This window comes from Hyaloscypha bicolor, assembly GCF_002865645.1.
Source record: "Hyaloscypha bicolor E unplaced genomic scaffold K444scaffold_50, whole genome shotgun sequence".
Classification (NCBI taxonomy): Eukaryota; Fungi; Ascomycota; class Leotiomycetes; order Helotiales; family Hyaloscyphaceae; genus Hyaloscypha; species Hyaloscypha bicolor.
The window spans coordinates 1,377,178-1,499,231 of NW_020194552.1; the positions used below are offsets into that span (position 1 = coordinate 1,377,178).

Sequence of the window (122,054 nt, forward strand, 5' to 3'; positions counted from 1 at the left end):
TCTCAGAGCATTCTATCTACGTATACTGGGAGCCTGAGCCCGGCCCCTTAAATATCTAGTAGATCCGGTACCCCTACTGCCCTAATTCCTTAACCTCCTCGAGTGCGGCTTCTATCCGTTCCAGCCTACGGGCAACCTTCCGTCCATATACCTGAGATATAATCAAGCCTTGGGAGAAGAGCTTGCTTTTCCAGAGTAGTTCCTCCCGCTGGCAGTTATTATATAAGACGGTATTGATCCTTTTATAGTCCCGCAGGTCGTTGTCCAAGCTCCGGCCGAGGATACTATACCGATAATCCTTTATCCGGATTAAGCTATTTACCTTATGTGTTTTTAGCTCGAGGCAGCTATCCTTCTTCGAGTTTTCTGCCGGCCAGTCCTTATCCTCGATAATAATTATAGCCGTAATACGTTTCCCAGCCCGACTAGTATAACTAGCTTCTTGAGTATAGTTAATAATGCTATACGGGGCTTCGAGGTAAATAATATATATAATGCCTGGTACGTTGATCCCGGTCCCAAGAGTAGCTATAGCTATAATATATGGGCTTTCATTCCGGAGCCAAGCCTGGAAACCGACTTCTTGCTAAGCAAGAAAGTAAGCATTGTTATCTTTGGGATTCCTATAGTAATAGTAATATCCCAGCTACCGAGCCAGCGCCTTGTATTTAGTATAGCTAGTATAGTAGATTACCCCTTTCTTCCCTGGCGCCAGACTCCCAAGCCAAGCATTGACTAGTTTCTTAGCTTCTATTAGCCCTTGCCTATTTTGGACCCGGAGTACGGAATATTGGGTATTAATGCAATAGCTAGACATACGGATATAGAGGGGATTCTGTAGCTATATTGCCTTCTCGAACTCCCGCTAGTAGAGTGGCGGTAAGGTCCTAGTCAGGAATACGAATGGGCAGCCCAGGTTGCGTAGGAGTACCAGGCCCCGGAGCTTCCTCCGGTACTCGTTAGTAGTAGTAAACGTAAGATGGCACTCGTTGACGACTACCCGGTCTAGCTCTCCCCGGATACGAAGATCTGTAGCCTACTGCAAGAAGTCATTACTTGAAGCTGCCTCCGCTAATACCAGTACTACCCGGGGCCAGGAATTGCATACTTTAGGCTAATACTTGCAGTCTAAGCCAGCGTTAGTATAGCGACTAACTAACTGCCTCTTTAACTCGGTATACGGTACTACCATAATCGTTACTCCAGACCCAGATAGTATAGCTGGTACTATGAAAACCAGGCTCTTCCCCCTACCAGTTGGCAGAATTGTAACTAATAGCGACTTAATTGTAGTAGCCAATTATATAGCTTCTTCTTGTTATAGTATCCGGAACTAAGTATAGTTATCCCGCAGAACTGCCCTCAAAGCTTTCAGGATAAGCTGGTCTTTTCCCGTTCCCAAATCCGGCTTCTCAAGTGGTAGAATCTTAGGTTGCTTTAATAGTATTAGCTCTCTGATATCCGCTGTACCCTTTCTCTTGAGAGATGACTGTAATGATAGCTCTCTAGTAAGGTGAAGGAATTTATGCTATTGATAGCTAACTTGCCCAAATATTTCAAGGGAGTTAGCTATCAAGCGCTTTAGAATATCAATTGTAATGCCGTAATTCGCTGCCGTCCGTCCTGTATAACAAGTAGCCAGGTTATTAGGAATTTCATACCGTTCTGTATTATAATTATAAAATATAATAAGAATATAAAATTAGCTTTATTCTTTAAATCATAAATTATTATTAACTAATTATATACTTTTTTCGTATAATAATAGCCTTATTCTTTTATATTAATACCTGATATATAAATATAATTATAGTAATAGAAATACTAGAAAATATAATAGCTATATTTCTAAATATAATTCTAGTAATTATAAGAAACTATATATATTAGCTTTATTATATATAAATAATTTATACTAATCTATTAATTAAAGAAAGCTCTAAAGTATACTATAAAATATAATTCTACCGGATAGATAGTACTTTTAATAGTATATAAAGGTTAAAATTCTTAAGACTAACTAGAAACTTATATATTAATATAGTATTTTATATAGTTATTTTCTTGAAATTATTATTTTTAGAAAATACTTTTATAGCTTCTAGTTTTATTTAGACTATAATAGCAGGAATAGAGTAATGGAACAAGGCTTAAAGATTAATAATTTCCAATGTCTTAAGAATTTAAAGCTAAGGAGGACAGGAGTGCGGTGTAGTAGTGGATAAGTAGGAATAGCCAAGACTACTAAAACGCCAAGCTTTAGAAGCAAGCTTGGTTTGAACTATAGCTTGGAACCTTAACTGAAACTAACCCCTTTAGCTGAAACCAACTATATAATACCAGCTATTACATTACCCCCCCTCTTCTAAAGAAGCTTGTTCCGAGTGCTAGGAAGAACAAAGGAAAAGCTAAAGCAAGTGTAGTAAAAATGACAGAATAAAGGAAAAGGACCCTATTCCCTAGCAATCAGCCTTGTCTAGTCTAGCCCCGGTGGAAGCTTGCAACCCTCTCCAGAATCGTTATTACTCTCTGTACCAGAGTAATTGTTATTTACTGCAGTAATTGTGACCTGTTTGCCAGAACCAGAGGAGGTGCTTTCAGGTGGCCAGAGACAGTTCTTTACCTGGTGGCCGTAGGAACTGTATCTAAAGTACTGTCCAGATTTCCGATAGTCTTGATAAGCTAGTATAGACATAATAGCACTAATTGTTAGTTCGCTGATATCTATAGGATTGCTAGCAATTCTGGGAGCAGTTTGGTATAGCAGAGTGGCTGTTTTTGATAAGAGCTGCTGAACTATATATAGGAAATTAGTATAAACCTTGGGTAGAACAAGCTATTGGGCCAAATAAGAGTGAATTGTGGAGTTGAGGCTATTGCGAAAACTGGAGATTTTATTAATATCTGGCCAGCCTTGGCTATTTACTTTATATAGGATGTATTTAAACTTGGCAATATAGGCAGAAAGGGAATCGTTGCCTTGGCAGAGGGTATAGAGCTTGTCTTTAGCCTCCGATTACTTATTTGAATTATTATATATTCGTAAAAGCTAATCCAGGATTATTTAGTAGTCCTATAATTAAGTATATTTTATATAAGAGAGCTGTAGCAAAACTATAGATTGGACAGACAAATCAAGATTTAGGTAGATATAGTAGAATTGAGCTATAGTATCTCTAATTACTATACTATTAATAGCTAGCTTTGCTTTAACTAATAGGAGCTAAGTATTGAATTTATAGATACTTCCAGTAAACTTCTCAGGATTAGAAAGCTTTAGACAGGGCCGGAAAGCTTGGGATTTCGCAAGAGCTACTTATAGAGTGGTAATTTCAGAGTATAGGCTATCGAACTCGTATTAAACCTGGGATTGGAGGGTAGGATCTATTCTCAAGGAAATATAAGTAAAGTTAGTACTAAAAAATCATAAAAATGGGAGTGCTTTCTAGTAGGCTAGATAGATAGAATAGGTATTTGGGAATAGTATAGTACTTTACTAAGCCAGATAGAATAGAGGTATTAGAAGCGGTACTTTACTAATTAGAGAGATAGATAAATAATAATAGAAGGTTATAGACTTTGTAATACTAATATCTGCTACTAAGAATATAGGAGCTTTAAATAATATAATAGCAGGAATAGAGTAATAAAACAAGGCTCAAAGATTAATAATTTCTAATATCTTAAGAATTTAAAGCTAAGAAGAATAGAAGTAAGGTATAGTAGTAGATAAATAGAAATAGTTAAAATTACTAAAATGCCAAGCTTTAGAAGCAAGCTTAGTTTAAACTATAACTTAAAACCTTAGCTGAAACCAATTTCTTTACCTAAAACCAACTATATAATACTAGCTATTATATAGGCTATATAAGTAATAATAGATCTTCTATTCTACTATTATATACTAACTCTAATAGAGTTAGCTAAAAGTAAATATAAAGACTATAATATAGAGAGATTTATTATATTAAAAGATTATAATAATAATTCGAAAAAATAAATATCTAAATATTTAGTAGCTTTTTTCTACTAATATTTACTATTTAGTTCTTAATACAAATTAGCTTATATCTATATAAAATATACCTGAAAATAAGTCTTTTATAAATACTTTAAAAGAGCTAAAAATATTAATTAAAAGTATATAAAACTTTATCTAGAAACTAATAGAGAATTTATAGCCTATAGAATATTTAAATAAAAGAAAAGTATCTAAAGTTACTAAAAGAAAATATAAGAGTAATATAAAAAGAGCTTTAAATAGAATAGATAAAATTAAATAAAGAGTAATATAACTAAAAAGCCTAGTAATAAAAAGCTATATATTACTATTACTAGTAGTAAAGGCTTTAATAATTAGTTAGAAAGAGATAAATAAAGTAATAAAATAAATATATAAGTTAAAATAATAGAATAACTAGTTATAATAATTATAAATAAAAATAATAAAAAGAAAAAAGCAAAATAACTAGTTATAAAAAAAGATAAAGAAATTAATAAAAAAGTAATATTTATAAAGAATATTTATTTACTAAACAAAATTATAAATAGTAATATTTAATATAGTATATATCTTTTTAATAGATATATTTTTATCTATATTATAATAGCTTTATTATATATTAACTTTATTAGATATATATTATATAAATATTAATATTATAATTTAATTTATAATTCTATATTCTTTTTTTTCTTTTAAGTTTTCTTATATAATATATATTTCTAATTATAAATAGTTAAACTCACTAATCTATTATATATATATATATTCTATCTATTATATAGGAAATAGCTTTTTAATTATAAGTTCGAGATTTTTACTAAAGGAATTCTCGAACTATAAAGAATAAATATATCTATAAATAGTTTAAGAAACTATTATATTAACTATATTATAGATATTAATAGAATTATATATTATTATTTATTACTAGCTACTAGATAATAGTATATAAATAATTAGTATTATTAAATACTAAATAAATAGTCTAGTAATAAAAATATTTATTTTATTATAACTATTAGTAAAGTTTTTTCTTTTATAGAATTCTATTTTTAAAGCTTTATCTAGCTTTTAGCTAATATTACTAAAAAATAATAAATCTACTAATATATATATATTTCTAAAGTATTTCTAATTCTTGATTTCGGATTAGTAAGATATATTTCTAGTATAAGCTATTACTAAATAGTATATAACTATTAGAATAGAAGAGAATCTAGTTAGAATAGAAGATAGTTTAAGCTAGTAAAGAAAGTAATAAAAGATAGAACTAACTAAACTTATTTCTTTAAAACTAGTATTAAATTATAAAATTTTAGTAGAAAATATAATAGTAAAAAGAAACTAGTTCTATATATAGCTATAGACTTTTAAATTCGATATTAATAAAAATAGCTAAAAGATAGTTATATAGTTTATTAATATTAAACCTATTATTATTATAAACTTCTTTTTTATTAAAGTTATAAAACTAGAAATATATATATAAATAGCTAATATTATATAGTACTATAATACTAATTATATATCTAATAATATTAGCTAAATAACTATTATATAGATAGCTCTTCTAGTTAATAATAAAACTATACTAAAGTTTTTTAAATTCTTCTATATTTCTTTTTTCTTTATATATTATCTAATAATTAATACTAATATAAATTATAATAGTTTTATATATATAATATTAACTATAGACTTTTATAATAAATAATAAAGTTTTTATAAGCTTACTAGAAAAAATAGTACAAATATTATTAAGTTTTTAAATAAATAAAGCCTATATATATAATCCGGAATTAATTTATATTTTCTAGTTAATTAATATCTAAATAATATATTAGGCTTTAGTAATAATATAAATATACTATAAAATATCTATTAGATAATATAAGGGATTTTCTATTTAATTAAATAATTTAGTAATAATATAGTAATATTTTTATTAATAAATACTAGTATAAAGTTCGTTTTTACTTTTCTATCTTTTTTATTTTTATTTTATCTATATATATTAAAAAGTACTAACTTTACTAGACTAAATTATTAGAATAATTAATAAATAATAAAAGTTTATATATTTTTCAAATAGATTATTCTCTAGTTTATAGATATTTATAAGATAATAAAAAAGATTCTTTATATACTAATTATAACTAAAAAGTATTTAAAAGTCAAGCTATTAGTATAAATACTAATATTACTATAATAGGTATTTTATCTAAAATTAGCTATTAAAGCTATTATAAGTCCGGAAATAGAAGAGTCTAGTAAGAAAGATATATTAACTAGACTATTACTAAAGCTTATAATAAAGAAGTATTTAGAAGTATTATTATTAAGAAATAATAAACCTAATATTTTTAAAGACTAGTTATCTAATAGAAACAAAATAACTATAATAAAATAGTTAGTTAAATAAATATTTATTTCTAGTTTATATATATTTTCTTTTATATATATATTCTAGATTATAATAATATTTAGCTATATTAGAGAAATATCTAATATTTTTTACTATAATAAAAATAATAAAAAATAATAAGTTATATTATAATATATTATAATAAGATATATTTAGACTTTAACTTTATTAGTTATTACTAGTATCTATACTATCTAACTTAAATAGTTATATTAGTCTATTTATTTTAAACTGAATTTGTTTTTCTTTTATTAATAATTCTAAAATATAAAATCTATCTTTTTCTCTTTTTTTTTTTTAAAAAAAGCTATATTATAGCTTTATATTCTATTTTAAGATTTTTATTTGAATTTTAATCTGTCTTTTCTAATACTACTATACTTATAATAATATCTTTATTCTATCTAGATAAAGAAAAGAGTTTTAAAATAACTAGAAAGAATTAAATTCCGGATTTAAAAGACTTTATTTAAAATATTTTAGATTCTCGAATATTAATAAAAAAAGAATTTAATAATAATATAATATTTATATAGCTTAATTTTAATTCTTTTAATATACTAAAAATAGATTTTAGTAAATACTAGAAATTAAAGGTAATTAGCTTTATTAGATAAACTATAGTATATAAAACTAGTAGTATATAAGTAAAGTTTTTGAAAACTATTAACTTTTTCTAATTCTATAAAAGATAATAATTATAAGAGATTATTTGTTATTTCGGAATAGAGAAAAATAGAAGAATAAATACTTAAACTAAAAAAGATATTATATAATCTTTTAGAATCTGGTTCTATAAATCAGATATAAAAATATTTATAAGCTATAAAAGTCTGTTTTCAAATAAGCCTTAATTAATTTTTTAGAAGAATATAATTAAGAAATATATTTATATTAAAAAAAAATATTATAATTATTAGAAAAAATAAATAAAATCTAATTAAGATTTTAAATAATAATTAGTTTATTAAATTAAATACTTCTTTTTAATAGAGTTTTTCGGAAATAAAAGAAGCTATTTTTTCTATATAGAAAACAAATATTCCGAAAAGAAGTTTTTAGTAATAATAAAGTAATAGATTTAGTATTTAGTATAAGCCTCTTATAATAAAAACTTGAATAAAAGCTCTTTATATATCTAGTTTATATATAGAACTTAATACTATTAAAATAATATTAGATTTTCTAGAAGAATTATTATTTCAGATTATTAATTAGAATATTAATAGAAAGCTTTATCTTTTATTAGTAAAAGTAAATATTATATTTAAAAATATTATTTTATAATATTTCTTTTATAAAATAATTAAGTTAGAAATATAATAGAAAGTTAAAAGATATTTAGTATTAGTAAAAGCAGATTAATTTTAGCTATAATATATATATTATTTATATTTTTTACTAAAAGAAAAAAATTACTATATTTAATATATTAAATAGATTTTTATTTTAAAAGTATTTTACTTTTATTTTCTATTTATATATACTATTATAATAATAGATCTATCTAACTAAAATATATAACTTTTATTATAATATATAATAATTTTAATTAATATAAAAAATTACCTTAGTAGCTTTATAATTAATTTAGTATATCTGAATTAAATTATAATAGAAGATTGAAATATTAGAAAAGTACTAGCTTATATTCTAATTACTAATATAATTAATATATTTATAATAAAGGTTAAAGATAAATAATAGCCAATAAATAATAAAATAGTATTTAAACTAGATCTAAATATAGCTCTTTTCGAAAAAATAAGTAAATTCGACTAGTTTTATCTTTATTTAAATACTAAAATAGAAATTAAGAAACTTCTCTAATAATTCTTTAAATATTAAATATTTTAAACCTATAAAATATTATAAAAAGCTAGAAAAAACTAAAGTTACTTTAATTTAAAATAGTTATTATAAACTATTATAATAGTATTATATATATATAGTTATAAAGAATATTTAAAGAGCTCTTTTAAATATTTTATTAAAAAGATCTTTATAGTAAATATAGTTATAAAAAGCTTTTTTAGAATATAGATAAAATATATTCCGGATTTTAGTTCTTTAAATAAAGGTATATAAATTCTATTAATATATAATAATATTAAATATAAGCTATAATAAAGGACTTAAGTTAAATTATAATAATAAATATATAGTTAATTATATAGGAATTATTTATTTAAATAAAGCTAAATATATAATATATTTTAGTAATATATAATAGACTATATTTACTAAGAATTTTTTTCTAATAATAATTAATATTATAAAAAAGAGAGATTAACTTTAAAAGTAATAAGACTATTTTAAGCTTATTAGTTTATATATAATATTCTTCTTTATAAACTTTATAGCCTTTTTAAATAATTTCTTTATAAGAAATAGAATAAGTATTATAGAATTAGTAAATAGTAAATTTTAGAATTGAATTATTAAATAAAATAAAGTTCGGATTTCTAGATTATATAAATTAATATTATATTTATTTTTAATTTATTATAATTACTTTCAAATTTACTTTTTATATTTAATATAATAAATATTAAATATAAATAAGAATTTCGAGAAATATATTATTTGTATTCTTATAAAAATATAAAATATACTAATTTCTTAATTTTATATTTATAAAAGAAAAAAAAAATAAAGAAAAAAAAATAAAAGTAAAGTTTTTATAAATATAATTAGTAATATTTAACTAAGAAATTATATTAGATAAAATATAATAATAAATTTATAAATTTATTTAAATATACTAATTATACTAAAAAAAATATAATTAAATTTTATAAATTTATATAAGTTTAATATTAAAGTTTTAATTATATATAATTCAAATATATAACTTATTATATAATTTTATTAATAAAAATTCTAAGCTTAAAGCGATTTTTTTAATTTAAATATTTATATTTATTAGATTTTCTTATAAAAGCTATATATTTAGAGATATTATATAAGTAATATATATTTAAAAATTAATTATATTATAGCTATATATTTATTACTAAATATTTTATAAATAGTAGTTTTAAAAATATATTATATTTAAAGGCTAGATTAAAGATTATTATATAAATTACTATTAGGCTATAGACTAAAAAGAATATATCTTTAATATAATATTTTATTTTATAAATTAATAACTAATAGTTAGTTCGGCCTTCTTTATATACTTCACTTATAGTCGGAGAAAGCAAGTGTTTCCGGAAAGCAAGTATCCCTAGTTAGCTGCGAAAAACACTAAAAACACACCCAAAAACACGAGTTTTAGTAGTACGCACAAGTTACTCTATTGACTAGTTCACTCACTATACCCTTTAGTATGGCCCGAATCTTAAGGCTAATTAGAGAGTATACTTCTTTGAATTATTATTACTTCCTATACGTTTCTAAGCAGGACTATAATCGCGCCTTTAATAATATGCATTTATAGGCCTTTAAAAACCCTATTTAGAGCCCTAGAATTGCTGCCAGGATTTATTATATTAAGGAGGAAGTATTACATAAATTAGTAGGCCAATTATAGAGGAAATAGTATAATAATCAGGAAGTATATAATTAATATAGTGGGAATAATAAGATTATGGATACGGGAATAGAAGAGGCTATAAGGTAGTACTACTATAAGTAGTAAGAAGCTGGATTAGGTATATCTTATAGTATGGTTTATATATTTATATATTTCTTATAAGCAGTAAAATATATAGTCTTCTTCTTTAATATTTACTAATATCTTAATTATAGGTATAATCTCCTCTATAAGCCTCTCTCTCATATTACTAGTTTATAGAATGGCTTTGTAATAACCCAAACCTCTATACTATTAAGACGAAACCAATTATATATACTAGGCTCGATTTTTATACCGAAGTAGAGGTAGAAGCTTGGTTTATAAAGTACTATAATATACTATAAAAGCTTGGGATTAAAAAGGCCAAAAACGTATTAAATATAGACGAGTCTGAAATACAAATAGGTTATATAAAAGAAAAGTATATTATTATCCCAATAGAGGTTAAGAAGATATATATAGCTAGCCCTGAGAATCGCAAATCGATAACTATTATTAAAACTATTATAGTAAATAGAAAAGAACCTTTTCCTCTATTTATTATTACTCTAGGAAAGAAGATTATAAATAATTGAATTATAGAAAAGCTTATAAATAAAGAGAAAGTAAACTATATACTAACCGAATATATAAATAATGAGATTATTATATAATATCTTAATTACTTAATTAAATATATAAGAGCTAGTTCTGAAAAGTAATAGAAGATCTTATTACTAGATAGTTACAAATCGCATATTATAGAAGTCTTTTAATTAAAGATATAAGATAACTATATATTTCCTTTTTACTTTCTATCTTATTTAATATATTATTTTTAATTACTCGATATTAGTATCTTTTGGCTATAGAAGTATTACTATAATCTAGTAATTCAATCTGCTTTTAGGAGCCTCGATTTCAAATATACTATTATATCTTTTATATATAACCTTACTTTGATTTAATAGTAAATTATAAAATATTATATAATTATAAATACCTTCCAAAATACTAGTATATAGCTACTAAATATAAAGTAAAAAATTAAGAAAATAAGAATATACTAAAAGAAGTAATTAATTATAGCAGATATAGATAGAGAAGATAATCTTGAGCTTCTAAAGCTTTTACTAATATACCCTAAAGAGATATGAAATACTACTATAACTATATAAGTACTTGGTAATTATAACTCTATATAGTTTTCTGAATTCTTTATTTAAGTTTTCTATTATATAATAAAGGTAGTTAATATATAGCTTTAAAAGGCTTACTTAATAACTTTCTAATATACCTAGCTTTAAGAGAAATTATATATAGAGAGTAAATATAAGAATATCTCTAGAAGAAATATTTAAAAAAAAAAGAGCCTGCTTCTTCTATAAACGAGCTTTATAAGAAGAAGAAGTTTAGAAATAAGAGTAAGGGTACTAAGAAGCTTAGAAAGGCAAGAAAGAAACTCTAATAAGCTATTAATAAGGCAAAAAAGAACCTTCTTACTAAAGGTATATAAGCTCGGAAGAACAAGAAAGCAAGGCTTACTAGACTAGTAATATATAAGAAATAAGATAACCTTTTAGATCCTATTAATCTAATTCGATTTCGTAAGCCTAATAAGAAGCCTTTAGTATATAAGCAAGTAACTATAATTAAAGATTACTATCTAGGGCTTTAATAGGTTATAAGAGAGCTAGAGATTTAATTAGATATATAATTAAAGTAATTACTAATTAATAAAAAGAATAAAGATATAGTTTTTAGACTAGAAGCTTTATAGTAAAAGGAAGAGGTTTGAAAGTATCTGGATTTAAGCCTTATTCTATCTAATTATATAGATTCTTCTAATATTAAGTCTTATATAAGCTTACTTGATTTTATTTAGGCAAATACAGATTTTATATAGTTCTAAAAAATACGGCCTAATTAATTATTATAATATATTAAAATTATATAGGATGCCTATATAAATTAGATATTCTAAATAAATAACTAGAAATACTTACTTTTCGGAAATACTTGCTTTTCCTAACTATAAGTAAAGTATATAAAGAAGACTGAATTAACTATTAGTTTCTAATACTATAATAATATAATTATTAACTATTTTAATACTTTATTTTCTTTCTATTATTTTCTATTAATTATTTATTAGTAAATCTTTTCTTTAAACTATTATTATCTATAAACTATAATAATTTAGAATTCTATTTTAGTTTAGATTACTAGAAATATAAGTTTAATATAACTAAAATTAATATAATATATAATAATATAATTAGAAAATAAATAAATAATAAATAAACTAATAATATTTAATCTAATATAAGAAAGAATAGATACTAATATATTATATAAGTTATATAAGCTAAACTATAAACTACTATATAAGAAAAAGTAGATATATATAGATTTTATTATATAATAGTTTAGCTATTTAGAAGAACTTTATATTAAATATAATTAAATATTATATTAAAAAGAAAAAGTAGTAATATTATAAAAAAGAATCAAAAAGCTTATAAAATATAATATAATAGTAATAGAACTATTCGGGTTTATAAAGAAGCTCTATTTTATAAATAATAGTATATAATATTATAAAAAGTAATAAAAGAAAATATAGGTTCTAGTAAAAAGAATATAAAAAAAAGTAATTATTTCTTTTTAATAATATATTAAAGCTTATATTTTAAAACTAAATATCTAGTATATAAGTTTATAGAATTTTTAGCTATTAATAAATAAAAAATAGTATATTATAGAAGGGAAACTATAATAAGACAAAAACTTATATAAAGTATACTAGAGTATAAAACGTAACTTAATAGCAAAATAATAAATTAAAAGCATAAATAGTAAAGTATAAATAGTATATAGTATATAAAAGCTTAATTAATTAAAATACTTATAAAGGATCTTATCTAAGTTTATAGAAAAACTAGCTTTCTTATATAATTTCTACAAGTTATATATAAAAGGCCGTGGCCTTTACTATATGACCTAAACCTCAAAACCGCTAAAATAATATGATTTTTAACGAGTATAGCCTGTTATACTATAATATTTAATTTAATAAAAAGATATTATAAATACTATTTATTCTATATATAAATATAAAAGAGAAAAAGGAAATAAAATAGTAAAAGGCTAGTTAAGAACTATTTATTAAGAAAAAGAATTCTATAAAACTCGAAAAATTAGCTAAAGTTTAATTAAAAATTACTAGAATAAATACTAAAAATAAATAGAAAATAGCTATATTATAAAGATTTCTAAAAGCCTAAAAATAAAAAGTATTTTAGATAATATAAATTAGCTAATAGTCTAAAAATTCTTTAAATTATTTTTATTATATAATAAAGTTTAAAAGATATTAAAATTATTAGAAATAACTTAAAATATATTTATATTAAAAAAATAAATAAGTTTTAATAACTTGTATTATTAAAAATATAAACTAATTTTATATATTTTATAACTTTCTATAAATTATATTATTAAAACAAAAACTAGTTCTATATATTTTATATAATTTAGTAATAATATAATAGCTAAGCTATTATATTATATATATATTTAATTTTTAGATATCTAAAAATAAATAAATAAAATCAAATATTAGAATTCCGAAAGTTAATATTTTCTATTATAAAACTATTCTTAATATTTCTAAAAAAATAATATAATATCTAGTTAAGATAATAAATTAATAGTTTTTTAGATCTTAATTAATTAGAATATTAAATTCGGGGGTTTAAACTCTAATACTAATAATACTAATAGTAAATAGAATATTTAAAAAAGTAATTAAAGAAATAGAAGAAAATAGAAATTAAAAGATATATTCTAGATAATAGAAATATATAATATTAATTTAAGCTTATAATATAAAGTTTTAAACTCGGGTATAATAGCTTTAAAAAGTCTATAAATATATATTATTTATTAAATATTAAACTAAATAAATCTATTATTATATTAGAATTATTATATAAAAAAGAAAAAAGAAAATATTTATAATTCTCTTTTATATTATCTTATATTCGAATTACCCTAAATAGTTAGCTCTTGAGGCTTTTTAAAAAAAACTTTTATATAATAAATACCAAAATCTCTCTATTCTAGGGAATTATATATTAGAATATAATTATATTTAAATTCTTAATATTTAGCTAGAAATTAGAAAAAAGAAACTTAAGTATCTTTTTCTATATTTGAATAATTCTGAAATATAAAAGGCTTTTATTACGATTTTTTAAAGCTTAGGAGAGATTTCTTAAGGCTCTTACTAGCTCTAAATATATTAAAAAGAAATCTGGCCTTATATTACTTTTTTTTTCTTCTTTTCTTTATTACTTTTTTTTTTACTTTCTTTTAATAATAAATAATTCCAAGACCTACTTATTATATACTAGATACTTACTACTTTTAGCTTTTCTTTATAGGCCTATAGGTATTATCTATAAGACCTATATAGCCTATATAGTCTGTATTTTTCTTCTTTATCCTTAATTTCTTTAACTAGTTTCTAGAAGTAGTAATATATCCGAACTACTAATTAGTATCCTATCTTATAAGAACTTAATCCAAATACCTTCTTTATTTCCCGGTAATAATAATAGTTAGTTACAGATATTTCTATAAATAAGCCAGCCCTATAGTACTAGTAATAGATTTATTAATTATTTATTATAGCCCTAGTTTATATTATAGAAAACCCTTTTACTAACCTATCTATTATATAACCTCTTATTTTTCTTTTCTGCTTTCGGCTAGCTTTTATATATATAACTAGTCCGCTTATAGGTTACTATATAGCTTATAAAGCCTTCTATTTTGGCTATATAGATAATTACTTTAAAGCCTATTATAAGAAAAGTAATATAGTACTTCCTTTAATTTATAAATCTCTTCTATATCTCTCTTATTTCTTTATAAATAATAATCCGCTTTACCGGGCCTTTCGGGTAAATATCCGGATATATAATTATACTTTTGCCTTTATATTAGTTAAATATAAGAAGAATATATAAATTAACTTCTTCTATAAAATCTAGTATTTTTAGATTTATAATAAGCTTTTCTACTTCTAAGGCCTACTATAGCCTGCTTTATATATTAAACCTTTTTTTATATAGCTCTTCTTTTATAATCTGCTCTTTATAACTAATATATAGGCTACTAACTTTTCTTACTTAAATTATATAATTCTTTTATAGCTTATAGATATATTTATAAATTATAATTCGTTTATTATAATCTATAAAATAGCCCGCAAGCGTCTTATAAGCTAGTAAACTAATTTCCGGATTTTACTTAACTTATAAATATATTTAATTCTCGAATTAGATACTAATTATTATTATAAGAACCTTTTAATAAGTAATAAAGTTATAGCTTTTATTCCGGATAAGTATATAAATATAAGCTACTATAATCTAGTATTTATAGTTTATAAGGCAGGCTATAAGTATCCGTAAATATATATAGTTAATATTATATATATAGTATATATATTATTCTATTATATCTTACTTTTCCTATATAATAACCCGGGCTAGTATTACGGTTTATAATTATAGAACTATAATGGAATCTATTAGTAGATATAGCTCAAGTAGTAGGTTTTTTACTAGTACTATTTTTATATTTATCTAGTTTTCTCTTTACTCTTTTATACTAGCTATTTCTTTTAGTAATATATTATTAATATATATATTATCTATAAAACTATCTCACTTAACTAGCTCTGCTTATACTAGTAAAATATTCGTATAAATATTTATATAAGACTTATAAATACTCTAATTTATAAGAATATTTATATAAGTAATATTAGCTATTATTTTATTATTTTATTAAGCTTTATAAATAGTAATTACTTTATATAATAGCTTTTTTAAGACTTAATAGCTATTATATAGTACTTTAATAAGTCAAGCTTCTTTATTATTTTTATAACTAACTTATACTAGTCTGAAATTATAGATTATTTTTTAAATAAATAATAATTAATTAATTATCCGGATTTCTTCTATTAGATCTTTATCCTAAAAGTAAAAAAGCTTCTTATAGACCTTAAGAACTACCTTTTTAGATAATATATAGGCTATATTTATATAATTAAATACTAGAAGTATAGCCTTTTATATATATACCTGCTCTTATTTCTTAAAAGAGATATTGTTTTCTTAATCCCTAATTTAGTTAATAAGGTTATTTATACCGAGCTTTTAGACCTATTATAGGATTCTATAAGTAAACTTATAACTATAGTTACTAGCCAGATATTTTATAGGCTATATAGCCTTAATAATAATCCGAAAGCCCTATATATAGTCTATAAGATATTTATAGCCTTACTTATATACCAGAAGAGATTCCCTAAAGTATTTATAGCTATAATAATTATTTATAAAAATAGATATTCCGAATACTAGTACTAGAATAATAGCTATATATTTATAGTTTATAAATCAGGCTTTCTAGACCAGGAAATTATTTGTAATAATTACTAAATTATTTTATATAAACTATATCTTCTCTAGAAATTCCGCTTATATATTAATATTAAGATTTATATATTTATATAAGTAATTAAATATATTTATAAGTATATTTATAAGGGAATAAACTATATAACTATTACTATCTCGGGAATAGATAATAAGATTATCTAGTATTTCTAGGCTTAGTATATAAATTCTATAGAGGCTTTTTAGTACCTGTTTAAATACCTAATATATTAGAAGTTTCCCCTGGTTTAATATCTTATAATTTACCTTTCTAGATAGTATATAGTCTATTTTATAGCTAACTTCTTACCTAAGTAGATTATAGACCGAGCTATAAATACTTATTTAATTTTAATAGCTTTCTTTAAATATAATATAATATATAAGAATAAATATTAGTACTTATATTACGAGTTCTTATAGTACTTTATATAGGTTACTAAGACCCGGATATAGAAATACTATAAATAAGAATATAATATTAGCTATATTTATTACTATAGTCTAGTTTCGGGCAAGCGGTTTTATTTATAGCTTTTACTAATAGTTATATATAGTTTATAGTTCTTTAATAAGCTTTATTTAGTTAAGGGTATTTATTATCCTATATACTATATTATCTATATTATCTATAGCTTAATAGAAAATAATTAGAAATAGTTCTAGTATTTTAATAAAGCTATTTTATTAATAACTAGCTATAGTTTATAGATACTCTTTCTTATAGGTATTTACTAGTAGCTAATTACAAATATATAAGTAATTTGGAACTAGTATAAGAAGTATTTCTATAATAACTTGGCCTATAAGCTAGCCTATAACCCGTTAATTAATTTCCTGCTATCTTTAGTTAATTCTTATTATAATTACGGTCTCTTTTTATTTAATCTTAGCCTTATAAATCTCTAGTAAATACTTATAGATATTGCCTTACCTGAAAATACCTTTAATTAGACTATAAGCTATTATATAGCTAATCTATAGATTAATTATATCTATAAAATATTACTAGTAATTATAATATAAGCCTAGCTAAATATAAATTAGTATTCTTACTTTTAGATAATTATAGTAGTAATTACGAATAATTTATAGACTGCCTACTTTTATTTATAAGGCCCGAATAGAACTAGTAAAACGTTTTTTTATAAGACTTTCTATTACTATTACTATAGCTAAGGTAAAGTAGTTCTATATATAATATTAATAGATATTATAGCTTTCCTTTTTTTAGACAAATATATATCTTATTTCTAGTTCCGGATTTTACTCGAGCTTAATAAGTTATCTATAAGTATAATTACTAAAATAAGCCGGCTCGGGACTCTCTTATAATCTATGAACCTAATTACCTGAAATAAGGTACTTATATAGTATAAATACTATTTTAAGGTAATATACTAGCTAATAGTTAATTTATAGTCGGTTATAGATAATATTCTCTTTAGAGAAGTACTTATAATTCTCGGGAAAGACTTTACCTAAATCTTACTAGTAGTTCTATATAGTTTACGGGCTAATATAGTATAGGCCTACTTATAGTAGATATAGATCTGGCTATAGCTTTATTAGTTATTATTACGGATTAATATATAGGTCTATAATAACCTATCTAAACAGGATTTTATAGACTAGATTAGTTATTTACTATATAACCTGTCCTTAAATAAATAGATTATATTTCTGCCTTTTATTCTATATATCTAGTTAGTTATAGACCTAATTAATTATATTTACCTATAAGAATAACTCTTATAGGCCCTATATAATTACTAGACTTTTAGTAGATAAGTAATTCTATTAATCCTAAATAATATAGTCTATAAGCTTAATTAAATAATTCTGGATATACTTTCTGGCTAGAAATAAATATATTTTATAGTAGATTTAGCTAATATAAATAAAGCAGATCCTGAAATTATAGAATTACTTTTAGAAGTCTTATAAAATATCTATTTACCGGATATATCTCTTTCTAAGCTATAACTTAAGATTAGTATATCCGTAATATTCTTATAGAATCTCTATTTATAAGAAGGGCTTTATAATAGGTTATAGATATTAATTTATAGCTTTAGGAGATTCTCGATTTATATATAGTTACTAGATAGTAACTTTAATAGCTAATTACAGATAATTCTATAAATTAAGCTCTAGTTAATAAATTAGTAACTATTTTTTATACTTTTCTATAAATAGTTTCTATTTGCTTTATCTTTTATAATAACTATTAATAAGTTATAGGATTAGTTATTTAAGGTAATAGGAATAGATTTATAGTTACCGGTTTTTTCTTATAGCTAGTTCTATATAGTAGCCTTATAGATAATCTTATAAATAGGGCTTTATATTCTTTTATTCCCTAATATAAACTATATAAGTAATATAATATACCTAGAAATATTATAGGGTCTTATTTAGCTTTTAACTTACTTATAGGCTATTCTTCTTTTTATATTATTTATAAAAACTTTTACTAAATTACATATTTCCTTTAATTCTAATCCTACTTAAGATAAGTTTAGGGCAAAATTATTAATTAGCCCCGGAGGTTATATAGGGCCGCTAATTAATAATTTTAGTAAAGCGGCCCTAAACTTATAAATATTATTTAAAAAAAGAAAAGTAATTATATTCTTAAAATATTTAATTATTATAATAAAACTATATATTTATTAGTAATTACTAACTAGAGAAAAGATATCTAATATTATTATTAGATATTTAATAATAAAAGTATAATAATTAGTATTTTAGAAAATAAAAAGCTTTTAACTATTAAGAAACTAAAAGAGACTAGAATTCTTTATTTTAGCTAACTAATAGAGTTTATTTTACTTATATTATATTTTAATACTAGTATTATATTTAAGGAAATCTTTATAACTTAAATTAGTTAAATTATTTTTCTTTTTTTTAGTAAAGAAATAATAGAATATTCGAATTATATTAGAAATAATAGTTATATTAGCTAAAACTATTATTTAAATAGCTATAACTAAATTAAAACTCTCTTAATAAAATTTATAAAAATTAATAGAAATTAATAATTTCTATAATATAATTATAAACTATCTAATCTATTATATTTTCAAAATAAAAGTTTATTATCTAAATAGCTTTTAGAATATTAAAACGGATATTTTCTTTAATTCGATTTTATATAATTAGTAGTATTATATTTAAAAATTACTAGTAGAAATTATTATAGTAATTAATAAATATAAAAATAGAGATTTATTTAATTAAATTAAATAATAAATTAACTAATTATCTAGACTTATAGTTTTTTTTAATATATTTCCTATAAAGAACTTTAATAAACTTTTTAATAATATATTTATTATTAGAAAGAATATTTATAAATAGAAAAAAATAATTAGAATTTAAAGAAAATTTAATAGAAAGTTCTTAATATTAAAAAACTTTATTAGTATTTACTAATAGTAATTAATATTTAAAATTCAATATTAGACTTATAATAGATATATTTTAGATATCTTTTATAAAAGAAAATAGAATAAAAAAAAGTTTATAATAAAACTCTAATATATAATTAAATTAATAGATAAGACTTATAAAGATTCTAATAGTAAAATCGGAATAGTAATAAACTATACTAAAAGAAGTTTCTAATATATTTAAATATATATAATAAAAAATTTAAAAGAATTAATAATATAGATTTATTTGAAAATAGAACTTATAATAAATATTTTTAAGATTATAGTAAGTATTTATATAGAATACTAGTTAATAACCTATTATATTAATAATATATTTATAAAAGAGTTTATAGTAATAGGTATTTTTTATTTTCTAGAATTATTAATTAAATATTAATATAGCCTGAAAAATATTTAATAGACTAGTTATTATTTTCATATATATAAATATTAAAAAAAGAGATATTATAAAAAAGAAAAAGAGTTTTTATTATAAAAGTATATAAAGTATTTATTATATTTAATATATTTAAATAAAGTAAATAGAATTAGAATAATTACTTTTCTATAATACTAATTTAAGAATTAGAAATCTATTATATATAGAATTAATATATTATTTATATATATAGTAATATAAATAATATAAATTAGCTAATATAAAAGAAATACTAAAATATTAAATAGAAATATACTATTTCTTTAGAATATTTTTAATTAGTAAAATTCTATAATTTAGAAAACTAAATTTCTTTTCTAAAGTTTTTATTTTATAGTCTATTTTAATTTTTATTTCAAATATTATAAGTTTATTAAACTTTTACTAATAATAATACTTGTTTTATTTCTTATAAACTACTTTGTTTTTTCGGGCTATATATATTTAATTTTATATATATTATTTCCAGAATTACTTATTATTTTTTATTTTTTATTTAAATATAATCTCGATCTAAAAGAATATTAATTTAAAATAAATAAAAAAGATAAGACTCTATAAATAATAATATAAATATAGTATTTTTTATTATTATATATAAGTTATTTTTATCTAATAGTATAATTCTCTTTTTAGATAAATAGATACTTATCTTATTTAAAACTATATTAATTTTATAAAAACTATTATTTCTATTAATTTAAAATATAAACTTTAGTAAGATAGTTAGAAATAAGAAATTAGTTAGCTATATTATTTCTATTTTATATTTAGTAATAAAATCTATAAAAGTAATTAGTACTAGACTTTCTATAGAAAGTTATATAAAAAGAATAAATACTAGTATTTATTTAAAGTTTAAACTAGAAATTAGTTAATAGATATAGTTTTAGATATTATATTAATTAAATAAAAATAAGATTAGTATAATATTAATATTTAAAGAGATTATTAGAAGAGAAAGAAAAAGAAACTATAATATAAATTAAATATAAATAATTAAAAATAGAATTAGTCTACTATTTCTAACTATTAGTAGAACTAACTTTTTTATATTACTAAAATAATACTTTTTCTAAATAGATTTAACTTTAAATATATTTTTATTTTTACTTTTAGTTATAATTATTATTTTACAAATATAGAATTAGTTAAAAGAAAATAGCTTATATTTTAAGTAATATTAGAATAATAGCCGAAAACTGAAATAAAATCTATAGTAGTTTATAAATCTAATATATATTATAGAAATATAAAAAACCGTTTTTAGAAATAGTTTAAAAATTATTAACTAAATTAGTTATAATTTATAAATTTAATAATACTTTTTTTAGGATTTAATATATTTAATAAAATATTTTTTAAAGCTATTTACTATATATAATAAGAATAGAAGAGCTATAATCTAGCTATTACTATATATTAGATTACTTTATTTAAATTAATATATAATTTCTAGTTCTATTTTCTTTTTTCTAATTTTTTTATAAATTCATTTATAGAAACTTCTATTTGATTTCTATAAATTAATTTATTAAAATCCAACTATTTATAATATTAAAATAGATCTATTATTAGAGAATAATATTTGTTTTTTAAGAAACTAATTTATTAAAATTCAATTATATAAAAATAATATTTAAAAGATAATATTTATATTATATTATTATTAATTATCTAAAAGTAATCTATAGACTTATATTATAAACTAAAATAAGATAATAAAAAAGAAGATTTAGATTAAAAGTTAAGCTTCTAAAAAAAAATCTAATACTACTAAAAAAACAAATATTATTATGAAATATAATACTAATAATACTAATTACTACTAAATATATCTAATTATCTATATATTAATTATTTATATATAATATTATCTATTATAAAATTAGAATATATAAGTTATATATTATATTTCTAACTTTATATAAAATAGTAATTCTAGAATAATTAGATATCTATATTATATCGAAATTAAACTATACTATTACTAGTTAAAATAGATTTAAAAACAAGATTATTAGTAAAGCTAGTAAGTTTAGTAATTTATAATAAATATTAAAAGATAATCTTATATATATAAAAAAACTTTTAAAAACTATAGGTTTTAATACTAAGTTTAAATATTAGAAAAAGATATTATAAAAATATAGTAAAATATTTATATTTAGATATTTTTATATTTTAAAAAAATAAAGATCTTATTATTAAAAGTATTAGCTATATTAGAAATTAAAATATTTATATTTATAATAAAATACTATTTATTATTAAATAAACTAAAAATATAATAAAAGAAAATCTTTATATTAATAGTAAAATACTAGCTAAAGCTAATTATAAAATAGTTATTTTATTAAAAGTATATTAATAAAGTCTAGTAATTACTATTACTAGAATTATTAAAGATATTAATATATTTATATAAAATAAGATTAGTAATAATATAATAGAAATCTATTAGTTTCAGTTTAATATAATAGCTTTCTATTTACTACTAGTTAGTAAAAGTAGTATAAATAGTATATAAAAGCTCGAAAATAATAGAATTAGATACTAATTACTTTATATAAATACTAGTAAAAGTATTAAAACCTCTTTTATTTAATATAATATATTTAGTAATAATAATAGCTATATAATTAATTATAAATATACTAAGAAGTTAATAATAGATAAAATTAGTTATATAATAAGCCTCTTTTAATATAAAGCTAGAGATTTCCTACTAAAAGTCTTTTATAATCTGAATTTTTAAACTAATAAGCTTTTATATAAATATAATATATTATAGAATAATAATGGCTATATTATTATATTTATAGCTAAATAGAATTATTATTAGAATAGTAATAAAAGATAGCTTTATAACTATAATAGAAAGGGAATTATTAATAGAAAAGAAATTATTACTAGAAAGAGAAAGTAATTAAATATTATTAAGAACTTTAAAGCCTTTAGTTATAGAAGTATTAAATATACTAAATATATTTTTCGTTATTATTTATAAAGTTATTAATAATAAAATTACTAAAGTCTTTTTAATATTATAATATTTTAAATACATTTTTATAAATATTATTACTAGTATTTGTATTTATAACTAAAGATTTAATAAATAATAGAAGACTATTTATCTTAGTAATATCTAAAATAAATTTAGTAGTTTCCTAAATAATTAGCTTTTTTTTATATTATTATTAGAAGTAATTTGATTTATAATAACTTTAAAAGCCTATAAGTAATAAATAAATAATAAATAATTAAAGATTAAAAATTAGATAAACTTATATTATATAGAGCCTTATAATTTTAGGTAGTTAACTCAATTCTATAAATAGTAGAACGGGCCTTTAATAGTAAAAAAAGTAAGTAAAAGTTATAGATAATATAACTTAAAGATAGATATTAAAAGTAAATTATAGTAATAAGAACTTATAGTAAAAAGCAAATAAGAAATAAATTAAGAAACTAAATTAAGTATTTTAAAAGTTTGTTTTAGGAAATAGATATAGTTTATAGAAGATAATAGTAATTATAAAGGTTTAGTATTTATTTATTTTATAAAAAAAAGTAGTATTATAGAAAAAAAATTATAATATAAAAAGTAAATAAATATTTATAAAAGATAAATAAATACTAATTATTATATTAGCTAAATATAACTAAAACTTATATTATCTGATTTTAGCTTTTAATTTATATATTTATTTAAAGATAAGACTAAATTACTAAAAGTAAATTCTTTAAGCTTTAGTTATTAATACTCGAATTTATTAAAAGTTATAAATAAATTCTTTAGGTTTTAGTTATTAATACTCGAATTTATTAAAAGCTATAAATAAATCTTTTAAGTTTTAGTTATTAATACCCGAATTTATTTAAAGTTATAAATAAATTCTTTAGACTTTAGTTATTAATACTCGAATTTATTTAAAGCTATAAATGAATTTTTTAGACTTTAGTTATTAATACCTGAATTTATTAAAAGTTTAAATATTAACTCTAGAACTTATTAATTTTAGATTTTATAATTAAAATATATATATATTTGAAATAGTTAATATACTAAATCTATTTTTAATAAATAAATAATTATATATTAAAATATTAGATAGAATTATATCCTGAAACTTATATTATAATAAGATATTATTAAAATAAATATTAATATATACTAATAAAAGTCTTTTAATTTTATTTATATTATAACTTATTATATAGAAATTAATTATAGCTTAAAAGTTAAAGAAAGCTTTTATTATATATTATCTAATAGTTAGTAATAAAACTAATATATTAGTATTCGATTTTTATTAAGTTCTAATAATAATTTCTTTATCTATAAAATAGTTATATTTAAGATTTTCTTTTTAGTTTATTTTTTTATTTTTCTTTTAGTTTTTTCTATATAACTTATTTATATTTCTATTATTAGTTCTAGCTAAATAGTATTTTTATAAATTTATCTAATATCTAATAAAAGCCTATAATAGATATTTTAAAAAAAGAATTTCTAATTAATCTTTCTTTAATACTTTTCTTTATCTATCTAATAATATTACTATTATTATCTAACTTGAAACCAGAAAAGAGCTTAATTAGATTTTCTAAAGATCTAAAACCTGAATTAGATTTATTATTAATTAAGGATTTTATAGCTATATTTTTATTAAATAAAAAGATATTATATTTTTATTATTATAGCTAGAAAATACTTTTATTACTAATATTAAATCTCGAAAGCTATAAAATAATATATTTCTTTCTTTATATTTCTATTATATCTTTTTATCTAAATTCCTTACTATAAATCAAATAATTATAAGTAACTATAATTTATTAGAGAAATAAAAAAAAATTAGTATTTTTAGAAAGCTAAAATAAATTAGTTTTAAAATAGTAAAGTATTATATACTATAATATTATTATAATTACTTTATAGCCGAGAAAGAGATTTATATCTATACTAAATATATTAAATATATTAAAGTTTATTTTTATATATAGAACTTTATTTATAGACTTCTTTTCTTTTATAATTTTTAGATCTGAAATATATCTAATTTTACTATCTAAACCGGAAATAGAACTATAATCTAAACTATTATCTAATATATATAAAATAGAGAACATTTTTAATAATATTTGTTTTAAAAGAAAATAGATTTCTAATAAAATAAATAGAAAGATATATATTATAAAAATAGTATTTATTAGAAAGAAAAATAATAACTAAAAAGAAATTTAAAAGAGTTTATATATTTATTATTTTAATTCTCTTTTATACTAGAAGCCGGTTTATTTACTATATATATAATAAAAAATTAGTCTATTCTAGTAATCTATTATATCTTCTATTAATAGTTTAGTAATTAATATAAAATAAGTAAAAGATAATATTATATTATTATATTATAATTATTTTTATATATTTTATAATAAAACTTATATATTAATATAAATTAATATATAAAACTATAATAAAAGAAAAATATATATAAGAATTATAATAGATTATAATTTAGTTAGACTAAAAAGTAATAATTTTAACTATTTAAATAAATCGAAAATACTAGTTATAATTATATAATTCGGAAATAAATAAATATTACCTATTTTTTACTTTTTATTTTATAATTAAATAAAAAATCTTAGTTAATTTTTTTTTTAAAAAAAAAATTCTAATATTATTAAAATTAATATTTAGTTCTATTTCTATAAGATAATATAATCTATTTATAAAATACTAGTTGATTTTATTATAGCTAGCTTGAAAATTAAATAAAGTAGCTAAAAGTAAAGCTTTGACTTTATATATATATTTATTAAAATATTATTATAATTATATTTGATTTTGGTTTATAATAAATACTTGAATTCGAATTCTTTTATTTATATAATAAACTAGATATTTACTTATAAGATTATAATCTCTATTTAGACTAGATCTATTAAATCTCTTTATTAATTTAATATTTTATAAAACTCTTTAAATATTTATAGACTAATTTTATTTTATATATAGTATTTCTCTAGATTATATTCGAGAAATAGCTAAAATATTAAATAGATTAAATACTTTATAAAAACAAATAATAAATAATAAATAGTTTCTTTAATATTAATCTATATTCTATTTTAATCTATTAAATATAATTAAAATACAATTAATAATATAATATCTATTACTTTTTTAAAATAATAGATCTATTATTAGACTAGAATTTAGAACTAAATAAATTTATATATTATTAATATAATATTCCTAGCTATTATATAACTAGATATTAGATATTATTAAATTAACTAAATAGATATATATATCTTAATATAGCTTAAGCTAATAGTTTTCTTATTATAAGAAATTATTAAGATATTTTAAAAGTAGATAATAGATATTATTTATATTTTAATACAGGATTTTCTAGACTCGAAATTATTTAATACTAATAAGAAGATATTTCTGAAAAGAGAATTTTATTTAGTATTTAGTATTACTATTTATATTCTCTAGAATATATTTTAGTTTATATTTATAAAATTATAAATATAAAATTATTATAGTATTTCTCTTTTATTTAATAATTTATATATATTAGAAATCTAGAGTTATATAATAGTAATAATTAAAAGAAATACCCGATTAGATAATATTATTATTAAATCTTTTTATATTCGAAATATAGAATAAGTTCTATATTCTTATATCTAAAGTCAGATATATATATAAATACTAAAGTTTTATTATATTATATTTGACTATTTTCTATTAATTTTAATTATTTTCTACTATTTTTATAAATATAAAAACAAAAATAATAATAACTAAACCCGGTTTAAGCTATTTATAGTTTTATAATTTGTATTATTTATTTAAGAAGATATTTAGAAGCTTAAATATTACTTTATTAGATATATATTCTTTTATAATAGTAACTATTTTATTTATAAATAAAAGAGCTATAAAAACCGGAAAATTCTAAGCTTTAATAAATTAAAAAATTATAATTATCTAATATTTATAAAGGTTTAAGAAAATAGTTTAGATAAGAAGTTAATTTTATATATTATATTTTACTAGATTTAAAACTAGTAATATATTAATTATTTTTTTCTTAATACTTTTAAATATTAAAATTATAGATTATAGTTATCTATTTTAATAAATTCTATTATTAAAAGAAATTAACTTTATATTTTAATAAATAATTTTATTAAAAGCTTTTAAAAAACTAAATCTATTAAAAGTATATTTATTATTAGAAATATTCTAATACTAGTTCTAAAAAAGAAAAATATATAGAAATATAATAGATAAATAAATAGAATATAATAAAAAGATAACTTATAATATTAAATTTTTATAAATTAAAAATAAGAAATATAATAAAGCTTTTATTATTAAAAAGAAAAAATCTAATATATTTATATATTATATAAATTTACTATTCTAATATAATTAAAACCTCTATACTTTCAATATTTATTAATTCAAATAGCTAAAATCCTTTAATTATATATCTATTTCTTAAGACTTTAGAAAAATAGATTAATATTATTCTATTTCTATTTTAATTAGAAAATAAATTCAAGGAAAATAAAATAGAACTTATTCTATATTAGTATTTCTTTATACTAGTTTTATTTTTCTTCTTATTTATTTTACTTTTCTTTTTACTAAACTTGAATTTTAAAACTTTTAAAATAGTTCCTTTAATAGTATTATATTTGTATTTATAGTTTCTGTTTCCCAAAGATATATTAATAAAATCTAAATAGTTATTAACTAGCTTAAACTTCTTAGCTTTATAAGTTATTTTAGAAGTTATTTTTTTTTAATAATAATCTTATTCTCGGAAATAATATTCTAGCTAATAACCTTTATTATCTTCTTTACTTTTTCTATATATTTATATTTTAATAGTTTATTTTCGGTTTTTTGGAATCTGAAACTTTAGACTCGGATTTATTATCGGATTCGAACTCGGCTTTAGACTTAACTAAAATAATACCGGAAGCCGAAATAATAAATTTAAAGCTATTAAAATAAATATACTTATTATTATAGCCTAGAAGTTAGCTAAAGATTACTAAAGATATTAAAATATAGAAAATAGAAGAGAAGACTTATATTAATAATATAGATAACTTAGTTTATAGTTAGAAAAGTTCAGTTCTATAACTTTAGTTATCTTAATATATATTTTAAAAAAGATAGAATTAGTTATTATATTATAAAATATATTAAAAGTATATTAAAGAAAAATAAAAGAAAATAAATATATTAAAAATATATCTATTTAATAATAGAATACAAATTAGTATAATAATTATTAGTTTTAGATTTAAAGGCTATATTTCGAAATAATAAAGATATAATAAAAGTAATTTATATTTATAGTATTTAAATTATAGAATATAAGAAAGATTTCTAAAAAAACAAAAATATAAAAGCATTTATTTATATTATCTATAATTACTTATTACCTTAGTAATTAATAATTATATAAACTAATAAGCTTATAAGAAGCCTTTTTATAAATTCGTTTATTAAAAAACTCTCCTAAAATTTATTTTACTAAAATTTATTAACTGAAATTTCTTTAGAAATTTTAAATTACTAATATAATTATATATAGAATTTAAATAAATAAATATATATATAAAAAGTATTAAAAAATATTACAAATCCGTTATATTAACTTCTTCTATAATATCTTTTTAATAAACTAAATCTTCTAATATTTAATTAACTATAATATTATTTTCTTCTAATAAAAAGAAAATATAATTAATATTATTCTTATTATTTTCTTCTAATATTTCTATTAGATCTATTTCAATTTCTTTTATAATATCTTTAATATACTATTTTATTATTCTTTAATTAATTCTTAAATAAAAACTATATCTATTTTTATAATTAAATAAATATATATAGTAAAGATTATTTAACTAAACTTATCTAATTAGAATATATAATTTAGATAAGGCTAAAAGACTTTAATACTAGTATATTATTATATTTTCTTCTAATAATTAGATTATTTAGTAATATATCGGATTAGAAAATATTAAGGCTATAATAAAGTTAGAAACTATAATATAAATATTAATAGATTTTAAAACTTCTTTAAATATTTCTAGTATAAATATATTATTAACTATATTATATTATTTATAACTAACCTAATATAATACTTTTAAATAAAGCTAAAAAGAAAGTTATTATAGTATAAAATTATATTCTTTATTTTATATTAGTATATATTCTTAATAATTTCTTTAAAACTACTAGAATTATAACTTCTTTTTTTTTCTTTTTATAATTAATATTAAAAAATATAAACTGAATTATATTTATATTACTGAAATTAGACTAGTTTAATATAAAAGTATAATATTTAAATTCAAGTTCTATTAATATTATATTATATTTGAAAACAAATATTACTAAAATAGAATCTATAGTTCTAATAATATAGAGAAATTTAATTTTAAACTTAATAAAAAGATCTATTTAAATAAAATTAGACCTAAAATTAATAGTATTATTAAAAATATTAGTAATAGATTACTAGTAGTTCTTATTATCTATTCTATAAATAGAGATATTTTTTAGTTATAGAAGCTAGATATATATTTAAATAAGAAAGTTATTAGCTTTTAATTTAATATAGAAGTTGCTTTTTAAAAGCTTAAAAAAAAATTTAAAAAAATAGAACTAGTAAATATCTTAACTATATTTTATATAGAATATTTAAACCTATATAATATAAGAAATAATATTATATATACTTTATTAGTTTCTAATATAGTCTATATTATTATAAATAAATTAAAAAAAATTAAAAGATTAATTTATAAAAAGCTTATTATTTCTTTTATTTCTATTAGATTAGAACCTAAATAGTTATAATATTATATTTTAATTTAAAATTATACTAATAATTTCTTAATTTAACATTTTATATTTTTAATAAATTCAATTATAAAAAGCTTTTAATATAAAAATATTAAATAATTCAATATATTTTTAATATTTTATAATATCTAGAACTTATAACTTTATTTATTATTTTATATTCTAGTCTCTTCTAATAGCTTTTTTAAATTAAGAAAATAGGTTAATTAGTTCTAATTTTCTAGTAGAATTTAGATATTTTAATAAATTATTTTACTAATATCTAATTTCAAATATTAATAATTCTATTTATTAAAATCAGTTATTAAATTTCTATTTATTTATATAAATAATTTGAATAATAGTAATATTAGAATAAAGATATTAGTAATATCTAACTAGATTATTTTCTAGAGATAATTATCTAATATAATATAATATATTTAATATAAAATCTTATCTAGTAAGAATTAATAATATAGTATATAAAGATTAAATCTATTTATTAGACTATTTTTATTTATTTTATATTTTAGATATTAGTAATATTTCTATTTATAGACTTTTCTAATCTTTTAATTTTTTTTTTATATTTACTATTCTATATTTATTAAAATACTAATATTATTTTATAGCCTTATTAGTACCAGACCTAAATATTATAAAATATTATAAGCTATTTTTATTAATATACTAATATTTCTTATCTAGTTATAAGAAAAACCTTATTTAGTAATTAAGCCGATTTTAGATTAAGTCTATATTTTTATTAATATTTTCCGACTTCTATTTATATTAGTAGAACTTCTTAATATTATCTATATTCTTAATATTAAGAAATATATTCGATTTATTATATAATAGAAATCTATTTATATTATTTTTAAATTACTATTTCTCTTTTCTTTAAATATTATTAGTCTAATAGTTTTTAAGTATTTTAGTAACCTTATATACTTATTTATTAACTTCTTATAACTAGCCGCTTTTAGTAAAAGATTTAATACTAAATATAGGAAAAGAATTATCTAGTTCTTTTTTAAACTAGATTTAGAAATTTCAATTAATTTTAAGATCTCTAGAAATAGCTATTAGAATAATAAAACTTTAAAATACTAGTAAATAGCAAACTTGATTAATAGTATCTAAATGTCTTTATAACTATAGGTAAATAATATTAATAGCTAGATTCTAAATATAATTTATAGAATTATATATGAAATCAAATATTTACTTTATTAACTATATATTATAGAAAGTAATAAAAGTAATAATATTATTCCGGAAGTTAATATAAAGAAATCTGAACTATTAATATCTTACTATTTTGTATTCTAGTATTAAATACAGTTTTAGAAAAGCTTTAATATAGTATTTTAGAAAAATTAATTAAGACTACTAATAAAGAATTTATAGACAGAAAAGCAACTATTTACTTATTATAATTATAAGATCTATATTAGATAAATCGAGATCTTTCTATTTTACTAAACTAAGCTAGTAAAAAGCTAAAAATAGAAATTCGAATATTATTTCTATAATCTTAAAAAAACAGCCTTTATTAGCTAAATATTATACTATTTAAAGCTATTTCTATAATAATATATATTAGAAATATAAGAAAGAATATTAAAAAGAAAGATATATATTAGAGATATAAAAGAAATTAAAAAAGATATATATTAGAAATATAAAAGAAATTAAAAAAGATATATATTAGAAATATAAAAGAGATTAAAAAAGACATATATTAGAAATATAAAGAAGATTAAAAAGAATATATATCGGAAATATAAAGAAGATTAAGAAAAATATATATTAGAGACTTAAAAGAAAAAAGTTTTAATAAGAAATAAATACTATAATATTTTAATATAGAATTTGTTTTTAGAATTTAATTTTATAAATTATTAGTTTTTATTAAATTATTTTATTAATATTCAAGTTTGAAATTATTTATTTATAACTTGATTTTTAATAAATTAGTTTATAGAAAACTATTAGTTAAATATTATTATACTTTTCTATAAATATATAAATTAAAATATAATATTAAATATTATAATTTTATATATATAATAGAAAGTAGTTATAGACTACTAGTAATTATTTAGTAAATAGTAAATATCTATAGTTTTAAATAAATATATTATTTTTAGTAATCTGCTTTCTTTTTCTATAAAATAAAATAATAAAATAATCTTTTTCTAAATAAAATAACTTATTCTTTTATTTTAACTTCTTTAACTTTTTTAAACTATAATAGACTTTATTAGTATTATAAAAGAAAGTTTTAAGACTTTAGATTATACTTTTTATTAATTTTATTATAAATAGCTATAACTATAGTTATTATATTATCTTTTTTTCTATATTCTCTTTAAACTTATTTTACTAGCTTCTTTAATACTTATTATCTCTTCTAAAGCCTTAATCTAATACTAATAGTACTGAGCTTTTTATATAAAACTATTAAGTCTTTTATTATATAAAATTATATATTTCTAACTTTTTAATTTATTACTTATATAATATTTTCTAGGCTTTCTAACTTATTACGAAATAGGTCTATATTAGTAATAATAATATTATAAAGCAGCTTATTATTTAGGAAATAACTAAATTTACTTTTAATATTACTATTTAGAATAGTTTTCTATTATTTATTAAATTATCTAATACTAATACTAATATTATTTTATAAAATAATAGTAGTATTTCAAATCCCTTTAATTAGTTTAGAAATAGCTATATTTTAAACCTTAATTTTATAATAAATACTTTTCCGAATAATAAGAATTCAATTCTATTTAATTATAAAAATCCGAATATTATTTCTAATAATAATAATATAAATCTTTTACTATTATTATATATTACTATACTAGATATAATTTCCTATAACTTTTATAATTACTATATTATAAATATTATATAATAATATACTACTTTTATTTAGAAGCTAGTTAGTTCTTATATTCGAGTTATAAAGAACTATATAATAGAAATTACTGAATTTTCTTAGAATAAAGTCTATTATATAGTAAATACTATTTATAATAAACTTCTAAATAAACTGGTAATTATATAAATAGTAGTAATTATTAGAAATTATATAACTTCTAATACTAGTAATATAGACTTATTTATTAGAATATATATAAAGAAATTATTATTTAACTTTAAAGTACTATAGTTTTTATATATAATTTACTAAGTCTTTATAGATTAGTAATAAATAGAAAGTTGTTTTATTAAGCCTAATCTTACTAAACTTTATTATATAATCTATAATCTTATTTTCTATTACTATATTAAAGGCTTTAATACTTCTATTAATATAATTAAATATTATATAATTCTTAACTATTTTTAGAATAATAGTTATCTTTAATATAATTAGAATTATTATTTAAATATAAATATAAAGATATTCTTATATTCTATTTTTAGCTTAAATAAAAATAGTTAGAATTATATTAATAATACTATTACTACTATTTCTATAATAGCTATTATATTTAGAAACGGAATTCTTTTCTTTTTATAATATAATAGTATTTTTAAATAAGTATTTTATAATCTTTAAATAACTTTCTATTCTAATTTACTTTTTTAATATTTAATAATATAGTTTTTAAAAATTTATCTTTATATATAGCCTTATTATAAAGTACTTACTATAGATTCTGGAGTTTATAGATATTACTAATAGTCTTATTCTTAATTCTATTTTAACTAGTAATAGTTTAGTAAAACTTTAATATAATAGCTATAATAAACTTCCTTAAAAGAATTACTTTATCGAGATTTAGGATATAATTATATAGCTTTATAGTTTAATAGTAAAGATAATATTAGCTTTATTAATTATTATTAAATATATTAATAGTATTTTATATTATTAGAATTCTTATTTTATAAATAATATTCTTTCTTTTTTATTATTATAAATCTTTATTTAAAAGAGGCTAGCTAATTTACCTTTATTATATATAGCTAGATTCATAATAATAATACAAATTATATAACTTTTTTAAATCTTTAATATATTAATATAATAAATATCTCTATTTTAATAAATTAGTTTCTTTATAAGAAAAATTATTCTTTATTAGAAATAGTTTTTTATATCTATAAAAAAGTTTATTAAAATATTTAGCTATTTAAATAATTCATTTTTATAAAAGTAAACCGAGATATATTAATCAAAATATAGTATATTTTTAGATTTTAACTTTTATTTTCTAAAATATTTATTATTATTATTTTTTATACTAAAGCTTTTTTATAGATATTAGGAAATAATTACTTAAATCCTTATAGTAATTAAAAAAAAAGAATTCTTAATTCTTAGAAATAATACTTTATAATTTTTTTAGAAGTATTTTAAATATAAGAATAATAGAATACTAGTTAGTAAAAGAATTATATAATATTAAAACTAATAACTAAAATAAGGAATTAGCTTTAAAAACTAGTAAGATATTTTTATTATTATTAGATATACTAGACTCTTTAATTTCACTTTCTAAAGAAAAAAAAGATTTTGTTTTTTTCGAGAATTTATTTTTATAAAAATAAGAAATTAATATAATTAAAGAATACTTTATTATTTAGTATATAAAACATATAAGTTAAGAGAAATATACTAATATCTTCTATAGCTATAATAAATAGTTATAATATATATAATCTCTATTTAATTATATATCTATATTTATTAATTAATATTTGGATATAAAGAAATAATAACTAATAATCTTTAGTACTTTACTAATATTCATATATTTTATATCTGGCTTATCTAGTTATAATAATATTAGAATATCTAGGCTATATATAACTATTATAAATATTTTAGTACTATAAGTAAAAGAAGAGATTTGAAATTAAACTATAGCTTAAAAGTTAATAGAATATAACTTTACTATTTATTAAAAGCACTTTCAGAAATCGAGCTATAGTTATATTAAATACCTCTTTTACTATTATTATATTAGGTATTTCTTTTACTATTATTATATTAGATATCTTTTCTACTAATCCGGTTTTATAGAGATTCTATATTATATAAGAGTTTTAAAAACAAATTATAGTTATATAGGGTTTATTATATAAATATTAAAAGAATATAGATTTTTTTTTATAAAGTATTATTATAATAATAATATAAAATATTTTAATAAATTTCTTTATAGAAAGTTACTAGATTTACTTTAATCTTATAAATTAGATATAAGATTTCAATAAATTTCTTTATAGAAAGTTACTAGATTTACTTTAATCTTATAAATTAGATATAAGGTTTTAATAAATTTCTTTATAAAAAGTTACTAAATTTATTTTAATTTTATAAATTAAATATAAGGTCTTAATAAATTATTTTATAAAAAGTTACTAAATTTAGTTAATTTTATTAATTAGATACTATATTTCAATAAACTCTAATATTAAAAGTTATAAAATACTTATAACTTCTTTAATTCTTATTTACTAATTTATTCTTTTATTTACTAATTCTAATATATTTTATAATATTAGTACTAAAACTATTATAATAACTTAGTTTAGATACTTTAGATTTAAAAATATCGAATAGAAATTATATTTAGAACTAAAGTATTTAATTAAATATATATTAGATATATTTTTATAAAATTAAATTATTTAATTAATTTAATTTACTAATTTTTATAACTATTTATATTGAAAATATATTTATAATATTAGATTTTTATTTTAGATATAATAATAAATTAAAAACCTAACTTTATTTTATTTTAGCTTTAAATTTTATAAGATATAAATTAAAAATCTTTATATCTTATTTTATTTTTTATTTTTATTATTATAAAAATATATTTTAAAAATATATTTATTTTATTATAAAATTCTAAATAATTTTTATTTATTTTAAAAAAAATTATAATAAAATTTACTAAAAATATAAAATTACTAAAATATAAGAATTAAATATTTAAGCTTTCTTTTTTATATATAAATCTAATCTAAAAGATTTATATTCGGTTATATTTAAATATTTTAAATAAAAATAAAAATAATTTTTAGTTTTATAATAAAGAAATTCCTATAAAGTCTTTCTATATTTAATTATTATAAATATTTTATAAAAGTTAAATTTAATTAGTTTTTATTATATAAAAAGTATTTAAAGAATATAGAGATTTTATTAAAATTATATATATTTTTCTAAATATAAAAACTTTAATATTTTTAGCTATAAATAATTATTTAATATTTAATATTATATACTATTAGTATATATTTAAAGTTATATAACTATAATTTTGCTATTTAATTATATTTTAGTAATTTAATTATAATTAGATATATTTATTTATAATAAATATTATAGTTTTTTTAGTCTAAAAAAGTAAAATATAAGTCTAATTCTTAGATATTTTAGTTTTAGCTAGACTTAGTAATAATTCTGGAATAATCTATACTATTTCTAAGTAGAATTATACTTTAAGCCTTTAACTACTTATAATTATAAGGAATTTATAATATATTTCTATTTAGATTTATAAATAACCTTATAATTACTAATTATATAAAAAAAACTTTTAGTTATATAATTATTTTATTTAATTCTTGCTTTCTATTTATATTATATATAAGAAATTTAAATTTAAGCTTATTTTAATATAGTAAAAAAGAAGTAATTTAAGTTTTTATAAGACTTATTTAATTAGAAAGTATTTTCTATATAAATTTATTATATAAGATACTTTATTCTAAATTATTTTAATTGTTCTAGAATTATTACTAAGCCTGGTTTTAGCTAATTATAGACTATAGCAAAAACTCGCTATAGCAATCCCTGATATAGCGATATCCTTAGTAATATAATACGGCCATACGGTCTCACACTTTTTTAGCCTAAGGCTTATAATATCCTTGGTATTACGATTATCGTAAGGTTTTTCGGTCCTAACCCTTAATTTTTGGTAGTCTATTATTCTATTTTAGCTTGAAAATGGATTAATTTATTAATACTCCAGGGCCCTCCGGTACCTCTTAGGCTCTTAATCTTACCGAATCATAGCCCCTTGATCTTACCTCTGGTTCTCTAGCCCCTAAACAGCCCAAAAAAAGACGAAGAGGCATGACAGAAGCTAATCGCCGAGTACTACGGAGGTATAAGTAATCCTATCCTAAAGCTATATACGCTAATCTTATTAAGTAGTTCCAGGACAAGTACTACTACAAAATTAACCAGTCTACTATTTCCCTTTGCCTTAGCGCTTAATTCGATTACCTTAATACCGATATACGAAAAGATATAAGCCTTACGGGTTAGTATTCAAGCCAATCTGATTGGCCAGATCTTGAATCGGTACTCTTTAAATAGTAGCAGAAGATATAAAGGCAGAAGGCGATAATTACGGGCGATATTCTAAAGCAGAAGATATATAATATCTGGTATCTTCTTCCCTAATATTACAAGTAGCCAGAGCCCAAATGGTCTAATAGATGGTTGACCAATTTTAAGAACCGCTTCCATATTAAGGAGTTCGTTTACCATAGCGAAAGCGGTATAGCAGATATTAATAGTCCTGAGAATATTAAGCAAATATAAGAGAATCGAGATCTGGTAGCTATATACTCTCCTGAGAATGTCTTGAATATAGATAAAACTGGTTTATACTAGAAAATATTACCAAATCATATACTAGTAACTGAGGCTAGTAATAGGGGCAAAAAAAGTAAAGAGCGAATTACTCTTACTCTTACGGTTAATGCTACAGGTACTAATAAGTAGGAGCCTTGGTTAATTGGAAAGAGTGAGAACCCTCGGTACTTTAAATATATTAATTATCGACTTTTGGGTATATAATATTAGTATAATAATTCCAAGTAGATAACTGGTATTATCTATATAGAATACCTCTATTGGCTCAATCGCAAGTATTCTACTTAAGGCCGGTATATCCTTCTTTTTATAGATAATTTCTCAGGGTATGAATATGGCATTAATCTCGTTAGTAGAAAACAAGCTCTTTCTTATATACAAATAGAATAGCTACCTCCTAATATAATATCGCATTAGTAACTAGCAGATCAGGGTATTATTAATACCTTCAAGCTTTATTATTGCAAGTAATAGGTTGGCTATATAATCAAGTAATTTGAGGCGAATAAGAATCCCAATAAAATAGTTACTCTTCTCTATACGATTAACTGGGCAGTATATACTTGGAATAACCACATTAAAGCTTCTATAATTACTAATTACTAGTATAAATTAAGTCTTATTATAAAACCTTTCCTTAGTAAAGATCTTAATACCTATAGCGAACTGGACAAGGAATGGGCTACTTAATAAGCAAAAGATAAAGAAACCATCGAAGTCCTTTAATTAGCTATTCAGAGTACTACCCAATTTAATAATCCTCTTCCCATTAGCCAATTTATTATACTAATTAACAAGGCAATTATAGAAAAAGAGAATATAACTCTGGAGATAATTATAAATCGCTATATTCAGGGAGGTTTAGGGGATTAGTCTGATATAGAGCGGGAGAAGCAGGAGGAGCAGGAGGAAAAGATTAGGGAAGTAAAGCTAGCTAAAGTAATAGCTATACTTGATTTGGTAAATCTTTATAAGAAGTAATAGGAGAATGGACAAAGTGAGATTATACGTAAGCTTAATGCTTTAAAAGCTACGTTTACCTAAAGAAAGGTTGGGAAAGCAAAGCAGGCTTATTTAGAGCTTTTAGGAGGTACTTTACAAGTAGTAAGGCATTAGGATTGAGAGGTTCTTTATATATCTTTAGTTCTTCCTTATTTATTATATATATACGTAATCCTTGATTTAATAATACCTCGGTATATCGTTAGAAAAAGGCACTAAAATTGATATTGCTATAGCGAGTTTTTGCTATATATATTAATTTCTTTTCTAACTAGTAATATTAATATTTTAATATTAAAAATTAATAAAATAAGAAAGTTTTTTTAATTTTTAATTTTCCTAGATATAAACTAACTAATTTTAATTTTAAAATATTAAAACTAATATAAATCTTCTACTCTTAAAAGAAATCGTTTAGTTAAAATATAATTTATAAATTTTTTTATAAAAAAAGCTAGTTTTTTTAATAATTTTAAAAAATGATTTCTTTATTATATTAATTAATTAAGCTTTTATAATTATATTTTATTTTTGTTTTTATTTTTTTATTATTTTATTATATTTTATATAAGTTTTAATTTTATTATAATTAATTCTTTATATTAAATAATATAAAAAATGTTTTTTTATTTTATAATTTCTTTAAATAATATATTAAACTAAAAGAATAATTTTAAAATATTTATTTTATATTTTAATTAATAAATTTTTAAAAAAATAAATAAAAAATTATATTATATTTTAAATTAGAATTAATTATATTATTAAAAATTAAAAAATTAAAATTATATTAGAAATTTTATTAATTTTTAAATTTATTCTAATACTTTAAATTAATTAAATATAAATATAAATAATACTATTTTAATATCTAATTAATAATAATAATATTTTTAAAATTATTTATAATTCTTATTAATAATTATAAAATAGAATTTTAATATAAATTTATTATATAAATTATAGCTTTAGCTATATAAGAGCTATATATATATATATATATAATTTCTATATAATATTTAGTAAATACTAGAATATTAATTAGACTAATAATATAAATATAGTAACTTTTAATATTATAACTAGTTATTAATAATATAAATAGTAAAATTAAATCTCTAATTCTAATCCGATTTCTGTTTCTGAACTTTAATTCTAAAAAACTTTTTATAATATAAATTAGATATTTGAATTTTAAAAAACTTCTTTTAATTCAAATATATTTTTAAAATATTATATAATAGCTTCTAATAAATAGTATTAAAATTACTTTTAAAGCTTATTATATTAGAAAAGAAAATAAATTCTAATTTTATTTTAGAAAGCTTTTTAATAAAAACTATTAAGAAAAATAAAATAAACTTATAAATAAAGTTTTTATAAAATATAATAAATTATGAGATATTTCTAAAAATACTTTTATATTATTCTAATTATAAAATATATTAATTAATTATATTTATTAATTTCTACTTTTATTAAAGTATTTTAATTTTAATATATAAGTATTATTTTATAATTTAAATAATAATAACTTAAGTATTAATTAAAATATTTTAATTATTACTTGAATTATTTTTATTATTATTACTATCTTTTAAAGACTCTTAAAAGACCTTATTAAAAGTATTAAATAAGTTTTAATTATTATTTATATTAGAATTAATTTAGTTAATTTTCTTTATAAAAATAGTTTTAATAAAAAATTATATATTTTATAAATTTCGAAATATAATTATTTATTAAACTATTATTTTTGAAAATAGAAAGATTAGTTTATAAAATATATATTAGTAAATAATAGAAAGATTAGTTTATAAAATATATATTAGTAAATAATAAAATAATAAAATAAATTAGTAAGTTATAAAACTATAGTATTAAATTTAGTATAGAACTAATCTCTATTTCTTTTATAAGATTTAGAAAAGCCTTTTTTAAATAGAAGACTCTAATAATATATATATAATTAGTAATTTATAAGTCTAATACTTATAATATAAATAGTAATTAGTTATAATATTAAAGAACTACTAATCTGTTTTATTAATACTTGTTATATCCGAGGTTTATTATATATTCTTAAGTTATATATAACTTTATATATATTATAAATAGTATAAGAAAATTATTTAGTTTAATTAAACAAAATATTTTAAAAATATATTTAAAGTAAATTAATTATATAAATAAATAAAAAGTAAAAAAGAAAACTATAATAAAAGAATTAATAGTAGATTTGTTTACCTTTATTATTTTCGCTCTATTCCTGTTATCTTAGAACGATTAGAAGGTTCTATTACTAATATTACCTAATACTAGTTAATACCGGCCGGAATGTTTCGTGGAACGTTCCAGGGTGAAATATTGCCAAGCCTGTATACGAGCAAAACAGGAATAAGGCAGGAACTGGCAGGGATATACTGTTTTCATATCTACTCCCTTGCACATAAGCTGACAATTGAGTGTGGGCGAACCCGAGATTTGCTTACTATTATCGAAAGTTAGTTGACACCTCGATATATCTGACAAATAAGGAACCAGAGGTTGCACAAACAGCCAAATGGGGGGCGCGCATGCAGTATAGCTCATTAGTAAAATTTGTAGTTTGCACCGAGTGAGACCTGCCCCCCAACCCCCCCTATCCCTTCGTCCGGTGAGACATTGCCACACTAGCGGCCTCACATAAATATCCCTACTTCGGATTATGTGTCTGCCGAATTAGGGATATTCATATGCGGCCGCTGATGTGGCAATGTCTCACCGGACGAAGGGATAACACAATGTGACACAGTCTACACTGACGCCTCAGCCAAGGACACTAACCTCGGCGCAGCGGCAGTCCTTCTCGACGAGAACAGCAGCATCAAGAAATTCAAGCAAGTCAACATTAGTCCGGCAAAGCACTGGTCCGCCCACGCGGCCGAGCTGATTGCAATCTACTTCGCGATCACGATAGCCCAGGAAGTACAGATAGAAGGGAACAAACATGGCAGGACACAACCGCGCACTTTTGCCATAGTCAGCGACTGCAAATCTGCACTTCAAGCGATTGGAAACTAGCAGTGTGTCAAAAAAAAATCAAGGCTAGTTAATTATAATTCACTATAGTTAATTATAGTTGATTATAATTTGATTCAGTAGATTTTGACTTGATTTGATTTGATTATAATTATAATTAATTATAATTAACTATAATTATTACATAATATAAGAAAACTTGAATTTCTCAAATAACTTAAAAGATTATTAAATAACTAATAGCTATATTAATAAGATATTAATAAAACTTATAAAAAATATATAAGGGTATAAAGCTAGTCTAAATCGGGTATAAAAATAGTTATTCTCCTTAGAAATCTCTTCTTTATCTTTTATTCTTATTTTCTGCTTTTTTATTCCTCCTTATTTTAAGAGATATTAAGGTTAATTAAGGATTATTAAGATAATTTCGAATATATTAAGTAAAAATAAATAAGTTTATAGTTAAAAGCTTCTTAATTAGAGCTGTAGTTATTGAGATATTTATATATAAAATTAGAGGAAAAGAGAGTAACTTGAGGAAAATTACTTATTTATATATAAAATCTCTAGAATCTAGATAATTCTTTAATAAATATCTAATTAGATATAATCTCCTAATATTAAAGCACTTACTTATAAGAGGGCCTATTTTTAGCTATTTTACTTATAATAATAAGATTTATAAAATAGCGAGAAATTACTAGAAAATCGAGAAGGTTTTAGTACTTTTGGCTCGTACTACTTTGCTTACTAAGTAGTATAATATCCGATTTAGTAAGGAGTACCTTAAGTAATACCGGATATAGGCTAGCCTAAGCCTTATTTTAGCCTTATCTCGCTTTTCTAATCTCTGAATATACGTATACGGTCACGTGACTAAATAATTAACTATAATTAACTATAGTTAATTATAGTTAATTATAAATTAATTAAGTAGATTTTGACTTGATTTGATTTGATTTAGAGGTAATAATTATATTAAGCTAAATTATTTAATATACTAGAAACTAGCCAGAGAACTAATTCTGGGAGTTCTAAGCTTTATATAAGGCAGGTATACTTTTCTTCTTTTTATAGTAAAGCTATTTATATATTTATATTTATATTTATATTTATATTTAAAAAAACTTATTACTTTTATTTATAAATTATTTTAAGGCTTATTTTTATATATAGCTGTTTTTTTCTTATTTATAAATTCTTTTTTTATTAAATATAAATATATTATATTTATAAACTTATATTTATATAATTATAAATATATAAAAACTTTTTAATATATATTATATATAAAAAGATTATAAAAGATTATAAAAGCTTTTTATAGCTTTTATTAAATTCTTATTTATATATATAAAGTTCTTTTTTATAAGCTTTATTTTTATTTATAAAACTTATATATAAAAATTCTTTTTTTTTAAAAAAAAAATTTTTTTATAAATTTTTTTTATAAAGTAATAGGTTTATTTAATTTTTAAAGAAAAATAATATTTTTATAAGCTATTTATTAAATATATAAAGCTCTTTTTTCTATATATTAAGCTTTTTTTTTAGCTTTTTTTTTTAGCTTTTTATATATATATTTTTCTTTTAAAACCGGCCTTTTAATTTATTATATAAATTAATTATAAAATTTAAATATATTTTAATAATATATATATTTATTTATTATTTACTTATTATATATATATACTAAAGAAAAACATATAAAGGAAATAATAAATATATATATAAGAATTTAAGTATTTAAAAAGCTATTTTAATAAGAAGAAAAGAAAGAAAGAAAGAAAGAAAGAAAAAAGAGTATTATATATAGAGTAATAAATAGCTGAAAGTATATAACTTAGCTATATAACTATTTCTTGATTTCTTACTATAATATCTATATACTTTTTTTTATTAATTTAATATTTTTTAAATTAAAGCTTTTTTTAAAAAAGAATTAAAATTAAAATTAAATCTTATAATATTATATTTATAAATAATTATAAGTATTTATAAGAAAGTTATTTATAAAATATAAAAAGAATTATATTTAAATTAGATTTTAAATTATTTAAGTTATAAGAACTAATTTATTTTTATTATAATTTTTATATATTAAATATTAAATATAATAATTTACTCTTTTATAAATTTTCTATTAATAATTTTATATAAGTATTAAAGTTAATAATAATTTTATTATAACTTAAAGTTCTTTTTATTTTTATTTATATTTATATTTATAAATATTTTAAATATTTTATAAAAGTTCTTTTAGTTTAATATTTATTTATATAATATTAATTTTTTATAAATTATTATTATTTTTAATTATATAAATATAAAGTTATATTTATAAGTTTTCTTTAAGTTTTTATTTAATTTATATATTTAATTTATTTTTATAAGCTATTTTAAGTTTTATTATTTCTTATAAACTTTAAATTATATATATAAAATTCTTTTTTCTAAAATATAATTATATTATATTTATAAGCTTATATTAATTTAATTATAAATATATAAGAACTTATAATTTAAAGCTCTTTTATTAAAATTATTAAATATTAATTTATAATCTTATTTATATCTTTTATTAAGTTTATATTTATATATAAATCTTTTTTTTATTATATAAAATTTATAAAGTTTTAATTATTTTTATAATTTTATTATAAGGTTTTTTTTATTAAATTATTCTTTTCTTTTTATAAGCTCTTTAAAATATTATTTAAATTTATATCTTTTTTTAAACTTTAGTTTTATTTATAAAACTTATTTTTTTATATAAAAACTAAAGTTTAAACTATATATTTTAAATATCTTTTTATTTTTTTATTTTTTTTTATTTCCTTTTATAAAAATAACTTATTTATTTTATTTCTTTTTATAAAAATTATTTATTTATTTATTAAACTCTTTTAGCTTTTATTTTAATTATATATATATTTCTTCCTTAATATTTAATCTTTAATATATAATATAAATTAGTTAATATTTAAATATTAAATAATAATTTATTATATAAATTAATTATAAGATTTAATAGTTTTTAAATAATATATAAAGAAAAAATATAAAAGTAATATATAATTTGAATTAATTATTATTTCTTATTTTATAAATTAATTTCTTTTAAATATTTTATTTTATATTTAGATATATATAAAACTAAAATTTATATTATAATTAATAATATAAATATAAATATATATAAAGAAAAAAATTTAAAAAATAATTCCTTTAAATTTTATTTATATTAATTCTTTTTAGAGATTCTTTTATAAATAACTTTATTTAATTATAAAATTTAATATATAAATAATATTAATTTTTATTTTTATTTATTTATATATAAAATATTAAAATATTAATCTAATTCTAGAAATTTTAAGTTTAATTTAAAATAAATATACTTTTTCTTTTTTATATTAAAGTTATATTTATATTACTTATATTTATTTTATTTTATATATAATATTTTAGCTTAAACTTTATTTATAAAGCTTTTTTTTATTTATATAAGTTTTATTTATATTTAAAAAACTTTTTATTTTATAAATTATTATAGCTTTTAATTATATTTATATAATTTTTCTCTCTTTTTATAAGTTTCTTTAAACTATAGTTTTATTTTAGAAGCTATTTTAAATCTTATTATTATTTATAATACTTTTTTAAACTTTATTTTTATTTATAAAGCTTTTTTTATTAAATATAATTATATTATATTTATAAATTAAAATATATAATAACTTATAATTTAAAGATTTGTATTTAAATAATTAGCCTTTTATTTTATATATTAAATTAAATACTTTTTAATATATATTATATATAAAAAATAATATTAAAATTTATAAAAAGCTTTTTTAAATATAAGCAAAATAATATTAATTTATAAATTTATTATTAAAACTTATATATTTATTTATATCTTTTATTAAGCTTTTATTTATATATATAAAGCTTTTTTTTATAAGCTTATTTTCTTAAGTTTTACTTATATTTTTATGTTTTTTTTAAGCTTTATTTTTATTTATAAAACTTATATATAAGAATTTATTTTTAAAAAAACTTATAAATATATATTATTTATAGTTTTAAATTAAGTTTTAAAACTTAAAATAAGTTTATATTTATTTATAAACTTTTTTAAATCCTTTATAAGTTTATAAGGCTTTTTTTTATTAAATTCATTTTATTATTATTTTTTAGCTTTATATATATATATTTAAAACTAGCTATTTAATTTATAATATAAATTAATTATAAAATTTAGGTTTTTTTTTAATAATATATTTCTTATTAAGAAACTAAATAAGTTTAATACTTATATTAATATTTTAAATAAGCTATTATAAAAGTAATTATAAATAAGAAATATATAAGCTTTTAAGTTCTTTATATAATATTTTTAATTTATAATTTAATTATATAATATAAATATAAATATTTGAATTTTTAATATATTACTATAATATATTATATATTTAAAAATAATATATATATAATTATAACTTATAATATTTTAAAAAAGGAATTCTTTAATTAAAAATATAAATAGATTTTTAAATCTTATTACTTATTATTTCTTATATTAATTAGTTTTATTTTTATATATATTAAATTAATTTTTAAACTTTTTAGCTTTATTTAAAAATATTTTTTATATTTAATAAATAATAATAATAATAATAATAATAATAATAATATATAAAATAATTTTAGAATTTAGAATTTTTATAAATATATATATTTTAAAAAAGAATTAATTTCTTAATTTAAGATTTAATTTAATAATTTTAATAAGTTTTTATATAATTATTAAAAGCTTTTAAATATAAATTTAAAAGTAATAATATTAAAGTAATAATATTAAAATAAGATATTTTTATTATAATTTAAGATTTAATAAATAATTTAATTTATAAAAAATATAAGTTTAATTATTTATATATATTTCTTAAATATATATATATCTCTTAAATATATATATATCTCTTAAATATATATATATCTCTTAAATATATATATATTTCTTTAATATATATATATTCCTTAAGTATATATATATTTCTTAAATATATATATATCCTTTAAATATATATATATCTTTTAAGTATATATATATCTCTTAAATATATATATATTCCTTAAATATATATATATCTCTTAAGTATATATATATTCCTTAAATATATATATATATCTTTTAAGTATATATATATCTCTTAAATATATATATATCCCTTAAATATAGATATATCCCTTAAATATATATATATATTCCTTAAATATATATATATCCTTTAAATATATATATATCCCTTAAATATAGGTATATCCCTTAAATATATATATATCCCTTAAGTATATATATATTCCTTAAGTATATATATATCTCTTAAGTATGTACGCATCCCTTAAGTATATATATATATCTTGAGGATATACTTTTTAAGCAATTATTAAAGGGTAAGGAAGGGATATGCTTCTTGCCTGCCTTTGGTACGCGTACCAGGGGCTAAAGAATAGCCGAAAAAGAAAGCCTTACTTTACGATAAAATTATAAAAATTAGCTTGCAAAGTACGGGGGAAGGAGGCTAGAAGGGAATCCAATTCTCAATTGCATAAGCACCCGTTCTAGGATTTACCCAGAGAGGGTGCTTATGCATTCTAATCAGAGTTGGCCTCCTGTCATTTCCCCTTTGGGCGTACACCCATGTTTTAGGAATGCTACGCGAGCAAAACAGGGATGTTGCAGGGATTGGCAGGGGCACACTGTTTTTGTATCTATCCCGTGCAGGAGGCCCGGCCAGCACCTACTGTAGTGCGCAGCATTTATGAACTAGTGGAAAACCCGAAAAGAGAACACCGACGAAGGCTCGGGCTCCAATGGATACCAGGACACAGCGGAAACGCCGGAAACGACGCAGCAGACAAGCTCACCAAAGACGCAGTCAGCCCGGAATAATGCCACCAATTCCAACACCTCGTCTCAGCCCAGAAAAAAGTGAACAGAGAACGAATATACGACGAATGGGAAAGGGAATGGCGATCCTCCGAAAAGGGCAAACATCTACGCAGAATCGACAAAGGGCTCCCCTCGACACACACACGGCGCCTCTACAACCCGCTCCCAAGGAACCGAAGCTACCTCCTGATGCAACTCAGATCGGAGCATTGCTGGTTGGCAAGTCACGGTAAGGAAATAGACCGTAGGGCGAAGACAAGTGCGAATGCGGAGCACGAGAGAGGGTGGTACACGCCCTAGTCGACTGCCCAAAACTACGAGACCTGAGACTGCAATTACGCAGCAAGATCGGGGATGCCCTCAACAACACGCCAGCGATGCTTGGAGGGCAAACCAACGACACCCGGGGAAACCCCAAGAGAAGAACACTCAACAGGGAAGTACTTGACGCAGTCCTGGACTTCGCCGGGGCCTCCCACAGATTCCAAGCGAGAGGGGAAAAGGCCCAAGCCGGGGCCCATGGACAGCAGACGGGAGCACAGGGCAGGAATTAAAGAAGGCCCAGAAACAGTGAAACGGGCAAATCAAAACCATTCTTTCCTTACCTTTCTATTTTCCTTTCCGTAACTCTAGGCAACTGGTCAATGTACGATAGAAACACAAAGAGAGACCAAGTAGTGGTAGCCTGCATATCCCAGACAGGGGAGAGGTCAGGGTAAATGAAAACCACCACCACCACCACCTTGTCTATTATAGTAAGCCGTAAGCACTACTTACCGTTTGTAACTTGATAAATAAATTGATAGCTGTGCGAGCCGACCACTCGGACGCCGTCAGCCGAAGAATCGGCTGCCAGGAAGCGGGGATCGTTGCTGCACTATACGATTTATGCCAGCGATGCTGTGACTGCATACAGTTCTCAGCCCTGCAGTAACTAACTTAGGTTTGTTTACTGATCTTAAGCAAGCTTCCGCACGTAAATGGCAGCCAATTACAATTCTCAGTAAAGAACTTTGGTACAGACCAACACAGTCCGGGGGTTTTAATGTCTAACAAATGAAGAAACATAGTGTAGGCAATGACACTAGACACGCCCTCTAACCCATACAAGGTATACATGCTTGACCCTTACTCTTGCCGGCGGACCTCAAGTGATGGGCGTCGCCAAAAATACACTGAAAAGTGAAGGGTGAATAGCATCTAGCACACACGTCGAGGGGTCACCGAAGGACCGCTAGCAACCCTAGTTTACTGTCCCTTGTGCTTGACGCGCCGTACCATGTATGCAGAGGTGGGGCGCCGGCGTCGCAGCGACAAGGTTTCTTCGAATGAATACAGTAAACCCTCTCCATGACCGGCACTTTGACTAAGGATATGCGCAGCTTAATAATCAAATCCGTCACCACCCATTTAACTAGGCGAATAATGATAATTTGGCCACTCTGATAATCATTCCGAATATCCAGCTCGTATGTTAGCTCCTGAAAAAACGCCCTTGTCTATTATAGGAAGCCATAAGCACTATTAACAGGTCAGCTCGTATGTTTGGTATCCTCGAGCATCTAACCGCGTATACTATGCTGCTCTGGTTGCGAATGTCACAGCTTCGGGCGAGCTCGCCTTTCCAACTAGGGGTTCCGAGCTGACCGAGATGTAACAGTGAGATGTGGCAAGTCATAAGCCTTTAAATTTGGTTAGCATCGATGAACCCATTGTTGCGAGGATCGTTTCTATAAAGGCTCCCAAGGCCCTTCCCTTCCTACGGCAACCCAAGAACTTAGTCTACCAACACCGAAGAGTCCCCAGTCCACGACAATAGGGAGAAAATGCTGTTCCTCGCTCTTCTCGCGCCTCTCCTCCAGCTTGCGGCTGCTGCTCCTGCCACGGATGTGGCAGTGGCAGGCCGCACTCATCTCCTTGGGAAGCGTAGTGATGGTACGGGAGTACACCTTGTGAACTGTGATCGCTTTGGAGGCGAGGGCACAATTTTGCCCGCGAGTTCCTACGTCGTTGTACGTTTGCCACCGTGATCCTCTAGCTCTTGTTGAGGATTTCCAAATAACCATATCGCGTTAGTAGTTCTGCCCGGTCGATAGCGACTGCAAACATGTGCCCAACTCAGACAACAGCTGCACCATGTCAAGCAACTTCCTCTTCACCTGGGAGGGAGCGGCTCAGGCTTGCACATTCCCTACTGGCGTTCGTTTTGCTTGGTTCATCGACTCCGACGCACAGTCGAAACCTAACTTCCAGCATATTGGGTAAGTCTTGCGAAGCTATCCAGCGCGGCCAAGCTCGGCGACTAACATCAAGGGACCATAGCGACGGTGGTAACCAGTTCCGGGCGTACGCGGGTTTCAAGGACGACCAGCACACCATGTTCAACCAGGGATCTAGGTCGTGCCACTCTATCTACTACTTCATCTAAGAATAGCCAGGGGAACGGCCATAACGGACACGTAGTCAAACAACAACTGCCAATAGTCAGCAGTAGCTAGGAGAAGAGCATTAGAATAAAGAACCCCTGTAACCTTTTAATTAATTATTCAATCTATTAGGCTACTTGTTTACAGAGCCTATATATTTCTAACTTGCTCTATTTCTCTTTATAGACATACTAGAGTAATCTTTTTTAGATTTGTTTGTATTCTTTTAATAACTAATAAATAAACTAATTAAATAAATATAAAACCTTATATTTATACCTTTATTATTTTATAATATAATAATTTTGCTTATTATTTTAGATACTTTATTTAATTTAGTACTTTTTAATTATCTTATTAGCCTCTTTTTAAAATATATATAAATCTGAAATTATTTTTATTTAACCTATATATAATTATTTTAAATTTACTTTATTTTTTTCGTAACTTAAGCTCTAAGTTATTTATATAGTTTTAAGGCAATATATTTATTACTATTAATAAAAGTATTATTTCTTAAAAGAATTAAAACTTTAAAATTATATTATTATATTTAACTAATATTATAAGAAATTAATATTATTAAAAACTAGTATTAAGAAATTAAAGTAATTATTACAAGTATAATATTTAAAGCTTAAAAATCGAAATAAAAGATTTCTTATAAAAATAATTTAAAGCTAAAAAAGAAAAAACTAGAATATGAAATTTATAAGAAAATAAATATATATTTCATAATATATTAGTTTATAAAAGACTTAATATTTTTAATATTTTTAATATATTTCAAGTATATTTCTTTAATAATATAATTATTTAATTATAATAATTTATAATATAAATTAAATTTTATATTATATTATTTAGTTCGATTTTAGTACGATTTTATATAATAATATAAGCTCTTACTTCATTTATTAGATAATTAATTAGCTTTACCATTATTATATTATCTAAGCCACAAGTCACGTGTGCGTGTTATACCCTCTAATTAGGAATTCTGCCTTTGTAAAGGCAGGGGGCAGTGCGAAAATCAAAAAATCAGAAAATCACTTTTCGCTTCTTGGTTTTGTCTGCTAGCCATGTCTGGGCCTCAGTAACTTTGTTCAAAGGCAAAGGTAATTATGCTACTGTAATGTAAAATTCAGTCTATCAAGATTTTCACCTTGCCACTAAGCCGCCTGGCGCACTTCAAGCATGGAAGAGACGAGCATATATAGAACATCTCTCCTTTTTCTTGGCACTTCCGACTCAAGATCGAGGACGCAGCAAGCCGAGCTGCCCAATTGCCCCTCGCTCGGAAAATGCCAACGTCATGTGGACCATCGATCAACTCATCCCAATTGTCTATAGAAACCAGGTGATTGACTTCTCGTGTAGTAGCTTGGGATCCCTCATTCTTACATATGCAATCTAGAATGTGATGTTCTGAAGGCATAAAGCGTAAGAGGTTAAGATCCGCTACCCACTCTCCACTATCGTGAACGGAAACAATTGATTCGATAAGGAATATATCTTTGTCAACCGTTCCAGAAGAATTAGGTTCAAGGGGCAATTTCCAGTCCGTAAATGAAAAATGCAATGTTGTGCCTTTGAAGTTGTCTTCTCTCTTGGAGTCGTACTTCGCGTGTCGAACTTGGCGCCAGTCGTCGGTGAGTTCTCTAAGCCGCGGATTTTGCGGTGCCACCATCATGGAAATACCAGGCATGCCAATATTTCCAACGATTCGTTTAATGTGGCATGCTGAGACAAGATTCGCTGGATCTGAGAGAAGTCTGCTTGCAACATAGATCGAGTTTCCCGAGGACATCGCCACTACGGATGAGAGAGAACAGACATCTATGTTCGCTGAGCCTGTCTCAAACATCAAGAGACACGCAAATACTTGGGGTCGCGAGAGCTCAGAGTAGAGCAAGCGATCAAAGTTGGTGCTTTCTGGGAGGCTAGACTCATCAGATCTATCGTCGGGATCATCTGGACACTTGGATTCCTGTGGCATGTGCCAGCGAGCGGTTGACAGATCCATAAACACAATAGTAAGTGGCACCGTCGCGCCAGGAATAGTATCATAAAGCCGAGAAGCAATGCCTAGAGCGTCGAGTGCCCTCCACTGGCTTTTAGGCAGAAGGTGAGGGTGAGCGAGGAGGAAAATGGCTGATGAAGGTTGACAGTCAGTGTCCGTGATTGCAGCCAGAAATTGTGCAACCCTGACAGGATTCAGAAGGCTCAGACCTTCGACCAGGCCCTCAATATCATTCAACATTGATGCGTCGGGGGTCCAATGACCCCTTGCCGCATAATTCCTCAGATCTCCCCGACGTGGATGTTGATCTTGCTCTGAGCGGCTGACTTCGCTTTGTTCGCTGTTGTTGCTATCATCTTTGATCTCTATTCCACCAATACTATCACAAGATGGTCGTCCATCTAGCGTCTCCTTGCGTCTTAACCAGAGGGCATGTTGACCAGGACCGTAGTCCCCAGCTATGAGGTCAAATTTTGTAGCAATGTGTTTCGTTTGCTCAGATGCGATTTCCCAGTCTGAAATTCTGTGCTTCGTCTGGTTGGTTGCCCATTGGTACAGGTAGTGGTCGACATAGAGTGAACACCTGTCAAAACATGAGCATGGGTGAGAGACAGAAGTCGTTCTTGATTCCGAAGCACAATACAGCTCCCCCGAGCGTTGAAGGCCACTGTAGAGAAGTGGAGGATCTTCCCATGTCATAGAAATTGCCCAATTTTTTTCTTGATCGTGCCTCGGAAACCCATCACTTCCTTTGACCGGCTTTTGCAGTCCATGCCCCGTCATAGCGGAATATTCTCCTCGCGAAGCGATGACTTCAACTCTTTCCAAGAGACCAAATCCAAAGTTTGTGCAACCAAGTTCAGCGACTTGAACACTTCCACCGCCATGGCAAGTCCATGTACATTGTATGTTTTCCTTTTTACATGGACAGTCCTTCATACAATCGGTTTTACAAGAACAACTCCATTTTCGCGCATTTCTGAAATGATTGAACGACCGCGAATGGACCTGCTTTTGCTTCAATTCCCCACTTATCAACCGTTTGCAGTGGGCATGTGAATGAGCTTGGTGGGGGACTGCGCTGGCAAACTCGTAGAATGGGATGGTATCTCTGTGAGTGTACGAGATTATAGCATCACAGTCCTCAAGTCCCAAGTTTTGTGCTACTCCTCGGAAGTATTGAATCCCGCAATCTACCACTGACTCCTGAGCAAGGGAAGACAGCATGACATGGTTACAGAGGCCGTAGAACGGGATTCGCCTTGTTCGACATTTTTGGTTGTAACGCCCTAGAAAGGTTTCCCCGCGGCGAAGTCCATAGGAGACGAGCATCATCGCAGTGTCCAGCTCTTCACCATTAGAATGGACAATGCGATCGGCGGCTAGAACGAGTACCTCCAACCAGCAGAACTCGTCGTTGAGTTCTAGAATGACATTGACATCAGATGAGCCGATCGGCTGGTTCCTAGGTGCTGAACTGAGAAGTTGCCAAAATGAAGTAAGCCACCTGCATACAAGAGGAGCATCCTCAATACCCATACTCCACTGCCGCAAGAGAGCCCCCAGGGCAACTAGGTGCAGTTCCCGAATCGCGACTCTGCCTTTGATATCTTCATTCGCCACTGGAACCGGGTCTCCGTAGTAGCGTAAATGAGACAGTGCTAGCGACCACCCGATGCCTTCCCCTTGATTACGCTCCGAATTTTGCAGCCCAATGGTAACAACACCAGCTTTGGGAACCAGTGGGTCGTTGAAAGCAACATTGACAGTTTTGGGGCCAAGAACGAGGAGATTGGGGAATATATGCCACGCTGAGAGTGCCAGCAATATTGATCCGTCACAAATCTGTTGGGGTGTTCCTGACAGCAGCTTCTCCAAACCCTCCATTGCTTGAATCCAAGCAGATGTGACACTTTCATACGTTGTGGCCCCACCGGAGACTAAGAGGCTGATGTTCTTGAGAATGAGATCGAGCCTCTTCTGCTCCGATATCTTCTCTTGATCAGCACTCTGCAACCACGACCTCGCGCTAGCATCCCATAACCTTATTTGTTCTCTCGGAATATCTTCCCCCAGGGTCATGATAAGGGTCATGGACGTAACGCTCCCGCTTTCAACGGCTGAATGTAACTCTCGTTTTCGTTCTAAAATGAGCTCAACCCATATGGCTGTGGCACTTTTGGCCTCCCAGGAACGAGCTAACATACACGCTAACAGGTGAACTGCAATTGAAGCATGCCCGGACGTAGCTGCTGCCCAGAGAGAAGTACCATCTGCTCCGACGAAGGTCTCGAAGGCCCCGTCCTTCCGTGAGCCCTTCGGATTCACTCCGGGACTCTCGAATATAGCGGACGCTCGCATACCGTAGGCTTTCACAAGTTTGGGGTAACTTGGGATGATCGGCTCAAACAAGGCTCCAAGCTTGCGAGCGGTCTGATGGAGAGGCCCATCCTCTGCATCAGCCCGACGACGGAGAGATAATGCGGAGCCTAATCCTTTGAATTCCCTCGGGGCCTCGAACTTGAGCAGAGATATGTCGACATTCAAGCTTGCTAGTTGGAGAGTGTTCTCGTTGCTGCCAGAGAAAAGAGCGTTCGTAATCTTGCCAAGCGGCATTGTGGGTCCTCGTAGGGCGCTGCCTCACTTGCGGAGCACGTTGAGGGCAGAACTCGTGTTTGTTTGGAGGACGACTTGGTGTATTGAACTTATTTTTTGTTGACTGAAATTGTGCTTTGAGAACTCGAATCTGAAATCTGTGAGAGCGGAAGTCTGTCTTTGTTGCTTCCAGCAAGGCAGCAGTTATGGCCAGGCCGAAACACGAATGCCTGGCGAGAAGCCCCATTTTTCTTTTTCTCACGGCGAGGCTGAGAGATTACATGGCTTATAAATATACAGCACTTTCCAAAACATGTCTAATTGAAATCGCGAGGGATCCTTTCCTTTGCCAGAGTTCAAGAATCCAAGCCTTCGCTGAGGCCATAAAAGGAGTGCAAGTATATATAGTGCTCTTTATTAAAAGAATTAATATTTCAAAATTCAAGATACTTATATTATTATATTAATAATTTTATATAAAAGCTTAAATTTAATTCTTCTCTTTAAATATTCTTTATATATTTAAAAAAAAAATCATTTAATTAAATATATTAATTTTAATTAATAATAATAGCTTGCTTAATTATATATATAAGATATTCTTTAAAAATATTTAATAGAAGAATTAATAATTAAATAATTAAATAAACTTGAATTAAAATTATTTAAATATATAAAATGTATTTATATATTTATAAATAATAACAAAAAAGGAAATAATATTTCAAATAATCTAATATATTATAAAACTTTAGGGTATTTAATTTCTTAATATTTTTATAATAAATATTATAAATAAAGAGAATATTACTTAAAGTAATTATTATAAGATTATTTAATTATTAAAGAACTTGAAAATAACAAGACATCTAAATTCATATTATTATATTAGTTTAACTCAATTATTGAAATTAAATTTATTTGATTATTAACGAGGAATATTATTAATTAAGAAATAGTAATACAAGTCCCAAATGATCTCAACATCTGTCCTATAACTACAAACCCCCCAATGGCTGGCGCTGCATAAAACAAGATAATATAAGCACTCCCTATTATTACTGTAATCCAACTTTCCCCTTTCTTGCGGTCTAGTTTAATCAATGATATGATAATCAAGATGAAAGGCCCAATTGCTCCAAAGCTGAGCCAGGTCATGATCCAGACACGTTGGGCATGTGTGCTATGCCCTCGGTGGAATTTAGAGAGACCACCGATGATGGCCACTGGGACCAAAGTAGCCAAGAACGAAAACAAGAAGGCCACGAAGAAGTTTCTGAGACCCACGGAGTCCTCAAACACCCTTCTTAACGCGCCCGCAGTGGGAGCCATAGTGACCGTCCAAGGATCCGTGGATTTGCGTCCCGGGTCTGCGCTAGAGAGTTTATAAGAATCCATCTTCCGGGTTCCGTTCTTCCGTTTTATGGGATTCATGTACGGGATCAGAATAACGTTCTCAGATAGGTTAGAGGAAGATCCAAGGGGCTCGGTGACCGCTAGTTGAACTTGAACAGCGTCAGCGCCCGCTCTGGATATCGGTGGGGGGGGGGGGGGGGGGGGGGTTAGACCAATGCCCGTCTTCTTGATGAGAGTCTCCGCAAATGAAGACAAAAACAAAATCTGCGCCAGTGATAATAGAACGGAGGTCGCGTGTCTTTTCGGGCGAACTTTGTTCCCCGTGGCATCGTTGTTCGATTCTTTTGCCGCTGTTGAATCTCGACCTTGATCACTGGCAAGTGTAACCCTCGAGGCTTCGATCCAGTATGCGCTCTTGACTTTTAGATATTTGGAATCCTCCTCAGAGTCCTTACTAATAAAGACAGATTCAAGAGTCCATTGGGGTGACTGTAGTGTAGCCCCCTGCTCGGCACTGGGGTTCCGGCGGAAAATATCCTCACCCAGCTCTCCGACCGTTCCCATGAAGAAACATCCTTCGCCTCTTTTCACAGCTTCCTTCATTATCGAAGATTCGACCATATATAGAGCTGCAAATTCTGGGCACAGGCCTGACCCTAAGAGATTCAACACGGAGACAACTGCGTATGGAGCAACCGTGAGGCCAAAAGCCGCGTAGCCAAATCGCTCAATTTGGTCCCCTCGAGCCTGGTATAGCGTAAATATAGTGTATATTGCTTGACCAAGCGAGACCAGAACTTTGACCCAGTTATAATTATACGAAAGGGTAGTCCTTTTAAGAGGTGGTTCGATGAAGGTTGCATTTCGTGGAACAAGTGAAATACAATAGCCGGGGGGGAGATGATGATTACCATGGATCTGATATTCGGACTGGCTCAGATCATCCCCATATATGAAATCCGTAAAATTCCACGGCGGGTCATACATCACAAAACGGAAATTCCTTCCCTCTGGCTTTCCTGTGTTAATCCCTAGAATGGCATTTTCCTGGGAGGAAGCTATGGGCAAAGGATTTTCAAGAGAGCTGTTGCCACCCTTTGTCTGTTGCACAGACAGGCAAAGAATTGTGTTCTCCAGAGTGTCCCCATCCCGCGGTTCCCAGTCGGGCCCCCTAACGACCATGCAAAGAGCACCAGCTTTGGCAGCCATCTCCAGGTCTGTCTTCGCCCAAATCGCTAAGCTTGTAATTCCCAGAATGCCACGAAACGCGCCAGCAGCTGGAAAGAACAGGGCGGTTAGAACAACCATTATAATCCCCCGAGTCTTTTCGCCGGGTAGAGAGCGAGTCGTTGCGGCGTGCGCCGCATAGTTGGCCAGATAGAAGATTATAATATCACTCCACTTGGTGGGCGTACAGAGCAAACCCGGATTTTCATGATCTGAACTGCCGTTTGGCAGGGGGATCGTGATATTCTGCAGTAATGGAAGGCCTTTGGCCACTGGGAAGAATATGAGCAGCGGGTACATGTTGCGAGTGAGGAATGAGGAGCCAGATATGAGATCGCTTGGTGACGGTGAAGATCGTTTTTAGTGAAAATTCAGAGAAGGTGTAATAAATGCATGGGCCACTTTGCTCGAGACTCAACAGTTGTTGAAAGCTTGATTGTCGTGGCAAGCTGGGAAGCCAATATTGACGCCACTTGCTAAATTAAGAATAATTATACATCGCCTGGCAACCGGCAATTGAACGCTGGATTCTGAATGGCTATATTACAGTCTAGTAATAATGATCTCCATCTATTCACGCTCATTCGCGCCAGAAGATCTGCAAGACAACGTGTCACGAACTTTATACCGACTTCAGTACCAATAAACAGCTCTCGCTGATTTGATATGGGAAATCAAAGGCAAACATAAAATAGCTATATTAAAACTTATTTATTAATAAGAAATTATTTCTTTTTTATAATAACTTAAAAACTATTTTAAATATTAAACAAATTTAAATATAAAGGTAATATTTTTCTTTTAAAATTTTATATAATATTATTTATTATTTATAAAATTAGTTAAAATAATAAAAGTTTTAAAATTTATTTATATTATTAATTAAATTTACTAATAAAGCTAAATAGAAAACATAATATATACTTTTATATAAGGCCCTTAAATAAGATATATTTAATAAATCTAATAATAAAAGTGAAATTAATAATTATAAATAAATATATTAAAGTTATAAAAAGTATAAGATTTCTTATTAATAAAAGAAAGTTATATAAAGCAAAAGTAAAACAAGTAAAACAAGTAAAACAAGTAATTTCTTTCTTTTATTTATAAAGTTAATAAATATAATTTTTTTAAAAAAGAGCAAATAAAAGATAATAATAATAAATAATAAGAATATAAGAATATATATAAGTTATTTTACTTTATAGCTTCTTTTTATATATTAAATAAAATTCCTATTATAGTAAATAAGACTGGGTTTTAATATAATATTAGAATTAAATTCCCTAATTTAATTATTATTATAATAAAGGTAAATAATTAGATAGCAAGCCTATATTAATTAAGGCGCCCGAGCGCCGCTTTCTCTAAGGGATCAAGACCCCTTCTACGCTATATCAAGTCTCCAGCTAACCAGCCGCATATTTGACAACATAGTAACTGATTCCATCGAAAGTTATAGTAATGGGTTGGTTATCACTCAAACCGCCCGTGCCTCTATATTCCTTTCTTATCTACGCCTCAGGGATCTATAAAGATTAGCTGGATGGCAGCGAGCCGACCCAGCAGGCGCCTTATCCAAGTATTGGCTGCGACCTTTCCCCTCTAGTAGAGGCTTACATGCGGGAATTCTTTTACTGGCCAACTTGAACCATTAGTCTTCGAATGGTTTCGGTAGCGCTTTTTTAACTAATACACGTGCGTGGTTTTGGTTGGCCGCGCAAGGAGCCTCCCTCCGTAGCCGGGCGAAAGGAAAATGCGTGGACAGCTTTGGTCAGACTCGCTGAATATTCTGCTAATAAAAAAGGTCTCCTCTCCTCCTTGTTCATGAGAATAATTCTTCTATAGGTAGGCTTGTTATCTTTAAGATAGGTATCACACCATACTCAGACCACTTTCTCAATCAAGCGGCCACCTATAGGCTCAGAAGTTATCCGGGGCATGTCTGCATACGCATGTAAAGTAAGTACAAGTACGAATATGAAACCTTATACCGAGGCCGATAGCGATGCTCCTGCCAAAACCCCGAAATGACATTGCATAATGCATTTGCGTATATTGCACTCGATACTAGAAAATCAAAATTTAATAATTAATGATTCTATTACTAATACGTAATATCCAAGCCTTATTGGATATATTTAAGTTATTTTGGGCTAATTGGATAAAGCAGATAGTATTGATTTTAAGAATAATTCAAGTTAATAGATTATAGGAGTGTGAAGCCTGTTATTCACGTGACTTACCTCCTCTCTCTAATACCTCGCAGTACTGGAAATCTAACAGATTTATCTAATATTAAATTGATAATAGAGATGTATATAACAGTAAATAATTCTTCCTATTTATATATCTTTTTAAGCCTTAGAAATATATATATTTCTAAACTATAGATATTCGAATAGAAGTACTAGTTTATTTACTATTAATAAATATTTACTATCAAATCTAATTAGTTAAAATATATTGAGAATAAAATGCTACTAATCTCACTTTATAGTACTAATATATATATAAAATTAATATAGAAAATCAAGATAATAGTTAATTCTTTATTTATTATTAATCTTATTATTTCTAGCTTCTCTATAGGTTTTCTATTCTTATACTGAAATATAGAGAAAGAGAAAGAAAGAAAGAGAAGAAAAAGAAGATATATATATAGATTTAAAGAAGTAGTTATTATATATTAGAAGTACTAATTTTCGGCGATTTTCAAGCGATTTTCGAGTATTTCTTACTTTATTCTATTATATTTCACTCTATTATACTTTACTTTATAAGCTTTCTATTTATATACCAAAATATAAATAAAGAGAATAAAAGAGTAAGAGAAAAAGAGAGAAATATCTATTTTTAGAAGAAGTAGTTATTATATATTATAATTACTAATTTTCAGATAATTTTCCTGTAATTTTTAATATTTCTTATTCTATTTCACTTTATTCTAATTAATATAAAAATACTATTAATTACTAGAAACTTGAAATCTCTATAATATTTATTAACTAGCTATATAATAAGAGTATTAGAGTTAGTATATAATATAGATTATATATAGTCTAGAAATTAAGTTTATTTATATTAATTAGCCTTATTTTTCTAATACTAAAATACTAACCTTTAATACTTTATAATAGTATAAATTTAGAAAATGAATTTTAAGATAATATTAATAGTAAAAATATATATAATAGTAAAAGATTATTCTATTTTTTAGCTTATTTAAATAGAAATATATATATATTTCTCTATTTAAATATCTAGATAAAAGAACTATCTTATTTACTATTATATAGCCTATTATTATTATATCTGGATTTTTTATAAAGATTAAGAATATAATACTACTAATTCTATTTAATAATATAAAAATATATATAAAATTAATATAAAAAATAAAGGTTTTAGCTATATCTATATTAGTAAAAGTAGTTAATAATAGTCTTTCTATTATAGGGCTTCTAGTTTAGTATTTTATATATTAAAAAAAGAAATAGAAAGAAAAAAGAAAAGAAATATATATATATAAATAAATAAGTAATTATAATAATAGAAGAGTTATAGAAATATAGAATAAGTTATATAATATTTACTTTATATTAATTATTTCTTTACTTCGATTATTTAAAGACTCTTTTATACTATCTGACTTTTCTTTCTTATAACTATTTTCTTATTATTATATAACTTTTATATAAGCTTTTAGTATATTTCAAATAGAAATAATCTATTAAAAAACAATTCAGATTTAAGGCCTATACTAGCTACTTTTATCTTCTATCTCTTTAATACTTTAATATCCTCTTTTAATATAATTATTATAGTTATTTATATGAATTAAGATAACTTTCTAGTTAATAATAAAGGCAAACTTCAAGTTACTATTATCCGGATAAGCTACTTCTCTTATAAGATAATATATAAGACTAATATAATTAGCTTTAGGCTTATAAAATAATAGTAAAATAGAATGAGATTATTAGTATTAATTAAGTATTTAAAAGACTTTTTAAATTTTAGAACTATAATATAAACTATATAAATACTTTTCTAATTAGTAAAGTACTATATAATTATTGAGTTTTTGAAGCTATTCTAATTTAATACTAGTAAGTTATTTAGCTAGTCTAACTATAAGACTTTTCTAATTAGGTTTAATAGAGTTTTATAAACTACTAATCTATATAAAAAGTATATAAATAAGTAAGAAATCTTTATAAGCTATATTAAATTAGAGAGTTATTATAATAGTATATATAGTAACTATAAAAGGTAAAATAAGAGAACTAATTATAAAGTAAGAGATATAAATAAATATAAGTTTAGGTATATAGAGGAACTACTAAAGAAAGAGTATAAAATAGTAAGAGAAAAAAAAACTATAAAGCTAGTTAACTATAAACTAGCTAATAGAAAAAAGACTTAATAAATAAAGCCTGGTTATATAATAAATAAAGGAATTTTATATATTTAAAAATACCTAAAAGTATAGCTTTTATATATAGCTTTTATATATAGAATTTAATTATCTAGTTTCAATTTTATAAGATAAACTAAAACTCTAGAAATACCTAGTTAAGAGCTAAGTAAATAAATAAGTTCTAACTAAATATAGCTTGGATTTAATTATAATAAAAGATCCAATTATTTCTTATAATTAATAGACTTAGTAATATGTTTTATATAAGTTATATAATAGAATTACTTAAGAGAAATAGATTTAACTATCTCTAGATACTAGTAAAAAGCAATTATTTTCCGATATTTAGTATTAGTAGTAGAAGTAGAAATAGAAGGTTAAATTAAAGGTAGTAAATAGTTATTAGGCTTTAGAAAGAAATTAGAAGGTCTAGAAAATAGCTCTTCTAATATAGATATATTAGATTCTAATAAAGATATAGAAATTAAGTAATTAGATAAATCTATAATAAGCTCTTTTAAGACAGATTAATTTATAATTAGATTAGAGTTTACTAGTAAATCGAAATTCTAGATAAATATATATTAGAAAAAAGAATAAAAGAGAAAATAGATTTATATAATTATTTTAAACTCTATTCAAGAGTTAATAATAATAGAAGAACTAGAAGTTTTATATTTTAGTTTATTTATCTTAAAAGTTACTTTAGAAGTTTCATTTCTCGGAATAACTAATTATACTCTAGAATTTATAATAAAGAGATTATTAGAATTAAGAATATAACTAAGCCGAATTAGTTCTTTATATTTAGTATAATTAAATATTCTAAAAGTATTATAGTCGGATATATTATTTAGTATCTATATAATAATACTTGCTTTAAATTTCTAGATATTAGTAAATAGTAGCTTAAAGCTATAGATATATTTCTTAACTAATTAAATTATTAATAAAGTAATATTATAGAACTTAAAGTTCTTTTTATTACTAGAATAAAGCTTAAATTACTTTTTTTGAAACTAGAAAGTAATATAGTTATTATATTATAAATAATTATAAAACTAGTATTCTTTAAATATTAGCTAAATATATTCTAATATAAACTTCTTAATAGAGGAAATTATATAGTTTTAGAAATAATAAATATATTTAGCTATAAATATTAGTAATTATATAATATAAAAGAAAAAGATATATTTACTAGCTTTTCTATATTTTAATTATATTTTAGTATTTTTCTAATAGGTATCTAGTAATATATATTTGAATTTATATATAATTTAATATATTAGAAACTTTTCTAATACTAATTATATCTTATTCTTTTTTCTTTTCCTATTAGAGTTACTTATTAGCTATATTAAGGTTATAGAAATAGTAGAAAATAGCTTTATAAAGTTATTTATATATTAAAAAATAGAAAGTTATCTAATATAAAAAGAATTATATACTATAATAATTAGATTATCTCGATATCTAGTATTCTGAATTACTTAAAATTCTATTATACTATAAAGGCTATTATTAGTAGAATTAGCTTTATTTCTAAAAGTATAAAATCTAAAAAAGAAAAAACAAAATAAATAAGATATTAGAACTTACTAAAAACTGCCTATTAAAATAGATCTAGAAGGCAGCTATTAAAAGATATAGGTACTAGAAATGAGCTAGCTAAGAAAAAAAAAAGAAGCTAAAATACTACTAGATATTATAGGAAGCTAGCTAATATTAGGTTATATAGAAATAGTAAAATAAGTAATAGAAATAGATATTTATAGACTAGATTCAATATTATTAAGTCTATAAATATAATACTAATTACAGAATTTAATAGTAAACCTATAAAAGCGCTTTTTAGAATTTCAGGCTATATTTAAGTAAATATCTTATTATAGAGTTATATGTTTCGAAAGATTAATTAAAGTTAGTTTAGATATTATAATTGAAATTTTAAGAGAAGTTAAAAGATTTAAAATATAGAATTAGTTATATAAATAACTAGAAAATAATTTCTATAAATAAATAATAAAGAAGTTAGAAAGAGAAATATATATCTTATATATTTAAACTAATTAACTCTTTCTAAAACTATCTATAATTCAAGCTATTATCTCTAATATAAAGAAAGCTTTCCGAAAAGATTAGTAGTACTATAGATTAGAAAGTCTAATTACTTTATAGTATCTGAACTCGGAAATTAAGATTAGACTAGAAGATTTTACTTAGAATATCTTCTTTTATAATAGCTGCTTTATATTTCCTATATAAAATAACTAATTTAACTAGAACTAGAAGTATTATAATATATATATAATTATAAATTATAGCTTGAAGTATATTATATATATAAATATATAAAAAAGTATTATTATTTATTTTAATATTCGAAAGCTTTAAAGTATTAAAGTTAATACTATAAGAAAGTAGAATCTAGTAGTACTAATTAAATATTACTAGTATTTATTAAGATCTATAAAAATTAGTATATAGAATAAGCTAAATAACTAAAAAAAATATATAAATCTTATTCTAATACTTATAATTCTCAAGAATTCTATTATAGAGATTTATATTTATAAATTAACTATATTATTTAGTCCTTTATTTCAGATACTAATAAAGGAAAAAAGGCCTTCCCGAAATATAATTTTAGTATATAGGATCTATTCTAATTATATATATATTCTATAAATTAGTATATTTAAAAACCTTATTTCTAATTCTAGATATATAAAATACTAATAATATAATTCAATTCTATAAGTTCTGAGAATTATACTATTCTTTATTTACTAGTTCTATAAAGTAATTCTATAAATAAATATTAGCTAGATTATATATATATACTAAAATAAGATTCCGAATAGCTTTAACTAAAAAAAGTAATATAATAAATAATATAAGAAAGCCTAACTTATATATTACTAAAATAATTAGAAAATCTCTAGCTTCTATTACTAGAATTTAATATACTAATTCTTAGTACTTTTCTTGAAATAGAAATAGTCTTAAATATAAAGAATAGAAGAATCTATAAAACAAGAGAAATAAAAGTATATTTCTATAATAAGAGAAAGCTTATTACCTTTATTAGCCCGAAAAAATATAGAAATATAGCCTAATTAAATATAAGTTATAAGATATTACTATATTACTAAATAAGATATATAATTTAATATACTAATATAAACCCAAATAATAGCTCGAGAATAGATATTAATATATATATAAATATTAATACTAAATAGAGATAGCTTATTATATCTATTAATTAACTAAATATAGTTCAGACTAAATATAATATATTCTCTTTTATTTAATTATATTTTTCTTATTTATTAAATAATAGCTTTAAAATTGAGAATATATAATATTACAAATAAAATATCTTTATATAGAATCTAATTAATTAAACTATATATTTATAAACTGAGATTATAAGAAATTAATTAAAAATAAGAGAAAAAGAAGATATTAAGTAACTAAATAGCTATTTTTTCAGAAATAGTTATATAAAAGCCTTTATCTATAGCCTTTAATTCGGCTATTATTAAACTCTTTCTATAGGATTTCAAATAGCTAAATATTTCTTTCTTTTCTCTTAAATATATCTATTTATTATAGAAGTCTAATCTTCTTCTATAGATATATTATTTGAAATTTATTAATATTATATCTATAATATTAAAGCTTAATAACTATCTTATTATTAGTATAGCTTATCCTGAATAGTATAATAATCTGAATATATAGATTTAGTATATTTTAAGTAATTATATATCTGTAAATATCCCAGAATTGTAGTTATTAATAAATTATTCTTTCTGAGACTATTTAGCTAAAAATAGTTTTAATATTTTAGGCGATTTCTTTAGTTATATAGTCGGCCTATATCCAGCTAATAATATAAGCTCGGATTAGGTCTAGATCTATTCTTAAGTAATGTATCTTAATAGATTTATAGAAGGTTATAGATATTTTAATAGTTTTAATAATTTTTGTAGTATTATTAATAAGGAAAGTATAAAATCACGATTTCTGGAAGCAATTAAAATTAGGTAAGGCTTACTAAAAAGCGCTAAATTATTATAGTAACCGAGCAATTTTTAGTGCATTAATTCCCTCAAACTTTACGAATAATAAATAGTTGATATTGAAGTGTATTTATTACTAATAATAATAGCGAGTAATATATATAATTAATTCTCGATTTGTAATTGAACCTTAATACTATTAGTTCCAGGGTCCAGCCCTAATTAAATACAGTATTTCTAATACCTAAAGTAATACTAAAAGTCAAGTGCAATATACCAATACACTGCGCAAAGTGCGAATGCACTATGTGCGAAGTGCTAATGTCGAATGTAATTAAAAATCGGGGTTTTGGCAGTACAAGAGTTAGAGGCCTCGGTACCTTAGGCCCCGGGGCGTGCATCTTACTCCCGCTAACGGCTAAGGTATGCGAGAGGGCCGGAGAACAGGTGAGGACAGATTAGTGTAATTGATAGTTTAAACTAGTTCAAAAACTGTACTTTTCATCCTTTGCCAGTCCGTTTGCCGTTTTCAAATAAGTGAACTAGTTAGTTTGAAACTTTAACTTTGTGGCCGAGAAGAGGTGTTCCGGCTCTGCTAGTATAGCGGAATCGATGGCATCTCAAGAGCTAGCTTTCTTAAATGAAGATATACTTGTTACTGGGTTGTTCAGAGCCACTAATCACGTGTATCAAGGGTTTTGACCTTGAGAATCGGCTAAGTGCAGTAATGGGCGTCTTTGTCCACAATAAACTCCTGATTGCCGCCTTGCTCTTCTAGAAATAGGAGGAATTAGTGATCCGTAATAAGTTCGGGCCCACTTAGTATAAGATCAGTATCCTCTGGTATATAGATCTCCCAAAGGTCCTGTACTATTCTTTTCGCCCTTATACTTCACGCCTTCTTTATTGCCCAATTCTTATTAATATATGCCCATTTATTAAACGGGGGTTAGAAGCCTAGAGGCTAGTACGAATGTATAGAGTGAGTCAAGTAAGTAGTGAGTCATGTGCAACTTTCACGTACTCGCTTAGCAAGGTCAGAGGAATGGTCGCTGCGGTAGTATTAGTATAGAGATCTGTTTATATAACGCTTAGTAATTTAGTTAATGCATCGAGTTCCCGAACTTGCCAAAACCATTTATCCTATGGATTTAATACTGAAGCGGCCACATATACAGAGGTATCTTTAGTCATCTGGTAGTATTTGTCAAGCTTGCTCCGCCCAGAGTTAAACATCTTGCTAGGCTATAGGTAATCCTTAAATTACGTCTCCCCCTCCTCAGATTTACTTTGAATACAGTCTATTACAGGGAAGACATTATTAAGGGCAGATAAATTGGACTTTAAAGCTTCGGTAGTTTGAGTAATAGACTCAAAGAACTCCTAAATATGGCAAAGAAGCTCCCAATTATTATAATTAGTTAGTACTACAAGCTCTAGAACGGTGTTTAGACATGCCTCTCTCCTTTAATTCTGGGGGTTATAACCTCAATATTAACTAATTAGAATATTTATTTCATTATAAAGCTCTTTAAAACCTCCTTATACTATAGCCATTTCCGAATATTAATATAAAGGTAAGCATTATAGTTGCTTTATAAGAGGTAGAAGATAGTTTCATATTTCACTTACAAGTCTTTATATATTATTAAGTAAGGAGTCCGTTTGTCTAAAGCCTACTAGATAAGTACATTCCCTTGTCCTCTTCCCAAATTCACATTACATCTAGTGAAAACAAAGAGACCTATTAGTCCGTTTATTCCTTTTGCTATTAATGCCAGCTACGTTTCGTTCTCCGCATGCTTACGTTATTCGAACGAGTAATCTCCTTCCTTGCTCGCTCTTGAATCTCAAGTTCATTTGATATCCGGTTTATTATCGCATCTGGCTCCTGGTTCCCATTCCTATCCTCTACGAATGTGCGTTTGCGGCTACCTTCTAATATAGCAGAGGTTCCAGTATTCAGTGGCCGTTCAGAGAAGTGATGAAGGCCGCATGTTCGAGCACCTCAGTAAGCGTTGAATCCGAGAAAAGTGCGCTACTCCCGGCTCATAATCCGATACTGCTGACGAGCCGACGCTCCAGGACCAGGGGCCTCTTCTAGAAGCGGCAACTGCAACGTGCCGCCAGATTATAATATTTATGGAAGTTCCTAGGCTCTCTTCGAATTGACTAGCTAATATATGGCTAAGCTGGACACTGTCCCAGTTCTTATTCTCCGTATCCCTCCGAGCCCACAAGAACGAAGACTGTAGCATTGCAGTGTTGAAGACTAGTAGACCGGGCTGGTTATAGAACAGTCGTACAAGCCAGGTATAGTAAACAAAAAGCTTACTAACCTCACGTAAAAGGTAATAGTGGAACATCTTTATTGACCTGCAAATACTATATCCTTTATAATATAAGGTTACGAAACTGATAAAGCCGTCCTTAATAAAGATATTCGGCCGTATACCGTACAGGGTATTCCATAGCCGGAGGCCGGTAGCTCAGTCCCTATTGCAGGCGGGCCAGATGTAATATGAAAAAGGAGTAGAGGCCGCTCTAAGAAGCGGTTAATGCGGCGATGATATAGCGCAGCTACTGGCCTATGCTATCTCCCCGATTCCCGCTTTTGAAAGAACTCCCCCTGAACCCAGTCGTGGTCAAGCACCCGATTAAGCAGCCAGCGCTCTTTGCTGCGTTACATTTGGTTCAGTGGGTCATCTTGGAAGCTCCAACCCCGTTTATTATTTGTTGGGTCATCCTTAAGGTCTCGAAAAACAAGTGTAGGGACAATGTCCTCTAGCCTCGTAGGTATGTATGAGAAGCAGGTCCTCGAGTTCGTATTAGGCAAGGTTAACCTGATTTCGAATAAAATCTTGAAACTTCGTCATTTCAAGTTCCGTGTCTTTGTAAGACAAAGTCTTCCCATCTTCAGATCAAATGATATGGCCTAGGCTTGCCGTAGTATCTCGGATCTTCTTTCCATATGCTCGAAACTTCAAGGCCCAGTTTATTGGAGCGCTGCTGCTGTAGGTCATGAATCGATCTCGCAATACGTCGAGAATGTCGGCCGGGTATTCAACATCTCCTCACTCTACTACCATGACAGCCTCTCGAAAAGAATATTGGAAATATGTAATAATTGTAACTTAGGTTTTCTAATTAAAACCTATACTTAAAGGCTTAAAGCCCATTTAAGCCTTAGGGCTAAGTTTACATCCCGTTCCTCAAATTATCGTACTTACTCTCTGGATAGCTCAAATAATTCAAACTATTCTCCAGCCCCTTAACCCCCCCAAACGTCTTGATCGTAGTCCCAATCAAACTATCTACACCGCTTTTATCCATGCTAACCTCCCACCACGAACTCCCTCCTAGCCCCATCCCCTTCACAAACTGCGCCTTTACCTTCGCGATCTCGGGGGTATCATAGCTAACCATATACTTCTTCGCAGAATCATAGCTATACGATGCTCCAACCTTGTCGAGACTAATTACTTTAGAATTATATCCTGGTGCAGGCAAAGCCTTGTAATCCCACACCCCAGCAAGGCCGAAACTCCCCGTTGTGCCAGTCCCATTGAATGGCTTCCCAGGGCCGCCGGTACCTGCAAACGCGCGTCCGTATAGTGGAGAACCCAGATTGATTTTCGAGGGACAGATACCGCCAACCAGAGTATAATACGCCATCGCCGAAGTAGTATTAAACGGTGTCGCAGCTGGGATCTGCAAATCCTGGAAAACATTGGCCTGATGCCCAGCGATCTTATCCCAAGAACCGACGTAATCGAAACCCATGTAGTTCCAGAAATCGAGATATTGATCCATGCCCTTGAAGTCGAGCTGTTTGTACTTGTCTGGTCCGGCGGGTGAGGCGTAGGAGAGCAAAAAGGATGGAGAGCAAGTGCGGATAGAGTAGGCGTCCATCCCCTCTCGCAGCTTCTTCAGGAGATCGACCATTTGTGCGGCTTGGGTCGAGTCAGTCACGTATTCGTAGTCCACGTCTATTCCGTCGAAGCCGAGGTCGGTCATGAGTGAGATAGCTGTCTTGGCGAAATTGGCGCGGAGGGAGTCGGAGGCCAGGACAGGAATGATGTTTGGTGAGTAAGTGGCGCCGCCTATTACCATCAAGGTTTTAAGGGAGCGATTGGCTTTTTTGAGGAGGTAAAGTTGCTTTATTCCGCCGTACACGTTGGTTCCGTTCTCGGAGGTGTTGTCGCCTGGGTAAGATATTTGGAGGTCTGCCCATTCGTCGGACAGGAAACTAGTATTCCATTAGATAGGATCTTCTACTAGTTAAAGGGGTCGATTACACTTCGCCAGTTGTGGTATTGATGTTCATGAAAGAGTAGGCGACGTGCGTGAGTTGGGTAGCCTGGATGTCTGTGACTTTGAAATTTCGGGCATAGATGTCCTGGGAAACACATAAATTTTGGGATTAGACCGTGACTTGAATCTTTTTCACATACCCAGTTTCCAAAATAACCAACTGCGCGCATACCGGCACTCTTTGCACACGTGTAACTAGGAGAGCCTGACGCAGTTGGACTCGCAATGGCAAAGCCAACCGACAAAAAAAGAGAAAGGATCGAAGTGCAATGCATTGTGATAATCGCGAGATCGTGTGAAACAGCAGTAGTAGAAATGAATGACTATACTAAGCTTATAAAAAGGGAGTACAAGTGTCGACGAAGAACAGCGATGATTCAATGCATGAGAAAAGGAGTTCAAGATATATACAATACTCATCCCCCAAAAAGCTAATGCCCCTCAAATACCAATAGATTAAAGAGACTATGTAACTTTACTGGTGATTAGCCTTATTTTAGGCTGTAGGTCATTATGAACAAAGAAGAGAGTTTGAGGGCGAAGCCCTGGAGCTTGTTTTACTCATATTAATCCGCGACTCGAGTCAGGGCAGGAATCCTTAGTGGTCCCAGCGGATTCCAGAACATGATATCCGAAGAAACCGAAATAACGGAAACATCCTTGATTTGCGGGCGTGAAGGGGGCATGCCAAATACGGTTTTTGGGAGATTGGGATGATCAGCGAAACCCGCCATCAGCGCCTGATTCGCTGGCCGTAATCAATCTGAGTCTCGGAAGTCGCTTGTACCACCATCGGGGCCTTTATTTTCACTTGCCGAGCCGGTGCCCACTTATACTGAAAATATAATTTTAATTTTAATGAGTCACGATACGGAGATCACGGCATCAAGTAACGGGATTTCAGGGCATTTTGACCCTCCTTTCCTTATAGCGCGCAAATTAGGGAGCTGTGCCCGCTTCAAGGCCTTATAACTCCAGGCAATTAACCCTAAATCTATATTGTGAGATGCTATAAAACATTTGCAAGGTTCCGGAAGATTATTAAGGGTTATAGCGCTATTAGTAAAGCAATTATAGTACTTAGATACTATAATAGTAATTGCTATAAGGCCATTTAGTAAGAGAGCTTTTATAAGACCAAGAAATAAGCCTTAAAAGAATAAAACCTCTTATTCGCGATTTATAGCTTTAAGATCTTATAATTTTATAATTTTATATTATTTTCTTTATAATTATTTAAAAATGATTTTGTAAATTTTATAGAAATATTAAAGAATTTCTATATAGAACTAGTAGATATTATAGGTATTATTTAAAGTATAAAAATTAGTATAATATAGTAGTAATTTATATGTTATAAAAATCGCATTATTTTAATAGTTTTCTAGTTTTAATTCTATAATAAAAAGTAGAGTCATTTATATATAACTTATTGAAATTATATAAGGAAGATAGCTTTTTTTATAATTCTAGATATATATATATATTCTTTATATTTTATTATTTATATTTTATTATTTATATTTTATTATTTATATTTTATTATTTATATTTTATTATTTATATTTTATTATTTATATTTTATTATTTATATTTTATTATTTATATTTATTATTTATATTTTATTATTTATATTTTATTATTTATATTTTATTATTTATATTTTATTATTTATATTTTATTATTTATATTTATATTTTTATTATTAAATTATATCTTATATTCTAATATATTTTATATTAATTTTTGTTTTATTATAATTTCTCGCTTATATTATTATATTATTATTATAATACTAAATAAATTTTAAGTTAATTACTTGAATTTATTTTAAAGAAAATATATATTAAAAAATAAAAGTAATTTATAAAATTAAAAATTAAATTCTAATATAGTTTTTATTTTATTTTTAATAATTTTATTAGCTAAACTAATATTAAGTAAAACTTTTTATTATAGTTATTATTATAATTAAATATATTACTTTAATACTAGTAATTAAGAAAGCCTTATAACTAAAGCTAAATTAAATTAAAATCAAATATTTAAAATATTTTAAATTTAGTATAAATGCCCTATTTTTAAAAGAAAGAAAAAAATAAGGATATTAATATTAACTATTATTTTATTAAAAACAATATTAATAATAAAGAAATTAATTTCAAGTATATAATTATAAAAGAAATAATAGCTAATATTTTTATTAAATTAAATTTTGAACTAGCTTTCGAATTATTATAATTAAAACTAAAAGCTTATTAGTTTTATTAATATTAAGCTTTAATTATAAAGAAATATATTAAATTAGTAATATAATATCTTAACTAGCTTACTACTTTTTTTAATATTAGACTTAATTATTAATTTAGTACTTTTTACTTCTATTTGTAATTCGTTATTTGTAAATCTTACTAAGCTTACTATATATTATTAATTTAGTTATTTGCTTTATTAGCTAATTTATAATATATCGGAAAAAGTAGACTTGGCATTATTTATATTGCTAATGAATAATGGGAATAAAGACTCTTTGGACACTTTCTCTACTGTTTTTATCTTTACTCTACTGTATCTAGTTATTCTACGCATCGTTAACCTTCAATATATCGCTTTTGTATTAATATATTGATCCCATTTCAATACAGCTCGCAAAATGCGGCCCAATCAGCTCTTTGAAAACCGCGATAAGCAAGACGTGAGGCAAATGGCTCAGGCGTCAGCTCAGGTTAGACCAGCGACTGCTCAAGTCTAAAGAAAGGACTCGGTTTTGGAGATGTCCAGTTGCGGCGCCGATCGTAGTGATATTAAACACAGCTAATTTAGTGACAAATTATCCATTACCACCACATCCGCCTTGGTCGCCGCCACCAGCTGCGTTCTGCACTTTATTATTGTTGAAACATCGCGATCTCGTCCAGATTGGTGAGTTGAACCACGCATGCCATTCATACCCATTCTCGTCTGGCTCATCGAAGTACTGGAAATTCCAATTGGTGATACCAAGACCGAAGCATGAAGTTGAGTTGGGACGGAGAGACTGTTGGCCCCAGTCCCAAGATGCCCACTAAAGATAATTTAGCGCAATTGCCCTCGGTCGTGATGTTTAAAAAAAGAAGTGGATGATTTACCCCAGCACCGTAGATATCATATGCATCCAAAACAAGTTTATACCAACTCTTGCAAGACTGCTTTGGAGCTGTCGGCGGCGGGAACGGTCTATTCGTCCGCTTAGGGCTGATACTATATGTATAACTTCCGAGCACATTACTTCCCCCAAACTTCCAGTTCATCGGATTTGAGCTGGAGCCATCGCAGCCGTCAAGAATTTGGTTCATGGCCATGTTGCATTGATTTTCGTCGAAGCTGCTGGCGCCGTTGCTGAGTTGCAGGAGCCATACGCTTTCGTCTGGTGTACCGACATTGTAGGGCTTGCTGTAGGGCCAGTTGGCTACGTTGGTGGGGTGGCCTGAGGCGACGGAACTGCAGAAGTCGGCTGTGTTGGAGTAGAGTGAGTAGGCGCTTGCGTATGCTTTGGAACTGAGAGTCTGGAAGCTGTTGCAAACTTAGTACCGAATGCTTGAAATTCTGTCTAGGCCCGCCAAAGAAGGGACGGCTTTGAGAGATTCGAGAAAAACCTACCATGTCAAGGCGCTTGCAGCGCAGCCAGGCGGCGAGATTCCTAGAATGTCAGCACGAGCAATCCGAACCTGGTCAATTGCAAAGCCGGCCATAGCTTCGTGTCCAAGTTTGTTGGGATGGAAGATTTTCCCGGTCTCATCAGTGAGAAAGTACTGGACAACATTGGATAGGGTGCCGCTGGTGGGGCAGTTCGGAGCCGTGATCCCCCGTTTAGCGAGTGCGTGGAGGTCTCTTTTCGCTTCCTTCTCCCTCTGTTTTTCTAAGATTGATTCTTCCATCCAAGCTCCCAGTTCAATGGCGTGCATATAATCCAGCTGTTCCATCCTCATTGCGTCAAGTTCTACTTCCCCAGAGGATGAATCATTTCCTCTGATGCGTAAAGGTCCAACGGGAACCTGATCCAGGTTGGCCGGTGTAGTATCCCATTTGAAGAACATAACACCAGCATTGGAAGGATGGTTCGGGTTTGGAGAAGCCCCGGGCTCGCAGAATTGCCCGTTCATCAGTTGCGGCCACGGACTCCAATCTGATACCATTACTTTGGCATTGCTGACTTTTACGAATATGGCTGCATCTGAGAGGAAGAAGTTTGTGAGGCTGACAAGGTTGTTGAATTGGGAACGGTGGTCTGTGGTCAATTTCAGGCCGCCGAATGGCCATCCCCAGTTCTCTGTGGTTCCGCAGGCTGTGGTTTCTGCGTTGAAATAACTTGGTAGTTAAGACGTCAGCTCTCGCTCTTTTTGCCCTCTGGTGATTCCCATGTCACGGCACTGGACACTCTTTCAAAATGGCAGGGGAGAAAGTCTTACGGCGCGTAAGTGCTAAGTACAATTACTCCATTTTTATTCATTTTCGTATCGATTGCTTGAATAAGAGCTTCGATATTGGTTCCTAAAAACGAATTGGCATTTTGGGTCGCTTGGGACATTATATTTTGGCAAGCGCTTTCCGAGGAGAATCTGTTTACAATGCATGTTGTAATGATGCTTGACTGGCACTCCGATCAGTTTCTTGTAACTCCTTCAACGCGTGGATAGAGGAGAATGAACATGGCAAACTCACCAAGCACAAGTCATTTCCTCCAGCAGTCAAAACAACCAAATCTTGTCCTGGGTTCATTGCGTCAATCTGGCCCATGATATCCGCAGACGTATCCCCAGAACATGCTAAGTATTGGAAGTTCTGAACATTGGGAAGAAATCTGTGCATGAGAATTGGATACGAATAGTCGTATCTGGAACAGTCGACGTCCGATTGAGCATCGCTATATAGGCTCCCCGAGCCAATTCCAGCTGTGAAGGAATCTCCAATCGCAGCAAAGCTCTTCACCCATGAGAAGTCATCGTATGCTTGTGCAGAAACCAGACGAAAAAATACAACATGAAGCAACGAGAGTAAGAGAATGAATAACATCGTCGACAGCTACGTAAGCAAGCGTACGATTGACAGATTGAAAATGGAAGTGCAGCGCGAAGGGATGAGGGGACTGGAACAACATGAATAAGTTGAGATAAGTTGCAAATAAAATAAGCTGACTTTCAGGAGTTTCTGCGAGCATCCAACATACCGCTCCGAAATGAGAAAGTAGTTTTACTCAAACATCCCTACTCCCAGGGGGGAAAGCCAATTCCAAATTCCCAACAAGAAGCATTGCAAGGACCGAAACAGAACGGAGAGACACTCATCCACGCCCCCGTGCTTTCCGCAGGATCATAGTCTAGATAGAGCTTCAGTAAGCGCTAACACCAAAATCGTTGCTCACATGCTCACGATGTTTTTCTCTACACTATTTCATCATAATCATGTTGTTTTACTGCTTACCCACCATGTTTCCCCCCCTAATACCACCCGAACAAGGAGAACATCCGAGGTGCGGTGTTCATGCATGTAGCATGTCAGGGTAGGGCAAGAGATCGGACGACTACTAATTTGAAACCCCAGCCAGCCCGCCACCTTTGTTGATAAGCTTAGTTTTATAGCTGTGCGAATGCTTGTGAAGCTCTTTTTTGTGCTGATTTAGCTCAGGGCCGCGATCGAGCTTCGATCAATATGCATGCAGGTGCAACTATTGGCGGCCGCAGGCTCACCCAGAGCTGCACAATTTACTTATTAACAACCCAAACAGCCGTAACGAGGCAGGGGGTGTCCGGGCAGGCACGGGCAAGAAAATCACCGGAATCGGTTTGAACACCCTTTTTCCGCCTCAAGTCTCGCTACGGCTATTTGGGTACGAGTAGATAAATTACGGAGTAAGCATTGGAGGAGTTAACTAGAGCTTGATCCCTTGCCTTTGGAGGCCTCCGTTCGTCGGCCGATACTCTTCTGTAACTGCACGGAAGATGCACTAGTTTGGTAAGGTACGTGCAGACAAGCTTGGCAGGACCGCCGCAAGATTATCAAGTCCATCAGCAGGATATTCAAGCTGCCTTTGTAAAATTCTAGAGGATTATCATTTTCCTCAACTCAACACATCTTCTTGTCGATAATTCTGAGTTTCCTGGTTGTGCGACGAAGTGTTCACTGTCACCATACTGTGTATTCTCTTCCTCGCGACCAACTTAGGAAGCAATGGTGCGCAGTCACTTGAAAATAGCTGCTGCTTTTCTATTGTGTGTTTCCTTCGCAACAGCTCAAAGCACTAGTTGTAGTCCATCGAACCCTTGTTCGGTGGGTTGTTGCGGCAATGGGGGTTTAGCAAATAATCCGTAAGTTGGCATACCAAGGAGCGCTGCATCTTTGAATTGTACTAACGGTTGGAAACAGTTTCATTTGTGGAACAGGTATGCATGCCCAGAAATCTATCTTCACAATGTTCACATTTTCAGGCCCAGATTTTTGCGGAACTAGCTGTGTTGCAAACTGTGACTACAAAGCTGAGTGTAATCCAGGAGGATGGGATCCCATTTATGTTAATGCGTCCTCCTGTCCTCTCAAAGTTTGTTGCAGTAGATTTGGATTTTGTGTACGTTATGGGCGTCTATATGAAGCTTAATTGCTAAGCAAGTTTTCAGGGTACAACAGAGGAATTTTGTGGAAGTTCCCAGGTTCCAGAGCCTTTTTGTGACGGAAATAGCGCTGCTGGGAGGATTGTTGGTTACTATGAGGGCTGGAGCGAAGAAAACACCTGTGAAAGTATGTGAAAATACCTGCCAACTTTGAACAGATAAGTTGACCAACCTAGCCTTTACGCCGGATCAAATCCCACTGGGAATATACACCCACATTAATTATGCCTTTGCATCAATTGATCCCTCAAGCTTTCAAGTTGTTGCCATGGATTCCTTTACAGGAACTCTATATCCCCAGATTATCGCCCTAAAAGGCAAAGATCCAGGCCTGAAGATTTGGATCAGTATTGGTGGATGGTCTTTCAATGATCCAGGACCAACAGCTAATACTTTCTCGACTCTGGCATCATCTATCGAGGCTCAAAATGAATTCTTTGCTTCCCTGATTTCCTTCATGTCAAATTACGGGTTTGACGGGGTTGACCTTGACTGGGAATATCCCGTGGCCCCCGAAAGAGGAGGCAACGAGGCAGATTTCGCCAATTTACCAACATTCCTGCGGAATCTTCGAAATGCCCTTAATTCGAGCGGATTTTTGTTTGGATTATCAATTACTTTGGTAGGTCCAAGGACGCGGACTGTTCAAAAATGATCTAGTACAACAGACTAACAAATCCAGCCCTCGTCCTACTGGTACATGCGGAATTTCGACATTGTCTCAATAGATCCTATTGTAGATTGGTTTAATATAATGACGTACGACCTTCACGGGACGTGGGATGGAACGGATCCTTACATTGGCGCTGTAGCGCTTGCACACACAAATCTGACAGAAATTAATCAGACGATGGACCTGTTATGGAGAAATAATATCAACCCAGCTCGTGTAAACATGGGCATTGGATTCTACGGAAGAAGTAAGTTCCAGTTCGATTTATAGAGACTCGAATTGATCTTGTCGCAGGCTTCACAATGAGTGATCCATCTTGCTTGAAAGCCGGATGTCCTTTCTCCGGCGGCGGAGTACGTTTTCGAAGCAGCCCTCCGAAGGCATAGCTAATTTTCATTAGAATCCTGGGCCTTGTACCGCTTCTGCTGGCATTCTTTCTTATCAAGAGATTGAACAAATAATTGCTGCTGGCGCAACCGTAACATTAGATCCCGTAGCTGCAATCGAAATCGTGACCTGGGACACAAACCAATGGGTCTCTTACGATGACACTCAAACTCTGAAGATGAAGATGGAATATGCTAACGGGAAATGTATTGGAGGGTATGTAAGAATTCTCTGGTTGTATCGTCTTCCTCTGACCATAATCTTCAGTGTGCTTGTCTGGGCTGCAGATTTGGATGACCAGACTGGAAGCGCTATCAACGCTTTAGGGGCAGCCCTTGGATTGGCCCCACGTACTGTATTTCCAGCTCTGGATCACTCAGACACCGGGCCAGACTTGGGGACTTTCAAGACCTCAGGATTCACTGGCAATGCTCAAGCTGCCCTCGATGCAAAAACATCAAGGCGGTCCAGAGTGAGGAGGAGCTAAGGAAACATGGAGGAAGCGGTGTATTTCTTCTTGTTATACAGGGTTTCAAAACAAGCTCTCAGGCTGTGTTGTTGAGTAATGATATTCCGATTTGAAGGTCCCCAGAGACAGTCCATCACATCCCGCTGGGAGGCAATAGTTCACATTGTTAGTACGCAACCCTTCAAAGACTCAGCACAGTCCAATAGTAAATCTTAATGGACTCATTCAGAATCATGTATTTGATAATTTTGATTATATAAATTCATTTTGAGTTATGGACTGCTCTAATAAGCACTTAAAGCTTTTCCGTGAATAGAGCGGATGTTTATCGAGGAAGTGAAATGTAATACCATCTCCGGCGGCGATTTCCTGCCTCACCTACCCAAATCTTAAGATATTCCACTACAGAAGGAACAATGCAAAAAGGGTTCTGGTGCTTATGGACTATCATCATAGTCTAGAGGTCCGTCTGGTCGGCATGCGCTAGGGGTGCCCAGCGTCGATTTAATTTAATAGACTTTGGGTACCCTTAGGTTCCTTGGCCTCGACCCCACTATCATCCGAAGTAAGCCTGTATGCTGCAAGCCCCCCTTGATGCAGATTCGTACCCTGCCTGTTCCAGGCCTAGATTCGGCTTAGATCGTAGAGATCGCGGCCGACGGCTCGCAATAAGTGACTTTCCCTACTAGTATGACTTCTTCGTCCCAGTATCAGGACCTATTGTTTTGACAACACGACCTTGCAAAATACTTCACTTCTCTATCCCCAAATTGGTGAGCTTCTGGCAAAGAAGCATTGCAATTATGTGGCAGTCGTATTTGAAAATATCACGCCTTACTCTTGTTTTCATTCTCCTCACCACCTCACTCGCATGTCCTGATCCTTGGGAGGCTCTAAGACTTCCCGATGGGAAGATTATAGGAGGAGCTTCCAAACCATTGACCTTACGCAATGAATCAAGTCACGACAAAAGATGGATGCAGATGGTTCCCGGAAGATTTGGGTACGGAGATCTTTGGCCAGGAGGCACAATAATTTATTGCATGGGTGCTTCAATCACTGGAGCTGCAGACCGTACCGACATGCGTCTGAGCCTTCAGGCCGCGTGGAAACTCTGGGTTGATGCAGGAATTGACCCAAATGTCCAGGATTTCAGAGAAGGGACGGTTGGGGACTGCTCCTCCCCAGGAAATGGGGCTCTCACTGTTGAAATTTCTTCTGATGGCACAATGCACTCAAACTATGGAAGATACTCGGACGGTTCAGTAATGGTGTTGATTCCTAGAAACGACGTAGGTATGGGGGATAAAATCGCAAATTATGCACATGAAATAGGGCAGTAAGTTTGATTACGCCCTCGCACTTGATAGTTCTAATAACTGTTGTAGTGCTTTCGGACTCCTCCACGAGCATCAGCGTCCCGATGTATGGACAGCAGAGTATGGCGGAACAGCCGTGACGCCAAGCTTTTTCTTCAATTGCCAAAATCTTAAAGATTTTGCTGCTTTGGAAGCAACTAGGGGAGCAAAATCCGCGGGCGAAGCGTGTCAATCATACAGCAAGGCCATTGAGTTTGAGTTTTCCGCCTCTCATTTTCTACCGGAACCGAGGGATGAAAGCGGTGTGGCTGGTGGACCTCTGGACTTGAAATCAATCATGATATACCCGTCCAGAGCTGGTGGAATCAATCCTGGGACCACCCCTGCAACAGGCAGACTCGTCTACACTTTGTGGGACGGCACCGAGATTCTACCAAGATTTGTCCCCAGCCAATTCGACGTAAAGAACATGAAGTCACTCTATCCAGCAACTGCACCACAGACAACTCCCTGTTTTGCCTTCCAAGCTTGCAGTCCCTTTCAACACATGTTTAATCAGGTGGTGGGCTGCCGCAGGTAAGCAATGAAAGGATTTGTTCATTTAGGGAACTAATCTGGACATTGTTGGATTATTAAGGGGTCGGAAGAATGATATGTCTGTCTAATCATGCTGTATCTAGCTAAATTGGAAGAATCAAAAGGAAATGTTCGTGATCAAAGTGACAGATCTGGAGTGTTACGAAGGCGGGCGGCATTAAAAATCGTCCATCCGCTAAAAAGCGAGGAACACCAAAATCGCTACCTTTGGAAAATCACACCAAATCTCAATGCAGCCCCTAAAACTCTTTAAAATAGCTTTGTGAGGTAGAAAAGAAGCATATCTAACTTTTGAGAAATTTTCTCAATAATTAAATATAATACGGAATTACGACAATTTTTATATTGTGAGAGTCAACGTTATGCCCGCCCTCGCTTAGCAAATTGGACGATTTTTAATGCCGCCCGCCTTCGTAGACAGAATTTCTGGTGAATCCCATATCAAGGCTTGTTATACAACCTATTGTGGCTTCTACGAGCTTTGTTGGATAAACTCAAGCAGGGTTAGAGGTTCTCATATACAATTTGAAGAGGTGAAAGTCAAGACCTTGGTATTCCCATTGTTTGAGGGGTGAAGATTTTTAGCAATGCAATTCTACTCTGTACGAAGATTGCGGCATAAAGTGACGCGATTACAGGGCATTTGTACCGCAAGTCGACTTTCAGGCCACTTTCTACCACACTCACCCACTAAAGCCCCCTATATCTCCAGGCTACTCTCCTGTAAGCACGCTGTAAATTATAAACAAGGGGTACCACATCTTTAGAAGGCATATCCCCTGTACTTACAGGGGCAAAGTCGCTAAAAGGTCCTATAATAGCTCTCTCACAGCGTCCGAGCGCTACGGTTGCTCCGCTAGCAGCACCATAACCCTTGAAGATCTTCCACTACCTTGTAAATGTCTTACAGCCCTTGTTTTAAGGGTTCAGGCCTAGAGTTACAAGGCTTATAGCGGGCGCAGTACCTTAAGCCACACCCTGGAGCCCGCTGAGACCCCTACGCGAGCGTAAATGCCCTGTAATCCCGTCACTTTATGCCGCCGCAATCTTCGTATTTCCCCTCTCAACAAGACTGGTCGGCATTTGGCCCCACTCTCTTTCCCTTTCCTTGTTATTCTCTCCAACGCTAGGCCTTCTAATAGTGCCTGAATTGTTTGGATCACTAAATAGCCCGCTCCTAATTTTATTTCTCTGGCCAAGTTCGGCCGCTGCTACTTTGCAAAAAGCAGCGGGCTTACTTCAAATCTCCGGGGTTCCTTTAACTAATCGCAATACTGCGGTTAAGGAAGGCTCGACCCGCTCGAGGTTCTTACGGGAGATTGTCTTACGGCTAGTTTTAGGATGGTAGGTCAACGGCAGTCAAGTAATAATGCACCAAGCCAACACCCGAGATTAGCATTGTCAACTTGTAAATTATTAGGAACGTCAGCAATGTTGTACGGATATTGCGGCATAAAGTCGTGCGCCTTCAGTATATGTGCCCTGTAGCTATAGCGCTTAGATACTGGAACTTGGAGGTTTTATAGGGCACTTTAGCGACCAAGTCCCTGTAAACTTACTTACAGGAGCATACTCTAGAAATATATTTTAATCTCTTAAACGCCTTACAGGGCTTGAGTCTATATTTACAGGGACTTCTAGCGTCTGCCTCCACTATAATCTGAGCCTGTAGTGGACAAATAGTATATCTCGGCCAGGCATGCCCCGAAGTCGCATGACTTTATACCGCGATATCAGTACCCTGGCGAGTTCCACCAGCGGCCGCCGTAACATTACAATTACCAACTTACCCTTAACACAACATTAGTTCCAAATCCGCTACTCGCTAATATAAGTAATTGACTAATTACGCCTCTTGTTTGCTAATAAAAAACTTATTTTAAAATAATATATTACTTGCGAAAAAGCAGACTAGAATAAAGGTTCATTAAATCAAAAGTATTAATATTTAAAATCAAGTAAATAAATATCTTAAAAATATTTCTTTTAAATTTTCTTTTTAAATAAATTAGCAAGTTTATATAATTCTATAATTTTATATCTAATATCTTTTAAGATTAAATATAAAGTTATTATAAAAAGATCTTATTAATATAATATATTAAACTATATTAAATACGTTTTATTATTACGAATTTTTAAATACATTCTTTTAAAAGTTTACTTTTTTCTTAAATTTTAAATTATTTTTAACTTTAGATTTGTAAACAGAATTTCGCTTAAGTAGTTAATTGTTCAATCGGCAATAACTACTAGTTATTTTGGAGTATAATAGGCAATCCCTCGTAAATTTATTAACGTATTGAGTAGAGCGCACCCTTCTTCCTATTCATTATCAATGTCAGCATACTGCCGTCATCACGGAGTGGCAAACTCTTCCCGACTTTGAACTAAAGCAGAAGAGCTAAGGGACATTTGGGGAGTCTTCCCCTTCACGGAGATGCCGTGGAGAGGGAAAACAACTGGTGAACTAGCAGAAGTATTGTTAAGCGCAAAATGTGAGCAGGGTATGACCCAAAGCTGACGCCTACCCTACTTTCTCCTCTCAGTTAGTGCCTTTAACGGTCAGACGACATACGAGGAACAAATTGAGCCCTCTCTGGCTTTATTCTCGGAAATAAGATGGGTCTGGAAGTCAAACAAAACAAGATTTGAAGTTCCGAGGTCTTCGGGGACGATTACTCGGAAGCTATTTTTTTCTTCGAACCCACGAAGCTTCAAACCTTCATCAACGATGGCCTCATTGCACTCAATATTCTTGCTTATTGCATTATGTGTATTTCTTGCCTGGGCGAGCTTTCATGATATCTACCCTCGCGGGGGGGTCAATCGAAGAGTCACAACTTTGACATCACCCAATGAACCTCAACAAACTGGCACAATATCCACATGCAGGTAAATCCTAACTCTTCATTCTCAGTAGCTGACTTATGAAAGGCAACAAATGGTACGATGTAGTGTCGGGAGATACCTGTGCAAAGGTTGAAGCTGCGTTTGGCATAACCAATGCGCAGTTTCTAGCTTGGAATCCTGCTGTGAGCTCAGATTGTGTTACCAATTTCTGGGTCGGTGATTCATATTGTGTTGGGATTTCCTCGAGCACAGCCAGGACCAGCAGTACTACGGCAAAACCCAGCACTTCTACCACAAAGTCCGGTGCTTCAACGGTCGAAACTGCTCCAAGCAAGCCGACATTAAGCGGAATACCTTGCAACTGCAATCTTTACTACGATGTAGTATCTGGTGACTCATGTTTTGTAATCGAAGGAAAGTATGGGATCACACCGGCGGAGTTTTTAACATGGAATCCTTCCGTGAGCGATGACTGCACTATCGGCTTCGATGCTGGCTTTTCGTACTGTGTGGGAGTGAGTACCGCCAAATGTTCAAGTACAGCTGCAACAGCTTCCTCAACAGCTGTTGGGACGTACTCAATTATAGGGAGTGAGTTGTCAGCCAGCTTGGCACCCATTCCTACAGCAACTGGTTGGCCTCCAACACCAACACAACCTGGCATTGTTTCTCCATGTACGTGCCCCATACATCACACATTACTCGGTTTGACTCTCTGCCTAGGTTTGAGATATTATCAAGCAAAAGCTGGCCAAAATTGTACTGGTATCGTCAACCTTTACTCCCATCTCATCACGATGGATGATTTGTAAGTTCCAAATTCCAGCCTCTATTGAGTCTTTTAATTAATCCTACAGCCTCACCTGGAATCCTGCCGTGAGATCCGACTGCAGTGGGCTATATGTAAATTATTTTTACTGCGTGGATGTTCCATTGGATCAGTCAATTCTCCCCAACGCTACTTCGCAAATTCTCCCAGCCTGGACCCACATTGCCCCTCAACCATTGAATTCGACATTTCTGCCTGAACCAACAGCAGTTGGCGCTCCTTTTGATTGCCAATCATGGTACCTTGCAGAACAGGTGTGTGGTCCAAAGAATTCATAATTTGTATATGCTAATAACCCGGAAGGGTGATACATGTGATAGCATCACGTCTATGCTAGGATATTTGGGTGCTTCTGAGTTTCAAAATTGGAATTCTGGTGTAGACTGTAGGGATATTACAGTTGGAGATTACTACTGCGTGGCCAATTACGGATCCGCTCTTCCACTCCCCTCCACCGTTTCCATACTGCCCTCTCCTGTACAATCGGGAATTACTCCGAGTTGTAAGGCATGGTATCTAGCAACGTCTGGCGATACTTGCAGTTTGATACCACAATATTTTGGCACTTTTTCTGAAAGTGATTTCATATCTTGGAATCCTGCTGTTGGTGGGACAACTTGTGGTGGTTTGGTGGTCGGAGATTACTACTGTGTGGCAGGTTCGTAGAATTGTGAGAATTTTACACAAGTGGTGTTCTGAGCTGACCTTGGAAAATAGTTCCGGGGACCCCAACTTCGGCTACAACAATAAAAACACAATCACCTCTTCCAACAAATGGCGTAGGGCCCCAGCCTGAACAGCCGGGAATCACAAGCACTTGTTCCACCTTTTGGTTAGTTTCAACGTAAGGCTCTCGAACTTCTTTTCGAAGACCACTACTCAATCGAACCAGGACAGATAACTGTACCACAATCGCCATCGCTAATGGAGTCTCCGAGGCCGAACTTGAAGCTTGGAACCCTGCTTTAGGGGACGGTTGTGTTGGTCTGCTACCAAACTACTACATCTGTGTAGATGCAACATCAAATGGCACTGGCACTGGTTCGAAACCAACCATAACCACTTCCGGTCCTTTGTCGACCACACCGACGACCTCCTCCAAGACATCCTCGGCAGTATCTGTCTCAGTTGCAACCCCAACTCCTACTCAGGTACGCTCTTCTATTTGATTTTTTCATTGCTGCAATATTTTACTTGAACTAACACCGCCAATTAGCCTGGAATGAGTGCGGGTTGTGAGCGTTTCTACTTGGTAAAATCTGGAAATGACTGTTTTGATATTGCACTTGATGCTGGTATCAGTCTCACCACCTTTTACTCTTATAATCCGGGCGTCGGGTCCTCGTGTGGCACTCTGCAGGCTGGGTATTATGTGTGTATTGGGATTTCGGGGCCTCCTGTTACCATCACTTCTGGCACGCCATATGGACCGACACCTTCTCCTATACGTAAGTTGAATCGTTACATTATCCCGTCTACTTTTTGCCTACTCCTTCTCTTTCCAGCTTTATTCTTGAGACTAAGCTCCCATTATTTGCCAGAAACGGGTATGGTATCCTCCTGTGTCCGCTTCTACTACGTCGAAAGCGGTAACAACTGCCTAGAAATCGCACTTGACGCGGGTATTAGTCTCACGAATTTTTATTCTTATAATCCTGCAGTTGGAAGCGGATGTGGAGGTCTTCAAGCTGGAGTATTCGTTTGCATTGCAACAAGTGGACCATGGACGACGATAACTAGTGGGCCACCTGTCAGTGCAACTGGTGTGAGTTGAGGAGCGGCGGATTGCGATAGAGGCAGGAGTAAAAAGATACGAACGAGTTTCGGAACAGCCAGTCTCATATCGGAATGTTAATGGGACCATTTTCAATTTCTGTTTTTGAACCCGAGCAGCTATTGCTTTCGCCTAAACTTAGCTTTAATAAATTTATTATTTTATTAAGTCTTTTATTATAAAAGTTAATTTCTTTATTAAAAAACGAAGTTTTCAAATTAGAAACATTTAATAAAGTATTTCTTTACAGAATTCTCATATTTTAATTCTTATAATTAAACTTAGCTTTTTTATATTTAATATTTAAAATAAAATAATATATTTATTATATTAAAGAATATAAACTTAATTATTATTATAAATATAGTATTTAGGGCTTAAAAAGTAAAATAATTCAAAGCTAAAAAAGAGAAATCCGGAATATAAGAAACTATAAGGAAATATATATGTTTTATAAGAGATTTAGCTTATAAGAGACTTCGCTTTTTAAATATCTTTAATATATTTCAAATATATTTCTTTAATAAAATAGCTATATTATATATATAATTATATAATTAAAAGTAATAAAATATAAATAATAATATATAAGTAATAATATAACGGACCAAAACCCGATTTATATATTTGGCTAGAAGTCTTTTATTATAAATATAGTATTTAGGGTTAAGAAATAAAATAAAGTTTTTTGTAAAAATAATTCAAAGCTAAAAAGAAGAAAACTAGAATATAAAAAGCTATAAAAAAGTGTATATATTTTATAATATACTAGTTTTAAAAGAGCTTAGCCTTTCAAATATCTCTAGTATATTTCAAGTTTATTTTTTTTAATAAAATAGCTGTATTATATATATCTAAAAGATATTTAGATATCTGGATATTTAATAAAATTATAAGGCAAAGACAAATATAAATAATACTTTATATAATGCTCCAGGCTATACTCTAGAGTCTTATTCATTAGAGAAAGCCCTCTAGAAATACGCGATTTACTTCGCTCCAAAAAAAAAATTTGCCTTAAGTAATAGAAATAAGACTTAGAACTCCCAGAATTAGTCCCCTGGCTAGTTGTATTTTACAGTATCTGTTCCCCACCGCTGGTCATGTCCACTAGCAATGACGGCGCCGCTGTTCCCGCGGCTGCAATCCCTATTGTAAGCTCACGCCTCTTTCTTCGTTTGTAATATCCTCGAATTGACACGGCGTTGTAGGATCAGTTCCAAGCTGAGGATGACGGCGATTCATCATATGGCGACGAAAGGTGGACAACTCATGTCTTCTTATATTTACGATGCCTGATCTGACGCAGCGTCAGTGGCTCAACCGCCTCGGTATCAGAGAGCATCCGACAGTATCGAGAAGTGCATGGGAGGACGTTTCAGAATTTCAAGACGCCCGAATACTGGTATGCGGATGCAATATTTATGCAGTTCGAAGCTCACAGAAACGTGAAGGGCGCCTAATGATGAGCAACAAAATGAACAGCTTGGTAAGATTCCAAGGGACTTTAGTTTCGGTCTCGAGGGCTGACACTGAAGAGATATTGGGTCAGGGATAAATCAACTGTATAGATGAAGTTTATCTGATTACTTCGCAGGCACTAAATGATGACTGTACTGCTTGATGGAAAGCTCTTCTTGGCACACATTGGCTCAAATCCTCAGGCAGGTCACCCTGTGACTACAGTATACGATATACTAATGATTTTATAGTCGGTTATAGACATTAGTACAGGTACTGGAATTTGGGCAATGCAAGTATTCGAGTCACCTTTTTCCAACCACTACTAACTTCCTCTTAGAGACTTTGCAGATCAATTCCCCTCAGCCCAAGTTATAGGCACAGATTTGTCTGCCATCCAGCCATCCTGGGTTCCACCAAACCTCAAGTTTGAGCTTGATGACGCGCAACTTGAATGGACGTACCAGCCAAACTCGTTCGATTTTGTTCACATGCGGACGCTTCAAGGCAGCATTGGTGACTGGCCAGCAGTATATTCACAGGCCTTAAAGTAAGTTGAAATTGGCGAAGTGGCCGTGCCTGGCAACTGACTTAATTAGGTGTATCAAACCAGGCGGCTGGATCCAGGATATGGAAATGTCTATAATGTGGAAGTCTGAGGACGGCACCATCACCGATGACCACTTACTTAATGAATGGTCGCGGATTTCTATCGAGGCTGCAAAGAAAATTGGTAAGACCTTTGTGAATGCGCAGGTTACCAAGGAGAACATGATAAAGGCGGGATTCGTGGATCTGGTTGAGAAGAAGTACAAGATGCCAGTAAGAGGCCGGAGCAGCGATCCAAAGACGAAGGAACTTGGACGATGGAACGCGTTATATTTCCAGCAGGGCATCGAGGGAATATGCTTATATCTATTAAACAGAGTGATGGGTGTGAGTATTTCCCTGGTTTTTGGACGCGTGCCACGCTCATGATACGCAGTGGGTGTATAAGGAGGTGCAGATGTACATTGCGAAACTGCGATCAGCGCTCTTTGATCGCAAATCACATCCTTGTTATGAGATGTAAGCAATAATTCATTCCAGCTTCCCGTATCGTGGTAAGGTTGTATACGCAGACCAGCCAATCTTAGATACGTCGTATACGGCCGCAAACCAGAAGCATGAGTGTATAAAAATTACAAGTTTATTTGTGATCGTTCTCACTGTCAAGTAAACTTCACCTGAGCACTACATAGGGCTGCTAGCGCTAAACGCCATAGGATCCTATATATATACCCCAGAGTTTAGCTCTCTCGCTCTCTCTTTTCCTCTCCTCAGCTATAGATCCTCGAATGAAGGCATTCTCCTACGATATCCCGTGCGTCTCACCTGACGTATCCGTGTCTATACTCGTACGTGCTGCCACACTATCAAAGCGTTAGATGATCTCCTTTTTCTAATTAGGGTTAATCATACATGATATACTCAATATAAAGCCTGCACTGCCAGTGTCTCCTGCTACTGCGAGACCCTATACTCACAGAGAGAGCCATTATCGACGTAGGCGCGTCGCTTGTTACCCCGCACCTCTAACGCCTCGTGCACTTTTTCCGATGCTGAGTCAGCGCGTTGCAGAGCTGTGTCCCTCTCGCACAGATGGTTCTCACTCTCTACCCCTAAAACAGGACGAACAACCAGAATGTCGACCTTCATCGCTGGCAAAGAAGTTGGACCAATCGGTTTCGGCCTAGCAAGTATAGCTCAAAACAATGCACTCCCCCCTAGGTCAAGACTAGAAACTGATATCGTCGACAAAGGTCTCACAGCCAAATCACCTCCGACCCCTTACGATGAAGCCTGCAAAGTCCTGAAAATAGCTCTAGAGAAAGGTGCTAACCTCCGGAACGGCGGCCAATTCTACGGCCCCCAAAACGCCAGCTCCCTCCAGCTCCTCAACCACTACTTCACGCTCCATCCATCCGACGCCAAAAGGGTAGTCCTCAGCATGAAGGGGTGTTTCAACCACCCAACCTACATCTCAGAGGGACCACCCGGACCAGACTGCTCTCCGAAAGGAATCAAAACCAGCATCGAAAAATGTCTCGAGGTTCTCGGCGGCAAGGTTTGTATCGATATTTTCGAGCCTGCGAGACTTGACCCAAATGTCCCTGTCGAGGATACGATGGAGACACTCTCCGAGTACGTGAAAGCAGGAAAGATAGGCGGAATCGGTCTCAGTGAAGTAAACACCACAACGATTCGTCGCGCACATGCCGTTCATCCACTCTCAGCTGTCGAAATCGAGTTATCACTCTTCACAATCGAGCCACTTACAAACGGCATCCTGGATACCTGCGCAGAATTGAACATTCCTGTTGTCGCATACTCTCCTTTCAGTAGAGGTTGGTTGACTGGACAAATTAATCATCTTGATGATATCCCGCAGAATTTCGGCAGACTCTATCCGAGATTCCATCCGGATGCTTTTGGAGGGAATCTTAAGCTGGTACAAGCGATTGAGAACGTGGCGAGGAGGAAGGGATGTAGCCTTCCACAGGTGGCACTTGCATGGGTTATTGCTATTGGGAAGGGGAAAATCCGGGGGGGACCAATCGTGGTTCCCATACCCGGATGCAAGAGTGTGGATAGGGTTAAGGAGAATCTGACAAGCGTTGAACTGGATGAGACCGATTTGAACGCGTTAGAGAAGATCCTGGGGGAGATTAATGTTTGTGGCGACAGGTATGGGGAGTCACTCAAGAAATACATGAACATGTAACTTCTTGAGAGGCTGAATAGAGCGACGAAGCATCTATAATAGTTGCGTGTAATGCCTCTGGAGGCTACAGAAACAAGAGGCGCGATGTTGGAACGCTAGGCTGTGAACAAGATGCGCGGATACTTTTATTTAGTATTAACAAACTCAAAATACGATATAAGAGTATATTAATACTAATAAGAACTATAACGGCGGAATTAATGCAATAGTTAAAGGCTTAAAGTTCAAAGAATCTCATATATTAGAAAATACTAAGCTCTAGAACAAAGTAGAGAGGATGCCTTAACCTTTAGTATTATTCCGTCCAAATAATTCCGGCTTAGCTTCGTTTTATACCTGTTTCTAATATCCTGTCCTTAGCAGATTATACCCTTATACCAGCCGTTATATTAAAGAGAAGTCTAAATGCCCTCATTTAGGGAATTATTTAGCTATAATATAAAAAAGAAAAAAGAGGAAATAATAGTTATTTATTTCATTCTATCTAATCTCTATAACTTACTTATAATCGAAATATAGTTTTAACTTTACTAGAATAATCCAGTTTCTAGTATATTTCGGCTAGCTCTTAATATTTATTACTTATATTATATTTATACCTATATTAATAATATAGTCTAAAAATACTATATAAGCTATAGCTAATATTAGAATAGTTATTATCGGGCAGTCTTTAAATAGAAGTAGTAGATTAAATTCATTCGTTAATATAGGCTTTAATATAATAGCTTATTTGCTTTTTTTCTTAATTAAAATAGTAATATTTAGTTTAATTATATTATTTCTAAGCTATTTAATTAACTTCTAAGCCTTTTTAAGCTTAATATATATTCTCAAGTTACTTTTCTATAGTAAAGACTTATATATTAAAGGCAATTATTTAAGTTATTTTATTATTAAATTCTCAGGCCTTAAGCTATATAATTTTAGTTTTATAAGAGCTTCTAAAGGGTTTTCTGATTTCCTAAATAGTATTATATACTAATTTATTAATATCTATAAAGTATTACTTCTTTAATTCAGTTTTTAGAATTATTTACTAGCTTTTAGTTTCAGACTAATACTTTATATAATAACTACTATTTAGTATTATATATTTTCTAGTTATAATAAATATCTTAATACTAGTTTAGTTATCTTTATTATAATTAAAGTCTTTTTTATTACTAGAAGTTTTTCTATTCTAGTTTTTTTATTATTAGAATTCTTACTATTATCTAATATCTTATATTTTTTTTTAAATAAGTTAGCTTTACTTTTTTTAACTTTTTTAATATTTAGCTTTATAAAGTTAATAAGATAGCCTTTATTAGTATTATTTATTTTACTTATTAGACTATTAGACTTATTATTACTAATAGCTAAAACTTTTATTTTATTATTTTTAAAATATTTTACTAAAATATTCTTTATAGTAATTTCAGATATATTTTTAAAAATAATATAAGCTATATTTTATATATTAATCTATTTTTAAATAAGGAAATTATTGTTTTTATCTATAAAAATAATTTAACTAATAGTTATATTAATAATAGTAATAGCTATTAAATTTAAGATATTATTACTATTATTTAAGTTATTTAGGATCTAATAAATAGCTTTATTTAGTCTAGCTATAAATAATATATTACCGGAATTTCTTATTTGTTTTATCTTTATTAATAGTTCTATTAAAATAATAATAGTAATATAAATAATTAAGATTATAAAGGTTAAAGTAATTAGGAAAATTTCCTTTAATTTTTAATAATATTTTAAATTAATATAAGCAAGTATTTATTTTTAATTTAGCTTTAAAAATTTACTTTTTTCTATAATTTATTTAGATAGTAAAAAATGATTTAGTATAATAAAAAAAGATATTTTATTTAGATTTCAAAAAAAAAGTAAGTATTAATATAGTAAAATAAAGGAAATATATTAGAATTTAGATAAAACTCGGAAAATATCTAGATTTTTCTTTTTCTTTTTTAGTTATAAAGACTTTATTATTATTTAAATTATTTTTATTAAACTTATTTTTTTTAGTATATTAAATTCATTTATTTAACTAGATAAAAGGTCTTATTTTACTAAAGTTCTACTTATAGAATTTATATAGTTTAAATACTAAATTTTTAAAATTTAATATAAAGTATTATTTATTATTTATATTCTATTTCTTTTATTTAATTTTATAATAAAGCTTATTATAAAGTATTTTAAAAAAAAGAATCTTTTTAACTTTCTATTTAAGTTTACTATTAATTTTAATAGAACTAGACTCTTTATTAGTTTAGTTAAATAATAGATTAATAGAATTCTTATAAAGTCTATTTATATAAAAAATTAGCTAAATTCAATATAATAGAAAAAGATCTAATTAATATAAATAACCGACTATTTTATTAATTTTAAATAATTTAATAAAAAAATAATTTAATTTATTAGATAAATAATTCGTTTTCTATATTTTTTTAATTATATAAATTATATTTTCTAAACTAAAGTCTAGTTTTTACTATTTCTTATTAGTTTATTTAATTTAATACTTTTAAACTACTATTATATATCTTCGGATATAATTAATAATAGTATTAATTCTTTTAGCTTACTATTATATTTCTTTCTAATTAAGTCTCTCTTTTAATATTTTAAATACTATTATTAATAATATCTAGTTAAAGTTTAGTCTAAGTTTATATTTATAATTAATTATTAAGAGAGATAAGTTAGTTAATTTATATAAATAGATAATACTTATAATATTAAATACTAAAACTAAATTTATTTAATTATTTTAAAAGTAATTAATAAAGAAATAAAGTTAGATATTAATAATCTAATTAATAATTTCTGTTTATTTATTAGTTTAAATATATTTTATAATTAAAAGCTTTAGTTTAGTTTTAGTTAATCTTAATAGTTTATTTATAAAGTCTGAAATAAATTAGAGTTTTTAATTATTTATAATAATAAAAGAAAATTCTCGGAATTACTAAATATAGTAATAGAATAGATTAGTAATAGTTCTAGCTATAGTATTTTTAGTTATTAATAAGCTTATATATTATTTAGATAATTAATTAATTATAATAAATATATTATTATATCTTTTATTTATAAAGCTAAAAATATAGAAATTTATAAATAAATTATTTTATATATTTAAAGAAACTAGTAATAAATATAATAGGCCTAGTATTTTATTTCTTAGCTTATAAGACCTTTAATATTTATAATAGTTTATTATAAAGTAATTAATATTTATAGAAAAAGTAAACTACTAGTAAAGTTTCTAAACTAGAATATATAATAATTATTATATTATAAATTTATTATAGAAATTTAACTTATAAATTATTATATTTATCTAATATAATAAGTCTTTTATTATATAATATATAGCTATTTAATATTTTCTATAGATCTATATTTTTCGAAACTTTTTAATATTTGTTTTTTAAAGCTAAGTTTATTTAATTAGTTTATAGAACTTTAATTATAATAAATAGTTTATTTATTTCTCTTATTTTAATAGAAATATTACTTATAAGTATTTCTATATTTAGTTCAGGCTAGCTTATTAAGCTTACTAGTTATAGTAAGTCTAATATTATAATAATTCTAATATTAATTTTTAGTTATTTTTATTATATTATAAAATAACTATATATCTAATTAAAATAATTTTTTTATATAATTATAACCTTTATTTAGACTAGTAATTACCTAATAAAGTATTTTTTAATTAAAGTATATTCGGTTATAATAATAATTAATTAAATAAATTATTAAAGCTTATTAAATAGCTTTAATATAACTTTATATATAAAAATTATATATAATTTACTTCTTAATACTATTATATCTAAAGCTATATATTATATAATAAAAGAGAAAAATAAAGAAATAATTTAAAAGCTTAAAAAACTCTTATAATATAAGATAGTTTAGTATATAATATAGGAGAAATAAATAAAGAAAGCTATATATATTTAAAAGAACTTTATAGAAACTGAAATTACAAATCTATAAACCTTTATCTTTATATTTAATATACTTTATTTAATATATTTTAATTAATATAAGGAGTTTAAGCCTCTTTTAGAAAATAGAAAATATAATATATAATTAAATAAAGTCTAAAAAATAAGCTTAATATAATATATAGATATATATATTAAAAGAAATTATTCTTTATAATATAATATAATTATTATAATAGTTATATTAATTTTAAAAACTATAGATTAAATATTTTCTTTTATAGACTAAATTAGAAATATATAGGCCTTTTATTAAATAGAAAAATAAAAGAAATTAAGCCAGTATTATATAGTTTATATTAAGTCTATAGATTATAAAAGAAAGAATATTTTTATTCTCGAAATTATTATAAAGTACTTTAATAATCTAAAAGCTATAAAAGAAAAGTATAATATTTATAAAAGTAATTAATATAATATAAATAAAATTGAATTTCGAATAGAATATATATAAAGTACTATTATAATTATTTATAAAAATATAAAATATATAAATAAAAAACTATTTTATTAAAAATATCTTTAAAAATATAATTATATTAATTAAATTCAGGTATTTATAAAGAATTTTATATAAAAAGAACTAATTATAACTATAGAATATATATCTATTAGTTTTTAAAAGCTTAATCTATTTATTATTATATTAGATAATATATTTATATAGAAGTATTTTAATAATAATCTAGTTTTAAATATTAAAATTATAATCTTTAAAAATAAATATATAAATAATAAACTAGTTTATAAATAGCTATAGTATTTCTATTACTAAACTAAATTATAAGTTAAAAACAGATATTATTTTCTAATATATAATAGATATAAAAGCTATATAATATATAAATTTATTTAAGTTATAAAGTCTTTAGATATTATCTATTTCTATCTAATTATATACTTTATATATCTATATTAACTATTAAATATTATATATTTCTAATAATAAAAATACTAATATTTTAAAGTAATTAAAAATAAAGTTTATAAAAATAAAAATAACTTTATAAAAATAACTTTCTTATAATATTATAAGTAGATTAGAGCTCTAGCTTTTATTAAAAAGAATATATATTCGGCTTCTATATAAACTAGTATTTATTTATTTAATTCTAATATAGTTTTAAAAGCTTTTAAGAAATAAATAGCTAAGAAATTAGATAATAAAAGTACTAGAAAATATATTTATAACTATAGTAAAACTAATTTATTACCTGAAATTTATATATTTTTATCTAATAAACTATAACTTTAAATAAAGTATAAAAGATTAATAATATAAAAGTAATAACTCGAATTATATAATACTTCTAAACTTTGAAATAAGCTTAATAAGAATAATAAAGATAATTTAAAGCTTCTATTATTTTCTAAAACTTTAGAAATCGAAAATAAAATTAGAAATACTATAAATAATCTAATAGAACTCTTTTCTAAAGCTAGACTTATTAATTATAATAAGAAGAACTCAAAAATTTATAGACTAGATAATTAGTAATATACTAAAACTTTCTTTTTCTAGATATTTTATAAAATAAAAAATATATATAAATATACTATTTTTTTAGAAAAATATAAAAATAAAATATTCTTATTTTCTAGATAATTATCTAATTATAAGTTTAAGAAAGAAGCCCAGATTAAAGCTAATTTAGATATAATTATATATAAGAATCTTATTAAAAAGAATAAAAAAAGTATATAAACTAAGATTTTTTTTTTATAAATAAAGAGAATCTTTAAAAATATATAAAGCTATTAGAAAAAGATTGAGTTATTTTATCTAAAGATAGTTTATATTAAATAAAGGCTTATAAAAAGCAGAAAAAGAAAAATATTTTAATTAAAGCTCGAAAAGAGCTTAAAAAAACTAAATATTACTATTAAACGAAATTTAATAGAATTAAAAAATAGAGAAAAAGAAAAGAGAATATTACTTATAAGAGATAAAAGAAGCTTAAAAAAACTATAAGAAGAGAATAAGAGAGAACTAAAAGAAATAAAAGAAAGAGAATAGAAGAAAAAGTAAAGAAAGCTAGAAAATAGAAGTTATTTATTTAAGAAAAGAAGTTTAAAAAAAGAAAATATAAAATTAATACTATTAATATCTAAAATATAGAAACTAGTATATAAACTAGTATATAATATTAATAGAAGACTAAAGGAACTAATACTATATAAAATAGAAAATAATTTCTATATTTAATTCTTAATATATAATAAAAGTAAATATAATATAATAATTTAATTCTAAAAATTAATTGTTATTTCTATATTATAAAAGCTAAAACGGGTTATATAAGACTTATATTATATTATTTTAATAGACTAATTAAGCTTTATAATAATATAAATTTTTTATTATAATATCTTATATAATTATATTAATATTTAATTAATTATATAAAATATTAAAGTTAATAATATATTAGAGTTACCATAACTAATAAATATAGTAAATCGGTTTAAATAAAATGAGAATTAGCTAATAAATAGCTATATTTATTATTTTAGTAAAAGTAAAAATTAGATCTAATAAAATAACTTATTTAGTTCTTTTAGCTTTTTTAGTCTATTTCTATATTAGTATAAGCTTATTTTTTTTAAAATAAAATATTAATAATAGTATTATTTTTATCTAGCTAATAGATAATCTAGTAATAAAATTATAATAAGAAACTTATTTATTAGATTTATTATTTATTTAAGAGCTTTTTAATACTAAAATACTTAAGAGCTTTATAATTAGTAATAATTAGAAAATTAAATAAGTTAATTACTTCTATTTACTATTTTTGAAGTTTTTAAATAATAATAAAAAGTTCTTTATTATAAACTTTATAATAGCTTTTAGCTTTTTAAAAAGCTTTAAAATAAAATAAAACCGAGTATTATTATTTATTTTCTAGACTTTTTTAAAAGAATATATTTATAATAGCTAGATCTAAATAATTAGTATTTAGATAAGTTTTTCTATTATATTTAAAATAAAGAAATATAAAAATAAAGAGAAATAAATCTTTAAATTAATTAAAGATATCTAATTAGATTTTATTAAATATAAACTTTAGTAAAGTATTCTTTTTAGTTAGATAATTTAAAGAATAAAAAATAAATTTATAAATTTAAATAAATTTATAATATAAGTTATAAAAGTCTAAAAATAACTATTTTCTTTTATTATAAATTAGTACTAGTTTTAGATAATAGAGGTTTTAGTAAAGTTTATTTATATATTTTAATCTAAAATAATAAATTTTAAAAATATTATTTTAGAGACTTTAAATTTATATTTATAGATATTAATTTATAATCCAATATTCTAGAGCTTTTACAAAACCGTTCTAATATATTATTAGTATTTATTTTTATTTTTAGAAAAGATTAGTATATTATTAATATAAACTCAATAAAAGTTATCTAAATAGTTTATTAAAATAATATTAATATATTACTAAAAAGTTACTAGATTATTATAAAGTTCAAATAATAGAATTACTAGTTTAAAGAATCTATATTTTATTCTAAAAGCTAGTTTTATTTAAATTTAATTAAAGATATATTAAATATTTAATTTAGTAAATACTAATAATTTAGCTAATTAATTAAAAGTTTTAATAATAAATAATAGAAAATAATAGTTCTTTTTTATTATATAATTTAGCTATTAATAATTAATATAAAATTATAAACTATTATTTTTCTTTTTAATAAATAAAACTAGTAATAAAATAAAAAAGTTCGAATAATTTAATAAAATTCTTTTTTAAGTTTTTAATAAAATACTTTCTTATTTTTTCGAGTTTACTAAAGCTTATTTTATAGAAATAGACTATTTTTATTAAAGAATCTAGTTTATTAAAATAGAGCTTATAATTAAAGAATTAAGACTAAAGAAACTTATTTACTACTTTCTTAAAAAATATTCTAATTATATTATATAGTTATATAAAAAGAGATATATAAAGCTTTTAAAGTTTTTTAAAATTAAAAAATAATATATTATTAAAGATATTAGATTTATTTATATTTAGGAAATATATTAGATTACTAGTTTAAATATAATATTTAGTAAATAATAATAGATATTTTTTTAGTTTATAATTCTATTTCTTAAATATATAATTAATCTTATTAATAATAACTAATCTAATTAAGTTATTAGAGTTTTTAGTATTTAATTAGAAAATAACTATTCTAATAAAATAGTAGAAATAGTCTAATAGCTTAACTATTTCAAAAGTATAAAGATCTAGCTTTTCTTTCTTATTTAATATTTAGCTTTTTTTATAAAAAAGTTTTATAGAGAAATAAGAAATATATTCTTTTATTTTTTAAATCTAGCTTTACTAGTTTCTTTTAAAATTCTAATTAGAGTATTTTTAGAATAGTTATTTTTTTAATATTTTTTATTAAAATATCGGATTTTCTAAATAAAATCTAGCTAATTTATCTTATAGTTTTCTAATTAATAAAGTTAATTTTATTAATAGTTTAGTAAAATATTATATTTTACTAGCTATTTTCTTTCTAGAATTATATTATAAGAGCTAAAATTAGTAATAAATAGATTTTATTAAGTTTAGAAATACTAATTAATAGCTAGATCTATAATAGCTAGATATTAAATAGCTTTACTAAATTATTTATTAAAATCTTATAAAAAAACAGAGATTTTAAATTTATATAAAAGTATTTATAATATTTTTATTAAAGAGTAAATATATTTTTAGTTAATTAGAATATATATATTTATTCTAGTATTTACTAAATACTAAAAAGTTATAATTTTATTTTTTTAGTTTATTTTATAATTAATAAAAAACTAGTTTCTACTAATTAGCTAAATAAAATCCTAAAGTTTTTAATAAAGTTCTTATTCTAGAAATACTATTTTTATATCTAGAACTAAACTTTTTCTAACTTATTAATATTATATTTCTTATTAGATAATAAATAAAAATTAATATTCTTATTATTTATTTCTAAATTATTAGCTTTCTCTAAATAATTCTCTTTAATAAATATAATTTTATTAAAGTTATAATAGATACTTTTTATATATTTAGGCTTTTTATAGCTATAATAATAAAGACTTTTTGGCTAGTCTAATCTTTTTTTAAATTCTTAATAAACTATTTTCTTTAGTTATAAAAATACTAGCTATTAAGATTAATCTATTAAATATAAAGTTATTATAGTTCTTTAGATTCTAGTAAGCTTTCTAGTTTAAAGTAGTATTTAATAGTAAATAGTTTCTACTAGTTATTTCTTCTAGAATTACTAATTTTTAATTAAAAAAAGTCTATTATTTTATTTTATATATTATTTAGTAAAGTTCTTAAAAGTATTAAACTTCTTATTACTTAAGCTTTTAAATAGCTCGAGATTTATTTTATTTATTAAATTATTATATTAGCTATTTGGTAACTTCTTTAGTTTTATTATTAAATAGATAAACTTTATCTAAAATACTAGAAATAGCTTATTTCTTTATTTTAAATACTAGTATATCTCTTTTATTTTCTAGTATTCTATTTCTTTACTTTTATTATAAGCTTTTTAAAGAATTTTAAAGATCTATTTAGTAATCGAGATTTATTTAACTAATTTAGGTTCTAATTAATTATAAATAAAATTATAAATATCTCTAGTAACTAGTTATATTATATAAATAATTTTTAGTAGTTTATTATTAAATTTAGAAAAGTTCTATATTAGTTTATTTCTTATATTAAATATCTAATTATTAATCTAGTAATTATTAATCTAGTAATTATTTTTATTTATAAATAGAATAAAATCCTTAATTCTAATAAATTATAATTAATTACTATAGACTAAAAGTAAAAGAAAGCTTTAGTATTAGTTATTAAATAGTTCTTCTAATAAAGATCTATAATATTTCTAAATATTTATTTATTTAAATCTCTATTTTATTGCTTTTTTTTATATTAGTTTTTCTTTTATATAAACTTAATTAGTAATTACTTCTAGCTTATTAACTTTTTTAATAAGTTAATTAATATATAAATAGAATTTCTAGTAATATTTATTAATAAAGTTATTTTATATAAATAATCTCTATTAGATTTTATCTATTTTTAAAGTATTTATATTAATTTTAAGTTTTAAATTAATTAGCTATTTCTTAATATATTTTTTTAAAATAGTATTATAATAACTTTTCTAGTAATATAGATTTATAATATTAAAGTCTAGCTTCTTTATTTTATTATATTAGAGCCTTTTATCTAATATATCTATAGTAATAATATTTAGTTTTAGATTATTTATAATAGCTTTAAAAAAGATATTAGTTATAAAAGTTAATATTAAATAAGTTCTTCTTATTTAATATTAGTAAACTATAACTAATTAATATTTTATCTAGTTTTAAATTAGCAGACTAAAACTAACTATTATCTTTTCTTATTTTAAATTAGTAAACTATTACTAATTCTTCTTATACTAGAAAAAGAAACTAGTTCTTTTACTTTTATTAATATTAAAGTAATATTATTTATTCTAGTTAAAAGTTAGGCTCTGAAATTAACTAGATTATAGAGAATAATATCTTTCTTCTTTTATATTAGTAAAGAACCAATTACTAGAAAAGAAATATTATCTGTTCTAATTAAAAATTAGGCTCCGAAATTAACTAGATTATAGAAGATATTATATTTCCAGTTAAGCTCTCTAGTTCTATATAGTTTAAAGAGGTTATTAAATATTAAAAGCAGTATTTTATCTTTACTTTCTAAAGACAAATATAAGTCCTTTACTAGTAGTATTATATTGCCTTTATAGGCCGAGTCAAATAAGCTTAGTATTATATAATAGCAGAATTAATATAATAGTCAAAGGCTCAAAGTTCAAAGAATCTTATATATTAGAAAATACTAAGCTATAGAATAAAGTAGAGAGAATGTCTTGACCTTTAGTATTATTCCGTCCAAGCAATTCCGGCTTAGCTTCGTTTTGTGCCTGTTTCCGATATCCTGTCCTTGGCAGATCATGCCCTTACGCCAGCCGTTACAAGAACAAATAAAAATCACAACTAGCCTATAATTTGTATGGATTCCTTAAGCCACCGGGCCTTGCCTCCAACTGCCCCCAGTATTATCTCCTCCTTCTTATCCACGGCCGGGAGAGCAAGCTGTTCAATCATAATCGGATGATCCACCTAGTCCTAGACTCGCAGCTTGTAGCCTTCTGCCCCAGCAAAGATAACACCTGGGCAAGGACAATAATATCTCCACCAGGTCAATAGAAGGAGGTGTCCGGATCAATGATGGCGGCTTCGGTCTCGTCCCGAAGAATCTTCTCTCATTATCAGGTGAGCACATCAAAATAAACAAGGCCTTCACGGCAAAGCCCTTGCACATTCGATGACAGCTCTCGATCCACTTGTATATCCCCTTCATCCAAAGTTTTACGCTCCATGGCCAGGAGGTACTCAGGTGCCTGAAGGGGATTATTGGGGTTGGTTGAAAATTGAATTGTAGTATGTATGAGAGCTTCAAACATCTCCTCTGCAATGAAAAGAGTAGTGATGCCACTGCTAGAGGTAAAGATCAAACTAATCTCACAGGCTTGGCGATATTCCGGACCAATCGGTTTCTGCCGATTCGTTCCAGGGGTCTGGAACGGGCGGTAATAGAACGTTCCAATCGTTCCTAAGCAAGCTAATCCCTGTAGATTCTCGTTATTTTGCAAAGATTTCTATTAATTATACTATTAAGAGGCTAAAAACTTGAGCCCAAGCCCCTATATATTACTCGCTCCGGAAATACCAAAGCTCTCTACATACTCCCTACTTATACGCTCCCTACTTACACGCTCCCTACTTATATACTTCACTTATATACTCTACTTATACGAGTGAGGCTTGGGAGGGCTGGATAAATAAAGAGGGCCTATAGGAGGAAAGAGAGGGCTCTACGGGTATATGTAGGAAGAGAGGGTTTGTAAAGGGAGGAGAGCTTAGTAGAGGGCTTGCAAGGGAATACGGACCGGGAGGAGAGCTGGAAAGGCTTAACGGATAAGGAAGGGAGCTTTACGGGCCTATAGAACGGCTGGGGGGGTTTCCGGGTGAGAATAAGGCTTGGGAGGGCTCGCGAGGGGAAGAGATCTTTGCGGGTAGAAGTGAGGCTTGGGAGGGTTTGCGGGAGGAGAGAAAAAGCTTTACGGGTAGAAGTAAGGCTTGGAAGGGTCCGCAAAGAGGCTCTCGTACAAGTAGTGGTATTAATAAAGAAACGAGAAGGAAGTTGAGGCGAGGTAGGTGGGGTAAACCTACCCCTGTTATTTTTGCCCTACCCCTGCCATTTTGGAACGATTGGAACGTTCCATTACCGATATTACCTAATACCTGTCGATACCGGCCGGAACGTTCCGTGGAACGTTCCAGGGTGGAATATCGCCAAGCCTGCTAATCTCCATTCGATCATCTTGTTGAGGGGTAGAAAGAACGGCCAAGTAGGGAAAGTCTTCTTGAGATGCAACAGCTCCGAGTGTGTATACATTTCCGCTAATCCGGATTTTTTCTGGCGTTCAATATTTTGCTGTTGCCATACCGTGGAGATGCTGGTCCGATCCGGCCACTAGATTCAATGTTTGATGATTTCTCGGAATCTTAGCGACTCATAAGGCATGGCGGTAACCCGCTGGCATTGAATACAGCGGGGGAGTTCAAGGATAGCCCAGTCATCCTGAATATTGACCCTCACTGGTGTTAAATTAAAGCATGACCCGATGATGCTCTCGACACCAAGGACAACGCTGCATTACGCCCACTGATGGCGTTCCCGAAGACGATGTCCGATTCAACCATCCATCTAGCCAGAACTATTCAACAGGTCGCTTTGATTACTATTGACCGTGCGATATCTTCAGCGGCAGCGACGAGATACTGACAACGTGCTTCAAAGCAGTTGGTGTATCAGTTCCTCGACTATAATTCGATCGCTGGCGAAAGACAGTCTCAGTCATATACGAGCCTTTCAGTATGTCTTTCCAGTATATGCGATCAGCAGTTATTGACGTTGCAGCTCGAGCACGTAGGTTGAGAACACAGGTGTTGGTGGAATACTGTGGCCTTTTGTCAGCATTCGGCAACTGAACATGCTCTCCGGTTTCAACTTACAGTGTGACAGAGTCATTCTGGATTGCCCCAATCTCTCGAACGCAAGATCAACTGTCCTTACCACATTCTCAAATCGTTTTACTCGAGACCGATGTCACTACTTGGTGAATGCCGTTAGGAGACCATCTGAATCGGTCATTCGCGTTGTGGTTACCAATGTCGAAGTGTGTCAAAAGAGTAGAGTACAGTAGAGTAGAGTAGTGGGTCCTACTCATACTCTACTCAGCCAAAATATATCCTACTTATACGCTACTCAATACTCATTAAGTATATACTTAAGTAACTTAAGTAGTGAGTCACGTATAAGTATATATTATAATAGGCAAGTTCCCCGACTTAATTATTAGTTTTAAACTTACTTTAAAAAGCTATATTATATCTAAGAGCAAGAAGAAGTCAAATAAGCCTTATATATTACTTTTCTCTTAGACTTATTATTTAAAAGTTATATATATAAAACAGTATATAATTATTATAATAAATATTACTAGTATAATAAGTAGTATTAGAGAAATTTTAAGTAATACAAAAGATAATAAAGTGAAATATTTAATAATATTTATAATATAAGAGATATTTGTAGAATAAACCACGTAATAAGTAATTAAACTACTTAAGCTTAGTTATAAAGAGGCTACTTATATTCTACTTAATACTTAGTGAGTATATACTTAAGTAATTCAAGTAGTCTGAGTATTCCTTTGATATACTAAATGTCCAGCTCTATACCAATTCAGCATTCCCCAAGTGAGAGCTAGTAATATATGGCACGACTCATATACCAGCATTGCCATAACGATCCGCCATATCGAAACCAGTCAGACTTTGATTCTGCGATTGGATGTCAGTGCAGCAAATTTGTTCAAAAGATCACCTGCCGCTTATAGTGCATCCATGTCCTCTGAAGCTCGAGCTCTCCCGATGTCTTAGTCGTGGCCCCCAGCAAGCTTCCAAAGGCCGTTGACCCAAACTTAGACACACAAAAGAAAATAAAAGGGGGACGGGCACTTTAATTACTCACTGCCTTTTTCCCTAAACGGATATTCCTTGATTATGTGGAACATGGGGAACTCTCAAAAGTGGGGGTTGTGAATTTTTAGCGTGATTGCGCTAATTTCAGCGAAATGAAGATCCTCAGAAGAGATAGGCAGAAGTGAACCAAGTACCAGGTTAATGAATTACCAGGTCAAATTCACGTTACATAGGAACACAAGAGATTTCTAGAACAGCGATGAATTCTAGAAGAGAAGCGTAAAGCTCGTAGAAGCTTGGAGAGAGGCTAAATACTCCTTAGCGCCATAATTAAGCGAAATGTGTGCCTGAGGCTCAAGCGAATTTTCTCCCGCACAGCGTAACACGCATACCGGCGGTTTGGAGTACTATTAAAATGGAAAGGGCAACAGTTCTCAAATTCAATTGCCCAAATACTTATAATAAGGGACATTGTGTGACCTCGTACTATTCTGCTTGCTACCGAATAATGCGAGAAGATTATGATCATATCTCAAGGTATTCTCGCTTAAGCCCCTATTCAGCGGCTTCGCTTAACTCCGCAGGAGTTGCTTTCATTGAGACTAAACAAGAGTAGCCTTCGAGTCAGCACGAGATATTTAATAGCGTACAATTCGTCTGATTCGGCGCCAGACCATCTTAATTCACAAAATCCCAGCATAGACTTCGTATGTCGATTTTTCAGACTTTTGACCAAGCCTTGATAGTGGTCTTGTACATAAAGAGGCAATAGCTGCACGAGATCGTCACATGCAACCATGGGTCCATACCAAACTAGGCCCTCGAGTTAAATTTCACGCTGTACGCAGCATGGAAGCTGATTGTAATCTTACCTGCCTCTTGTATTGTTGAAAACAACATCCCGCCTTCTTTATCCCAGATGCCCCATTCTCTTCGCTGACCCCATTCACGTTGTCAAGCACGCACCGGATCGAGAAATCCCACAAGCTGCAGCCACCCATGATTCTACCTGGAACTCTTTCAGCCAGCAGCCCAGCGAGCTCCATACTCTGTTTGGGCTATGGCAGGGAACGAAATGCTGAGATCATACAGATACAGGGATGCCTTTGGTGTACATGCCTCCCGATTTTTAATGGATAATGGCAAATTGAAATTTGCGAAATGGGACTGGAAACCGCAGCAGGGCAAGGCAAGTCTAGTTTGGGAAGAAGCTCAAGTCTTGGCTTGGAAGAATGCCAATTTTTACAGATAGGATCTTTGGGATGCAATTACCTCTGGCAATGGGCTTGAGTGGGAGCTTAGTGTGCAGATCGTGGATGAAAGCCAGGCCTTTGCTTTCTGCTTTGATACCCCAGACCCAACTAGGTACGTCCCAGAAGAACTTGTTCCTGCCACGCCACCCGAAACGGTGGAATAGACACCAATCCGACCAATTATATTGCCGAAATAGAGCAGATTACAGTAAGCAGCAACTCTTTGTGGTTCATTGAATTTCAGCTGATTTCCTGCAGTTCCGACGTGACCACATTGTTCTAAGACACGACTTCAGTAACGACCCCCTCGAATAAGGCCGAATTTACTTGCACTTGGACACTCAACTGAACATTCGAGGTGGACCAAACTTTGAGCATCCTCCCATCAACCGGCCCTTCGTCAACGTCCAGAACAACCGAGACTTTGCAGCCCAAAACTTCATCCACCTAAACACAACAGCATACTCCCCAAATAACCTCAAGAACGGAATTCCAAACAAGCCAACCAAACTGTCGGAAACGAGTTCTTCATAACCTCAGGCCGAATTGTCATGGGGAACCTCGTCCGCTCTATATCCTCTACCTTTGCAGACGCCTATTGCAACCCCGCCCCTTCTTCGACCGCCTCGTCCCCACCGGGCAACAACTCCTCATTAACGCAATACCTTTCGTAGTCTCCCACTTGAAATCCACAATCTTTAAGTCAAGCGTAATCGTCCAGCTCAACCGCGTGAGCACGACCTCGCGAAACACGTTGCTGAAGTCGTGGGAGTGACAGCTCTAGACCCAGATCCAACATTATGCAACAACGATTCGACGAAATTAGTTTCCATACTTCCTGTCTGTTGCGGGCTTGAATGTTGGTGCCCTTGCGCCTGTCAACTCGTCTGGCTCACTCGTCCAAACTTCTTCCTTCACGAGGGCTTTTGCGTCCCAGGGCGTCAACGTGATAGTAGGTAGTAAGGTCCAACAAGGTGCTATAAACCAGACCTATAGTGCGGCAGGTCCTACTGAATTTGGTGGTATTATCGTTGCTACCGGAGCCGAAAGTCTGTTCATAAGTAGGAGCTCTTCGACATTCTTCCCAGCTAATCGGCTACTGCAAATCCTGGTTGATGGATATAGGTTGGAAAAGCCAGTTCCTGGTTCTTCTGTTGTGATTAAAATTGCGAGTATCGCGACGCCGGGGGTGTATGTGAGTAATGGGGTAATGTCCGGTGACATGTCCAGCTTTGTCAAGTAATTTGAAGATGAGTTGGCGGCGTTCAAATTTGTTGACAGTTTTCCTATCGATAGCTGAGATGGAGAGAAGTCAGCTGCTCGGAATAATATTCAAAGGTAGATAGTAGGTAGAAATCACATTTCAGATGTTCGAACATGAATTCATACATTTATTAAACTTGAATTATGTTCTCATGGCCGTCACTTCCTCGACCGTCCAGTTCATTTACTTCTTCCGCTCCTCCCCAAAACTTTTGCGAACCCCACTAATACAAGGGAGATGGGCGTCCCAAAGCCAGTAACCGGGTCTCACCCCTCCGTCGCGTTAAAGCCATCAACTCCACAGCCAGTCGCGCATCCACTCGTGATATCAGTAAATCCCTTGTATCCTTTCTGATAAATAAACGGATTCAGGAATCCAAGAAGAGGTTTATCGTTTGCCACACGAAAGCAACCCGTCGTTCACAAGTGCGATAATACCCGACATCAGAGGAGTAGAAGCGCTTTTTCCGCTGATGACGCCTTCGGTTCCGTTCCACAAGCAGGCAAAGTATTACCCTTGCGCTGATATATCAGGGTATGTACGTCCATCTGCACTCGCCAGTTTTAAGCTCATGGATGGGGAGGGAAACGTACCTCTGTTATACCACCCGTCGTATAGCCCATCCAAGTTTTGCACATGCGCACTTACAACCTTCTCCTGATACAGTAGTCGTTTGAAATAATTACTGGACCTTCCACCACTAGAGTAGATCTCCTGATAATTCCCATCAGCGCCAAGATACCCAGGCCTGAAAACTACAAACTCGGACTCGAACTAGTGCGTGGCGCCTACTGTTGTGACATATGGACACCCTAGTGGAAAAGAAGGAATGAACATAGTTGTGTTCTTCCCATCATTGCTAAGGCATGTGTTGTTGACTCATACCCCTCGATCACCGGACGCGAAGAGGATTGACACGCCTCGAGCACCGGGAGCCATTTGTTTGCATACTCGCTGAGCATATTCTTGTGGGACTGTCTGCACATCATATCCGTAGGATCTGCTGATCAGTTGAGGAACGTTTGCTTGGCTGAGGGCGTAGTTCAGCCAGACTAGATACGGTTCGTTCGTGTTATCCGGTGTATTGATATCCGAGGTGAAAGGAGATGAGCCGCCAGTTGAGTACGAGATGACGGGAGTCGGATCACTGATTCCTGTAATTGCTTGGGCATCGGGGTTCACTTCTCGAGAGGTGCCTTCGGCTGCCTAGAAATATTCAGCGGACCGCCCTAGACTAGACCATTGGCTATCGAGATCTGCTTGAAGTTGTATGCTGCATCAACAGCCGGGGGACGGTACTCCGCAAAGAACTTGGCAGTGTCGGGTCGGATTGGGATCTCGCCCAAGGACTTGTTGAAGCCGACTTGGGTCAGTCCTGGGACTTTGGGGTCGTAGACGAGAGTTGAGTAGAGGTTCATGAAGTGTTTTGGGGTGACGGAGCTGACGTTGCAGGCCTTTGAGATAGAGGCGTTTGAGGGCAGTGTGTATCCGGGAGAGGTCTGTGGTGGAGAAAGAAGGAATTCGATCTTCTGTGCTGAGGTTCGCATGAAGGATGTTGTGGGTTGGATCGCATCGTTATGTTCGTGCACACAGAGGGAAGCGGCCATTCTGGGGTTCTCATAAGGCGGTCACCATCTTCATGCTCATAGATGTGATATTCGGTGGTCAAAAGCCGCTCGGCCACTTCAATCGGCAGCGCAACTGAGATCCAGTTTTGGGATGTGCTACAGGTGAGGCCCATGATCTCGTTCTGACTTAGCCACTCGTGCACAAGGCCCGAGGTTTTGGCTGTGGGTGTGACAATGTCATTCACGTCCTCCATGCTCAAGTGCTGATCGTATCGATCATGATCTGGGTCGGATCCTAGAGAATTTCAAGTCAGCTCAAGTTAGAAGGAGATGGTACTTCGGAAAGGGAGGCAATCAGACCATCGTACAGGTGACGCTCAAGCTCATTGAAATTGCTCTGTTTCAACCCGATGTTTAAATGAAGCACATGGCCTCCAGCAGCCTTCCCAGCTTGTCTCCATTTCTGAGGTACGAAATTTGTTTTGACTGGTGAGCCAAGTGCTCCAGCTGCCAGTGTAAGTAAGACTAGAGAAATGGGTCCCAGCATCTTGAAAGGAAATCAATTGAGTGGCGTGCGAAGAGGGGGACCAGCCTTTGGGAAGGTCGAATTTAGGAAGCCTCATCATTCCACCGGCCACATGTGTTCCTCTGTATCACCTCGTACGAAGGGCTTTTCGCGCCTGGGCATGATGACGATTTCATGCTTGTTTAATTGATAGGTGACGCCGAGAACCTATGAGATGGAGGTATTTATTCCAAGTGAGGGGACCAATTCAAGTCCTAAACTTAGCAATCTAGAGAGGAAGGAGTTAAGAAGTTTAAACTCATGTGCAATGAGAACTTGCCGGCCCGGTTCTTGGATAGGCACGATCACCATCTGCAACATTCTCCTCGGCAGTGGAACTTAGACCTAAATTTATCAGGGGGCCAATGTGACTAGTGCACGATTGTTTACCCCGCTTTGTCCATCGCCAAGCCGTTGAGAGAAGAGAGTGGTGGGGTGGTAGAGTTCAGTCTCAGCATGGACTGCAGTACTGATACAGCAGCGTATTCTGAACTTCAAGATTGCGTTCATATCAAAGATGAGGGTGCACAATGTGAGAGACCTGCAGATATTGTAAGATGTCTGCTTTTGTGCATAAGCCTTAAAAGTTGCCTTCGACGGAGTCCACACTAGCGGAGGTTCAGAAATTATAGAGATGTTGCGAGTGCGAATATGTCCATTCTCTCCCTCGATAACAATAAAGCAGACAGAACGCCAAAAAGAAGATTCCCTGTCCCAAAGTACAGTTGTCTATTACGCCTCCCATCCCACCTCAAGAACAAATTTGTCTCTTTGTCTGGTCTTTTCTATCCCATGTGTACCGTGTATCCAATAGTCATGATCAGGAGGAATGCTATCTAGGCAGCCACGCCAGCCTCAGCACCGACCTCCATTCCAGCAAACCCATTCCCATCTAACAAGCTCTGACTAGCCACATAACTGAACCCACCAAACGGATTCTCCGCCCCATTCGGTCCTGTTGCGGTACTCGACCAGGGCGCCTTACTACTTATCAATACGGGGCTGAGCGCCAAATCCGTAAACTCATCTGAGAAATTCTCTGCAAGTTCTGGGTCGGTAATCACTGGCTGAATCGGGGCCTCGATCTCCCTCTTCGCGAGTTTCTTCCAGTCGATCTTGCGGAAAAAGCGATGCTTCTTCATCGTTTGAAGGTCTTTTGGCATGTTTGAACCCAGACGCTTATGGGTTTCCTTTCGCAGGAGACGGGTAAGGAGATCCTTGGCGTCCGGACCGAGAAAATAGGGCATGGCGAGTTTCTGCTTGCAGATTTTCTCTTGTATCTTTGCGTGGTTTTGACCTTGGAATGGAGGACTGCCAGTCAGTAAGTCGAAGCCAAGGGCACCGAAAGACCACCAGTCAACTGCCATGCCGTATTTCTGTCCCAGGATGACCTCTGGGGCCATGTACTCGACCGTGCCGAGGAGGCTGTTGCATTTGTCGTTCTCATCGACTGCGACTTTCGACAGCCCAAAATCTGTGAGGAGGAGGTGTCCCTCAGAGTCCAGCAGGCAGTTCTCGGGCTTGAGATCGCGGTAGATGACGCCCAGATTGCGATGGAGATGTTCGAGCGCCAGAACCATTTCCGCCATGTAGAAGGACGCGACCTCCTCGGTGAACATGCGCTCCTGCGCCAGGTGTGTAAATAATTCCCCGCCTTGCGCATACTCGAGAATCAAGTACAGCTTCTCATGGTCCTGGAACGCATAGAAAAGCTTCACGACAAAAGGATGTCTGTTCACGCTCTCGAGAATCGATCGCTCGGTCTTCGTCTGCTCGATCAGCCGCTTATGCACAGTCAACGACGCCTTCTTGAACTGCTTCTGCGCGTACAGCCGCCCAGTCGCCTGTTGCTTAACCAGAAGCACTGTGCCAAATGTTCCCTTTCCCAGGCAGCGCAGAGGCTCAAAATCCGAGGCTGTCATCTTCCGCGCGATCGTGTCCTGCACCAAGCCACCCTCGATCGCGCCATACAGTGGTTTGTCGCGCAGACTCTCGCTCACGAAGTCGGACTCAAGCGGTACCTCGTAGCTGGTGATGTCGGACGTTTCATCATCGCTGAAACCGTCGGACGTGTTCGTGCCCGTGCTGCTCTGCGGATGCGATCGCAGCTGGCTGCGGCTGCGCGCGAACGAGTTGCTGCGCGAATCGTTCTCGAGGTTCAGCGTGTCGAGTTGCAGCTTCAGCTTGCTGATTCCACCCGGTGCTGGCGAGGCCGAGGAGCGCAGCATCGGGCTGCTGTTCGCGCTGACGACATCGTGGATCTTGTGTCTTCTCGACGGTGTGTGGGTTCCGTAGTCCGAGTCTTCGTCTCCTGACCCGGGGACAGGAGTGTGGAAGCCTCGGACAGTTGTCAAGGCAGGCGCTGGGTTTCTCATGGTGCTCCTCGACGTCTTTCAGCATCCACTCTGATCTGGGAGCGATAGTTGCGGAACAGTTTCTGGAGGTTGATCTCAGTGCGCATCTGGTTGGGGCCGAGAAGGGAAAGAATGTTCGCGTTATTTCGTTCGATATGCATCTGTTAGATAGCTGTAAGGGTTGTTGTTATTGTGTCACCGGTGGTGTAGGGGGAGGAGGAGAAGAAAGGAGGGAAGCTGGGAAATCCGGAGATGTGGCTGGGCGCTGGCTGGGTCCTGGCTGACCCCGGGACGCGAACTTAGCTGCGCTAGGCCTGAAGAGGGAGCCGGCGCGCTTTGTGCTAAAAACAGAATCTGTTGGAGATTCGAGGTGAATCATTCTAAGCATTATACAATACCCATGCCGATGAATCGAATCCTCCAGCTGATTGAGAGCCTAGTCGAAGGGCTCATTACTGCGAATGATTGTTTCGATTTCGCATGCTTTCGGCAGCACAATGAGTCAATTCCAGCATCCGGCAAGTTCTGACGTTTGCAGGCTCTTTGTCTTCTCCAGGAGTGACGGAAGCAAGCATGTGTTGTCCATCCCGCCGCTCCATGCTGAGCATCATTATATCTACTTTGGCTTGAGTCCAGGTGGGACATGCGTGTGTTGGCATAAGGTCTTTCGAAGAACTTCTCCGTTTGCGGCGAGGCTCTCAAGATGCTCTGCCTCTATCTCCACAAGGACGACGAAGGCTTGTCACGCCTGGTGGATATGAAATCGAAATTGAATAAGTAGACAGACGTGCAGTTCTTGCCTTATCTCGGTCCATTCTCAGTTTCTCTCGTTTTAGCGGTTCGAATACACTCACTTCGATTTAGATATATTTGTTTGAGCTTCTCGTCGAGAAGTGCCGACTGGGCTTCGAAGAAACCTAATATCTAGAGATATACACCTATCTGTGCGTCCTCTGCCCTCATTCGAGGTTATCGCGCCCAGGATTGACCAGTTTCAATTAGGGCTCTCGCTATGATACGGTGGTGGAGCATTTGTTGCCCCTCGACCAGTTTGACGACTTTCTCTTCCGGACAGTGTGTCCGCTTCTGAATTTTCTCGAATTTGGTCTTAAGACATGAACAGGGCACCTTCGCACAGCGGACCCTTCCCGACGGTGTCACCCAAGTCACTGGATCGAAGATGATGTCTGTTAAAAACTGTGCTGGACTTGGTGGTCGATGTTATTGACTCATAATCAGTCTACAGCAGAACGCATCCCATCCCAAAACCTTCTCTCCCTCTGTCATCAGTCTGCCTCCAGACAAGTACTCTAGAATGATGACTGGGTTCTGTCTCCTTCACAAGGGTATTGAGGGCTCCACCACTGTCAGGCCACTCTTCTCAGTCTTCTGGACAGGCTGTGATGAGCAACTTGAAGCCATTCGTATGTCATATGAGGATGCAAATCGCCGAATGTCCCTAAGCATATCGCCCGTTCACATAGCTAACTATTTCCACGCCAGAGATAATTTACCGCAAGACTGATGCCATGGAAAAAGGCACCAAAGGTTGGGGATTGCTTTTGTCGTACAATCTGAAAACGGACATGACGACCGCGTTCTCCAAAGCGTCCACAGAGTCATACATTCTCGACAGCGTGAATACCACCAAAGCTGCCGCAGAGCAGATCGCCCACCCTATGATTTTCCCTCTCATCATATTCAGCGGTTTATTCAGCCTTGCTAACGCTGTGCGGGTAGAGATTTGGCAACGAGCTGCAAGAGAGCGGTTGCGTAGGATTGAACAGGCTGTGACCCACGATCGAACGGCGGCTGGACCCCAGGATAGTTATATAGACGAGTACGGACTCATCAACTTCAATCAAATTATCATGGAATTGGCCACATGTCACACTGAGGTGTTGAAGAAAAGCCCCTCGGCTTATCTCCGTGTGCTAGACGGCTTCGACGACGCGATGTCTCTGTTTGAAATGCACGCTCAAAGACCGTCTCCCGGCCCACATGTCCACTGAACCAGCACCACACGCACTCAATGCTCTCGTCTCGCATTAATTTCTATCGGAAGAAGTTACATGGGCAAAAACAGTACCAGTCCACCACCCTTCAAAGACTCGAGGTTCAGCGGAGTTTGCTCTCAATGTGCTGCGGCCAAATCGACAACAGAGCCAGCTTCCAGATAGCCTCAGCGCAGACTAGGCTCGCCCACTCCAGCAAAAGAGAAGCCGTCTCTCAGAAAGCAATCACAATCGTCAGGACAGCGTTTCTCCCGGGAGCACACCTTTCGGTTCGTACCACCCTCCACTTTCACTTCCCTCTTTCAGTCCGACCTCTGCCTATAACCGCTTTCCTCGTTTAACCTCTTGTTAAGAATTTCTTCGACCCGATTCCTACCTCTTTCCCTTACAGCCCAAATAACTGACCCTCCCAAGTCCCTCAGTCGAGTATCTCTAACAGTCCCTCCGTCTCCCCCATCTTCTGGATCTACTGGGCAGTGTCGATCCCACTCACAATCGCAGTAGTGGGTTCATACGTTCTGTGGGACTGGAAATTGTCCAAGAAAGCGGGTAAAGAAGATGAAGCAACCGAGCTGCGGATGCTTGACATGAAGCGGAATTCCCGGAGCCAGGCTGTCAGAATTGCTGCGAGTGTGGCCTTAGGAATCGGGGTGATAGAGAAGGTTCGAGTGGGACAGGGACCGAGGGAGTCAAGGAGAGGACCGTTCTCGGATTCAAGCAGGACGGTATGCGTTTGGATTCATTCTATTCATTCATTAATATTTACATCTCCTCGTCTCCTTTCTTCCTCACTCATTAATCTTCTCTTCAAGCCCACTTCAAAACCCAATCACTCCCCCACGCTTCCGCACTTGTTGAATTACTGAGTCCAGTGACTACCAATACTTTGCTGGTCACATTATAAGTCTACCCACTAGAGATACTCGCCCCATTAAGAGGCACACTGCTGACCCTTGATCCAACACCCAAGACTGTGACGTTGGCAAGAGGATTCGAATATTTGTACCTCCCCCTTGCCGACGCATACAGCGCTGAGTTTGTGAGCGAGAACTGCAATTATTTCAGTCAACAAGTTTGATTTAAAAGAGGGGGGCGGTGACTTACCTCAACCCAAAGCGTAGCTTTAGGGTTCACACTTTCTCCATCATCAACATACAACTGCCCACTCGCCGTGCTTTCCAAACTAGTTGCCGCAATGAGACCCCAAGGATTACTCCTACACTCCTTAGTTGTCATGCCCGCTTGCTACGTAGGCAGCACGCTTCCACCACGGATGTAAACTGGAATGTGGCCAAGCGGTGCATCGATCGTGATATTTTGTTCTGAGGAAGCGGCCACAGGGAATTGGGCATGCCGATCGTACCAGACTTCTCCATGTCCAAAGCCGGGAAAGGCACCGTCAGTTATGTTTGCACTTTACGCGAGATCGGGGGCTACTACGGGGGTGCTGCCGAGAAGGAATTGGCTGTCGGCGTTTGCGAGGAGGGGTTCGTTGGGGAATTCCCTGGCCGCCGGGGCTCGCATGACAGTTGAAGTACTGCTGTGCTCGCCGATAATCATATCCAGAAATACAATTTGGGATCAAGAATAATGATCTGAGAAATCTGAGTAATGATTCATACCTTAGATTTCACTGATTTTTCGGTTAGTTCCAGCTATAACTTGGTATTAGTTAATTATAATATACTACTATATAATACTATTCTTCGAAATTAAATTCTTATAATTAGAGAGCCTATACTACCCTGCTATAAAGTTCTCTAAGAACTTTATAACTTTTTATTAGAAGTATTCTAAGGAAATCGAAATATTAATAAAGTCTTCTATTTTTATTAAATAAGTTATATAAAAATTTTATATATTAAATCTTCTAATTTAGTCCGATTTCTGAATTTATTAGGGGAAATCCTTTCGGGGATTTAAATAGACTTAGATATAATTCTAGAATATAGTTCTTTAGTTTCTTTTTAAAATATAGTTTCCTAGTCTTTTCTATTTCTTTAAAAATTTAAATAGATATAAAATATAGTTCTAAGATATAGTTCTTTAATAATTCTATAAAACTAACTAGTAGAAATAGCAGATATTTTACTAGCCTATTAGAAGCTATTATTATAGAAATAATAGAACTTTTTTAGGGATTTAGGTAAATATAAATATAGTTCTAAAATATAATTTTATAGTTCTAGTTCCTAAAATATAGTTCTTTTAAATAATAAATAAAAGATTTCTTATTTTCTTTTCTTTTTTTATATTATATTTCTTTAATTATATTTTTTTCTATTTTATTTTTTTCTTATATTATATAATTCTAATATTATAAGATATAAACTACTATTTTTATAATAATAAAAAAGTATTTCTAATATAAAAAAAAGCTTTTCGAAATATAAAAACAAGTTTTTATATTTAGAAAAATAATTAACTAATAATATATTCTTTTATAAAAAAATAAATTTGAAATTAAAAAGCTAAAATTCGAATTCTAATATAAGTTCTTTTTCTTATAAAGAAAAAATAAAGAATTTAAAGCTTTTTATAAATATTTCTTAGATTTAAATTCTAAATCTAAATCTATCTCTTATATAAGGCTTCTTTTTTAGTAAAAGATAAGAATACTAGTATACTAATTAGTATATATACTACTAACTAATATATTTTCCGGTAAAAGGAATTTTAGTAAAAGAATACCTTTCCTATTACTTTTTACCCCTCTTTAAATAAGTATTTCCTTGTCTTAAAATATATACTTATTATATTCTTATATAATCCGATTTATAGAATTATTATTTACTATATTTATAAGTCCTATATTATTTTAGGGATATATAATTAAGAGTAGTACCTATAAATATAGTTATACTAACTCTTAGGAGACGAGTTTAAGGCAACTATATAGTTCCTTAGTAGTTATAACCTGAGGAATATAGCCAAGCTTAAAGAATATAAGCCCTAATATTATTTAGTGCTCTATTATATAGTAATAGAGTTTTTTTATATGGGCTAATATAAGCAAAGTAGTCTATACTACTACTATCTCTATTACTATATAATAGAGAACTTTTAAATTTTTATAGGAGTTAAAAAGTACCTAATTTCGGTACTATAAATATATTAGAATATAGTAAACTACTACTATTACTACTATTACTAGTATATATACTATATATTATATTAAATATTATATTTAGTAGGTACTATACTCTAGCTATAGATATAATCGTATAGTACTAGCCGAGTCTATATTAAGAGATATATACCTAAAATATAAGAGTAAAATTATATAAGTATATAAATAATTAATATATAATAGTATTACTAGTACTAATTCAATTACTGCTAGTACTTGTTTATATTACTAGTAGTGGCAAAAGAAGTATAGAAAAGTCTTCAAATTTTACTTTTACTATTTCTAAAATAAGGCTTACTAGTAGTAATAACTAGGGTATCTCCTAATATTACTAATACCTCCCAAAACCCGAAAACCCAACTTATAAGTACTTTCTAAACTACCCAAATTGCCCAAACTACTACCTAAACCACTCTCTAAAAAAAAGGCTAATCCGAAAAAAAAAACCTCTAAAGAAAACCCACTAATACTAGTACTAGTACTATTTGCTTATAGACGCTAATATATAGGTAAGTACAAGTCCCGGTCGACTACTAAGCAAAGTTATACTATATCTATATTCCGGTATAGGCTACGGAAATTAATATCTTAAAAGTTAGTAGTAATAGTATTAGATATAGTAATACTATTTCTAATAAGGTTATAGTTAGTAATATAATAAAAGATATAGCCATAGTAATCGAAACCGGTAGTAATAGTATTAGGAGAATTACTAGTAGTATTATACTATATACTAATAATAATTCTATTATTAGTAATGGAATTAGAAATAGATATATAGTATATTTTATTATTATATTAAGTACTACCGCTATTACTATAATAACTATAAGAGCTACTACTATAAATACTATAAGAGCTACTACCGCCGCAAGTACTATAAGAGCTACTAGACAAGGTACTACTATATAGATAAGGCTCTCGAGATAGTATTAGTAATGGATTATTCTCCTCCTTATTATTATTATTACTATAACTCTTATTATTAAAGTCAAAACTTATAGGTTTATTACTATTATTACTACTAGAACTAGAGCTTAATTTAATTAGTTCTTTATAAATACTACTAGTAGGGGAAAATCCAGATCCGGTAATAATAGAGATAGTAGGATAATAGAGAGGGGGGCCGGAGGAACTAGTAGAATAGTTATTATATTAGTAGTACTAGTAATAGAAGGGATAAGGACTACTAGTAGTAGGTTTGCTATTAGTAGTACGAAATATAAAATAAGTATAGTATTTATAGCTGGCAGGGTAAGTAGTCTAGCTAGTAGAGGTAGAGGCAGGGCGAGAAAATCTAGTAGTAGTAGATAGGCTAGATCTAGTAATAGTAGATAGGCCAGATCTGGAAGTAGTAAATATATTAGATCCGGGAGTAGTAAAGGAGCCAGATCCGGAAGTAATAGAGGAAGTAGTAGGGGCTGGCTAGAAGACTTGCGGATTACTAGGAGTATATTCCGGGAAGAAGATATTATAATACTAGTTTTACTAAGTATAAGTAATAGAGTAAATATTAGTAATACTATTAAGAAGATAGTTATAAGCTATATTAACTTGATCTATACTGGGAAAGGTAGTAGTAGTAGCAGGGAAGCGGATAAGTATAGCTTTATATTAATACTTAGTAGTATACTTCTTTGCCTTTTTAATATTATTAGTAGTAATTATATTACTATTAGTAGAATTGAGGCCAAGGATAATAAGGTAGTTAAAATCTGGTAATAGTAAAATAGATTCAGGGGCAAAATCTATTAGTATAAGTAATTAAATAAAGCTACTAAGATTATTAGGGTTTAATATAATAAAGGAATAGTAATAGCTACTTAATTTAATATACTAGTAAGTAATAGTATTAGTAGCAAATACTTAATTAAAAGTAAGTAGTAGTAGGAAGGAAATATAATAAGTAATCCGAATAAAATATATTAATATAAATATAAATAGTAATAGAAAGAAAATATAAAATATAATAAATAATCTAACTAAAATATAATAATATAAATATAAGTAGTAATAGAATAGAAATATAATAACTTAAAGATAAGTAGTAAAGTAGTAATAGGAAGGAAATATAATAATCTAAAGAAAAGGTAATAATATAAAAGTAAGAAGTAATATAAAAGAAATATAATAATCTAAAAGTAATATAATAATTTAAATATAAATAGTAGTAGAAAGGAAATAAGAAGTAGAGAAAGTAACTTATATATATATAAGAAATATAAAAGTAGTAGTAATAGTAGAGATAAAAGAAGTTATAATTATAAAGGTTAAAGAAATAGTAATAGTAAGAGTAAAAGGAAAAGTCGAGGTTATCTTATAGAAAGAAATATTAGTAGTAGAAATAGGATATATAAGGGAATAATAGAGGCTTTAGTAAATATATAAGAAATCTAGGAAGTAAATTAAATCCAAGAAGTAAATTAGATAAGAAAAAATAAAGTAGTAGTAATAAGAATAGTAAATATATTATTATTAGATATTAACTAATTATAGTAGTAATAAGAGTAGTAAATATATTATTAGATACTAACTAATTATAGTAGTAGTAATACTAGTATTATAAAATTAAATTAGTTTAAAATATACTAGAATTTAACTTATTTAAATAAAATCAAAATACTAAACTAACTAATATAATTACTACTTCTATTATCTAAAGTACTAAAGCTATAGCTTATATTAAATAATAAGTATTATATACTTATTTATTATAGTACTAGCTATTAGTAAGTACTTAGTCTAGAAATAGTAAGCTACTATTTATATAATAAGTATTAGGTAAAAAGGGAGCTTTAAAAGCAAGTTAAGAAATATATTAAGTAGTAATAATAGCTATATAACTATTAAAGCATATTACTACTACTAGCTAGATCTATTCTATAACTAGTTCTCCTAGTTATTAATAGATACTAGTATTAAGACTATAACTTTTTAATTCGAAATCGGAAAGCTATATATAAATATATAAATAAGGAATATAATAAGAAATATATAAAGGATATAGAGATCTTTAATCTTATATAACTCCAAATATAGATAAGAAAGAAAAGGATATAATATTAGATTATAGACAAGAATAAAGAAGTTAGGTATATATTCTCTAATCTTATAATATATAGTAAATAATAGAAATAAAAGTAGTAGTAGTAGTAGTAGTAGTAATAGTAATATAGATAAAGATAAGGAAATCAAGAAAGAAGTTATAGAATAAAATAAGGAAATTAAAGAATAATAACTAGTTTTAAACTAAAAGCTAGTAATAATAGAACTTGACCTATAATTATAATATATAAATTAGAATACTAGTTTCTTATAGTCTAAATATAGTTTTATTACTATTACTAAATTTATAAAACTACCTAACTTAAAAAAGTAATAGTTAGTTTAGGTATTAGGATTATAGAACCGGATTCTTAACTACTATTTTAGTATACTCTAGGCTATTAATTATAAGAATATTCTCAAGTAATAGGTATTACTAAAAAATAAAGCTATAAGCCAGAACTTATTTAAGAGACCAAATAACTAGATACTAGTTAGGTATAGCTAATAGTAATAGTTATTCTTATATTATATAATACGGATATTACCCGAGAATAATTAGGAAAATAAGACTAAGATAGGAATAAGATATATTAAGAAATAGTAGTAGTATATAGATAATCTATATAATTTACTTAAAGAAAGAGAAAAGTAAGAAGTAGTAGTAATATTAGTAGTAGTAATAATAATAGTAAATAATACTAATTTAGAACTCGATATAGCTATTATAGGCTTAATTATAAGTATTATAATATAAGATATAAGTCGGGTTCTATTATATAAGTTATTATTAATATATTTCTTGGCTATATATAGTATTAACCTATTAATAAAAGTATTCCGGCTAGTATTTAATTATATACTAATTCTTATATAAGTTCTTTAGATAATATAACTATTATTATTTGAAGTTATATTATTACTATAAGTATAGCCGGAGCTTGAATTATATAGTTATATAGAGGTCGAGTTAGTATAAGTATAAATAGTAGAGATCTATTAGTAGTATTTATATAAAGGGTTATTCTTACTAGTATTAAGTATTCTAACTTAACTTGCTTATAGAAAGGCTATTAATAAGCTTTATTATTCTCTATTAAATATCTTTTAGTCTAATAATTACTAGATTATATATTATTAGAGTATAAAAGTAATAATAGTAAAGATTCGAACTATATAGTAAGAGGTGACCCGGGAATTAGAAAAGATCTTATTTAAGCTACTTTTCTACTAGTATATACTAGATATATTACTATTACTAGTAATTAATTATATAGGTTTAGTATAAAACTCTTAATAGAATAATCTTAGCTTTATTAATTATCTCGAGAATTAGGAGATCTATAAGAGGAACTAGTAGTTCTTATACTAGTAAATACTTATAAATATCCCCGAATAAAGACTTATAGGTAACTATAATAATAGTAGTAGTAGTAATAGTAGTTATAATAATTAATAAGAATAAATTAATATATGAAAGTCGGTATATCTCAATTATAAATAGTAATTCTTATAGCTCTTAATAGTAATAATATATATTACTAGTAGCTAGTTTATATAAGGGCTAGAGCTCGGCTTAATTAAGGTTATTAATAATATCTTTTCTATATGAAATATATATATAATTAATAGCCGGATAGTATTTCTAACTAAGTATAATAAGTTATAGAAATAGTATAGTATAGTAGAATATATATTATATTATTTACTATTACTATTAAGTCAGATTCTAGTATAGTATCTAATCTATATATGCCTATTCTTATAGGTTATTAGATAAAAGAAATAGAATTACTTATTTATAGATAAGTATAGGCTATAGGCGGGTTATTAGTTAAATATAGTATTAGTAATAGTAATAGTAAAGTATCTTAAAGTATATTTAATTATTTATATATAGTATTAGGTTACTATTATTATTACTAATAAGTATTTTAGTAAAGTAATTAAGATATAGGATTAGGAAGAAGATATAAGAGAAAGTAATGAGTTTATAAAGAATAAGAATAATATAAAGATAAAATTAAATATACTTAATTATATTCTAGTCTAGTAATTAGCCTATAGATAAGATATAATATAGAGGTACTATATTATTAATAGAGTATTTATAAATTTCCTGAGGCTAGACTTAGTTAATATATATATATAAATATTAAGGATATAGTATATATTCTTTAAGGTCTAACTAGACTAGGAGGTAGTAATAGTAGTAAAGTAAACTAAGTATAGCTGGGAAGTAAGTTAATAACTCTAGCTAGCTCGAGTAAAGTATAAGAGAAGTAGTTAGAATTTAAGTAATATAGTTACTACTATTATTATTACTAAATAATAAGTACTTAAAGGGCTCTAGTAAATATATGGCCCTATTATATAATCCTAGTCTAAAGAATAAGTAGTAGTACTAGAACTAGTATATTAGCTAGCTTATAAGATATATATATTAATTATTATATTACCTACAAGTAGTAGTAAGATAGTCTTATTCTTCTTATTTAGGGTTAGGGTTAGGGTTAGGGTTAGGGTTAGGGTTAGGGTTAGGGTTAGGGTTAGGGTTAGGGTTAGGGTTAGGGTTAGGGTTAGGGTTAGG

General features: G+C 28.7%; 17 protein-coding genes across 17 annotated transcripts; 8 read left to right on the top strand and 9 right to left on the bottom strand.

Moving 5' to 3' along the window:
• Positions 1–73: 73 nt before the first annotated feature.
• Positions 74–565, bottom strand: K444DRAFT_522351 (uncharacterized protein; the record flags this gene model as incomplete). The annotated part of the gene is made up of 1 exon (XM_024874201.1): positions 74–565. A coding segment is annotated over one exon (492 nt), but the record flags the coding sequence as incomplete, so codon positions are not given.
• A 300-nt stretch (positions 566–865) lies between these two features.
• On the bottom strand, positions 866–1,027 carry K444DRAFT_522757 (uncharacterized protein; the record flags this gene model as incomplete). The annotated part of the gene is made up of 1 exon (XM_024874228.1): positions 866–1,027. A coding segment is annotated over one exon (162 nt), but the record flags the coding sequence as incomplete, so codon positions are not given.
• Positions 1,028–1,114: 87 nt separating this feature from the next.
• Positions 1,115–1,615, bottom strand: K444DRAFT_522452 (uncharacterized protein; the record flags this gene model as incomplete). The annotated part of the gene is made up of 3 exons (XM_024874205.1): positions 1,115–1,282; positions 1,358–1,450; positions 1,544–1,615. Coding segments are annotated over 3 exons (333 nt in total), but the record flags the coding sequence as incomplete, so codon positions are not given.
• Positions 1,616–49,777: 48,162 nt separating this feature from the next.
• On the top strand, positions 49,778–50,379 carry K444DRAFT_522683 (uncharacterized protein; the record flags this gene model as incomplete). Its single annotated transcript, XM_024874223.1, has 3 exons — positions 49,778–49,963; positions 50,031–50,212; positions 50,274–50,379. The coding sequence occupies 3 exons, from the start codon at positions 49,778–49,780 to the stop codon at positions 50,377–50,379; spliced, it is 474 nt and encodes a 157-aa protein (XP_024740629.1).
• Positions 50,380–51,434: 1,055 nt separating this feature from the next.
• On the bottom strand, positions 51,435–55,016 carry K444DRAFT_651234 (uncharacterized protein; the record flags this gene model as incomplete). The annotated part of the gene is made up of 3 exons (XM_024885697.1): positions 51,435–52,622; positions 52,728–53,266; positions 53,342–55,016. 3 exons carry the CDS (start codon positions 55,014–55,016, stop codon positions 51,522–51,524), a joined length of 3,315 nt encoding a protein of 1,104 aa, XP_024740630.1. The 3' UTR covers positions 51,435–51,521.
• Positions 55,017–55,943: 927 nt separating this feature from the next.
• K444DRAFT_715763 (uncharacterized protein) lies at positions 55,944–57,916 on the bottom strand (the record flags this gene model as incomplete). The annotated part of the gene is made up of 2 exons (XM_024888360.1): positions 56,842–57,916; positions 55,944–56,298 (listed from the first exon to the last, which is right to left on the bottom strand). Exons 1-2 carry the CDS (start codon positions 57,876–57,878, stop codon positions 55,944–55,946), a joined length of 1,392 nt encoding a protein of 463 aa, XP_024740631.1. The 5' UTR covers positions 57,879–57,916.
• An 11,320-nt stretch (positions 57,917–69,236) lies between these two features.
• On the bottom strand, positions 69,237–70,627 carry K444DRAFT_641429 (glycoside hydrolase family 18 protein; the record flags this gene model as incomplete). Its single annotated transcript, XM_024884619.1, has 3 exons — positions 69,237–70,287; positions 70,337–70,437; positions 70,493–70,627. 3 exons carry the CDS (start codon positions 70,625–70,627, stop codon positions 69,237–69,239), a joined length of 1,287 nt encoding a protein of 428 aa, XP_024740632.1.
• A 2,555-nt stretch (positions 70,628–73,182) lies between these two features.
• Positions 73,183–75,404, bottom strand: K444DRAFT_584641 (SGNH hydrolase; the record flags this gene model as incomplete). Its single annotated transcript, XM_024877880.1, has 5 exons — positions 73,183–73,416; positions 73,481–73,904; positions 73,992–74,699; positions 74,801–74,982; positions 75,054–75,404. The coding sequence occupies 5 exons, from the start codon at positions 75,402–75,404 to the stop codon at positions 73,183–73,185; spliced, it is 1,899 nt and encodes a 632-aa protein (XP_024740633.1).
• A 1,227-nt stretch (positions 75,405–76,631) lies between these two features.
• On the top strand, positions 76,632–78,393 carry K444DRAFT_492695 (glycoside hydrolase family 18 protein; the record flags this gene model as incomplete). Its single annotated transcript, XM_024873224.1, has 8 exons — positions 76,632–76,680; positions 76,772–76,953; positions 77,003–77,123; positions 77,173–77,618; positions 77,679–77,916; positions 77,964–78,022; positions 78,070–78,272; positions 78,324–78,393. Coding segments are annotated over 8 exons (1,368 nt in total), but the record flags the coding sequence as incomplete, so codon positions are not given.
• A 935-nt stretch (positions 78,394–79,328) lies between these two features.
• Positions 79,329–80,424, top strand: K444DRAFT_626783 (uncharacterized protein; the record flags this gene model as incomplete). The annotated part of the gene is made up of 2 exons (XM_024882702.1): positions 79,329–79,864; positions 79,914–80,424. The coding sequence occupies 2 exons, from the start codon at positions 79,329–79,331 to the stop codon at positions 80,422–80,424; spliced, it is 1,047 nt and encodes a 348-aa protein (XP_024740635.1).
• Positions 80,425–83,299: 2,875 nt separating this feature from the next.
• K444DRAFT_626784 (carbohydrate-binding module family 50 protein) lies at positions 83,300–85,897 on the top strand (the record flags this gene model as incomplete). The annotated part of the gene is made up of 9 exons (XM_024882703.1): positions 83,300–83,336; positions 83,379–83,969; positions 84,018–84,102; positions 84,152–84,377; positions 84,427–84,781; positions 84,841–84,955; positions 85,016–85,274; positions 85,340–85,571; positions 85,629–85,897. The coding sequence occupies 9 exons, from the start codon at positions 83,300–83,302 to the stop codon at positions 85,895–85,897; spliced, it is 2,169 nt and encodes a 722-aa protein (XP_024740636.1).
• Positions 85,898–87,501: 1,604 nt separating this feature from the next.
• On the top strand, positions 87,502–88,528 carry K444DRAFT_522506 (putative methyltransferase; the record flags this gene model as incomplete). The annotated part of the gene is made up of 6 exons (XM_024874210.1): positions 87,502–87,573; positions 87,610–87,662; positions 87,699–87,908; positions 87,958–88,294; positions 88,344–88,426; positions 88,495–88,528. The coding sequence occupies 6 exons, from the start codon at positions 87,502–87,504 to the stop codon at positions 88,526–88,528; spliced, it is 789 nt and encodes a 262-aa protein (XP_024740637.1).
• A 500-nt stretch (positions 88,529–89,028) lies between these two features.
• Positions 89,029–90,333, top strand: K444DRAFT_584642 (aldo/keto reductase). The gene is made up of 2 exons (XM_024877881.1): positions 89,029–89,097; positions 89,161–90,333. The coding sequence occupies exons 1-2, from the start codon at positions 89,043–89,045 to the stop codon at positions 90,120–90,122; spliced, it is 1,017 nt and encodes a 338-aa protein (XP_024740638.1). The 5' UTR covers positions 89,029–89,042; the 3' UTR covers positions 90,123–90,333.
• Positions 90,334–105,059: 14,726 nt separating this feature from the next.
• K444DRAFT_715790 (heme-dependent catalase) lies at positions 105,060–106,823 on the top strand (the record flags this gene model as incomplete). The annotated part of the gene is made up of 8 exons (XM_024888361.1): positions 105,060–105,110; positions 105,295–105,486; positions 105,523–105,678; positions 105,782–105,818; positions 105,882–106,035; positions 106,115–106,253; positions 106,350–106,740; positions 106,774–106,823. The coding sequence occupies 8 exons, from the start codon at positions 105,060–105,062 to the stop codon at positions 106,821–106,823; spliced, it is 1,170 nt and encodes a 389-aa protein (XP_024740639.1).
• A 109-nt stretch (positions 106,824–106,932) lies between these two features.
• Positions 106,933–108,902, bottom strand: K444DRAFT_661139 (uncharacterized protein; the record flags this gene model as incomplete). The annotated part of the gene is made up of 6 exons (XM_024886546.1): positions 106,933–107,335; positions 107,381–107,561; positions 107,673–107,993; positions 108,023–108,316; positions 108,379–108,650; positions 108,716–108,902. The coding sequence occupies 6 exons, from the start codon at positions 108,900–108,902 to the stop codon at positions 107,298–107,300; spliced, it is 1,293 nt and encodes a 430-aa protein (XP_024740640.1). The 3' UTR covers positions 106,933–107,297.
• A 556-nt stretch (positions 108,903–109,458) lies between these two features.
• K444DRAFT_609914 (serine/threonine protein kinase-like protein) lies at positions 109,459–111,496 on the bottom strand. Its single transcript, XM_024879655.1, has one exon. The coding sequence runs from the start codon at positions 111,293–111,295 to the stop codon at positions 109,757–109,759; it is 1,539 nt and encodes a 512-aa protein (XP_024740641.1). The 5' UTR covers positions 111,296–111,496; the 3' UTR covers positions 109,459–109,756.
• Positions 111,497–112,388: 892 nt separating this feature from the next.
• K444DRAFT_522731 (uncharacterized protein) lies at positions 112,389–114,155 on the top strand (the record flags this gene model as incomplete). Its single annotated transcript, XM_024874226.1, is given in 5 exon segments — positions 112,389–112,459; positions 112,514–112,698; positions 112,778–113,277; positions 113,292–113,594; positions 113,712–114,155. Coding segments are annotated over 5 exon segments (1,503 nt in total), but the record flags the coding sequence as incomplete, so codon positions are not given.
• Between the last annotated feature and the right edge of the window lie 7,899 nt (positions 114,156–122,054).

What these genes read in the sequence shown, in the direction of transcription:
- K444DRAFT_584642 (XM_024877881.1), top strand. Translation starts at nt 89,043, where the DNA reads ATGTCGACCTTCATCGCTGGCAAAGAAGTTGGACCAATCGGTTTCGGC. An exon ending in AATCGGTTTCGGCCTAGCAA is followed by an intron (nt 89,098 to 89,160) that starts GTATAGCTCAAA and finishes TCGTCGACAAAG; the next exon opens with GTCTCACAGCCAAATCACCT.
- K444DRAFT_609914 (XM_024879655.1), bottom strand. Translation starts at nt 111,295, where the DNA reads ATGAGAAACCCAGCGCCTGCCTTGACAACTGTCCGAGGCTTCCACACT.